The following is a 126166-nucleotide window of genomic DNA, read 5'->3' on the forward strand; positions in this document are numbered from 1 at the left end:
ATTTTTTTATTTTTATTATTTATTTTACATGATTTTAGTTATTTTTACACTTTTTTAAAAAAAAAAAAAACAAAAAAAAATGGTGTCACTTTTATTCCTATTAGGAAAGAATTTAAACATCCCTTGTAATAGAAAAAAGCATGACAGGACCACTTAAATATGAGATCTGGGGTCCAAAAGGCCTCAGATCTCATATTTACACTAAAATGCAATAAAAAAAAAAAAAATGTCATTTAAAAAAATGACATTGAAAAAAATGTGCCTTTAAGACGTATGGGCGGAAGTGACTTTTTGACGTCGCTTCCGCCCTGCAGTGTCATGGAGACGAGTGGGCGCCATCTTAGCCTCACTCGTCTCCAGGCACAGCAAGGAGACAGACGCAATCGCCTCTGCTGCTACCGATGGCTCCGGTAAGCGGTGGAGGGCACTCTCCCGCCACCGATAAAAGTGATCTCGTCGCAAATCCGCCGCAGAGACGACTTTTATCTGAAAGCCGACTGCCGCATGAAAACGGGGATACTGGGGTTATGGCAGCTAGCTGCTGCCATAACAACGATATCCGCCACCAAACTTTGGACGTACATTGGCGTGTGGCGGTCGGCAAGTGGTTAATACCATAAATATTAACGTTATTAGATTTATACTCCAGGAGTATATAATGAGTTTGGCAATTATAGAGAAATGCTTAAATAATGCATTACAATTTACCTAAACTCATTAGATTTTAGTGAACTAAAATGTACTGGAGATTTTAGTTAACTAAATTAAAATTGGAATTGATGATTTTCGTCATAATTTTCATCAATTGACTGTATTCTAATTTTATTTTCTTTTTGTTTTCGTCACTGAAACCTGCAGATGACGAAAACTTTGAAAATATTTTAGTTGACAAAATTAATGATCTCTCTGTGGGTGTGCAATTGGGCATTTACCTCAACCATAGAGTGCCATGGCTACCCTTGGGACTGTCTATTAATAACGATATATATACGAGGTGGTATCAAAAGGTTTTGAGACTAGTTTTGTAACACGCCAACACAGATGGCAGCACAAGGCTCCACGCCACAGTCACAGGGTGCACCAACCTTCATAAGTCAGTGTGCCAAAAGACTTTGCCCTGTGTACATCGGGAGCTGTGTAACTGGTGCTTTTCTAAAAATGTGTGTTTCTACTTGTGTTATTTCATCATGGACAGCAAGTTAGAACAAAGAGCAAATGTGAAACTGCATGAAACTGGGCAAATCTGCCACAGAGACACTTGGCATGATTCGGCAAGTTGACATACTTCCGGTTTATAAAAGGTATCCTTTTCTCTTTGTATTGCTTTCTTTGTGTGAAACCCCTGATGTTCCTGTCAGCCCCTCCTCTTTCTTAAAAACGGACCACACTAAGCAGGAGAAATCAGAAAGGTAGTTCTCTAGCTATGCTGGGAACTCAGCCTGCTGACTTGTCCTGACACCCATCCCTCCCTTCAAAGCCATTCACTGGGAAGCTCAGTGTGCTGTTGATTCTCCTCCCCCCAGCTTTTATGCAGCAGAGAACAGAGGGAATGTGGTCACAAAATGTATTTATAATGTTTGGGGTTTTTTTATATCTATGCACAAATGTTTTACCTTTCATTTCTATTTTAAACTAAACGGGTTGTTTTACAAGGTGATCGTTTACAATCACTTTAAATATCATGTTTGAAACTGTGCCGTATTGAACCTTGGATGTTGCCTGCACTTTGTCATGTTGCCAAAAGATTTTATCCAGTAATTGGTCATCTGTTTTCAAAATGCTTGTGGATTAAGGGTCTCATTGGTTTTAAAGCGGTAGTAAACCGCAGTTAAAGAAGAAAAAAATCCCCTGCAAGGCAATGTCATATTGTGCTAGTATGCGTTGCATACTAGCACATTATGAGAGACTTACTTTAAAACGAAGCCCTCCAGTGTCACGCTGTCACCGCTGAGGGGGCTTTCATCTTCACCCAGTCTTCCTTCCGGGTTCACGGCCTCCGGGATCATGAGTGACTGGGGGCGCGATGATGTTACTCCTGTGCATTTGTGTGCTGGAGCCACCGTTTATGGCACGGGCTCTGAAGGTCCAGCATGGTATGCCGGACCTTCAGAACACATGTGCCAGTGACATCACTGGCTGCATGCGATCTGAATATCTACTAAACAGCGCAAGTTTAGTTTAGATATTCACAGTACCTACAGGTAAGCCTTACCCTGTTTCCCCGAAAATAAGACCTAGCGTGATTGTCGGTGATGGCTGCAATATAAGCCCTACCCCCCAAATAATCCCTAGTTAAAGTCCTTGTAGGTCTTGTTTTCAGGGTAGGGCTTATTTTCGGGGAAAGAGGGTAGGGCTTATATTGCAGCCAACACCGACAATTACGCTAGGTCTTATTTTCGGGGAAACAGGGTATTACCCTTCTAATTATCCAGGACCTAACACAGGACAGCTTAGACCCTGGGCCAACCTATCAATCATCCACCTGTCCTTCATTCATCCTGTTTCATTCATAGAAGCGCTGGTAATAGCTTTCTAAAGAATTTCAACTGTAAGATTTTGAACACATTTTGTTTTGAGGGATATAGAATTTATTTAGCGGAGTTAAACTAAAAGTTCAATTGATCTTCAGAGTTTTAAAGCCAGCAAAGTACTAAGCACATATATAAAGCATATAAGTGTACTTTGTTAGTGTGCTAATTTTTAATTTTTTTCCAAACAGCTGGTCATATCATTGGTTTAGAAATCAGCCCATAAATTAAACTCACACTCATTGTATTTAAATTGATTCTTTATTTTCATCACCAAATGCTTAATTTATATATACAGTATATATATATATATATATAGTATAGTGTATTACTGTAGATGGTAAACATGAACAAATACTCAAATCAATGTGCGTGTGCTACAGAGTCTGAGCTGTGATAGTAATCTAGACAGATGGGAGTACAGACGAAAATAAACCATTACTTGTGGTTGAGATGAGCACTTACTGCGTATCTAGATTGACGTAAACCTGAAAAGTTCATAAAACATTTAAAACATAAAAAAGAGATGGTTTAAAATACACCTTTAATGTTGACTGGAGCAAATTAATGCAGAAATATTGGTGTACTAATATACACTTTAATAGTCTACTTTGTTTTTCAAATGGAATTGTGCATTTCAGGTGCATTTCAGGTTTAATGCTTTGCAAACACTTCCTGTTTTTGTGCTTGAGGTTGAGTCTAAATTTAAAGATGCTTGTAGTAAAGTGATCTGAAGCAAACCACAGTTTCCTGCTTTCATGCGAAGAAATGTGATGTTAAATATATGCATATACAAAAACAATTACAGATTTTATCAGGTTTTTATCTTGAAAGCCATTGGGAAATACCTTGGTCTTGCAACTTTAGGTGATCTAAAGTCCTCCCACACTCAGGTAGATCCTGCTAAGTGGCATCAAGCAACAAGATACAAGTTCTAATTTACAAACAATGTATGTAAACTCTGCTAAGCGAAAATAATGTGGAAAATAATAAATATATAAAAGCCATTTGGACATATTGGCACCCACATCAGTTGTGTGCTACATGGCTACACTAACAAAGTCCACCCTAAAATTCATGCTAGAATAGTTATAAAAAGGGTCTGTTATGGATTTTAAAGGGAACCCCATGCAAAAAAACAAGCAACAATAAACAAACAAACAAAAAAAGGTAATAGTGAGGGGTACCCATCTATCCAACCATTCAGTTCTGGTATAGATTTTGAGGGGGTACCCTACGCAAAAACAAAAAAGTGGCTTCCCCCAAAATTCATACCAAACCCTCTTCTGAATATAGCGTACCCCCCCTAAGGGCCGCAGATTAAATGGAATCCCCCAGCCTGCACAGCCAGGAACATCAAATTTTCACAGGCACTCCAAAGTCAGAGAACAGTACATGACTTTGTTTTTGTTATTTTTTGGGGGTAATAACTTGGATAGGGATGGGAGGTTATGGGATGCCCGTTGACTTCAACAACAAACTTCAGGGACAACTCTTGGTATATACAGTCTCTATATACAGCTCCACAGTCTTCCTCCAGCACTCACTTGGATCACTGTGAAGATCTGACAGGCTTTCTGTCAGATTTTTAGCGTTGGCCCATTACAGGCAGGAACCCAAGGCCCCTTGTGTGTGTAGCAAAAACAGCAGTGTCCAGCTTGTATCACTCCTGTGGCTACTGATCCCAGCATCACCTCTTCAGGCACTGCCAACCCACCTGGCTGCAGCTGCCCCTCTCACTAGCCCTCCAGGCTAACTTCTCCCCACAGTCCTCCACAGTCCTGACACTTACCAGCCCACCTGGTTGACTCTCAGGAGATCCCCCAGAAATGCTGACCTGTTCCTGCTGTCCTCTCTCCTTGCTCTTGTGCCTCCAGGAAGGGCTTCCTCCATGTGTTTTTTTTAGGATCCTTCCGGCACCCAACTCAAAGGCACCCCCCCGACTATGGGGCATCCTCAAGGGCCATCAACAGACTCCATCTCATCTTACGGGTGACCCCGCCCCCCTCTGATGCAATGCAGGATTCCTGTTGCATCGGTGGGCGGGGTCACCGTACACGTCACTGGGAAACCCCGGTATTTCCCCTTGTCGGAGGGGGACGGGGTCACGTGACAGGTGGCCCCGCCCTCAGCTACATAAGAGCTGCCACCGCGTCATTGGCTGGGTGCCTCCGGTGGAGGCAGGATCCTGTGCGTGTTCCTCGCTGGAGTCGCTGGAGATCATCCATCGCTGGAGATCGAGAATTGGATTACATCGCTGGAGTAGGAGCATGGATTTATTGGATTACATCGCTGGAATCTCTTTTTTATTTTTAATAAAGGACTTGTCCCAAGCCGGCTCCTGTGGTTTTTTTAACATTTTGACACTTTCTTTTTGTGAAATGGTAGGGGTACAATGCCCCTTACCAATTCACATAGGGGGGGGTGGGATCTGGGTGTCCCCTTTGTTAAAGGGGGCTTCCAGATTCCACTAAGCCCCCCGCCCGCAGACCCCCACAACCACCGGGCAAGGGTTGTGGGGATGAGGGGGATGATATCAACGGCTCAACTATAAACCCATCTCCCCACACCAAGGTCCTAGATGTAATCCTGGACTCTGAACTAACCTTTCGACCCCACATTCTATCACTGTCCAAAATTTGCTACCTCAATCTCCGCAACATCTCCAAGATATGCTTCTAATCCACTCCCTGGTCATCTCCCGCCTCGACTACTGCAACTCCCTCCTCATTGGCTTACCTTTAAATAGGCTATCCCCACTTCAGTCCATCATGAATGCTGCTGCCAGGCTCATCCACCTCACAAAGCGCTCAGCGTCTGCTATACCCCTCTGCCAATCCCTCCATTGGCTGCCACTCAGTCACCAAATTAAATTCAAGATACTAACTATAACTTACAAAGCCATCCACAACCTTTCCCCCAGCTACATCTCTAACCTAGTCTCAAAATACCAACCTAATCGCTCTCTTCGCTCCTCCCAAGACCTCCTGCTCTCAAACTCCCTTGTCACCTCATCCCATGCTCGCCTTCAGGACTTCTCCAGAGCCTTTCCCATCCTCTGGAATGCTGTACCCCAATCCGTCTGATTTTCTCCTACTTTATCCACTTTCAGATGATCCCTGAAAACTCATCTCTTCAAAGAAGCCTATCTGGCCCCCACCTAACAACTGTACATTTATCTTCTCAATCAGCACATCACCCACAGTTATTACTTCTTGTATCCCTTGACCTTCCCTCTTAGATTATAAGCTCTAAGGAGCAGGGCCCTCTAAATTCTACTGTATTAAAGTGTATTGTATTTGTACTGTCTACCCTCAAGTTGTAAAGCGCTACGTAAACTGTTGGCGCTATATAAATCCTGTATAATAATAATATAATAATGAGGTCCTTGTCCCCATCAACATGGGGACTTCCTCCCCATGTTGAGGGCATGTGGCCTGGTACGGTTCAGGAGGGGGGGAGGGCCGCTCTCTCGTCTCCCCTCTTTTCCTGCGGCCTGCCAGGTTGCGTGCTTGGATAAGGGTCTGGTGTGAATTTTTGGGGGGGCCCCATGTCATTTTTGTTTAAATTTTGGCGCAGAGTTCCCCTTAATATCCATACCAGACCTGAAGGGACTGATAATGGAATTTTGGGGGACCTCCAAGCATTTTTAAAAAAAATTTTCAGTGACTTTCAATGACTTTTATGTGTATTGTTGGGACCGACAATTCATTAGTAGCCGACACTAGAGCTAGCACTTTTAAATTACTTTTTTTTCCCATTAGAAATGTCATTTTGCTCTCGGACTGTTATAAACACAGGAAACATGTGCTACTTTACAGGCATACTATAGACACCCCCCCGGGTACGAAATTTAAAGGAATATTTCACTTTTATTGTTTCACTTTAAGCATTATTAAAATCACTGCTCCCGAAAAAACGTCCGTTTTTAAAACTTTTTTTTGCATTGATACATGGGGCAGGACCCAGGTCCCCAAACACTTTTTATGACAATAACTTGCATATTAACCTTTAAAATTAGCACTTTTGATTTTTCATGTTCGTGTCCTATAGACTTTAATGGTGTTCGCGTGTTTGAATGAATTTTTTGCCTGTTCGCATGTTCTGGGGGCGAACAGAACAGGGGGGTGTTCGGCCCATCCCTAGTACCCAATCATATTTTATCCTTATTTTATTTATCACAGTCAGATCAATGAAATATGCTTTATGTTAATATTGTTAGAGTTTCTGTTGTTAATATTTACTTTTGTAACTTAATTTTGTATAAAAACATTTAACACTGTCATTTCATGGGATAATTTACAAGGGCTTGTTTAAGGGTGCAATTAGGGGCGGGGCTGGGCAGGGTAGGGGTTGGGTGGGGCAACTGGTGACAAGTAACTCTTAAGGCCTGGCTAGTAACTCAGGACTTGAAATTTTGAGCCCTGGTGTATATGACTGGACAACTCAGTTGCATAGTAGTTATATAATGGTAAAAATACTCTCTGGCACATTTATAGATACTATAAGTACTACTCAGGCATTCCTGTAAATAGTGATTTTATATTACGACACAATGGGTATTAACCTCACTGTATTGAGAATAGGTGACTATTTCTGTATGTACGTATATAAAATTGTTGTATAGCATAAATCATTCAAAGTGATTGTGTTTTCACTCTGTATATACTTGAAGAGTAACTCTATTTTTGTTGGGGAAAAAACAGTCCCCTCTGGCTGATCAATGTATTTTCAAGGGATTTTAACAAACTTTATTGCAGATTCCTACCTATTTCTGCTATGAAGAAAAAACTGTTTGTTCCACTATGTTCTGTGAATACTGAATGGGAGTGACCGCCTCGTTATAATCAGCTGGTACACACTTTGTATTCTAATAGGAAAGGTTACAGAGTCTTTGTGGATTATCTTGCCAAAACTGACATTTTTATCGCAGAGGATACCTAAAATGTACTTGTATCTTAGTGAAGACTTCTGGGAAAATAGATGAGCCAATCACACAAGCAGGAAATTACATTTCTGGGGGTTCTCTGTACACCAACTGTGTATAGAATGCCTCCATTTTGCAATATTGTATTGAATGTTATAGAAAAAGAAAAATAAAAAGATAGAAAAAAATTGGCAGTGAACTGAAAAGGAAAGGTCATTTGTAAAAACATTACATTACAATATGACTTGTGCTGCAAATTTATAAGCTAGATTACTTCTTTTTAATTTGCTCTTTGTTTTCACAAAAGTGGAGTTGCCCTCTTTACAAGTCTCTTGGGCATAGTGACTTTGATTGTTGCATTTTTACTACAAATCTTTTCTGTTAAGGTGTTCAGACCAGGGCAGAAACTAGGGGGGCAGGGGGTGCCTGCCCCGGGTGACGCATCTTGGGGGGCGCCGCCAGGGGTTCTGCCCCCACCTGCACTGTGAACCGCTGCTCTCAGGGTGTCATTGCTGCCTGATCAAGTGTAATGCATAGGCAGGTCTCCCTCCTAGTCCTGCCCAGTGCCCAAACAGCCTATGACTTTTCTGCGTGAGGCATCCCAGAGAAGGGGAGGCTTCAAAGAAGGCACTGGACTGGACGGTGGGGTGCAGAGGAGGCCCTGGACTGGGGAGGGGTGCAGAGAAGGCCCTGGACTGGGGGGGTGCAGAGAAGGCCCTGGGCTGAGGGGGGGTGCAGAGGAGGCCCTGGACTGGGGGGGGGGGGTGCAGAGGAGGCCCTGGACTGAGGGGGTAGTTTTTCTTACTTTTTTCTTATTATTTCCTTGTTTTATGTTATGTTATTTTTTTTTGGTCATAAATCATGTGTGTAATTTCGATCAATTGCACTTTATCACATATGTGCATGTGTGTGCATCTTTAGGCACGCACATTCACATATGTACACACACATGTAGTATTCCCTTTATTATCAATAAGATTATTATTGTTGTTAGTCTCTTTTTGTGATTTTTTATTATTCATGAGTTCGATCGATTGATATATTCTGTGAAATGTGGAAAACAGTCAAATCTGTTGTTTTTTTCGTTCCAGGATCCTTTTTGCATAATAGATTTTGGACTTTTACTACAATGTGTCTCAGATCTAGTGATTAATTGATTCCAGACAGGCTGATTGATTATTTAATAGTGTGCAGATGTATTTGCTCTATATAAATTGTACCATGTATGTCATCATTTATAGGCACCATGTTTTGAAGAAGGGCGTGATCTGTATTAACTGTTATATTTTTGATGTTTTGATTACATTTTTCATTAAAACATTTTTGTGCAGCAATCCTTTTGTCGTTTCAATATTCAATATATATATATATACATATACACAGTGGGGACGGAAAGTATTCAAACCCCCTTAAATTTTTCACTCTTTGTTATATTGCAGCCATTTGCTAAAATCATTTAAGTTCATTTTTTTTCCTCATTAATGTACACACAGCACCCCACATTGACAGAAAAACACAGAATTGTTGACATTTTTGCAGATTTATTAAAGAAGAAAAACTGAAATATCACATGGTGCTAAGTATGCAGACCCTTTGCTGCGACACTCATATATTTAACTCAGGTGCTGTCCATTTCTTCTGACCATCCTTGAGATGGTTCTACACCTTCATTTGAGTCCAACTGTGTTTGATTATACTTATTGGACTTGATTAGGAAAGCCACACACCTGCCTATATAAGACCTTACGGCTCACAGTGCATGTCAGAGCAAATGAAAATCATGAGGTCAAAGGAACTGCCTAAAGAGCTTAGAGACAGAATTGTGCCAAGGCACAGATCTGGCCAAGGTTACAAAAAAATTTCTGCTGCACTTAAGGTTCCTAAGAGCACAGTGGCCTCCATAATCCTTAAACGGAAGACGTTTGGGATGACCAAAACCCTTCCTAGAGCTGGCCGTCCGGCCAAACCGAGCTATCTGGGGAGAAGAGCCTTGGAGAGAGAGGCAAAGAAGAACCCAAAGATCACTGTGGCTGAGCTCCAGAGATGCAGTCAGGAGATAGGAGAAGATTGTAGAAAGTCAACCATCACTGCAGCCCTCCACCAGTCGGGGCTTTATGGCAGAGTGGCCCGACGGAAGCCTCTCCTCAGTGCAAGACACATGAAAGCCCGTATGGAGTTTGCTAAAAAACACCTGAAAGACTCCAAGATGGTGAGAAATAAGATTCTCTGGTCTGATGAGACCAAGATAGAACTTTTTGGCCTTAATTCTAAGCGGTATGTGTGGATAAAACCAGGCACTGCTCATCACCTGTCCAATACAGTCCCAACAGTGAAGCATGGTGGTGGCAGCATCATGCTGTGGGGGTGTTTTTCAGCTGCAGGGACAGGACGACTGGTTGCAATCGAGGGAAAGATGAATGTGGCCAAGTACAGGGATATCCTGGATGAAAACTTTCTCCAGAGTGCTCAGGACCTCAGACTGGGCCAAAGGTTTACCTTCCAACAAGACAATGACCCTAAGCACACAGCTAAAATAAGGAAGGAGTGGCTTCACAGCAACTTCGTGACTGTTCTTGAATGGCCCAGCCAGAGCCCTGACTTAAACCCAATTGAGCATCTCTGGAGAGGCCTAAAAATGGCTGTCCACCAACGTTTACTATCCAACCTGACAAAACTTGAGAGGATCTGCAAGGAGGAATGGCAGAGGATCCCCAAATCCAGGTGTGAAAAACGTGTTACATCTTTCCCAAAAAGACTCATGGCTGTATTAGATCAAAAGGGTGCTTCTACTAAATACTGAGCAAAGGGTCTGAATACTTAGGACCATGTGATATTTCAGTTTTTTTCTTTTTTGATAAATCTGCAAAAATGTCAACAATTCTGTGTTTTTCTGTCAATATGGGGTGCTGTGTGTACATTAATGAGGGAAAAAAATGTACTTAAATTATTTTAGCAAATGGCTGCAATATAACAAAGAGTGAAAAATTTAAGGGGGTCTGAATACTTTCCTTCCCTACTGTGTATACATGTATATATATACCGTATATATAGTAAACACTTACAAAGGATAAACAGACAGACTCTATTTAGATTGAGATGTACCCTGTTTCCCCGAAAATAAGACCTAGCGTGATTGACGGTGATGGCTGCAATATAAGCCATACCTCCCAAATAATTCCTAGTTAAAGTCCTTGTAGGTCTTGTTTTCAGGGTAGGGCTTATTTTCGGGGAAAGAGAGTAGGGCTTATTTTGGGGGTAGGGCTTATATTGCAGCCAACACCGACAATTACGCTAGGCCTTATTTTCGGGGAAACAGGGTATAAGTGCAGGTCAAAAAAGGCAGGGGAATTACCATTTTGTATGTCAGACCACTCCCTCCTATACCCCAACACCACAGTTTCAATAACCATATGGATACTGTATTCAATTCAGCTTTAAACAATATGAACCTTTAAGTGATATAAAGTCTATTTTTTTCCCTCTTTAAAAATAACAAACATGTTATACTTACCTGCTCTGTGCAGTGGTTTTGCACAGAGCAGCCCAGATCCTCCTCTTCTCGGGTCCCTCTCAGATCTCATGGCCCCTCCCTCCTGTCGAGTGCCCCCATAGCAAGCAGTTTGCTATGGAGGCACCTTAGCAGAGTCACAGCTCCCTGTGTCCTTTCAGACACAGAGCCCCAATTCAGCTCCACCCCTCTCTCTCCTGATTGGCTAACTGACTTTGACAGCAGCGGTAGCCAATGGTGCCGCTGCTATATCTCAGCCAATCAGCAGGAAAGTCCTGGATGGCCGAGGCACTCGTGGACATCACTGGATTGAGATGGGACTCAGGTAAGTATTAGGGGGTGCTGGGGCGGCTGCTGCACACATAAGGTTTTTGTCTTAATGCGTAGAATGCATTCTGACTTTACAACGCCATTAAGTTTGTAAATTCGCTCTTTCAGTGATTAAGTTCTAAGTGTAAGCTATGGCGCCAGTGGCACTTATCCCTTGGGGGGGGGGGATATGTTGTAATCTCTCAAAATGTGTCTTCAGAATCAGATAAAGTAGGCTTACAGTGTCTGGGCAGTGGCTTCTCCAGCTTTCATATTTAGGGGGGCACATGGGGGGACAGGGACAAAAGTAGGGGGGCAACTATATAATGCAATTATATTTATATTTATATATATATTATTTATAGATATATATCCTGGGGCCCTTTACTATGATCCCACAACGGCCCTTTCACATGTACTGCAGTGAGCTCCCTTCCTACTATATTGGGCCCCCCCAGGGTGGCAGAAAACAAGAGATATATATCACCAGCATACCAAGAAAATATAAGGGTCCAAAACAGTGGGAGAACTATCAGGGTTGCAAAGTTTGTCTTGCCACCGGGCCCAGGACGGGAGAAATCAGTCCGTTTTTTCAGTAACTGAGAGTCCTGGTGGAATCCTTCCTGCAACTTGCTCTTCTCCCTGCCAATGGGGATTCAGGGGAAGGAGCAGATCAGGCGTCCGTGGTTGTGTGAGCACTCGCATTATGCAGTGTCAGTGAGCAGAGGGAGGGGGAGGAAACACCCGCAGGAGCTGACTGTTGACACTCTCCCTCTTAGACATTGCCTTTTTGTAAAAAAAAAAAAAATTTTTTAATTGGGGGGGCACATGGTGGGGTACAGCATAATGTTGGGGGGGGGTCAGGGCCCCCTCTACCCCCCCTAGTGATGCCATTGTGTCTGGGCAAGCAGGGTGACCACTGTGGCTGCTCAGTTGAAAGTAAGTGTAGCACAAAGTTCTTCAAAAAATTACTTCAGGGAAACAGCTACGATGTCTGCATGCAGTGTCCTTTGTTTTTTAAAGAAATTGGGCACCAGTCCTAAGGATCTTCTGTGATGAGAAGTGGTGTTAGTACTCCTCAGCAAGCCTCTGCAGAGGCTAGCTCAAGGGAGGGCGCTTGACCTAATGTCACGCTGCGCTGCAGCCTAGCAGGATGTAGCCGTCGCTGGACGACCAGAAGGAGCTGGCAGTGGATGCATCTCTCCTTGTAGCACAGGCTGTGACTTGGCCACAGCATGGTCTAACACTGAGCCACTTGCTTGCAGATCCAGGTTGGGGTCCCAAGAGAGAGATCATGGCCTACCCCAGCATTTTTATTACCACTCCCAGCATTCTCCTCTCCCACTTCAGCCTGATGGTACATGTAGTCCATTACAGTCTGACTTGAGTGCAAACTCTGGTTCTTTGGACTACAGGTCCCAAGATGGTTTGCTTCACTCCTTGATATTATTCACTCTGCTGGAAGGATGAGATGACATAGAGTCTAAGCTGAGCACTAGAGGAAGACCAGGGACACCTTTGGGTGCCCCAAACAGAGAAGTAATGCGGTGCGCACACCGAAGTGAAAAGCAGATGTGGCCAAATTGCTTTAAAGGTATTGGTGGGGGTGAGAAATTGAAGGACATGCTTAAATAAAACAAAAGCCTTCTTGTGCCAATAAAATATGCTTTGATTGCTGTGCCACAAGCTAGAGTCTCAGACATGTATAAACCTCAGCACACTCATTTTTTTAAAGTGCACCCAGCAGTGATCGTGATCACCGCAGGTAATTGCTGGCTGTGTGGACAACCATGAATATTTCAATTGAAGTGTATGGGCTGGGGGCCACATCTAGCCGCTTACACCTGTCAAAAACAGCAGCAAGAATCAGCAGATTCTTGCCGCTGTCATTCGCACAGTGGCAAATCGCCTGTGCAAATGTAGCCTAACTTGATTTTGTGCACACTGAAAATATCACAAATACCCCCCGTCCCCCCCAAATTCTCTCCCAGCAAATCATCTCCCCCATACCCCCCTCTTAGCACAAATACTCCCCCCCCATCACCCTCCTAGCACAATTTATTTCCCTCTAAACCCTCCCAATACCTTCACCCCCAGCACCCATCTGAGTTTTATACTTCGCAGGTCAGTCTGTCCTCCAGTACAATCCCCCTCCCCCCTGAATTTACAGACCTCAGATACAGTGTGACATGGAAGATTTCCTTCCTCCCAGGCTGCTCCTCATATGTGTCATGTGATACATCAGAGCCAAGGAGGAACCTAAGGGAAACTTTCCTAAGCTTTGAAGTATGTGACCGGCAGGTGGTGGAGAACAATGCAGAGAAACAAGGTGTCGGGAACCCAGGGCACCCCACGTGAGATACAGGGCACATGCCCTGGGTGCCTGGTGCTAGTGACATCCCTAATATGCACTTTGCGTAGCTAGAACATTGTTTGACCTTAACAACAGACATTTGTCTTTGGATGATCTGTATCACACACATAGAAAGAAAATTGTTTGTATTATTACAATAATATACAAAATGTATGGAATAAAAAACGTATAGGAATGAATAGTTGTGGCATCACATTCTATTAATGTTTTGACATGTTTTGCCTGTGATGAGCCCTGCTGCTTGTATCATTTGCATTATTTAAGTGTGCATACCTCTATTAATTCAACTTTTGCCCAATTTTGGGCAGGGAAGAGGGGAAGAGTTGAAACAACCTAGCCATACCTGTAAAGAAGACACTACACCAATGGTTGTCAGCTTATGAGCAAAAGGGGGCCTTAACTGCAGTCCCTGACATCACCATAGGGCCGCACATAATGTTCAATATATATTTGTACTCAAAAGTTTGCATACCCTGGCAGAAATCGTGAAATTTTGACATTGATATTGAAAATATGACTGATCAAAAAAAGTTTTTTCTTTAAAGCGGAGGTCTGCCCACCCCTGCAAAAATTAAAAGCCAGCAGCTACACATACTGCAGTTGCTGGCTTTTAATAATAGGACACTTACCCAGTCCAGCGATGTCGGCACCGCAGCTGATGTTTCCATCAGCTGTCGGGTGCTGCCGCCGCCATTGCCGGTAGGGGAACCCGGCAGTGATGGAATGCGGCTTCTCGCCGGGTCCCTACTGCGCATGTGCGAGACACTGCTGCGCTCTCCTACTGGCCCAGAGGCGGGGTAAGGAGGAGGGAGCCGAGCTGCTGACGTAATTTGGCATGGCCCGGCCTCCCGGAAGTGGGGACAAGATACCTGTCAAACACAGGTATCTGCTCCCCCTTCCCCCCGAAAGGTGCCAAATGTAACACTGGATGGGGGGAAAAGACAAATAAGCGGAAGTTCCACTTTTGGGTGGAACTCCGCTTTAAAGTAGAACTGTAGGCAAAACTTTTTTTTTTTTTTGGATAGAGCAAGGGATTGTTATAACCCCAGTCAGATTTTTTTTCCTGCCATCTGCCGTCTCATTGCGGAGAGTTACCTTCACTTCCTGTCCCATAGCCAGACAGGAAATGAGAGGAAATCCCTGCAAAAAAGGGAATTCCCTCAAGAAATTAGGCTGTCAGTACATCAGGATTGATTGATTTTCATGTATACTGTATATACAGTCGTATAGTTTGTGCACTCTATAACTTTCCTACAGACTAAATAATAAATACTGATTTGAGTTATTTTCACCAAAGAAATGTAGCAGAATACAATTTGGCCTAAATTTATCAAGAAAGATTATTTGTTTGCAAAATTTAGTAACAGAAATGAAGAAAAGCACGTTTAATTTCAGAATTTGTGGTATTTTTTGTTCATTTAGTAAAAAATAAAAAGCCCAGTAGTGATTAAATACCACCAAAAGAAAACTCTATTTGTGTGAAAAAAATGATAAAAATTTCATATGGGTGCAGTGTTGTATGACCGCGCAATTGTCATTTGAAGTGGGACAGTGCTGAAAGCTGAAAATTACCTGGGCAGGAAGGGGATAAACATGTCCTGTATTGTAGTGGTTAAATAAAAAAGTTTTGATTTCACTTACAATTACTTTTTTTCACTTCCTGGTTGAGTGAGGCACTGGTGGTGTAAGCAGGGTCTCACAGATGCATCCTTGGAAGGCTACATCACCTTTGCCCTTAAGATGATGTGCATTCATGTGTGTGAGTTCAAGGAAGTGTTATACTGCATTTGTACCATTTTGATCATCTATGCAAAAAGTAGATTAACATATGAAATACTCCTCATTATTAACAACCAAACCCACTTATGCAACCCTCTGGACCTCCAAGACTGTACATTTCTAGAGAATAATAATATTGCATAAACATAACAAGCTCACTTAGAGCAGGATAGCAAGATTTTGAGTCTCTCTTTCCTACTGTATAACAAGTTGGTTGGGTATGGGACGATCTAGTGTTTCCTATGCCTAAAATAAGAAACATTCAGCACTTCTCACACATTCTTGTTTCTTTACCCTCTAGCTAGAGGAGCTGAGGGAAAGAATACCATAACCACCTTTAGGCCTGTAGCCTGACTGAAGCCAGGTTCAGAATTCCCCACCAGAAGTAAAGGGAGATAGATCCATCTACCCTCAGTGAAAACGTCTACTGTGAAAAGATTTGGGAGAAAAATATAACTAAGGCATGCAAAGAATAAAAACCTTTAATTTTCTATTCTGGACAAAGCATGGGGCACAGGTGTTAAAAAAAATATACTATATTGTCAAAAGTACTAGGATGCCTGCCTTTACATGCACATGAACTTAAATGGCATTCCAGTCTTTGTCCATAGGGTTCAATATTGAGTTGGCCCACCCTTTGCAGCTATTACAGCTTCAACTCTTCTTGGAAGGCTGTCCACAAGGTTTAGGAGTGTGTCTATGGGAATGTTTGACCATTCTTCCAATAGCACATTTGTGAGGTCAGGCACTGATGTTGGATAAGGCGGCCTGGCTCGCAGTCTCCACTCTAATTCATCCCAAAGGTGTTCTTATCAGGTTGAGGTCAGGACTCTGTGCAGGCCAGTCAAGTTCCTCCACCCCAAACTTGCTAATCCATGTCTTTATGGACCTTGCTTTGTGCACTGGTCCAAATCATTTGGTGGAGGGGGGATTATGGTGTGAGGTTGTTTTTAATGGGTGGGGCTTGAACCCTTAGTTCCAGTGAAGGGAAATTTTAAGGCATCAGCATACCAAGACTTTTTGGACAATTTCATGCTCCAAAACTTTGTGGGAACAGTTTGGGGATGGCCCCTTCCTGTTCCAACATGACTGCAGACCAGTGTACAAAGCAAGGTCCATAAAAACATGAATGAGTGAGTTTGGGGTGGAGGAACTTGACTGGCCTGCATAGGGTCCTAACCTAAACCCGATAGAACACCTTTGGGATGAATTAGTGTGAAGACTGCGAGCCAGGCCTTCTTGTCCAACATCAGTGCCTGACCTCACAAATGCGCTTCTGGAAGGATTGTCAAACATTCCCATAGACACACTCCTAAACCTTGTGGACAGCCTTCCCAGAAGAGTTGAAACTGTTATAGCTGCAAAGGGTGGGCCAACTCAATATTGAACCCTATGGACAAAGACTGGAATGCCATTTAAGTTCATGTGCGTGTAAAGGCAGGCGTCCTAGTACTTTTGACAATATAGTGTATGTAGCGGTACCCCCCATGAGGGCTGCCAATAGACTCTGTACCCCACTGATTACCATGACTCTGCAAATCCTCCATTACTTCTGACACCCTGGGTTCAGTCATCTTACCAACTGTATTAATAAGGAGAGACTCACACAGCATCAATGAAACAGTTAAAGTTTGTTTACTGTATTAGTGGGAACACAGAAATAAATGTATCTCAATACTGTAAGATAATAAAAAGGCACACTTACAAATACTTTATCCATACTTATGAAAAAGGCAACGTAGTGATTTGAAGTTCCTTCAACTGAAAATGAACACAGATATTAACCCAATCACAGACACCTATGTGGACAGGTCAGCAGGAGAGTAGAGAGCTGGCACTGTATTTTCTGTGTCAGGCTCCCCCTTCTGTCTCCTCAACCCATAGGCCATTAAAACTTGCACAAAATAAAGAAACCAATATGCAGACTATTATAATCAAATTTGCTGGCTCCCTTTTAATTGAAGTCCGATGAAATTAAAGCAGATGAGGAAAAGGATAACAAAAGGTAAAATGGTATTCCTTGAAATCCAGGTGTCTTCAGCAAACCTTGTTGTATTGTAACTAAGGTAATCCTTGATAATAGGCTATAGCAATTTGGCAGAACTTTAAGGTATCCTTGTTGTATTGTAACTTCTTTTCATATGATCCTAATGGTGTTATCCAGCACAGCTACTGTACAAGAATCAATAAAGTTAACAAGGCATAGATGTCTGCTTTCAGTGTTCGTTATAGCATAAGAACTGACTTCCAGTGGAACTACAAGTACCACCAAGCTGAACTGTGTGAATGATGTCTGAAAACAGTGTCTTATAACAACAAGATGGGCTATGTCCGCTCACCACTCTGGAACTCAGATACAGCTGACAACAATGTAGGTGATGAAGACTCTATCAGGAACTCTCTGTATCCTGGCTCTGGGAAATGGCACCCGCCGCACCATGCTGTGGCCTACTTGGATCTGAAGCGCAGGTGTCTCTGGATGACCTGGAACACCCTCCCGACCATTGCAGGGAAGAAGCGATGCTGTCCACAGAAGTCCCTCTGGGTATAGCTTGACGGCTCCCTCCTGTGTAGGCCGCAAATCAACAGCAGCTCGCTGTCACACAGACCTCCTGCTGGCATCCCAAGAAAAAGATCTAGGCCGCACCAGCCCTTTTATATTCTTTCCCAGCAGTCTGTTCTGTCCACTCAGCATTCTGTTAATTGTAGTTCAGATCAGTCCGGCTGGCATTGAAACTTCAGCATTCTGAACTACACATCCCACGATGCTTTAACCTGAATTTTGTCACAAGAAAAGGAAATGACACATAGAGTCCAGCAAACACTAGAGGGAGCCAACCCCACATTAATAACACAGCAACAAAATGTCTCTGAATTGCAGGCATAAAAGCCAGCTCCTGTCTACATGTATGTGCTCAACTATTTTACTAGCTGATTGCAGTAGGGCAGGAACACACTTCATACCATAACCCGAAAAGAACAAAGTAGTAAAATATAGCCCAAAAAAAGGGCAATGGAGTGGTATTCTTATCACCTTGAAAGTATAAGTGAAAACAGATCAAAAACCCAATTACACTAGTTAGAGACAAGTGTGTAATATATATATATATATATATATATATATATATATATATATAGATAGATATAATATATTTCAACTTAAAAAATGTTAAAACGCAATTACCTCCCAAATAAGAAAATAAAGCAAGAAAAAAAAAATATGGTTAAACATGTACTTTTCCTAGGCAAAGGTCTCATAATTTTATCAACGTCAATATGACAAAACTGAACTTTATGGCCTTTTAAAGTCCTGTGTAAGCTATCACACAGATATTGTGGTCATGCTGGTCAGTCTAAGATGCTAATGTAAAATGCAACTTGCAGTTTTAAAATAGAAATGACTGTAAACACCAAAAGAAGACAGAACAGCAGTTAGAGTTTCCTGAACTGTAATACCTTAATGTATGTGTTCCTGGAATGAATTCGAGCGAAGACTGCGAGCCAGGCCTTCTCATCCAACATTGGTGCCTGACCTCACAAATGTGCTCCTGGAAGAATAGTCAAACATTCCCATAGACACACTCCTTAACCCTGTGGACAGCCTTCCCAGAAGAGTTGAAGCTGTTATAGATGTAAAGGGTGGGCCAACTCAATATTGAACCCTATGGACAAAGACTGGAATGCCATTTAAGTTCATGTGCGTGTAAAGGCAAGCATCCTAGTACTTTTGAAAATATAGTGTATGTAGTGATACCCCCCATGAGGGCTGCTAATAGACTCTGTACCCCACTGATTACCTTGACTCTGCAAATCCTCCATTACTTCTGACACCCTGGGCTCAGTCATCTTACCAACTGTATTAATAAGAAGAGACTCACACAGCATCAATGAAACAGTTCATGCTGTTTACTTATTAGTGGGAACACAGAAATAAGTATATCGCAATACTGTAAGATAATAAAAAGGCACACTTACAAATACTTTATCTATCTACTTAGATCTGAAGCACAGGTGTCTCTGGATGACCTGGAACACCCTCCTGTCCGCTGCAAGGAAGAAGCGATGCTGTCCACAGAACTCCCTCTGGGTATAGCTGAACGGCTCCTTGCTGTGTAGGCTGCAAATCGACAGCAGCTCACTGTCACACAGACCTCCTGCTGGCAGAGTCAAACGGCATCCCAAGAGAAAGATCTAGGCCGCGCCAGCCCTTTTATATCCTTTCCCAGCAGTCTGTTCTGTCCACTCAGCATTCTGTTTAGTTTTTTTATTATTTTTTTCCATTGGTGACATTTATGCATATATACACTTAGCAAATCACATTTGCATTAATACCAATGTGACACTCTATTAATTTCCATTTATTTATGCATCTGGATGCACGTAGTACATGCACTTTTTGGGTAAAACTTTGGTTTTTTAATTTAGGACAACACAATTATTCATATTTTCTCTATCATTCACATGACCTTTTAGGTTAGGTGTATACAACTATTTTCACTACTTTTGTCCTTTTCAGTAGATATTGGGCACACATTCTAGGTTGCTGGTTAATGTACACATAGAGTTAGCCCCCAGTACACCTTCAACACAGCCCCTCGTTCATTTCTATGTATAGGTAAGTGCCATACACCCCCAATTTTAGTTTATTTCTTATTGTCTGGAGCTCTTCTCAGGGGAGCCCTAGTAGGGGAGGCAGCTACCTAATTCCTACCACTTTATAGTCTATATTTGTTATCCTAATTCCTTATTTGTCCTAAGCGCGGCTACCTTCTTTATATTTTACATATATATATATATATATATATATATATATATATATATATATATATACAGTATCTCACAAAAGTGAGTACACCCCTCCCATTTTTGTAAATATTTTATTATATCTTTTCATGTGACAGCACTGAAGAAATGTCACTTTTCTAAAATGTAAAGTAGTGAGTGTACAGATTGTATAACAGTGTAAATTTTCTGTCCCCTCAAAATAACTCAACACATAGCCATTAATGTCAAAACCGCTGGCAACAAAAGTGAGTACACCCCTAAGTGAAGATGTCCAAATTGGACCCAAAGTGTCAATATTTTGTGTGGCCACCATTATTTTCCAGCACTGCCTTAACCCTCTTGGGCATGGAGTTCACCAGAGCTTCACAGGTTGCCACTGGAGTCCTCTTCCACTCCTCCATGAAGACATCACGGAGCTGGTGGATGTTAGAGACCTTGCGACTGATGCTCAACAGGGTTTAGGTCTGGAGACATGCTTGGCCAGTCCATCACCTTTACCCTCAGCTTTTTTAGCAAGGCAGTGGTCATCTTGGAGGTGTGTTTGGGGTCGTTATCATGTTGGAATACTGCCCTGTGACCCAGTTTCCGAAGGGAGGGGATCATGCTCTGTTTCAGTATGTCACAGTACATGTTGGCATTCATGTTTTCCTCAATGAACTGTAGCTTCCCAGTGCTGGCAGCACTCATGCAGCCCCAGACTATGACACTCCCACTACCATGCTTGACTGTAGGCAAGGCAAACTTGCCTTTGTACTCCTCACCTAGTTGCCGCCACACACGCTTGACAGCATCTGAACCAAATAAAGTTATCTTGGTCTCATCAGACCACAGGACATGGTGCCTATAATCCATGTCCTTAGTCTGCTTGTCTTCAGCTAACTGTTTGCACCATCTTTAGAAGAGGCTTCCTTTTGGGATGACAGCCATGCAGACCAATTTTATGCAGTGTGCGGCGTATGGTCTGAGCACTGACAGGCTGACCCCCCCACCCCTTCAACCTCTGCAGCAATGCTGGCAGCACTCATACATCTATTTCCCAAAAGCAACCTCTGGATATGACACTGAGCACGTGCACTCAACCTCTTTGGTCGACCACGGCGAGGCCTGTTCTGAGTGGAACCTGTCCCGTTAAACTGTTATATGGTCTTGGCCACCGCGCTGCAGCTCAGTTCCAGTGTCTTAGCGATCTTCTTATAGCCTAGGCCATCTTTATGTAGAGCAACAATTCTTTTTTTCAGATCCTAAGAGAGTTCTTTGCCATGAGGTGCCATGTTGAACTTCCAGTGACCAGTATGAGAGAGTGAGAGCGATAAAACCAAATTTAACACACCTGCTCCCCATTCACATCTGAGATCTTGTAACACTAACGAGTCAAGTGACACCGGGGAGAGAAAATGGCCAATTTGGACATTTTCAATTAGGGGTGTACTCACTTTTGTTGCCAGCAGTTTAGACATTAATGGCTGTATGTTGAGTTATTTTGAGGGGACAGCAAATTTACACTGTTATACAAGCTGTACACTCACTACTTTACATTGTAGCAAAGTGTCATAAAATATTTACAAAAATGCGAGGGGTGTACTCACTTTTGTGAAATACTGTGTGTGTGTATATATAAATATATATATATATATATATATATATATATATAATATATATATATATATATATATATATTCTGTATATTTCGACATTTCAACTTAAAAATTTTTAAAACCCAATAGACTTCCAAATAAGGAAACAAAGCAAGAAAAAAAAAATGGTTGAACATGTACTTTTCCTAGGCAAAGGTCTCGTAATTTTATCAACGTCAATATGACAAAACTGTGAACTTTATGGTCTTCTTTCAAAGTCCTGTGTAAGTTATCACACAGATATTGTGGTCATGCTGGTCAGTCTAAGATGCTAATGTAAAATGCAACTTGCAGTTTTAAAATAGAAATGACTGTAAACAACAAAAGAAGACAGAACAGCAGTTAGAGTTTCCTGCACTGTAACACCCTAATGTATGTGTTCCTGCCTACCTAACAAGAGTGACCCTCTCACAGTCTACAGCACATGAAATTGAATCTTTGGTCTGCTTATTGGGTTTTATAAGGGGAAAAGCCCATGCACATGCACTTCACACCTGCTGTCTGCATAAGGTGGGAAGGTTGATTTGTAAATGACAGTATCCTGAGAAAGATGGAGAGACGCATGTGACAAAAAAAAAGTCCCAGATACTGGAACTGCAGGTCACTCACCATATGCAAGAATATACCTCCAGCAGAGTAGCCTGATCTGCTTAGAACTCTAAAGCTGGCCATACATGGATCGTAATTTGCCTGGTTCAGCTGGGACGGCAGAAGATTGATCCATGTCTGGGCACTGTGGGTGTACAAAAGTCGATCTACCGATCGACTTTTGTACAATCGTCCTGTTGGATTTTCCCCACTTGATTAGCATTGCAGGCTATAGCGGGGAAGATCCAATCAGTGCATTCAGCTGATGCAGTTCGACACTGCAGCTGTATAAACACAGCCTCAGGTCCTAATTTGACAGCTGTGGGTGAGCAGCCCTGAATGCACACTGCTTGTTTGGGGGCATACACCTGCACCCATGTACCTGTCAAATTACAAACTGTAGCTGTGTTCGCACAGCTGCTGTATCTCCATATCATAACATAGGCTGCTTGCACACTGCTCCAGGCGGCTCCAGCCACAAAAACAAACCACTGATTTACACTGTACAAACCACAGTGCCCCTGTTGCCCCTCTGGCTCTGTATTCCATTCCTTGACACAAAGTTTGGATTTCTTCTCATTTCAGCTCTGAGTCCACTCTTCCTTAGGAGTCTCAAAGGCATAGGGTCTTTTTGATAGAACATCAGCACTGGTCACAAGCCTGCTGCTGGTGACCTGCTACTTGTTGCCAGGCCCATCTCTGATCTTTGGTCTGCTGCCAAGCCTGCCTTTGATGACTTGCTGTCTGTTACTCAGCTGGACTATGCAGATTCCTGGACTTCTGCCCAGCTGGACTCTGTTGACCGGGTTAAGCTCCTGCCTGCTGATGTGTCTGAGGCTTCTAAATTTCCATTGTCATGTGGCTTGAATGGGTTGTATGTTTGGTTTAAGATCCCTACTGTTGCCTGTCCTGAGTTCTTTCTGCTGCCAGTTGATCCTGTTGTGCCAAGGCCGGGAGGTCCAGATACCCACTTTGAACATGAGAGCTGCATCTGCTATTACAGCCCCAGCAGTAGTGGTCTTCTGAGGAAGGGCAGAGTTCCAACTGAATCTTGTCCTGGCCCAGGTGTTATCTCTGAGTGGCAGGTAAACCGGAGTAGTCTCTAGTAACCGAGATTGGGGAAGGTCCAGTTGTGATGGGACACCCTGTCGTCAGGGTACCTGTATGGACCAAGGACTCCGGTGTGAATCCTTTAGGGTGCCTTCAGAATCCCAGCATTGGGATGTACTGTATGCTGTATTACAGAATTATTAGCTCCAACTTTTGCGCCTCTTCAGGGATCTGACCAGCAGGGAGCCCAGACAGTTTTCAGACCCCGGCGGTGGCATACCTAGTCATTTTCTGGACCCCAGTGGTGGGGTACGGTGGAATGTCTGGAGGCTGCTCCTTAAGGCAGGGGAACAGTCAGGACCTGGTTTGTCTGCTGGTGGCAATATGCTTCCCGGGGCGGAAAGTTGCAGTTCTAGTGTCCACCAGCGGGTGTCTCCTAGCAGTCAGCAGGTTCCAGCAATCAGCTCCACCTGGTCTCAGCTGATAGGAGGATATTTCATGCTTCTCCCACTAGTACATGTTTTGGCTCCTCCTGCCTTGAACCCGGTTTGCCCTGTTGCTGCCAGACTTTGTTGCCATTCAATCTTGCCCTGCACTCAGTACCCTGCTGGCTTGTTCCCTGCTGTTACTTTCCCAAGTCTTGTTTCCCCCTTCCCATCTGCTCCCTGCTCCTCCAGTTTTCCCCTGCCTTGTGTGTATCTCATTTGTACATATAATGTATATAGATTTTGTTAGGTTGCTGGCTATGCATTTTGTCATTTAGTTTTGATTCGATTGCATACTCATGTGAATTGCTTGCTTGTGTGTGATCTGTCTTTTGTTTCACTGTAAATAAATCTTACTTTAAAGACGTATACATACTGTATGGTCTGGTCCCGGTTTCTTGGTGTAGCTACATACAATATATTACCAAAGGTATTGTGACACCTGTCTTTACATGCACATAACAGAGGACAGAATTAAAATTAGACTTGGGAAACTTAACATTAATAAATCACCGGGACCAGATGGCTTGCACCCGAGGGTACTTAGGGAACCCAGTCAAGTAATTGCCAGACCATTGTTCCTAATTTTTACTGACAGTCTACTGACTGAAATGATACCAGCTGATTGGAGAAAAGCCAATGTAGCACTAATATTTAAAAAAGGGCCCAAAATACATCCCTGGGAATTACAGACCAGTTAGCCTAACATCAATAGTATGTAAACTCTTGGAGGGGATGATAAGGGACTATATACTAGATTTTAGTAATGAGAACGGCATCATTAGCAGTAATCAACATGGATTCATGAGGAATCATTCTTGCCAAACCAATCTATTAACCTTCTATGAGAAGGTGAGTTGCCATCTAGATAAAGGAAGGCCCATAGACGTGGTGTATCTGGATTTTGCAAAAGCATTTGACACAGTTCCCCATAAAAGTTTACTGTACAAAATAAGGTCCGTTGGCATGGACCATAGGGTGAGTACATTGACTGAAAACTGGCTACAAGGGCGAGTTCAAAGGGTGGTGATAAATGGGGAGTACTGGGAATGGTCAGGGGTGAGTAGTGGGGTGCCCCAGGGTTCTGTGCTGGGACCAATCCTGTTTAATTTGTTCATAAACGACCTGGAGGATGGGGTAAACAGTTCAATCTCTGTATTTTCGGACGATACTAGGCTAAGCAGGGCAATAACTTCTACACAAGATGTGGAAACCTTCCAAAAAGATCTGAACAAATTCATGGGGTGGGGAACTACATGGCAAATGAGGTTCAATGTAGAAAAATGTAAAATAATGCATTTGGGTGGCAAAAATATGAATGCAATCTATACACTGGGGGGAGAACCTCTGAGAGAAACTAGGATGGAAAAAGACCTGGGGGTTCTAGTAGATGATAGGCTCAGCAATGGCATGCACTCTGGTCTGACCGCACCTGACCGCTGTCCAGTTCTGGGCACCAGTCCTCAGGAAGGATGTACTGGAAATGGAGTGAGTACAAAGAAGGGCAACAAAGCTAATAAAGGGTCTGGAGGATATTAGTTATGAGGAAAGGTTGTGAGCACTGAACTTATTCTCTCTGGAGAAGAGACGCATGAAAGGGGATATGATTTCAATATACAAATACTATACTGGTGACCCCACAATAGGGATAAAACTTTTTTGCGGAAGGGAGTTTAACAAGACTCGTGGCCACTTATTAAAATTAGAAGAAAAGAGGTTTAACCTTAAACTACGTAGAGGGTTCTTTACTGTAAGAACGGCAAGGATGTGGAATTCCCTTCCACAGGCGGTGGTCTCAACAGGGAGCATTGTTAGTTTCAAGGAACTATTAGATAAGCACCTGAACGACCGCAACATACAGGGATATACAATGTAATACTGACATAATCACACACATAGGCTGGACTTGATGGACTTGTGTCTTTTTTCAACCTCACCTACTATGTAATTATGTAACTATGTATATATGTAATATGAACTTTAATGGCATCCCAGTCTTAGTCTGTAGGGTCCAATATTGAGTTGGCCCACCCTTTGCAGCTATAACAGCTTCAACTCTTCTGGGAAGGCTGTCCACAAGGTTTAGCAGTGTGTCTATGTGAATGTTTGACCATTCTTACAGAAGTGCATTTGTGAGGTCAGGCACTAATGCGGACGAGAAGACCTGGCTCGCAGTCTGCGCTCTAATTCATCCCAATGGTATTCTAAGGGGTTGAAGTCAGGACTCTGAGCAGGCCAGTCAAGTTCCTCCACACCAAACTTGCTCAGTCATGTCTTTATGGACCTTGTTTGTGCACTGGTGCACAGTCATGTTGGAACAAGAAGGGGCCATCTTCCGTTTCCAACATGACTGCGTACCTGTGCACAAAGCAAGGTCCACAAATATATGGATGAGTGAGTTAGGGGTGGAGGAACTTGACTGGCCTGCACAGAGTCCTGACCTCAACCCGATAGAAAACCTTTAGGAGAAATTAGAGCAGAGACTGCGAGCCAGGCCTTCTCTCCAACATCAGTGCCTGACCTCACAAATGCGCTTCTGGAAGAATGGTCAAACATTCCCATAGACACCTCCTAAACCTTGTGGACAGCCTTCCCAGAAGATTTGAAGCTGTTATAGCTGTAAAGGGTGGGCCAACTCAATATTGAACCCTACGGACTAAAACTGGGATGACAGTAAAGTTCATGAGGGTGTAAAGGCAGGCGTCACAATACTTTTGGTAATATAGTGTATATCTGGTCATCCAGCTACTGACTCCTGACATACCCAGTCCCACCCAGACTCAAAGAACCCCACCGGGCAGGTAAAAGCATTTTTTCCCTATCGTCAGGGTACATGGGGATCTGACGCTATCAGGTGCAACACGCTAAACCATTTGGCCTTCTATAGACATTGAAGACCGTCTTCTATTCAAGGAGTGGTGTATTGGTCTGGGATGATTCTTTTGTTGATGGTGCGATAGTCAATACACATTCTCAGTGATATGTTTTTCTTCCTCATCACCACAATAGGAGAGGCATAGGGACCTCCCACCCTCCCGCTATGCTCCGATGCCCTCCGCTGCTTACCGGAGCCATCGGTAGCAGCGGAGGTGATTGGATCCTTTTCCTGGCTTGGTATGGAGACGAGTGAGGGGAAGATGGCCCCCACCCATCTCCATATCATTGCAGGGCGGAAGCAACGTCAAAACGTCACTTCCGCCCATAGCTCTTAAAGGGCCATTTTTTTTTTTTAATTGCATTTTAGTGTAAATATGAGATCTGAGGTCTTTTTGACACCAGATCTCATATTTAAGAGGCTCTGTCATGCTTTTTTTCTATTACAAGGGATATTTACATTTCTTGTAATAGGAATAAAAGTGACACTTTTTTTTTTTTTTTAACCACTTGCCGACCGGGCCATAGCCGAAAGACGGCTACAGCGCGGTCGGCTAGTTCTGGGTGGACGTCCATGGACGTCCTCCCAGAATACTGCTCTCGCGCGCCCCCTGGGGCGCGCACCCGAGAACTTCCGTGACCGCCGGGTCCAGAGGACCCGGCGCATCACGGATCACGGTAAACGGCCGCTGATCGCGGCCGTCTACCATGTGATCCCTCCGTCAAATGACGGAGGGATCACATGTCAACAGACTGGCGTCATGTCATGACGCCGGTTCCTCCCTCCCCTCTCTGTACCGATCGGTACAGTGTGAGGGGAGAGGGGGAGGGATCGGATGGCAGCACCGCTGTGGGCTGCATGTGTAGTGCCCACAGCGGTGCTCAGTGACAATTGTAGTCACATCCATCCATCCCTCCATGCTCAGCCATCCCTGCATAATACCCTGCAATACTCTGCATAATACCTTGCAATACTTTGCATAATACCCTGCAATACTCTGCATAATACCCTGCAATACTCTGCATAATACCTTGCAATACTCTGCATAATACCCCGCAATACTCTGCATAATACCCCGCAATACTCTGCATAATACCCTGCAATACTCTGCATAATACCCCGCAATACTCTGCATAATACCCCGCAATACTCTGCATAATACCCTGCAATACTCTGCATAATACCCCGCAATACTCTGCATAATACCCTGCAATACTCTGCATAATACCCTGCAATACTCTGCATAATACCCCGCAATACTCTGCATAATACCCCGCAATACTCTGCATAATACCCTGCAATACTCTGCATAATACCCCGCAATACTCTGCATAATACCCGGCACTACTCTGCAATATACCCGACAATACTCTGCAATATACCCGGCACTACTCTGCAATATACCCGGCACTACTCTGCAATATACCCAGCAATATACCCTGCAATATACCCTGCACTACTCTGCAATATACACAGCAATACTCTGTAATATACCCGGCACTACTCTGCAATATACCCCGCAATACTCTGCAATATACCCTGCAATATACCCTGCACTACTCCGCAATACTCTGCAATATACCCGGCACTACTCTGCAATATACCCCGCAATACTCTGCAATATACCCTGCACTACTCCGCAATACTCTGCAATATACCCAGCAATACTCTGCAATATACCCCGCAATACTCTGCAATATACCCAGCAATATACCCTGCAATATACCCTGCACTACTCCGCAATACTCTGCAATACCCCGCAATACTCCGCAATTTTTAACCAGTTCCTGCCCACAGTCATATGACGTCCTTGACTTTGAGCGGGGATATCTGAATGATGCCTGCAGCTACAGACATCATTCAGATATCAGCTTTTTTAGCCGGCGATTTCCTACACCATAAGAATGATCATAGCGGCTGTTCCACTGCTTGATCGTTCTTATGGGAGGCGAGAGGGGACGCCTCCCCTTCCCGCCACCCTCCGGTGCTTCTACCGACTCAACGCTACGATCGAAGCCAAGATTGTTTTTTTTTTTTTTAATTTCAGGCACAGCCTAGAGGTGAGATGTGAGGTCTTATTGACCCCATATCTCACTGTAAAGAGGACCTGTCGTGCCATATTCCTATTACATGGGATGTTTACATTCCTTGTAATAGAAATAAAAGTGATCAAAAATTTTTTTGGGGGGGAAAAAGTGTCAAACTAAAATAAATAAAGTAAAATAAACAATAAAAAAAAAAAAAAAAATTTTTTTAAAGCGCCCATGTCTGTGTGCTCGCATGCAGAAGCGAACACATACGTAAGTCCCGCCCACATATGAAAACGGTGTTCAAAGCACACATGTGAGGTATCACTGCGAACGTTGGAGCGAGAGCAATAATTTTGGCCCTAGACCTCCTCTGTAACTCAAAACATGTAACCAGTAAAAAATGTTAAAGCGACACCTATGGAGACTTTTAAGTAGTGACGTTTGGCACCATTCCACGAGAGTGTGCAATTTTGAAGGGTGACATGTTAGGTATCTATTTACTCGGCGTAACTTCATCTTTCACATTATGCAAAAACATTGGGCTAACTTTACTGTTTTTTTTTTTTTTAAAGCACAAAACTGTTTTTTTTCCCAAAAAAACGCGTTCTAAAAATTGCTGCGCAAATACCGTGCGAGATAAAAAGTTGCAACAACCATTGTATTCTCTAGGGTCTTTGCTTAAAAATATATATATATATAATGTTTTGGGGTTCTATGTAATTTTCTAGCAAATAAATTATTATTTTTACATGTAGGAGAGAAATATAAGAATTGGCCTGGGTGCTCCAGAACGCCTGGAGGTGCTCCCTGCATGTTGGGCCTCTGTATGTGGCCACGCTGTGTAAAAGTCTCACACATGTGGTATCGCCGTACTCGGGAGTAATAGCAGAATGTGTTTTGGGGTGTAATTTGTGGTATGCATATGCGGTGTGTGAGAAATAACCTTCTAATATGACAATTTTGTGAAAAAAAAAAAAAAAGAAAAAAAAAATCTTGATTTTGCAAAGAATTGTGGGAAAAGATGACAATTTCAAAAAAACTCATCATGCATCTTTCTAAATACCTTGGAATGTCTTCTTTCCAAGTAGGGGTCATTTGGGAGGTATTTGTACATTTCTGGCATGTTAGGGTCTCAAGAAATAGGCCGTCAGTACTTCAGGTGTGATAAATTTTCAGATATTGGCACCATAGCTTTTGGACTCTCTAACATTCACAAAGACCAAATAATATACACCAAGTTGTACTTATTTTTACCAAAGATATGTAGCAGTATAAATTTTGGCCAAAATTTACGAAGAAAAATTACTAATTTGCTAAATTTTATAACAGAAACAAAGAAAAATTAATTTTTTTACCAAATTTTCAGTCTTTTTTCTTTTATAGCGCAACAAATAAAAAACCCAATGGTGATTAAATACCACCAAAAGAAGGCTCTATTTGTGTGAAAAAAAGGACAAAAATTTCATATGGGTAAAGTGTTGTATGACTGAGTAATTGTCATTCAAAGTGTGAGAGCACCGAAAGCTGAAAATTGGTCTGGTTAGGAAGGGGGTTTAAGTGCCCAGTGGTCAAGTGGTTAAAGAACAGTTTAAAAATAAAAAATAAAGAAGTAAAATAAAAAATAAAAAAACACACATGTGAGGTATCGCCGCGATCGGTAGAGTGAGAGCAATAATTCTAGCTCTAGACCTCCTCTGTAACTCAAAACATGCAACCTGTAGAATTTTTTAAACAACACCTATGGAGGTTTTTAAGGGTAAAAGTTTGTCGCCATTCCACAAGCGGGCGCAATTTTGAAGCGTGACATGTTGGGTATCAATTTAACGGCGTACCATTATCTTTCACAATATAAAAAAAATTGGCCTAACTTTACTGTTTTCTTATTTTATAATTGAAAAAAGTGTATTTTTCCCCAAAAAGAGTGCACTTGTAAGACCGTTGCGCAAATACGGTGTGACAGAAAGTATTGCAACGACCACCATTTTATTCTCTAGGGTGTTAGAAAAAAATTATATAATGTTTGGGGGTTCTAAGTAATTTTCTAGCAAAAAAACCTGTTTTTAACTTGTAAACAACAAATCTCAGAAAGAGGCTTGGTCCTTAAGTGGTTAAGTGGTTAAACTTCCTTCATTTACACACCGTAGTTCATCCCTTTTGATTTAAGAAGGAAAGGTTACAATGTTTATAGTTATCTACTAGCACTGACAAGTTGTGAAAAACTTGGCAGATTGCCCGTTATTTTTCTTTTGACAGCTGAGTGAGCAGAGAACTCTCTAGACTTGTTACATGAATGAATCGGGAAACTCTGCATAGAGATCGTGAGGGGGTTGAATCGAGATCATGATTTTTTAACGATTAACCATGCAGCTCTAGTCTGCACTGATAGAGGGGGGGGATTTCCTGAGGGGGTCTGCACTGATGCAGGGGGGATTATCCTAGGGAGGGTCTGCACTGATGAAATGGGGGATTGCCCTGAGGGAGGGTCTGCACTGATGGAGGGGGGATTATCCTGAGAGAGGCTCTGCACTGATGGAGGGGGGTTATCCTAGGGAGGGTCTGCACTGATGAAAGGGGGGGTTGTCCTGAGGGAGGGTCTGCTCTGATGGAGGGGGGCTGTCCTGAGGGGAGGTCTGCACTGATAGAGGAGGGTATCCTGAGGGGGGGACATCTGGTACTGATGGAGGGGGGTCTGCACTGATGGAGTGGGGTGGTTTATTCTGAGGGGGGTCTGTACTGATGAAGGAGGGGGGGGTGGTTTATCCTGAGGTGTTCTGTACTGATGGAGGAGGGGGGTGGTTTATCCTGAGGAGGGGCCTGTACTGATGGAGGGGGGTGATTTGTATTGATAGTAGGGGGTCTATACTGGGGGGGGGTCTGTACTGAGGGGGTCTCTGCTGAGGGGCGACTATAGTTAGTGGGGGAGTGACACAATATTTTACCACACCGGATGACACCAACCCTAGTGACGCCACTGGTCCTCCCCTCCCTCCTCCTGCACCTCTCCTTGTGTGTGGGACACACAGCGGGTATCTCCCGCTGTATCACAGAGATTGGGTCTGAAAAGCCCAGGGGGCCACTGTAACAAAGTCCTGCCTCCTAGACCTGCTCTTTTGATAGACGGAACACTGATACAATGCCAGGAAATTTAATCAGTGTGACGTGTATCACAGAAGCCGGGACTTTGTTACAGCGGCCGCCCGAGCGGGCAATTCAAATCCAAGCTCCATGACACAGCGGGAGATAGTGATCCAGGAACTGGTATGCTGCATTTGGTGGACACTACACTGATGAGGCTGCATTTGGTTGGCACTGCACTGATGAGGCTGCATTTGGTGGGCACTGCACTGGTAGGATGCATTGGGTGGGCACTACACTGATGAGGCTGCATGTGGTTGGCATTGCACTGATGAGGCTGCATTTGGTGGGCACTGCACTGATGAGGCTGCATTTGGTGGACACTGCACCGATGAGGCTTTATTTGGTGGGTACTGCACTGATGAGGCTTCATTTGCTGGGCACTGCACTGATTAAGCTGCATTTGGTGGGCACTGCACTGATAATGTTGCATTTGATGGACACTGCACTGATGAGGCTGCATTTGATGGGCACTGCACTGATGAGGCTGTATTTGGTGGGCACTGCACTCATAAGGTTGCATTTGGTGGGCACTGCATTTATGAGGCTGCATTTGGTGTACACTGCACTGATGAGGCTGCATTTGGTGGGCACTGCACTGATAAGGTTGCATTTAGTGGGAACTGCACAAATGAAGCTGCATTTGGTGGGCACTGCACTGGTAGGTTGCATTTCGTGGGCACTGCACTGATGAGGCTGCATTTGGTGGGTGTTCTGTCCACCAGATGTTTTATACTGGTTATTTGTACCTGTGCTGTTAAATTTACATGTAAAGTGTGTAATTTACTTAAGACAATCATATGTGGTGTGCAGGCTCCATCTAGCGTTCCTTTTTGGTATTGCTGCAGTTCTGTTTATTTATTTGTTTATTTGTATGTGTAACTAAGGAAGTTGTCAGCAAGCAGGGAATTCTGGGTAGAATCTTAGCAGGAAGTGAACCAGTCACCATTCTGTGAGAAGACATTCAGGAAACAACACATGTATTTCTCTATCTATCGCCATCACCCTTTAGAGAACTTAAAAAGTAAGTTTTTATTATCTCATCTTGTACTGTATATCGTTGTTTATGCAATGTATGCTGTATTGTATGCAATATTATACTTATTGAGGTCTATTTCTGTTATTTTGTAGTTTCACCTGGCTTGTTCTAATTAAACTGAGATCAAAGAAATATGGTATCTACAGTTATTGGAATAAGAAGGTTTAGCTATCTGCTCCTTGAGACAGAACAGTGAAATTTTTAAGCTGACCTCTGAAGGAAGATAAGCTGACTTCGGAAGTCTGTACAGCCCGGGGCTACGCAGTATCCATACAGTCAGAAGCCTTAAAGAAACAGGCCTGCGGCAGGCGAAGCAAGCAGCCACGCTACACAGAGACGTGCTCTGTCAAGCAGCATCGACACTAGAACAGTCTTTATACAGCAAGACAGCTTCTTCCCCGCAGCCATATCTAACAGTGGGACATCTTCTTACAAAACACATTCACGAGCAAGCTCATCTAAGTCACCTGTCGCAAATGCAGCAGCTATCGCCCGTTCAAAAGCCGAAGCATCAAAAGCCAGGACCGCATTCGCAGACCAAGAGTTGCAGATGAAAAAAGAAAAAGCCCGCCTTGATGCAGAAGAGGTGAGACAGGAACAAGAGAGAGAGAAGGAAAGAGTACGCTTGGAACAAGAGAGAGAGCAAGAAAAACTACACATGGAACAAAAGAGAGAGAAGGAAAGAATACGCCTTAAGGAAGAGCTAGCCCAGCAGGAAGCATCGCTGAAATTGCAGCAAGCTATCTTAGAAGCTAACATGGAGAAGCTGGCAGTAGAAAGAGATGCTGCCGCCGCCATTGCAGAAGCAGAAGCTTTAGAAGCAGCCGTCTACGATGAGCCAAGAGTAGGCAGCAGCATACCGGGTCTAGAAGAGGACCAACAAGATTCTTCGCAACGCACGTCAGATTATGTCTACCAGCACTGTGACCCAAGCAGCATCCCACAACAGGAGATTAAACATGATGTCAGTGAGTCACATCAAATAAAGCAGCAACAAGATGACCTGGGACCCCAGCCCTACAAGCAAGAAAAATCTGACAGAGTTCCAGATTTTCCAGTCCCAACCAAACCTTCTACTCCACAAGGTACCCAGCCTTCATACAAGCATCAAACACCAGTCTTCACTCCAAAGGTGTATGCATCGAGCCGGTTACGAACTGCCAACCTTATGTAAGTTTGAACCCAGCACGCCTAAAGAAGAGACTTTTACCAGGTATGCCTTTACACCGCACCACAATACACTAGCAGCCTACCCCAATGCCAATCAGGCTACTGTAGACTTTGCCAAGTTCCTGGCCAAAAGAGAGTTAGTTACCCAAGGACTTGTCAAATTTAGTGATCGCCCTCAACACTACAGGGCGTGGCGATCCGCTTTACAGAGTGTCATTTAACCCCCCTGGCGGTATTCCCGAGTCTGGCTCGGGGTGGATTTTACATACCAAAAGCGGTATCCCCGAGCCAGACTCGGGCTTGCATCGCAGGATCCAGGAAGAGATTACTTACCTTGTCCCCTGGTTCCTGCGATGTCTCCCCGCTGTGATCAGCGAGCCGCTGTGTCTCGCTCGATTCACAGTGCCGAGCTCCGTTCCCTGCGAGCGTTGCGACGCACGGGGACGGAGTTCGGCGGTAAATTCAAAAGTGAAACACATAGTATAGATACAGCATACTGTAATCTTACAGATTACAGTACTGTATCAAATAACTACACATCCCCTTTGTCCCTAGTGGTCTGCCCAGTGTCCTGCATGCAGTTTTATATATATAAAACTGTTCTTTCTGCCAGGAAACTGGAGATTGTCCATAGCAACCAAAACTGTCTCTTTACATCAAAAGTGGTTTTAGACCAGCTAGAAAAAAGCGATAATAAATTATAATCACTTGCAGAATTGAGCGATAGTGATTTGTGGGGAGATCCGTCATCAAACACTAAAAGTAATAAAAGCTAAAATTCTGCAACTGTGCAAATTTCAGTGTTTTTGATTTGATTACATTATTATATAATTTTTATTATTATTATATTATTATGTGTTTTAATTATTTATAGTTATTTATTATATTATAATTTTTTATTTCGTTTTTCAAACTTTATCATACCCGGGATGTCTACTAGACTCTTGTTTCGACAGATTTAAGTGAACTATTCCTAAGAATTACAGGCCTACAATATGAAACGCCATATTTCTGTGCAAAATAATTGTACCTCTTTCAGCACCTAAAATCTGAAATAATCATACCGCCAGGGAGGTTAAGGTCTAGATCTATCCTGCAGGGAACAGATAGAACTCCTCGTAAAGTGGCTTGGCAATGATTCTGCTGAACATGCCAAAAGAATCAGAGACATTAATATAAACCACCCTGAGATAGGCCTTACAAACATCTGGAACAGACTGGATAGATGTTATGGCTCACCAGAGGCTATAGAGAGTACACTGTTTAAGGATAGAAGGCTTACCAAAAATACCTAGCAGAGGTTACCAAAGACTCAGAGAATTCAGTGACCTGTGTATGGAGTTACAAGTGGCTAAAGCAGAAGGGGACTTACCTGGCCTTTCGTATCTTGACTCTGCTAGAGGTATTAATTCCTTAGCACAAAAACTTCCTTATGAGTTACACTAAAGATGGATTACTCATGGCTGTAACTACAAACCAAAACACAATGTGCCTTTTCCACCCTTTAGTGAGTTTGTGGACTTTGTAGACAGACAAGCAGGAATGAAAGATGACCCCAGCTTCATTTTTCCAGTGTCTTATACCACTTCTTCTGGCCCTAAACAACTCAGAGCTCTAGTAGCAGTACACAAAACTAACATTTCTTCCCACAGATTTGCAGAGTCTCAGCCAGAGGATCAAGACAGCGACCCTGCTAAGTTCTGCCCTCTACATAAGATGTCACATCCTCTTCTGGAATGCAGAGCCTTCAGGACAAAGACCATCAAGGATTGTAAAGCTTTCCTCAAAGAGAACAACATCTGTTACAAGTGCTGCTCTTTGTCCACACATTTCGCCAAGGACTGTAAGGTCAGTGTCAAATATACAGAATGTGACAGCACAGAGCACAACACAGCTCTACACCCAAGGCCCACTCCAAGAACTTTCTCACCTGTTCATAGGGACAAGGAGCAAGGCGGGGAGACCAAAGACTCTAGCACAGACACCATAGCAATCACTTCACAGTGTGCTGAAGTCTGCAAAGGAAGTACAGGTGGCAGATCCTGCTCTAAAATCTGTCTTGTGAAAGTTTATCCAAAAGGACGCAGAGACAAAGCAATCAAGCTCTACATTGTAAAAAACAGCAAGAAGCGCCAATCTAAGTGCAGTATCATAAAACTTTAATGAGATTTTATAAACAGACAACAGCCAAATGGCTACTCACAAAGATGAAATAGGTTAAGGCAAGGACAAGTGATGGGTCCAGGGATGTCCTCCTCAGATGTGGGCAAAGTGCATGGTGCAGGTTCTGTTGTGATGTACAAATGGTCCACGGGGTCACCGCTGGGCGCTGGGCTGCAAACCGATGGAGGTGTCTGCAAAGACAGCCAGCATCTAGGCGGACATGGAGAGCCAGAGCCGTCGCAGTAGACAGGAACCGGAAGACGAGCGTGGAACGCAAAGCACTGATCCAGGAACCAACAAAGCGGAAGTGACGTATGGACGTGTCGGATGACGCATTTCAATGCTTCCGCATTTTCTTCAGATCCGATAGGCTAATACAACAGGTGTCCTTTTATGGGAGCTATGGAATCAGTTACTAGGCAACAGCTAAAAACAAAACACGATATACTGAATGCAATAAAAATGAGATGAAGAAATTGAGTTCAAAACACCAGAAAAATGTGAAAGTGGAATATGAAAAGGTAGAAAGAAAAGAGAAGAAAAAGAAGAAGAAAAGCGGAAAAGGATGAATAAATGAAATAAGGGAAAATCGAAGATAAAAATCATGAATGATAAAAATAATGAATGATAGAAATAAAAAATAAAAGTGACCCCGTGGACCATTTGTACATCACAACGTGGACAGCGCTTCCATGAGAACCTGCACCATGCACTTTGCCCACATCTGAGGAGGACGTCCCTGGACCCATCACTTGTCCTTGCCTTAACCTATTTCATCTTTGTGAGTAGCCATTTGGCTGTTGTCCGTTTATAAAATCTCATTAAAGTTTTATGATACTGCACTTAGATTGGCGCTTCTTGCTGTTTTTTACATTGTTTTTTCAGAGTTGCCTGCTTCCACTCTCAAGTGAGCTGCCGCTGGTGCTTAGTATCAGATCCTCAATTTCAGTGACTATATATATATATATATATATATATATATATATATATATATATATATATATATATTTATATATATATATTTTTATTGACTATCACACCCTGGATGTTTCCATATTTACTCTGGACTCTTTATATGCATGTTTATTACTTCATTCTAGCTTGTTTGTATGTTCTTGCGCCATTTATCCTTTTGTATAATCAAGCTCTACATTATCTTGGATGATCAGAGTAATAAGTCACTAGCTAGATCTATGTTTTTTGACATTCTAAACCTTAAAGGCCCCAGCAGTCCTTACTCCCTTAAGACTTGTGCAGGTACAGTGGAAACGGCGGGGAGAAGAGCTGATGGCCTACAAATTGAATCTATGGATGGTAAGACATGCCTACCCTTACCGACCATAATAGAGTGCAACCAGATGCCAGACAACAGATCAGAGATTCCCACACCAGACGCAGAAGTTCACCAGACTCACTTGAATCACATAGCACATCTCATACCAGAACTAGATGATCAGGCTCAGATAATCTTACTCCTAGGAAGGGATATCTTGCAAGTCTACAAAGTAAGAAAACTGATCAACGGTCCTAGAAATGCCCTATATGCTCAAAAACTGGATCTCGGGTGGGTCATTATAGGTGATGTTTGCCTGGGAGGTGCACACAAACCTGCATCTGTTAATAACCTGCTCACTAGTACCCTCGAGAATGGTCGTCCTACTCTTTTCCAACCCTGTCAGAATCACGTCATCATAAAGGAGCTACCACACAACAACCCTGTACCTCTTCCCTTCCTAAGTTCCCTCTGTGACAGCAATACCTATGACAACAACCAAAGCGACTTAGGAAGCAAGGTGTTCCGGAGAACAAAGGAAGATAACCAGGTAGCAATGTCCATTGAGGATAGGCTCTTCCTAGAAGTTATGGAATGGAGTATAGAGAAAGACGGAACTAATAGCTGGGTTGCACCTCTTCCCTTTAGACCACAAAGACAACGTTTGCCTAACAACAGAGAACTAGCATATAAACGTCTCACTTCCCTAAGACACAATCTTCAAAGGAAACCAGGGATGAAAGAACATTTATTTTCCTTCATGGAGAAAATATTCCAGAATGGTCATGCTGAGATAGCCCCAAACCTCAAAGACTCAGAGGAATGCTGGTACTTACCTATATTTGGGGTCTATCACCCTAAGAAGCCAGTGCAGATTATAGTGGTGTTCTATTCCAGCGCCAAACATGAGGGTGTCTCTCTAAATGATGTCCTCCTCTCTGGCCCTGATCTTAACAACAGACTATTAGGAGTACTTCTTCGCTTTCGCAGAGATTCAGTCGCATTCATGGCAGACATACAGCAAATGTTCTATTGCTTTCTTGTTAAAGAAGAACACCAAAACTTTCTGAGACTTCTCTGGTTCAGGGACAACAACCCCTCTGGAGACATCACAGAATACCGCATGAGGGTGCACATATTTGGCAACAGTCCTTCCCCTGCAGTTGCTATATATGGCCTCAGACACTCTGCTAGAGTGGGAGAGTCAGAGTATGGGTCAGATGTCAGACAGTTTGTGGACAAGGATTTCTATGTAGACGATTGCTTGAAATCACTACTCACAAATGAAGCTGCAATCAGTCTCCTCAAAAGAACTCATGCAATGCTTGCTTGTTCCAACTTAAGACTCCATAAGATTGCTTCCAACAGTAGAGAAGTTTTAGAAGCCTTTCCTGTCCAAGATCATTCTAACGAGTCAAAGGACTTAGATCTAGGCACAGACTCACTTCCCATGCAACGCAGCCTTGGTTTGCTTTGGGACTTAAGATCTGACACGTTTACTTTCCAAGTAAACACAGAAGAAAAACCTTTTACCCGTAGAGGTGTCCTGTCTACCATAAACAGCCTGTATGATCCCTTAGGCTTTGCAGCACCTGTCACCATCCATGGTAAAGCACTACTGAGAGACTTAACCTGTGAGTCGCTAGATTGGGACCACCCTCTCCCCACCGACAAGAAGAACCTATGGCTAGAGTGGAAGGACTCACTAACAGCTCTATCCAACCTTAAAATTCCACGACCATATGCTCCTCTGTCATCTGCTGACGTTCAGATGCAAAGACTTTGTGTGTTTTCAGATGCTTCTGTTAAACAATTGCTGCTGTAGCTTACCTGAAAACCATAGACACTAAAGGACAATGCTACATAGTGTTTGTAATGGGGAAAGCAAAACTTGCACCACTTCCCGAACACACCATACCCAGGCTGGAACTTTGTGTTGCAGTATTAGCCACAGAACTAGCTGAACTCATTGCAATCAGAGGCCCAGTGAAACTCATTCGCTCTGACAGAGGGTCTAACTTTGTAGGAGCAGTAAAAGAACTTAAAATTCCTTCTAATTTGGACATTCTCAGAGTAAAAAGATACTTGAGTGAACAAGACTGCACGTGGATCTTCAACCCACCTCACTCTTCTCACATGGGAGAGGATGATAGGCATAGCCCGCAGAATTCTTGATTCTATCTTCCTGCAAGGCTTATTAACGAATGTTTAGTGAAATTTATGGCAGAGGTTACAGCTATCATTAACGCCAGACCTTTGACATCCATTTCAAATGACTCTAAAGATCTAGTAGTCCTCACACCTGCCATGTTACTCTCACAAAAGACTAGTCTTGTCGGTGCTCCAGCTGGAGAGTTTTGTGAGAAGGACCTTTACAAACATCAATGGAGACAAGTACAAACCCTTGCCAATACCTTCTGGAACGGGTGGAGGGAACAATATATATCCACTCTACAGGTAAGGAGAAAGTGGCACACTGAAAAGCCCAATCTTAAACCTGGTGATGTGCTCATGAAAGATTGCCAGGCACTAAGGAATATGTGGCCTTTAGGTTTGATCACCAAAGTACTGGCAAGCAAGGATAATCATGTCCATAAGGTCGAGGTCAAGATCTTTCAACAGAATGAGGTTAAAGTATTCTTGAGACCAGTGACTGAACTTATTCTGTTGCTTTCTATGGAGGACTCTGTTAGTGACATCACTTGATGTCAGGCGGGGAGTGTTCTGTCCACCAGATGTTTTATACTGGTTATTTGTACCTGTGCTGTTAAATTTACATGTAAAGTGTGTAATTTACTTAAGACAATCATATGTGGTATGCAGGCTCCATCTAGCGTTCCTTTTTGGTATTGCAGCAGTTCTGTTTAATTGTTTGTTTATTTGTATGTGTAACTAAGGAAGTTGTCAGCAAGCAGGGAATTCTGGGTAGAATCTTAGCAGGAAGTGAACCAGTCACCATTCTGTGAGAAGACATTCAGGAAACAACACATGTATTTCTCTATCGCCATCACCCCTTAGAGAACTTAAAAAGTAAGTTTTTATGATCTCATCTTGTATTGTATATCGTTGTTTATGCAATGTATGCTGTATTGTATGCAATATTATACTTATTGAGGTCTATTTCTGTTATTTTGTAGTTTCACCTGGCTTGTTCTAATAAAACTGAGATCAAAGAAATATGGTATCTACAGTTATTTGGATAAGCAGGTTTAGCTATCTGCTCCTTGAGACAGAACAGTGGGCACTGCACTGGTAGGCTTCATGTGCGTGCATGTGTCTACCTGTGTTTTAATTTTGGATTATGTGTCTGCAAGTGTGTTAAATTGGAACTCTATGTGTGTTTGTGTGTCTGCCAGTGTGTTAATTTAGGATTATATGTGTGTCTGCAAGTGTGCTAATTTGGGATTTTGTGTGTGTGTGTGTGTGTGTGTGTATGCTTCCAAGTGTGTTAATTTTGGATCTTGTGTGTGTGTGTGTGTGTGTCTACCAGTGTGTTAATTTGAGGTTATGTGTGTCTGCCAGTGTGTTAATTTGGCAATGTGTGTGTCTGCCAGTCTGTTACTTTGGGATTTTGTGGGTATTTGTGTGTCTGCAAGTGTGTTAGTTTGGGATTGTGTGGCTGTCAATGTGTTAATTTGGGATTGTATGTGTGGGTGTCATTGTTTGGGATTATATGTGTTTATCTATCAGTATTAGGGATGAGCCGAACACCCCCCTGTTCGGTTCGCACCAGAACATGCGAACAGGAAAAAAGTTTGTTCAAACACGCGAACACCGTTAAAGTCTATGGGACACGAACATGAATAATCAAAAGTGCTAACTTTAAAGGCTTATATGCAAGTTATTGTCATAAAAAGTGTTTGGGGACCTGGGTCCTGCCCCAGGGGACATGGATCAATGCAAAAAAAAGTTTTAAAAACGGCCGTTTTTTCAGGAGCAGTGATTTTAATAATGCTTAAAGTCAAACAATAAAAGTGTAATATCCCTTTAAATTTCGTAGCTGGGGGGTGTCTATAGTATGCCTGTAAAGGGGCGCATGTTTCCTGTGTTTAGAACAGTCTGACAGCAAAATGACATTTCGAAGGAAAAAAGCCATTTAAAACTACTTGCGGCTATTGCATTGCCGGTCCGACAATACACATAGAAGTTCATTGATAAAAACGGCATGGGAATTCCCCACAGGGGAACCCCGAACCAAAATGTAAAAAAAAAATGACATGGGGGTCTCCCTAAATTCCACACCAGGCCCTTCAGGTCTGGTATGGATATTAAGGGGAACCCCGGCCAAAATTTAAAAAAAAATGACGTGGGGGTCCCCCTAAATTCCATACCAGACCCTTCAGGTCTGGTACGGATTTTAAGGGGAACCCCGCGCCAAAAAAAAAAACGGCGTGGGGTCCCCCCAAAAATCCATACCAGACCCTTATCCAAGCACGCAACCTGGCAGGCTGCAGGAAAAGAGGGGGGGACGAGAGAGCGCCCCCCCTCCTGAATCGTACCAGGCCACATGCCCTCAACATTGGGAGGGTGCTTTGGGGTAGCCCCCCAAAACACCTTGTCCCCATGTTGATGAGGACAAGGGCCTCATCCCCACAACCCTGGCCGGTGGTTGTGGGGGTCTGCGGGCTGGGGGCTTATCGGAATCTGGAAGCCCCCTTTAACAAGGGGACCCCCAGATCCCGACCCCCCCAAAAGTACCCCTACCATTTCACTAAAAAACTGTCAAAAATGTTAAAAATGACAAGAGACAGTTTTTGACAATTCCTTTATTTAAATGCTTCTTCTTTCTTCTATCCTCCTTCATCTTCTTCTTCTGGTTCTTCCTCCGGCGTTCTTGTCCAGCATCTCCTCCGCGGCGTCTTCTATCTTCTCCTTGGCTGCTCTGCACCCATGGCATGGGGGGAGGCTCCGCTCTTCTCTTCATCTTCTTCTCTTCTTCATCTTCTTCTTCATCTTCTTCTTTTCTTCTCTTCTTTTCTTCTTCATTTTCTTCTCTGGGCCGCACCGCATCCATGCTGGCATGGAGGGAGGCTCCCGCTGTGTGACGGCGTCTCCTCGTCTGATGGTTTTAAATAACGGGGGCGGGGCCACCCGGTGACCCCGCCCCCATCTGACGTACGGTGACTCAACGGACTTCCCTGTGACGTCACGGGGAATGCCACAGGGAAGTCCCGTCATGTCCCGTGCGTCAGAGGGGGGCGGGGTCACCGGGTGGCCCCGCCCCCGTTATTTAAGAACCGTCAGACAAGGAGACGCCGTCACACAGTGGGAGCCTCCCTCCATGCCAGCATGGATGCGGAGCGGCCCAGAGAAGAAAATGAAGAAGAGAAGAAAAGAAGAAGATGAAGAAGAAGATGGAGAAGTAGATGAAGAGAAGAGCGGGAGCCTCCCCCCATGCCATGGGAGCGGAGCGGCCCGAGGAGAAGAAGATAGAAGACGCCGTGGAGGAGATGCTGGACGAGAACGCCGGAGGAAGAACCAGAAGAGCCAGAAGAACCAGAAAAAGAAGAAGAAGATGAAGGAAGATAGAAGAAAGAAGAAGCATTTAAATAAAGGAATTGTCAAAAACTGTGTCTTGTCATTTTTAACATTTTTGACAGTTTTTTAGTGAAATCGTAGGGGTACTTTTGTACCCCCTTACCATTTCACACAGGGGGGGGCCGGGATCTGGGGGTCCCCTTGTTAAAGGGGGCTTCCAGATTCCGATAAGCCCCCCGCCCGCAGACCCCCACAATAACCAGCCAGGGTTGTGGGGATGAGGCCCTTGTCCTCATCAACATGGGGACAAGGTGTTTTGGGGGGCTACCCCAAAGCACCCTCCCAATGTTGAGGGCATGTGGCCTGGTACAGTTCAGGAGGGGGGGCGCTCTCTCGTCCCCCCCTCTTTTCCTGCGGCCTGCCAGGTTGCGTGCTTGGATAAGGGTCTGGTATGGATTTTTGGGGGGACCCCACGCCGGTTTTTTTTTTTGGCGCGGGGTTTCCCTTAAAATCCATACCAGACCTGAAGGGTCTGGTATGAAATTTAGGGGGACCCCCACGTAATTTTTAAAAAAAATTTTGGCAGGGGTTCCCCTTAATATCCATACCAGACCTGAAGGGCCTGGTATGGAATTTAGGGAGACCCCCACGTCATTTTTTTTTTATAAAATTTTGGTTTGGGGTTCCCCTGTGGGGAATTCCCATGCCGTTTTTATCAATGAACTTCTATGTGTATTGTCGGACCGGCAATGCAATAGTTGCGAGTAGTTTTAAATGGCTTTTTTCCTTCGAAATGTCATTTTGCTGTCAGACTGTTCTAAACACGGGAAACATGCGCCCCTTTACAGGCATACTATAGACACCCCCCAGCTATGAGATTTAAAGGGATATTACACTTTTATTGTGTGACTTTAAGCATTATTAAAATCACTGCTCCTGAAAAAACGGCCGTTTTTAAAACTTTTTTTTGCATTGATCCATGTCCCCTGGGGCAGGACCCAGGTCCCCAAACACTTTTTATGACAATAACTTGCATATAAGCCTTTAAAATTAGCACTTTTGATTTCTCCCATAGACTTTTAAAGGGTGTTCCGTGGCATTCTAATTTGCCGCGAACACCCCAAATTGTTCGCTGTTCGGCGAACTTGCGAACAGCCAATGTTCGAGTCAAACATAAGTTCGACTCGAACTCGAAGCTCATCCCTAATCAGTATATATATGTGTGTGTGCGTGTTTATCTGTCATTGCAGCATGCACACTTACAATGATATTGCACATGAACAAAACAATCACAAACACACACAGAAATCATTACAATCACATGCTGACATTATATACACACAGAAACCGTGACACCCAAACAATAGAAATTACTTTCTCGAGACAGGGACTTAGGAAATTCTTTTAGAGCTGCAGGGGTACTTCACTGTAAAATGTTGAGAAACACTTTTATAGTGTACACCGACAAGAACTTTTCCATGGGTTCTCCAGATTACTTCAGCTGGCTGCAAGACCTTTCCGTTTTGTCAAACTTCCAAAGCTTTCTTATTCCTTCAGCTGGGGAATTCTGCTCTTGAACTGAATGCTGGTACACTGACAACAGCATGGGATGTACATTTTCAGGGATGGTATCACTCTCTAAAACATGGGGAGTAACAGTTGGACCAAGTCAGTGTTTGTCCACACTATCCTGAAACTCCGATAAGCCCCTGGATACACGATGACCAATGTGTCAGAAGGCTCTCGCTGTGCTATCATTGGGGGACCAAATTCAAGTTTGACTGTAAGGTACCCATCATAGGGGAGCTTCTTAGTCCCTCTAGATCTTCTAACTTCCTTAGGGGTAGGTGGTTCAGGTGTTTGTCATAGAAGTCACAGGAGATTACGGTCACTTGAACCCCAGAGTTCAGAAGAGCTTTGGTGTATACACTTTCCATCTGAACAGGCACAATAGGAGAAATGCCCACCAGCTAGTCAGTGGACTTGCTTGGAGGAGTTGGGTTGACTTGTTCCACTGATTGAGTTCAAGCCCCTCTTTTGTTTTGATGGCTGTTCTTTTGCCATCTGGGCCAATGGTTTTGTTTTTGGTCTGCATTGATCTCCCATTATCTGAGGCCTGAATCTGAAGGTAATTTGGGCAAACTAATGAAGGCTTTAGAAGAGACCTGCCACAAAGGTTTGGGCCACACACACCCTTTGTTTTGAATCTAAGAACTGGAGAAGACTCACTCAATTGGACTCCTCCACCAGGGCCCTGTGAAGTTTTACACCAGCTTGCAATTTTCTCTTTGTAACCTTGGTGGGCTGGGACAATCATGGTGGTAGTGACTAATGCCCCCATACTTATAGCAGACCAATGATCTGGATGTTTTTTCAATTGTAGCATTCTGTGATCTCTGAGTAGGTAGGAGCATTCTCCCCTAAAGGTGTAACAATCCTGGCAGACAGCACAGTCATTAATTCCATCATCTGTGTCTTTTTAAAGCGGCTATTCTGGACTTGATCTCCACTGTCCCCACAGTTCCCATCTCCACAACAGATGCATTGGGCCTTACACAGAACCTCTTCTTCTCGAATAGTTTTAATCAATTTGGAGTGGGTTAACATCTCATTCTGGCCCCTGGTTCCAAGTTTCAACATTATGGGATCTAATGGAAGTGCCCTTTTAAGAGTCTGCTTCAACAAAGCCTTACTTGTGTTGCCTGGCTCCATGCCACCTTTCAGATTGATATGGTATAGAACAGTGATGGCGAACCTTTTTGAGCCCGAGTGCCCAAACAGCGACACAAAACCAACTTATTTTTTTCAAAGTGCCAACACAGAATTAAACCTACCAGCAGCTCCGTACAGAGGATGGGACTGATCATCCCTCTGAATGAGCCCTAAGGGACCAAAAACGTACGATTCTGCCCAGAGATTTTTTTTTTGTTTTTTTTTTTAAAGGAATGCGTTACACTCAGAATGCAGGGATCAGGAGTGTGTTCCGCTCAAGATGGAGGGTTCAGGAGTGTGCGTTCCGCTCAGAATGCAGGGTTCAGGAGTGCGTTCCGCTCAGAATGCAGGGTTCAGGAATGCGTGACGCTCAGAATGCAGGGATCAGGAGTGCGTTCCGCTAAGAATGCAGGGTTCAGGATGCGTTATGCTCAGAATGCAGGGATCAGGAGTCCGTTACACACAGAATGCAGGGATCAGGAGTGTGTTATGCACAGAATGCAGGGATCAGGAGTGTGTGACGCTCAGAATGCAGGGATGCATTTGCTGAGCACTGGTAAGGATGCATTTGCTGGGCATTGGGTATACCCAGGCATACATTCCATTGTTATATGGTTACTGCACGATTGTTTGGGTATGTGGATGCATAATGGCGCCTAGATGTTTTTGTTTTAGACAACGTTGTCTTTTTAGATGGTTGTAGGCGGAGGAGCATCTTTTTGCATTTGACCTGTTTTAATTAATACATTTTTGTCATTAATTTTCGATTATTTTTGTTTTCTATTTTTTTGATTGCTATATCCCTGTGGCTCTATTTTGTGGCATCTTAACTGTTCCTTCTCCCTGGCACAGTCCTTCTCCCTTGTATGCAGCTTTTTGGACACTGAGCTCCACTTCCTTTGGATAGTGAGTGGATGAGCTCTCAGTAATATATGTATTCCACAGTGTGGTTCCCAGTTTTCTATTTTTTTGTCCATATAAACATCTCACCTGTCTCCAGTGTTTCCTGATCTGGCAGCTCATTCCGCACATCACCCCTGATCGATCCCAGCCACGTGGGAGCCCTGTTCTCTCAGGCACGCCCACCCCAGACATGTCACCGCTGGCCCCAGAGATTTGTGGGAGATGTAGTTTGATGGGGAGTGCAGTGTGGACGAGACAGATTCTATGATTGGATTTGCATGTGCATGCACGTCACCCCTGGCCGCTTCTTCTTTGTCATGCCCACTTGGACACATCACCGCTAGCCTAGAGACCTGTGGGAGATGTAGTTCACGGTGCTGTGTGGGCAATTTCAGTGTTTAAGTGTGTGCTTTTCTCCATTTTTCCTGGCGTGCCCACAGAGAGGGCTCGGCATGCCGGCAGTGGCACGCATGCCACGGGTTCGCCATCGCTGGTATAGAATCTCGTCCAGCCGCATAATATAGGCGGACAACGCCTCTTCCTCATTTTGATAGGTGTGTGAGAACATGTAAACCAATTTGGACCAGTCTTAAACTCTCCCGTAAATCTCTTGCAAGGCTTCTAGACATTCAGTAGCCATGCAGCCTGGCTTGTCTTTTTTTAAGTTCTAAACAACATCATAAACACTTAAACAGGAGTTCTTAGACTCTCAATCAACCACTTGCTTACTGGGCACTTATACCCCCTTCCCGCCCAGGCCAATTTTCAGCTCTCACACTTTGAATGACAATTGCTGGGTCATGCAACACTGTACCCATCATTTTTTTCCATAAAAATAGAGCTTTCTTTTGGTAGTATTTAATCACCACTGGGTTATTTTTTTCTAAACAAACAAAAAAGACCAAACATTTTGAACAAAAAGAAAAAGTTTTTCATATTTTGTTATAACATTTTGCAAGCAGGTGATTTTTTTCCTTCACTGATGTACGCTGATGAAGCTTCACTGCTGGGCACTGATAGCCTGCACTGATGGCCACTGAGGATGCTGCTTTAATAGGTGGCACTAATGGGCTCACTGGTGGGCACTGATCAGGAGGCACGGATGAGGCTGGCCTGATGGGTGGCACTGATGGGCACTGATAGGCAGCACAAAGAGCTGGCACTGATAGGTGGCACTGATGGGCACTATTAGGCGGCACTGATGGGCACTGATAGGCACTGGTAGGCGGCACTGATAGGCAGCACTGATGATGAGGCACTGATTGGCAGCACTGATAGGTGGCCCTGGTGGGCACTGATAGATGGCACTTGTGTGCACTGATGTGTGGCACTGGTGGGCACTGATAGATGGCACTGATTAGCAGCACATGCGGGTGCTAGGGGGAACAATGTCCCTCTAATCTCTCTAACAGAAGCCGTGAAGAAAAAAAAAATGATAACCGCCATCTGTTTATTTCTGTGGTCAGCTGTCATTGGCTGACAGTTGATCACTTGGTAGAGGGCAAGAACGTCCATGTATGCCCTCTCGGTAATTTAAGCCTGCGCTGTAGCCATATTTCGGCCATAGCGCGGGTGGCAAGTGGTTAACCTCTACCTCTTGACTGTGTCAGCAACTTCCTACTCTTCCACAGCCTGGACCACTTGATCTATCCAGGTCCAAAAATCTTATTTGCCTGATATCACTGGGACTTTTGCAGAATAAAACCTCAGCTTGTAATACCCATAATTGTTGGATGCTGCTGAATTATGAACTAGGGTTTCTACTAGCCTTCCCATATTGCTAAATAATGAAGCAATGGGGAACCCTAAGGATGGGGTGGGAGCAGTAGCCGGTACTCCTGAATCTGACGCTATTGAACTTTCTGAGTGTCTGTTCGGAATGCTTGACTATGCAAGCTAAACTCCAAGATCCCTAGGTAGCTATCCCTTTGAAAGCCAGTTGGGATTTCTTTCCTCCATTCCAATAAAGCATAAGTGCAAGAGGCTGCCTGGTTAACTTTTGTGTTCACTACAAATGCTTTCCAGTCAGGTACCAATGTGAATACCATTCACTGCATCTGTTTGTCTCTCCAGGTGACACCAGTGAGGCCCATAACTACACAGAGCCGAAATCTGCCATTCTTCTCTTCACACCACTCAGCAGCAGTGACAGGTGGATTGGCTGGCGGAGGCACACATCACTCGTTTTCTTAGTCCCAAATTCAAATCCTCGAATAAGCCCCCACTTGTAGCGCCAGCCCCAGAGGAGCCACTGAATTGTTTTGTGATTTCTCAGCACACCTGAAGATGACACACCTCGTACACCCAGCACTTACCGACACACCTTGAGGTATTTCAAAGAATTTAATACGCCAAGCATAGCCTAAAAAAATAGAGGGTTAACAAGTGTACTTATATAAACAATCAAAAAGACAATTATGTTACTTTGAGAGATATGGTTAAACACCTGCAGTATTCTGACTAATACCACCCTATAAAGATAGTCCTGACTTACCATAACAGTACCTATTTTCTATTATTCACACTGGAGCCCTTAAAGAAAACACAATAGTTCCCAGCAGACAACAGATTACCTTGTGCAGTGTCAATCTCTTACCAGACCCAGGGTGCTAACTTTTGGGTCTCCGGACACGTGCTTTAATTCAGTTCAAGTTTCTCAGACAGAGATAGAAGTTGCTGTGGTTTCTCTTTTTCAATCCTGCTGAGACAGTCTCTTCTTTCCTTTCTTACAAGCGGTTGGGGTGCGCTCTCGTACAGTCAGATCACAGCACACATTCAAATCATACCTCACACCCCAGGGAGAAAGTTCCTGGTCTCTGAGGCAAGATCCTGCACAATGAGAGTCTTCTCTGAGGTCTCTCCTGATTGTGGACAGCTATGGCAGAGTTCTGTTCAGCCAGAAGCCCAGTCTCTTTCTCTTACCCCCTGCTAGCTTCCCCTGTACATAACATTAGTAAGAGCTCATTTGAAATATGCAGTTAAGTTTTTGTCACCAGTTAACAAAAAGCTTATTGAGAAAATATTGGGATAAAGGCAACCAAACTGGTAAGAAGCATGGAGGAAAGATTAGTGAAACTAAATGTATTCTCTCTTGAGAAGAGGAGATAAGGGGGGGGGATAATTAACATGTATAAATACATATAGTGAACTTGGTGTTGAGTTATTCACTTTATGGACATCACAGAGGACAAGGGGGCACTCTTTATGTCTGGAGGAGAAAAGATTTAATCTCCAAATACAGAAAGGCTTCTTCACAGTAGGAGCTCTGAACATGTGAAATAGGCTCCCTCAAGAGCTAGTTCTTTCCAGCTCAGTAGATTGCTTTAGATAAGACCTATATTCTTTCCTAAATGTACATAATATAACCGAATACTAACATTTATAGGTAAAGTTGATCCAGGGAATATCCAATTGCCTTTTGGGGGATCAGGAAGGTTCTTTTCCCCTGCTGGAGCAAATTTGGTCATGCTGTGCTGGGTTTTTTTTTTTTGCCTTCCTCTGGATTACCTGCGGGTATGGGATTGTGTATATAGGATTGTAATTTGTTTTCCTTTTATTGGTTTAACTAGATGGACTTGTGTTTTTTTTCAGCCAGACTAACTAGATAGATGTAACTATGTAGCTTCAAGACTGTCCTCTTCTTTCCTTCCAGCAGCTTGCAGACACACACTTCTCCTTGATTTGTTGCATCAATCCAGACCCAGCCAAAATGGCTGCCCCCTGTACTCTAGACACTCCATAAATGAGCATTGCAATGTGGTCTCCTTAAATATGGCTGCCGCACTTCTGCATTAATGAATAATAAGTTTAACCTTGTCCATACTGCAGAAGACAGCAAAGGTAGAAGTTCTGCAGCATGTATCAGCTACATTCCAAGTTACACTTCCAATAACTAAACTATATTTTATGATGCTTGTTTATATTTAATTCAAAATTTGTTATTGGCTGTCTTCAGCCTAACTTCATTTCTGGATTGCTTATACAATTAGTCTACTTTGATTAGCATAAATTAACATGTATGTAAGGGAAAAACCTTTTTTTTGTCTTGGATAAATTGGGAAAGGGTTAAACTCTGTTTTTATTGGGGTTTGGATTCACTCCTCTATTTATACTGTTGACTGTTGTTATTGAGATAGAATGTACAGTATCTCACCAAAGTGAGTACACCCCTCACGCTTTTGTAAATATTTTATTATATCTCTTCATTCGACAGCACTGAAGAAATTACACTTTGCTACAATGTAAAGTAGTGAATGCACGGCTTGTATAAAAGTGTAAATTTACTGTCACCTCAAAATAACTAAACACACAGCCATTAATGTCTAAACCTCTGGCAACAAAAGTGAGTACATCCCTAAGTGAAAATGTCCAAATTTGGCCCAATTAGCCATTTTTCCTCCCCGGTGTCATGTGACTCGTTAGTGTTACAGGGTCTCAAGTGTGAATGGGGAGCAGGTGTGTTAAATTTGGTGTTATCAGTCTCACTCTCTCATACTGGTCACTGGAAGTTCAACATGGCACCTCATGGCAAAGAACTCTCTGAGGATCTGAAAAAAAGAATTGTTGCTCTACATAAAGAAGAAAAATTGCCAAGACCCTAAAACTGAGCTGCAGCATGGTGGCCAAGACCATACAGCGGTTCCACTCCACACCAGGACAGGTTTCACTCAGAACAGGCCTCGCTATGGTCGACCAAAGAAGTTGAGTGCACATGCTCAGCGTCATATCCAGAGGTTGTCTTTGGGAAATAGACATATGAGTGCTGCCAGCACTGCTGCAGAGGTTGAAGGGGTGGGGGGTCAGCCTGTCAGTGCTCAGACCATACGCCGCACACTGCATCAAACTGGTCTGCATGGCTGTCATCCCAGAAGGAAGCCTCTTCTAAAGATGATGCACAAAAAAGCCTGCAAACAGTTTGCTGAAGACAAGCAGACTAAGGACATGGATTACTAGAACCATATCCTGTGGTCTGATGAGACCAAGATAAACTTATTTGGTTCAGATGGTGTCAAGCGGGTGTGGCGGCAACCAGGTGAGGAGTACAAAGACAAGTGTGTCTTGCCTTCAGTCAAGCATGGTAGTGGGAGTGTCATGGTCTGGGGCTGCATGAATGCTGCCGGTGTTCTGCCGAATAAGTTCTGCTCGGCGGATAAGTTCCTCACTCTACTGCGCATGCGCAGTACGATCCGGCGGAAATACCCGAAGCAGAACAGCTGAAAATCAGCTGTACACGGCGCCTGTAAGAGGGCCCCTCGCGGGCTCGCTTCGCTCGCCACGCTTCGGGCACGGCCTCGCTGCGCTCGGCTCTTTTAGATTCCCCCTCTAGGTCCACTTGGATGGTGGGGAAGGAATCTGGACCCAGAGCGCAGGCGCCGTGTACAGCTGATTGAAGCGTTTGAGCTTCGGCTATCTCCGGCGGCTGACAGTAGTTGGTACTGCGCAGGCGCTGCGCCTGCGCAGTACAGAGGAGGAACTTATCCGCCAAGGGAACATTCTCGGCAAGACACCGGCACTGGGGAACTACAGTTCATTGAGGGAACCATGAATGCCAACATGTACTGTGACATACTGAAGCAGAGCATGATCCCCTCCCTTCGGAGACTGGCCCGCATGGCAGTATTCCAACATGATAACGACCTCAAACACACCTCCAAGACCATTACTGTCTTGCTAAAGAAGCTGAGGGTAAAGGTGATGGACTGGCTAAGCATGTCTCCAGACCTAAACTCTATTGAGCATCTGTTGGGCATCCTCAAACAGAAGGTGGAGAATTGCAAGGTCTCTAACATCCACCAGCTCAGTGATGTCGTCATGGAGGAGTGGAAGAGGACTCCAATGGCAACCTGTGAAGCTCTGGTGAACTCCATGCACGAGAGGGTTAAGGCAGTGCTGGAAAATAATGGTGGCCACACAAAATATTGACACTTTGGGCCCAATTAGGACATTTTCACTTAGGGGTGTACTCACTTTTGTTGCCAGCGGTTTAGACATTAATGGCTGTGTGTTGAGTTATTTTGAGGGGACAGCAAATTTACACTGTTATACAAGCTGTACAATCATTACTTTACATTGTAGCAAAGTGTCATTTCTTCAGTGTTGTCACATGAAAATATATAATAAAATATTTACAAAAATGGGAGGGGTGTACTCACTTTTGTGAGATACTGTATATTGAAATCCTAAGTGGGAATTTTAGAAGTTTCATCAGAGCAATCAGTGTGGGGAAATCCTAATCAGTACAAATGTTCTGGTGACAACTGTCCAAGATGAGAATTGCCCTCTCTTGGGAAAAGTTCCTCTTAGTCCCTGTTGTGTGGGAAGCTAATGGTGTGCAGTGAAATTATAGTAAGCCATATGGTTGTTACTCTGCAAAAATAACACTTTAGGTGTGGCTTGACCTATTTTCTTCATTGATAGAATCCGCTGATACTGCTGAACAAAGCAAATCATTTGCAGAGACAAAAATCTACATAAAAGGGTTTAGTTGCTAACTTTGGTCTCCTTACTTCCTGTATGATAATTCTGCATCAAAACTGGAATGCACCAAATAATCATGCACACAGCCCATCTTTGAACAAAGCAAAACACCATACTGTAAATGAATGCCTTCTTACCAACTTCACAACTATAAAAATGGCAGGTAAGCAATGAATGTGTATATCCTACACATTTCATACAGATGCTATAGCGTGATCTTATTTTATAGCTAATCATATTTTCTCCTACAGCTACATTGCAGCAGTAGTTTTTTTTTCATTTGTTTTCATTTATGCCAAATTGGTGCACAATTGATTAAATAACATTTCATGTCAATATAGTTATAAATTTGGTATGTAATATACTATGGATAGTAAAGGGCGAATTTATAAAGCATCAAATGTGACACCAACCAAACATTTGCAGGTGGGTAATTATTCCCTGTAATCTAAAATACATGCACCATTTAGATTCAAGTACAGTAAATATTTGCACATGTCACATTCACTATTTTATAGACATTCCCCTAATTATCTTATTCTACTGAAGAACGGAATTGTTTTATTTCTAACTTGCCAATGACTCTTTCTTTTTGTACTTAAAGTCAACTATACATAAACTATGTATGTGTTTTGCAAAAACATTTTTTGCATTTCATTTATTTATTCCCATACATAAAATATATTGCCTACTTTTTATTTTCAGAATTAAAATAGCGGAGTTTTGTTGTGGTATAGAAAAGTTCCTAGAGTTATTATTTGTGTGTCATGTTAATTGTAGTCTATCTTATTGATTTATTTTAGGCAGCACAGATCTGTTCTAAAAATACTCTATTTAAATTTCAGTTTTCCGCTACAGAGGTCAAAAAGGAAGTTTTGGTAACTCACGCCGACCATGTATCTAACCATCTCAACAACTTATAAATTAGCACATATTGATAGTTACAGTAGTTTCAAGAATAAAGCTACAACAAAAACAATTAAAACATTCTCCGTGTATTTTATAGCCTACAGCTGATCAGAGGTCATAAAGTTAGGAACTATTACATGCCTATATAAAACACACCTGGACAGCTTTGTTTCTCACTTTGATTTATTGGATCTCTTTACCAGAGTTCTTGATAGAGCCTCTACCTGTTCCTCGTATATTGATTGTACAATTTCAAGTATGCACGGGTCCTATCATTGACCCTTCTGTGCACAATTCTGTTTGGAGTGGAAATGTAACTTTCCTTGCTGACACATGTAACGTTGTTTATTATCTGACAAACGGCTCTGTTTAATGTGCTCTATGTCAGTAAAGACCTTTGTAAAGTATATTTCTAGTACTTTTTAAACCTTTGTAGGTAGTACACTTTTGTTAACTAAACTTGTAGCTTGTAGTTTCTCGTAACTTGTAGTTTCTAAAATGTGTCAGGCGTTGTATTTGTTGACCTACAAATCTGGCGGTGTTATACAATTTGTAACGACCGACATTCAGCAGTTTCTTCTTTTCTGAATCTAGTTCATCTAGATCAGTTGTTTACAAAGACACAGAATCCAAGAATTTGGCAGCATGCATTTATTCTGGAAATCAATGTTCTTTTGGAAATTAATGTAAAGTTGTTACATCAATGATCCATGTTAAACAAAGGTTAATTGCTACACCTCACAGGTGGACCTTTGGGTCTGTTATTTTCCCTTAGACCACAAAATTATGTTTGTTTCATAGACCTTTTCATACAAATGGCAGCAGGTTAGTTGTGACTCATTGCTTGATCAAGAAAATATTTACAAGACTGGCTAAAACTTAAACTTTTTAAAAAGTGTCCCTTTGTAGGTTCTTTCATGTTACTAAGTTATGCAGCGTACACACGGTCGGACTTTTCGACCAGACTGGTCCGACGGACCGAGTCCGGTGGACAATCCGATCATGTGTAAGCTTCATCGGACCTTCAGCAGGCTTTTCCAGTCGAAAATCTGACGACTTTAGATTTGGAACTTGCTTTAAATTTTTACGTCGTAACTCCGCCGGACCCAGAAATCCGCTCGTCTGTATGCTAGTCCGACGGACAAAAACCAACGTCAGAGCAGCTATTGGCTACTGGCTATCAACTTCCTTATTTTAGTCCGTGTATGTCATCACGTACGAATCCGTCGGACTTTGGTGTGATCATGTGTAGGCAAGTCCGTTCGTTAAAAAGTCCGTCGGAAGTCCGTCAAAAGTCCATTGAAAGTCCATCGGAAAGTCCGTCGGACCAGTCCGGTTGAAAAGTCCGCCCGTGTGTACGCGGCTTTAGTTAATTTTAAGGGATGTGGGTATATGGAAAGAACCTGCACTCTGGAATCCATCCAAATTCTTTATTCGATATGGATGTACTAAAGGTTGTGCATTTTTGCACCACAGCATAAAAAGATTCAGCAGTGGCTTGTTTGAGGCACACAGTCTTCTTATCTCCCAGGGATACACACTGCTGATTGGTATAGGTTTCCAGATGTACCACTTTGAGGCTAGCAATAGCAGATATACCGTACATTCACTGTAGAGATAAGAACATGCAAATAGAACATTCAACATCCAGGTGTTTTGACTGCAAATTAAAATTATTTGGTGTGTATTGGACCTGCACCCTGGCTGGTGATCAGTATGTATATAGTACATTACCCCCCCCTCCCCCTTGAAAAAGATCAATCTTTAACAAACAAAATGCTTCAACAATCAGTAGATCAATGATTCCATAAAGCATCATGTTTTTCTCCAAAATTTCTGTAAAACTGACAGATATTTTAACAAAAGTAACTAGCTTTTCACTGTCAAATATTTGGTAATATGGCAGCATTAACTACTCAAACTGATTTCTGCTGTGTTTCAGCCCGCGCTGTGACACCGTGGCCTTAACTTACATACTGTAAAGCGCTGCGAAAACTGTTGGCACTATATAAATCTTGATAAACACACTGAATAAATTCTGTGCCTAAACAGTGCTTGCTAATTTGAATGCAATCCTATATATACCGTGATAATTTAATAAACCATGTATTGTTGAAAAGTGTCAATTTGTGAAATTAAATAAATCAATGTGATATATGTAATGCTGTGACTAATAAATAATACAACAAGAAGTGTTCTAGTCCATGTATCAAAACAAACTCTGTGTAGAGATATTGTAACCAACACTGATGGGATCTAGTATGATAAGGTAACAATGAAAAACAATGTAGGATGGGGGTTGGTTGATCAAGCTGTCTTTTTGTTCACATGTAGACGATTCCAACAGGTGTAACAGGAGTCCTGACCACACACACCCTTACTATTCACACATTTTTTTATGCATGACTTCCAAAAAAGACAAAAAATTACCAAAAAATTAGGATCTGGGTCCCTACTCACCAGATCCTATTGACCCTCTTTACCCTACGACAGGAGGAGTCACTGGGCTTGTATGGTCACAGTGACCAACTGCAGATCTTCAGCCAGGATATCTCATCCTTCTTGCATATCAGATGGTTCAGGTATGGGCTTCCACGAACACTCGTCCTCCTTCCTGCATAGCAGGGAACCAAGCTAGATCTGGCTCGTGGGTTCACCGTGACTGGATGCTGATTTTCCTCCAGAAAACCACGTTGATTTTGCCCTACCAAATTGTAATGCCACAAGCAATGTCTCACATATGACACAATGAACCATGGAAAAAGGGAAAAAACTTCTCATAGCGTAAAATTGCTTTATTTAAAAACTGACATCAATAAACAGCTTTTGATGACGTCATACTAATGACAAAATACGTCAAGCCTAGATGCAGGGTGCAAGTCAGCTGAACCAGGAGGATTGTTTGCTGGTTCCAAAGCCCTTTGTATTTTTTTTATATTGCATTGAAAACTTTCTGCAACTGTCTTGCAGCCATTTGGCTAATGCAAAACAATTTTTATTGATGTCAGTTTTTAAATAAAGCAATTTTATGCTGTGAGGAGTTTTTTCCCGTTTGCTGTGCAGGAAGGAGGAGTGTTGCTGGAAGCCCATACCTGAACCATCTGGTGTGCAGAAAGGACAAGATATCCTGGCTGAAGATCTGCAGTTGGTCACAGTGACCATACAAGCCCAGTTTGACTCCTCCTGTCGTAGGGTAGAGATGGTCAATAGGATCTGGTGAGTAGGGACCCATATCCCAATTTTTTTGCCTGTCGTTTTTGGAAGTCATGCACAAAAAAAAATGTGTGAATAGTAAGGGTGTGTGTGGTCAAGACTCCTGTTACACCTGTTGGAGTCGTCTACACGGGAACAAAGACAGCTAGATCAACCAACCCCCATCCTACATTATAGGATTTCATTGTTCCCTTATCATACTAGATCCCATCAGTGTTGGTTACAATATCTCTACACAGAGTTTGTTTTAATACATGGACTAGAACACTTCTTGTTGTATTATTTATTAGTCACAGCATTACATATATAACATTGATTTATTTAATTTCACAAATTGACACTTCAACAATATATGGTTTATTAAATTATCACGGTTTATATAGGATTGCATTAAAAATAGCAAGAGCTGTTTAGGCACAGAATTCATTTAGTGTGTTTATCAAGCATTACTTTTTTAGTTATAACAGCAGCTGCCTTAGTATACAATATATAATCACATAGGTGTGGCGCAGAGGTATATGCTCAACAGCATATATATTTAACACTATATGAATTTTATATAATAATAATGCCAGCTTTGCTTTTTATGGCTTTCTACAAGTACACAGTGTGCTTAGTAGACTTTACGTAACTACTGCATCTTCATAATCATCGAGGCAAAATAAAAATGTAAACTATTTGGTACTTCTAAATTAGGATTATTTCTGATTGGTGTTAAAGTTTACTGTGAAAGATGGACTGGGTATGCATGTCTTGGGTGTAATAGGAAGCTCTGGCCATTGGCCATTATAGTGCGGTGCCACACTTATTAGTGCTTGTTACTAATGTTACAGACATCTAAACACTTAACAATGTTAACCACTTGCCGCAAAAGCACATATGTGTACGTGATTGACTTCAAGTGGTTATACCAGGGTTATGGCTGCAGCGGTATATTGTTTTTTAGAGCCGGAGATGCTCTACAAATTAGAAGCAATCCTAGTGGTTAATTAGCCACTGAATTACTTTTACAGGCAGCGTAAGGTGGTCTCTTCCCCTCCTGCCACCCTCCGTTGGCTCTCTTGGCTCTCCAGCACCAGCGGGAGCCCGGCATCCGATCCGGCGGTAGAGGTGTTTGGAGACCGGATCCAATCACCTCTATGGTTTCTCTTTTTTTTAGTCTTCCATTTTTTTTTTTTTTTCTGGAAAGCATGAGATCAATGTTTTTTTTTATTTTTTTTTATCTCATGCTTTCAAAAGTAGAGGAGAAATTTGGGGTCTTATAGATCCCAGATGTCTTCATAAAGAGGACCTGTCATGTTGTATTTTTATCACAATGAATGTTTACATTTCTTGTTATAGGAATAAAAGTAATAAAAAAATAATGGGACAATGAAAAATAAAAAAAATTTTTAAAAAAGTAAAATGTTTTAAAGTTCCCCCACCCTCTTGTTTTCGCATGCCAAATGCATAAGTAGGTCGTGCACGCAGATGTAAACTGTGTATGTACCACACATGTGAGGTACCATCACAAGCATTATAGTGAGAGCAATAATTCTAGTACTAGACCTCCTTTGTAACTCTAAACTGGTAACCTGTAAACATTTTTAAAGCGTCGCCTATGGAGATTTTTAAGTATCGCAGTTTGTCGCCATTCCATGAGCATGTGCAATTTTAAAGCAAGACATGTTAGGTATCTATTTACTCAGCGTAACACCATCTTTTATATTTTATCAGAAAATTAGGTTATATATTTTTTTTTCATCAAACATCATTAAATTGTATTTTTCCAAAAAATTTGCATTTGAAAAAACCCCTGGGGTGGCCACCTCATACCTTTAAACCAAACACATATTAATTACACAGGTTCTGAGGCTAATTTAATGCAGTAAAGGCTCTAAGTGAGTTTAATTGCCACCTTAACCACTTCAGCTATGGAAGGGTTTTTACCCCCTTACCAGGCCATTTTTTGCGATACGGCACTGCGTCGCTTTAACTGACAATTGCGCGGTCGTGCAACGCTGTACCCAAACAAAATTTATGATATCCAACAAAAACATTTAAAAAATCGAATTTCTTCCTCAGTTTAGGTCAATATGTATTCTGCTACAAATTTTTGGTAAAACAAATCACAATAAGCGTATATTGATTGGTTTGCACAAAAGTTATACCGTCTACAAAATATGGGATATATTTATGGCAATTTTATTTATTTATTTATTTTTTAAATTGTGAAGGCGGTGATCAGCGATTTTTAGCGGGACTGCGACATTGCGGTGGACAACTAGCTGACACTTTTGATACTGTTTTGGGAACCAGTGACATTATTATAGTGATCAGTGCTAAAAATATGCATTGACACTGTATACATGACACTGGCAGGGAAAGGGTTAACATTAGGGGCAATCAAAGGGTTAACTGTGTTCCCTCAGTGTGTTTCTAACTGTGTGGGGGGATGGACTCACTGCATGGACACTCTGATCCGTGTTCCTGATTCCTGATTAGCAGGAACTCTAGATCAAAGTGTCCATGCCTGACAGCATGGCGGTCTGATTGGCTCCCCCTGTGTCCAATCAGCACGCGATTGTGGCTCCGGCGGCACGTGTGCCCCCAGTGGCAATTAGCAAAATCACGTACAAGTATGTGATTTTGCGTAATAGAGCCGCCTTGCCACAGTATATGTACTGCAGGCAGTTGGGAAGTGGTTAATCAGCTACAGAGCCTATGTAATTAATTTGATTTCGGTTTTAAAGGGATCAATTGCAACCCTAATACCATGTGATATATAAAATTGCAACGACCACCATTTTATTCTCTAGGGCCTCTGCAAAAAAAAATGTATTGTTTGGGGGTTCTAAGTAACTTTCTAGCAAAAAAATACAGATTTTTACATGTAAACAAAAAGTGTCTGAATAGGCCTGGTCTTCAAGTGGTTAATTGATATACAAAGGAATGAGATCATGACCAGGCTAGCCAAACCCGTGACTTGTCAGTCAATGGAACAGCTGCTCCAACCCTCAAACATGACAAAGTCCACTCCTGGGGGGGGTCCTCAGCGTTAGGTGTCCCATGCACAAGCCAGTTGATCTGTGGAAGCAGGAACTCTACCCTCCAGTGCCTGCTGAAGCAAGATAGATGTTGCCTTTTTTTAAAGAATTGGCAATGTCTATCCTTGTGGATTTTCCATGCCGTCCTGGTAAAAAATGTAGAGATGCACTGGCTGGCTATATACAGTATATATATATATATATATATATATATATACTGTATTTTTACTGTATATTGCGACAAACAACATCTTTGTGAGGTAATCCTTTTAGATCTCAGGGAACCCCCCAATAAATAATTAGTAGATCGACAGCTCATGGTACATTGGTATAAACATTACACAAGACATAAAAATAAATACAAAAATAAAATTGTGGCCACTTGTTTGACACCCAGGGGTATTCAATATGACAAAACTATTTGCTGTTGGAGGTCAGTAGCTCCCTTAAATGGGTTGTCAGTGAAACGATTGGTCATTGGCTCCTGCTGCTGTCAATCAAAGTCAGTTAGCCAATCAGGAGAGAGAGGGGGCAGGTCAAACTGCAGTTCCATGTCTGAATGGACACACAGAGCTGCAGCTCAGCTTGGGTGCCCCCATAGCAAGCTGCTTGCTGTGGGGGCACTCAACAGGAGGGAGGGGCCAGGAGCACAGGAGAGGAAACCAAGAAGTGGAGGATGCAGGCTGCTCTGTGCAAATCCACTGCACAGAGTAGGTAAGTATAACATGTTTGTTATTTTTATAGAAAAAAACCCAAGACTTTACAATCACTTTTATGCTGGTACAGGAAACAATTAGTGTTGAATCAAATATTTAATCTACATATTAATTTTATAAACCATTTCAATTGAATAGTCAAATATGTGTATGGCTAGCATTAGGCTTGCATTCTCAGCACTGCCAAATGGAGTGCAGAAACATGCAGAGTATTGCATCTCAGTCACTTAACATGCTGTATTTCCTACCTTTATACTATTAACTGGCCAGAAAAGTGGCAAAATATTTATTTGAAATATACAGTACACCCCTCACATTTCTGTAAATATTTTATTATATCTTTTCATGTGACAACACTGAAGAAATGACACGTTGCTACAATGTAAAGTAGTGAGTGTACAGCTTGTATAACAGTGTAAATTTGCTGTCCCCTCAAAATAACTCAACACACAGCCGCTAATGTCTAAACCGCTGGCAACAAAAGTGAGTACACCCCTAAGTGAAAATGTCCAAATTAGGCTCAATTAGCCCTTTTCCTTCCCTGGTGTTATGTGACTCATTAGTGTTACAAGGTCTCAGGTGTGAACGGGGAGCAGGTGTGTTAAATTTGGTGTTATCGCTCTCACTCTCTCATACTGGTCACTGGAAGTTTAACATGGCACCTCATGGCAAAGAACTCTCTGAGGATCTGAAAAAAAGAACTGTTGCTCTACATAAAGATGGCCTAGGCTATAAGAAGATTGCCAAGACCCTGAAACTGAGCTGCAGCAAGGTGGCCAAGACCATACAGCGGTTTAACAAGTCAGGTTCCATGGAGAACAGGCCTCACTATGGTCGACCAAAGAAGTTGAGTGCACGTGCTCAGAGTCATATCCAGAAGTTGTCTTTGGGAAATAGACGTATGAGTGCTGCCAACATTGTTGCAGAGGTTGAGGGTCTAAGGGGTCAGCCTTTCAGTGCCTAGACCATAAGCCGCACACTGCATCAAATTGTTCTGCATGGATGTCGTCCCAGAAGGAAGCCTCTTCCAAAGATGATGCACAAGAAAGCCCTCAAACAGTTTGCTGAAGACAAGCAGACTAAGAACATGGATTACTGGAACCATGTCCTGTAGTCTGATGAGACCAAGATAAACTTATTTGGTCCAGATGGTGTCAAGCGTGTGTAGCGGCAACAAGTGTGTCTTGCCTATAGTCAAGCATGGTGGTGGGAGTGCCATGGTCTGGGGCTGCATGAGTGCTGCCAGCACTGGGGAGCTACAGTTCATTGAGGGAACCATGAATGCCAACATGTACTGTAACGTACTGAAGCAGAGCATGATCCCCTCTCTTCGGAGACTGAACCGCAGGGCAGTATTCCAACATGATACCGACCCTAAACACACCTCCAAGACGACCACTGCCTTGCTAAAGAAGCTGAGGGTGAAGGTGATGGACTGGCCAAGCATGTCTCCAGACTGGGGGCATCCTCAAATGGAAGGTGGAGAAGCACAAAGTCTCTAACATCCACCAGCTCTGTGATGTCATCATGGAGGAGTGGAAGAGGACTCCAGTGGCAACCTGTGAAGCTCTGGTGAACTCCAAGCCCAAGAGGGTTAAGGCAGTGCTGGAAAGTAATGGTGGCCACACAAAATATTGACATTTTTGTCCCAACTTGGACATTTTCACTTAGGGGTGTACTCACTTTTGTTGCCAGCGGTTTAGACATTAATAGCTGTGTGTTGAGTTATTTTGAGGGGACAGCAAATTTACACTGTTATACAAGCTGTACACTCACTACTTTACATTGTAGTAAAGTGTCATTTCTTCAGTGTTGTCACATGAAAAGTTATAAAAATATTTACAAAAATGTGAGGGGTGAACTCACTTTTGTGAGATACTGTATATATATACATATATATTTTTTTAAATACGTCATCCAAAGTTATATTGGTAAATGTGAAACTGAATTAACAATCAAATTCACATCTGAGCAAATTAATATAATTTGTAATGGAACATTTGCTTTGACTTTTGACTACTATGCAAAATAATATCCAAATGGCATTAAATGACCTAACTTTGTGCGTTACATTTTCAGTTCTTTCAAAATGTTGCTGGAGACATTGCCATATTTATTACCCTATTATTTACTCTTTCTAGAATAAAATAAACTTCTATATTAGCATATTAAGGCTAATACTAATATTACTTTAAAAATGCACTGCTGAATCCTAATTCAGAATTGATTAATTTTAGAGTAAATCCTAACCCAAGCTCTAAAAGCTTTAGCATGTTATTGTAATTTCAAAAGCCTATTTTTAAATCTGAAGCTTTCATTAATGGAGATCAATAGCTACAGCATACACTATTATGTATAACAATATTTTTTCTTACATTTAATATAAACTTACTTAAAAGTTCTCCTTTCGTGTTGTGAGTGCTGCCTGTTTGCTGAACATGTCTTCCAATGACTTCCAGGATTCCCTGCATGCTTTGCACTTTCTTTGCGCATTCATTTTGTTTACTTTTGACCTCTAAGTACTAAATAACCAATAATATCTTGCTGCCTGCAAGCAGTGATTCCTGTACTGCCTCCTGAATTTTCTCCTCTTTGCACCTCTGTAGATCAGAGGCAGTGAATTCAGTGAGTTCAGTGGTACAGCAGTGCATTTCCAAAGGGCATATTAAATATGTGTCTCAGAATTCAAGGAAGCTCCTCAAATGTTCTCCTCAAAAAGTATATTTGCAAACATAAAGATCATTCAGATTGTTAGCAGTAGGCTAGAAATAATTAAAATATAATGTGAAAATTAATATATTATTTTACATTTTTACTATAGATACACTTTAAAATAAGTGGAAAAACAGTGTAGCGCTATAAACCGTCATAAGAGCATCATGTTACACAGTGCATTAAAAATTATATAAACATAAAATATTAGTATATAAAGAAAGTGTAAAGTCCAGTGGCTGTAGCCAGTGATATGTAGAGTTACCAATGTAGTGAGTTCATAAAGGCAAATAGCCCACAAATAAGGAGGACTTTGGATCCACTCTTAGAAAAAAACACTTTTGGTAGTGAGATGAAATAAGACTGGCCGATGTAACACCAGAGATAGTCTATCCTCCACCCGGAGAATATAGATGAATACTCTTACTGGACAGGGTGCACTCACATGCCAGCGGCAGTGGGTCAAGTGAGCTTATGGCGACCAAGGCCTGGAACTCCAATGCTGTGCTCTGGAACTCCCACGGGACAGGATGGAACTGGAACCCGGTTGCGGAACGATACAGATGTAGGTAGTAGATGTAAAAGTACTCTCACCGAACCATCAATGGTGTCTGTTTAACCCCCCAGGCACTATGGCATCTTCCATTAACGTATTCCGTAGTCTAATCTTGCAAGATTCAGACAAACTACCAAATAAAAGAATTCACACTAATTCGGCCATTACAGCTGGATTAAAACTATTATGTGAATGAAAAAATCTGATCATCCGCCCCACTGATAAAGGCGGGGGGATTGTCGTATTGGACAAAGATGAATATATTAGGGAGATGAATAAGATACTTGATGACCATATGACATATGGCCTTATTTCTAAGGATCCAACTTTAGGTTTCAAAAAAGCCCTGGTAGAACTTGTCAATGAAGGCTCATCATTGGGCATTCTGGATAAAAAAGAAAAATAATTTTTAGAACCCCTAGCTCCACGCATCCCAGTAATGTATTACCTCCCAAAGGTACATAAAAACCCAGTCAATCCCCCTGGATGCCCCATAGTCAGCGGGATTGACTTGGTCACATCCAGAATAGGACGGTATATAGATTTTCACCTTCACCCATTGGTCAGACTGGTTCCTTCCTATCTCAAGGACACTCAAGACACTATTAGACTTTAAACAGTGGAATATCAGGAAGGTATGATACTGGCAACAGCCGATGTTGCCGCCCTCTATACCTGCATCCCCCATGATTGGGGTTTTGCAGCAGTTGAACACTATCTATCCAAGAACTCAACTCTTCCCATAATTCAACAGAATTTCATTATGGAACTGCTGAAGTTTGCAACCCAACATAACTATTTTTGGTTTAAAGATCAATTCTACTTACAAAAAAGGGGTGTGGCTATGGGGGCCAAGTTTGCACCCAGCCTGGCAAACTTGTTCATGGCCCAGTTGGAGGAGGATGTCGTCTATGCCCTCAAGAGACCAGAGTTGGTTCTGTGGGCCAGATATATACATGACCTCTACCTCTGGAAGGGAGATATGGAATCTCTGGATGCCTTTATGATTACTCTCAATGATAACAGCAGGGACATCACTTTGAGTTATGAGGCCAGTCTTACCACCATACATTTTCTAGTCTTGGAAGTTTCGGCAATAAACCATCGTTTGGAATTAAAAAATTATTTCAAATCTACAGACCGGAATGGTTACATTCCAGTCGACAGTTGCCACCACAGTCAATGGTTAACATTGGTTCCACACAGCCAATTCCTACGACTGCGGTGCAACTGTACCAACCGATTTCCGACACCAATCTCAGATCCTGAAAGAGAGCTTTATAGAGAAGGGATATGGATCTGTGGATCTAGACGCAGACATTAATAGAGCTTCCATTGTTGATAGGAATACTTTATTACTAGATCACCCCAATCCCATCCAAGAAAATAAACTTAAATGGTCTTTTTTTACTTCTTTTTCCATACAGCATAAGCAAATCAAAAAGATCTTCAACAAACACTGGAAGATCCTTTAGAGTGATAGGTTTTTGGGCCCAGTTATCCCTGAACGTGCAGGCGTCATATACAGAGGTGCCCAATCTATACAGGGAGAGATTGCACCCAATGTCATTTACCCGCCCCAAACTTTTTCCTTTTTTCAACAATATAAGGGATATTACCCCTGTTGCAAATGCAATGTTTGCCTCCACAACATTTGTGGGAGACGCAAAACAGATACTTTTCAATCCACTACTACTCAAAGCAGTTACAATATGAAACATTTTACTACTTGTGCTACCAGATTTATAGTTTATTTACTCACTTGTCCTTGTAAAAAACAATATGTGGGACGTACCATCAGAACCTTCCCAGTGAGGGTCAATGAACATTTGGACAGCATCAAGAAGGGTCGTATTAATCACTATCTCAAACATCATAATAAAGATCCTACTGGCACTCAATTCCAAATCATAGATAAATTTGTTCCACATTGGAGGGGAGATTCCTGCCTACGCAGGGTATCTCGCCTTGAAACTTACTGGATACATGAACTCAAGTCTTACTCACCTTTTGACATGAACGTTGACTGGGACATAAATTGTTTCATTAACCAGGCTTGATCTATATGTCTTTTGTATCTCAATTAATTATATTACTTCTGCACATTAATTGAACTTTTAAAGTTATCTTTTTAGTTTACACATGTAGTTTTATATGTGTGTTCATTTTGATTATTTTATATTTAATTATGTCCATGGACAACTCTTGTATAGGTGGTGTCCTTTATCATGGCTTTGTAATTCAATTCATTTTTGTCACATTCTTTTTTATACATGTCTAGCGGTTTAGATTCCTTTTTAGTGTCACCAATATAATTTTTTCCATTTGCAGTCATATCAGCCCATTATCCAAAGCGAGGCTTTATTGTCCCATTTTGGAAGTCCGGAGCACATATGACCTGGTGACGTAATGATGTCATAGTTCTATGACAGCAATGAGGCTCATGTGCTCCATGGTGAGTCACATGACTGACGGTCTTTCGAAGGCTTGGAGCGCGTCTCCCTGGAAGACGTGGTGTCGTCATCACGTTCAGATTAAGACGTGATGACGGTGGTATGTCCTGATCATGAATATGGCTTAGACGCCTCACACAGGGTCATATGATTGGTCCGTCAGCTTTCAGAGCAAGGCGTGCAACTTACGTCGGCGGCCAAGCTTCCGGTTCTGGTGCCGTGAGCGGAGCCACGCCCTTTTCTTCTAATCATCTGACCATTTAGGTATTTTATAAATATGGGCAATGTGGGAGAGCTGCGTAATGCCCCAGTTGAAGTTCATTGGGACAAAACGTGTCAGGATCACATTTTACAGCTCCCCACATTGCTTTTATTTTTTGATCACATTTTTTGTACACATCTGTGACTTGATGTATGTACTTTTTAATAATAAATCCGCTTTTTTGACCTGCACCATATGGAGCCCTTTTGTTTTTCACTATCCCCATACTGGTTCGGGTGAGAGTACTTTTACATCTACTACCTATCTGGATCGTTCCGCAACCGGGTTCCAATTCCATCCTGTCCCATGGGAGTTCCAGAACACAGCATTGGAGTTCCAAGCCTTGGCCGCCATAAGCTCGATTGACCCACTGCCGCTGGCATGTGAGTCCACCCTGTCCGGTAAGAGTATTCATCTATATTCCCGGGTGGAGGATACACTATCTCTGGTGTTACATCGGCCAGTCTTACTTCATCTCACTACCAAAAGTGTTTTTTTTCTAAGAGTGGATCCAAAGTTCTCCTTATTTGTGGGCTAATTTACCTTTATGAACTCACTACATTGGTGACTCTACATATCACTGGCTACAGCCACTGGACTTTACACTTTCTTTATATACTAATATTTTATGTTTATGTAGTTTTTAATACACTGTATAACATGATGCTCTTATGACGGTTTATAGCGCTACACTGTGTTTCCACATATTTCTTTGACTTTGTTTTGGTGTTAGCAGCTTTTCACATGATTGGTTAGCGCAGTAATTTTACAAACCTTTTCACACTTTAAAATAATACTTGGTGACCTTGTCATTAAGGTTTTTTTTCATATATTTCCCCTGTCTTCCGACTGTGCTCCTGTGTGGTCACCCAGTCACATGCTCTCCCAATGGAGTCTAGAAATGACCGTTTCCACACACATAATGTAGGGATTGTTCGCATTCATGGGAAATCACATGCAAAATCTGTCAGGCTGGCTGTACCCAAGTTGATTGATCAACTTTGTATATTCAACCTGCCCATACATGATTCTAATTCCGTCTATGGCCAGCCTTAGAAAAGCTTGCAGCCATTACTGAAGTACATGTAGGCAGGAAATGGGAAGTATTTTAATTTTAAAAAATGTCAATTGTTTGTGATATACGGTGCTTTCGCAGATGAAGAGGTTAATAGGTAATAGGTGAATAGGAAGTTCACGTTGCAATGGAGTATTCATATTGCAAGTGAATTTTCCCTTAACTTAGGTAATGTAGTAAAAATTGGCTTTCCAAAGAATACCGAATCACATGCAAAGAGAACAAAAACAAAAACATTTTTAGTTTTTTTTTGCTTGCACATGACTAAATGATGGAATTTAGCAGAGTTTCACCTAATTTCTGGAGGAAGGACAGTCAAAGAATGTTACCAAAAATGATTTTATTTCAAACAAGCAAACATTTCCAAAATTTTAAACTAATGTACACTTTGCAAAAGAATAATCTTTGTTAAAAGAATAATCTCTATTCTCTACCCCATCGTGGCACTATTAAAAAATAAATAAAAAGGTGATGTAAAAATATTTATTGTTTACATGTTTTAACCACTTAAGGACCGCCCCATGCAGATATACTGCGGCAGGGCTGCCCTCCTGCGTGAAATCACGTACCTGTACCTGATTTTGTGCACACTGTCTGGGGCGTGCACGTGCGCCACTGGTGCCCCACTCCCACTGTGATTGGACAATCACAATGGCAATCAGCAGTGCCAATCCGTAGATCCGGCAGATGCAATGTCCAACAGGACCCATTAATCTTTGACAGGAGAGGCAGAACAGTTAGAAAGCACTCCCTAGGAGCACATTTAACCTTTTGATCGCCCCTGATGTTAACCCCTTCCCTGCCAGTGTCATAAGTACAGTGAGAGTGCATTATTTTTAGCACTGATCACTGTATTAGTGTCACTGGTCCACAAAAAGTATCACCTAGTGTCCGCCGCGATGTCGCAGTCCCGCTAAAAATTGCTGATCGCCGCCATTACTAGTAAATATTAAAAAAATTCCATAAATCTACCCAATAGTTTGTAGACACTAAAACTCAAAATCAATATAAACTTTTTATGATTTTTACCAAAAATATGTAGCAGAATACATATTGGCCTAAACTGATGAATAAATTCGATTTTTTAAAATATTTATTATTATTGGGTATGTTTTATAGCAGAAAGTAAAAATATTGTTTTTTTTTTAAATAGTTTTTTTGATTATAGTACAAAAACTAAAAACTGCAGAGGTGATCAAATAACACCAAAAGAAAGCTCTATTTGTGGGAAAAAAGGACATACATTTTATTTAGGTAAATCGTTGCATGACCGTGCAATTGTCAGTTAAAGTAGCGCAGTGCCGTATCATAAAAAATGGCCTGGTCATGAAGGGGGGGTAAACCTTCCGGGACTTAAGTGGTTAATGAACGTGAGGTTATCACCCTGAATAACCTATATACCATGTCCTCTGCTCCACATCGGTCAATCAGAAAGCTAGACACAACATGCACTAGGGAAGTCCACCCCCCTACAGCAGCATATTACATTGTAAGGCCTCATTCACACTTGTGCGTTTTATGTGCATTTTAGGTGCAGTGTGCTAAAAAAAAGTCTGGCATGTTGAATCTTTGATGCGCTTTCAACAAAATACAGTTCAATGGTAATGTGCCTAAAGCACATGTAAAATGCTGCTAAAACTTACTGCCCCAAAAAAGATACCGCAGAGATGTGAACTGGCCCTAGAGGGAGAGCCCACTTTCATCCCTATGTAAGTGTATGCTATGGGGTAATGAAAGCTTTAATGGGATACAATGTAAATTGTATAGAAATCATAACATAATTAAAATGTAGGGTGGAAGGTTAGAGGTTCATTCATTTATAGTTATACTGATGAGGGGGACCATTTATCTACAATAATATACGATAATTTACACAATAGACCATAATGTATGATGTATACACTATAATATACAGAGGTCAGATTAATGTGTAAAAATGGTCAGAATGCTATGATATTTTGTAGACAGCTACCAACAGTCTTACGTTCAGTCAAAGACTTACTTTAATTTTTACTGAATTATAACCTTAAGGTACTCACAAAAGCACTAGCCAATAGAATTATGAACGTATTGCCGTTCCTTGTTAATATAGATCAGACCGGGTTTATGCCTGTCAAATCCAAAGACATTAACATTAGGCGTGTCTTTACACATCTTTAGATCCCACCAGATGAAACCGCCTCTCGAGTCTTGGTAGCCCTCGACATCAAGAAGGCTTTCAACACACCGTTAGATGGCCATATATGATGTAAGTTTTAGAATGCTTTGACTTCGGTCCGATATTTCGGAAATGGATTGGTTTACTTTATAGGGTCCCAATGGCGTATATTAAATTGAATGGCAAACTCTCGCCCCCCTTTCCAATTAGGAGAGGGACGAAGCAGGGGTGCCCTCTCTCCCCTGCGCTGTTTGACCTGGTGGTGGTCAAGAGGGGTGTCTGGGATTGTTTTTCAATTGTCGAAAAACTAGCATTATATGCTCATGACTTGATCCTCCTTTTGTGGGACCCTGGTCCCTCGCTCTCTGTGGCACTTCGACTTCTGGACCATTTTGTGGCTCTGTCTGGCCTTAAGACCAATTGGAGCACATCCCTCATGCTACCCCATAGATCCAGGGGCAAAAAAGCTAATTGACCCTACTTCACCTTTGCAATGGGCGCACACCATCAGATCAGTTAGCCAGGGTGTGCCCCAATGGCTCTGTTTTGTATCTATAACTCATAAAATTTTTCAATAAAAATAATTAAAAAAAAAAAAGACTTACTTTGATTATTTTTTTTTCTTTGCAATAAAGAGTTTTAAATGCATTGCCATGGTCATTTTAATGTTTGGTTTGATGCTTGGAAATAAAGCCACATTGGCTGGTAAAATCCATAGACAACAAGTTGTGAGGTGTACATAGTCAAGTGATCACAGTTCCTAGAAGAAAAATAATGGAGCTGTCTTTTGTTTTATGTGAGGAAGGATGATAAATTCCTATAAAGGAATGCTGCTTTTAGGTACAGGACTTTGTGTTGTTCCTGCATTTGCATTAACAGCTAATGTATCTTTAATTCCATTTTTTATATTTATTTTCTAAACAAGAAAAAGTCTGTGTTTTGCTTTGTGATTGATGAGCAATAAAGTGGACTTTAAAGTGTTACTAAACCCACAGCAGTATATTCAGTCTATATATGCAGTAAAGCATGCTTGATATACTCACTGTGGAAGCTAAGGGGTTAATTTTGCGCATTGTGTAAAAAGGCTGTTTGATCCTGTCTTCTCTGATCCTCCCCTTCTTTTACTGTCCCAAATCTATCTGCTGATAGAACAGAGCCTTAGAAGGCACTCTGCACATGCACAGTTTGGTGTGTATTGCTAGAGAGGTTTTTTTTTGGGGGGGGGGCATGTAATCAGCACAGGGCCAATCAGCACTGTCCAGACAGAGGGTCAGGGGTCATGCAACCTCATAGGGCAGTCCGAGGAGAATGAAAACTCCTCCTACAAACTTTAACCACTGCTCAGCCAGAAAGTGATAAAAGTCACAAGACTGCTATATGCTACTGATGAGAAAAGGTATTTAGCAGTTTATATTTCCTGAAATAATTGCATTTTCATGTTCTGTGTACTGTGGGAGTACAGATGCAGGGTCCTGGGTTCAGTAACACTTTACGTTTGTAGCGCCCCCCCTGGGTCTACTGGGAGCAAAGGGGTACCTCCAGATACAGAGAGCGAGCTTACATTCACCCCAGGGCTGAGTCCATGGCTATAATAGGAAGTTTGAACAGAAAATAGGCGCCAGTCACTTTAGGTATTTTTCAATGCTTTAATTAGAACTTGAGAAAGGTTGTAGGAAAGTGGTTGAGGGGAGGTTTCAGATACACTTTTTAGCAAATCACTTACAGACTCCTTAAATCCAGAGGACAAAACAGCTTTCTCTTTAGAAGATCTTGAATACCTGGATAAGTCTCTCTCACAGACTTAGCAGCCAGGAGCACTCTTGGATAAGTCCCTCTCACAGACTTAGCAGCCAGGAGCATGTTACCTTGATTAGATTGTAGAACAGCTTGACAGTACCAGAACCTTTACGCTGACCCGTACTGTAAGGGTAATTAGATATAGGTGCGTCCTCCAAACGAGTTACCAGGCCCTTCTGAGAGACCAGCCTTCATCCTGGCTCTCTTCAGCAAGGGTCCTCCCCTGGATCTCCTCAGCTTGGCTTGGCTTCTTCCACTTAGGCAAGACAGCCTGGATAGGCTTCTGGGCCTACTGCAGAAGATGCAGCAATACAGCCTCAGGCCAGAAGGGCCCTGAGGTAAGAACTGACTAGAGCACATGGCATCTGTACAATAAATACCCCTTCCCAGAATGCACAGCGGCCAGGAACCTTCTACTGGGCTGTTTCCGGAAAAAGAATATTCATTACAGCTCAACCTAGTTGTAATTCTCACACTGTCCTAAGGTACCAGTGACACCTACTGGCAACAGTGGGAAATGCACAACCCCGTCACGTTTAGAACGGAACCAAATACACCATGTACAATCAATCTGAGCTGTTTACAGCTCAGCCGAAAACTACATTTACACTATAGCCCCAATTTTTAGAAACAGGGGGCTACACCTTTATAAACTGTTTGCTTATAACTATTGCTGATGAGTGCTTCACTTCTGATCCTGAAAGTGTGTAGTTGGGAAGAGTTCATTCTTTAAAGGGGCGGAGCCTGCCACGCACGCTGGAGCCAGTATTAGCAGTGCTTCTCATTGTTTCTATGCACTCTATTGAATACTTTGTGAGTAGTTTTTAAAGCTTTACATTCAATAAACATTAGTGGTACTGCACCATTGAAGGCTTTGTATATATTTTTCTTTCTGGGCTTTAATTGCAGAGTGAGAGAGGGAGATTTAAAGCACAGTCTTCATTGGAGGTGCCACACGGTTCCCCAGAACTGATAATCTACCACCTATGGTCCATGCAGATTTATGCTCAGACAGACCTCCTTTAATTTAGGGCCTTTCACTTTGCACAACAGTGACTTGACTTCTTTTTTCCTGCTGCTTTCTTTCAGACGATTGTTTCAAATATCTGGTACCACTGGTGGTTATATCTTTGGCTTTCATTTTTCTGCTGACCATTAACATTGTGCACTATGCCAAGAAGCATAGAAAAGGTAAGTGGGTTTATGACACAGAGTTTACCTATTAATCTTAAAAACCCAGACAAAGGGTTGTGCTATAGTCTCGACCAATAGCTGCAATAATTGCCTAAAGAGTCAAAACCTAACCCTTATATAACATTGAGGTTGGGTTCACACCATTGCGAATTGGATGCAGAAGCCATTCAGCACAAGACCTGGAAGCTAGTGGATGTGACTGGCCTATCAGTGTCTACAACAGTGATTCCCGGCTCTTAGAGGGATTCCACAAGTGTGGTATATGCATTGTTTCCTTGGTCCTAGCTGGACCAATGTACCTTTGTAAAAATATCATACCTGGTATTTGGTTTTGCAGTGAAGTGTTACTATTGTTGACAGGTTTTCCATGTAGACATTAGGTGTAGGCAATGGTGTGGAACATTATCCATATAGGCATGGACTGCCATTTTGGGTAGGACTTACATACGATATTGAAAATTGCAGGTACAAAACCAAGGGCATGGTGGGAGACTCAGAGCAAGTATGACCCAGTGGCAACCACGAAGTTGCCACTGAGCTTGGCTGGAAGTTTTCAAATGTTCTGTCTAAATTATATATAGAATTCTTGATCAATCCAGTCAGAGTTGTTTTGCTGGCTATGTTACCCTCGCCCCATATATTTGGATGAAAAGACTTCCGTTGCCTGCTGGTCCCCTGAAAATGTATTTTCATTGGCCAGGCCACGTCAAGTGTTTGCAGTCTTTTTTTCTATAGCAGGTTGACTGAGAGAGACAACCAAAGTACAGTATATCTAAACTCATTCTCTTTTTTGTTTTGGATAAGTAGGCAAGAATTAGAACCCTTGACAGGTTCTTATTGCTTTCTCTGTAAATGCTAAAGAGATTCACCCTCTCTAATTATCCTGGTGACCATTATATGTGGAAACGTAAGTGATGGGAAAATCCCAAATTTTGAGTTGCCACTAGAACAGCAATAGAGAAGAAATCTTCCAAGGTGAACACATGAATGGCTTCAGATATACCTTAAAGTGGACCTTCAGACATTTTTTCAACTTTCCATATTTTAAATCTCCTGCCCTTGTTGTTTGAACTTTGGATAGTAAAACATTTTTTTTTTCTGCCAGTAAATACCTTATACAGTCCACTTCCTGTTACTTGTCTGGTCATTAGCCTAGGCTTATGACATCATGCACAGCTCTCTCTTTAACTCCTGTGAGAGTTTGCCAGGAAGGGAGGGGGAGTCATAAGAGGACCAATGAGAGCTGCAGGGCTGCAGAGCTGGAGGTGTGCCTTTGTGTGTCTGTATATATCCAGGAAGTGAACAGGCAACAGCGTCAGCTGCCCACAGTTAAAATAGCTGCAGCCAGACTTAGTGGAGGGAGATTTCTGCAGCATATTTGGCAAGTACAGAATCACACTATATATATAAAATAATATGCAAAGTAGTTGGAGGGAAGCTTCAGAATGGCAAAGATGTCTTTATTACAAATTATGTGAGCAGACTGTAGTTCCTCTTTAATCATTTGAGCCATATTGGAATGCGACATAATTTGTGCAACGTGTTTATGCAAAATAGTTCTGGTATACTTTAAAGCGGAGTCCCCCCCCCTCCAAAAATGAAAAGTCAGCTGGTACACATACTGTAGCGGCTGACTCTTCATTTTTAGGACACCTACCTGTCCTGGAATCCAGAGATGTTGGCACCACAGCCGATGTTTCCATTGGCTGCCGGATGCTGCTGCCGCCATTGACGTAAGGGAACCCGGCAGTGAAGCCTTGCGGCTTCACAGCCGGGTCCCTACTGCACATAAGTGAAGTGCGCTGCGCTCTCTTACTGGCCTTGCAGCAGGGGAAGGAGGAGGAGGGGGGCTGAACTTCTGACAAACCTTGGCGGCGAGGTCTGACAGAAGTGGGGTCAGGGTACCTGTCTAAACAGGTACCTACTCCCCCCCCCCCCCGAAAAGTGGCAAATGTGGCATCGGGGGGGGGGGATCAGATAAGCAGAAGTTCCACTTTTGGGTGGAACTCCGCTTTAATGCATAAGCTTTTTTTTTTTTTTTTTTTTTTTTTTTTTAATTAAAATGCAATTGAAACAGAACTTTGCAAGAAAAATAATTTATTAAAACTCATTTGGTACAAATATGCCTTGCATATAGTAAGTTCTTTATAATAGTTATGCAAGGATTTCCTAAATATAGTCACAGTTTTATTTGCCCTAAAAGGCTTTAAACAGGAGATTCAGGGATAGGCTGGAAGGGGTTGTAAAGTCAGAAGGTTTTTTGTCTTAATGCATTCTATGCATTAAGGTAAAAAGCCTTCTGTGTGCAGCAGCCTCCCTCAGCCACCCCAATACTTACATGAGCCCCATCTCTAGCCAGCGATGTCCAAGAGTCCCTCAGCTGTCCAGGACTCTCCCTGCTGATTGGCTGAGACACAGCAGCAGCGCCATTGGCTCTCGCTGCTGTCAATCAAAGTCAGTTAGCAAATCAGGAGAGAGAGGGGCAGGGCCAAATGGCAGCTCCATGTATGAATGGACACATGGAGCTGCAGCTCGGCTGCCCCATAGCAAGATGTTTGCTGTTTGGGGCACTCGACAGGACGTAGGGGCCAGGAGCAGTGAAGAGGGAACAGAATAGAGGAAGATCTGGGCTGCTCTGTGCAAAACCACTGCACAGGGCAGGTAAGTATAACATGTTTGTGATTTAAAAAAATAAATAAAATAAACAAGACTTTACAATCACTTTAATTAGAGGGAGGCTGAAATCAGACTTGTACTGTTTAAGGTGTTGAGTGTAGCCTCCCTGACGGTATTCCCGAGTGTGGCTCGGGGTTAAATTTCAGCACCATTAGCGGTAACCCCGAGCCACACTTGGGATTACATCTCAGGATCCTGGTGCGGTGTACTTACCTTGTTCCCAGGATCCTGCGATGTCCCCCCGTGCTGTCTGCGGGCTTGTCCTCTGCCCGAAGCCTCTCTGTGCCAGGCTCCGTTTACCTGCGAGTGTTGCGACGCACGGGCGTGGAGCCTGGCGGCAAATTCAGAAAAATGTCAAAATCATAACACATACAGTACTGTAATCTTACAGATTACAGTACTGTATGAAATCATTTCACTTCCCTTTTGTCCCCAGTGGTTTGTCCAATGCCCTGCATGCAGTTTTATGTGATATATACTGTTCTTTCTGCCTGGAAACTGGAGATTGTCCATAGCAACCAAAAAGTGTCCCTTTATGTCAAAAGTGGCTTTAGACCAGCTAGAAAACAGCGATAGTAAATTAGAACACTTGCAGAATTGAGCGATAGTGAATTGTGGGGAAATTTATTTTATTATTATTATATTATTATTTTTTTAAATTATTTATATTTATTTATTATATTATAAATTATGATTTTGTGCTTCAAACTTCATCATACCCGGGATATCTACTAGACTCTTGGTGGACAGATATAAGTGTGTTATTGCTAAGAATTACAGACCTACAATATTAAACGCCAAATTTCTATGCAAAATAATTGTACCGCTTTGAGACGCAAAAATCTGAAATAATCATACCGCCAGGGAGGTTAAAGTAGTTCTAAAGGTAGAAGGTTTTTTACCCTAATGCATTCACTGCATTAAGGTAAAAAGCCTTCTGTGTGCAGCCAACCCCCCCCCCTTACACTTACCTGAGCCTAATCTCGATCCAGTTGTCAGATGCTTATCCCCTTCCCGCTGAGCGTACGCAGATGTGCATACACGGCTTTCGGGGGTTATACTGGGATGATGCCCGCAGTTGCAGGCATCATCCCAGTACTGTTTTTTAGAGCCGGCGATCGGCTTTCCAGGTATAACAACCGATGCGGCTAAAAGTCGCTCGGCTGTTATACCGGAGGAGCGGGAGGGGACGTTACCCCCTCCCGCCGCCTCCCATCGCTCTTACCGGGCCTCCTGATCCACCGGGAGGCCTGATCACCAATCCACTACCTCCGGCGGCTAGTGACAGTCTGGAATGAAGCCGTAAGTGGCTTTGCTCCAGCCTCCTAATAGTAAACACGGAAGCGACGTCATGACGTCACTTCCCGTTTACTCGGCTGCCAATGGCGCCGGTTTAAAAAAAATATACAGTATTCAGAATTGCTGAAAATGGCGATCTGAATACTTTGAAGTGCAGAGGAGGGATCGGGGGTCTTTTAGATCCCCGATCCCTCCATAAAGAGTACCTGTCACCACCTATTACTGTCATAAGGAATGTTTACATTCCTTGTGACAGCAATGAAACTAATCAAAATCTTTTTTTTTTTTTTTAAACACAATTTATAAATATAAAATTAAATAAAATAAATAAGAAAAATTTTTTTTTAAAGCGCCCCGTCCCCGCGAGCTCGTGCAGCAAAGAAAAAGCATATGGAAGTCGCGCCCGAATATGTAAACGGTGTTCAAATCACACATGTGAGGTATCGCCGTGATCGTCAGAGCGAGAGTAATAATTCTAGCACTAGACCTCTTCTGTAACGCTAACCTGGTAACCGTAAAAAAAAGCGTCGCCTATAAAGATTTTTAGGTACCGTAGTTTGTCGCCATTCCACGAGTGCGTGCAATTATAAAGTGTGACATGTTTAGTATCTATTTACTCAGCGTAACATCATCTTTTACATTATACAAAAATTGGGCTAACACAATATTTTTTACTTTTTACTATAATAAACATCCTATATTTAAAAGAAATAAAAAACAAAAAAGAAAGAAAAGAGAAAAAAGTCCTCAGTTTAGGCCAATATGTATTCTTCTACATATTTTGGGTAAAAAAAAAAAAAAAAATCGCAATAAGCATATATTGATTGATTTGCGCAAAAGTTATAGCGCCTACAAAATAGGGGATAGATTTATGACATTTTAATTATTTTTTTTTTATAGTAATTGCAGCGATTTTTATCATGACTGTGACATTGCGGCGAACATATCGGACACTTTTGACACTATTTTAGCACCATTGACATTTATACAGCGATTAGTGCTATAAATATGCACTGATTACTACAGAAATGTCACTGGCAGGGAAGGAGTTAACCCTAGGGTGCGATCAAGGGGTTAAATGTGTTACCTAGGGAGTGATTTTAATTGTGGGGGGAGGGGACTGACTTGGGGAGGAGACCGATCGGTGTTCCTATATGCTAGGAACACACGATCTGTCTCCTCTCCCCTGACAGGACGTGGATCTGTGTGTTTAAACACACAGATCCACGTTCCTGCTCTGTAAGGAGCAATCATGAGTGCCCGGCGGACATTGCGGCCATTGGGCACGCGCATCGGCTCCTCGGTGAAGTGGCTGGTGTGGGTGCGGCCCCTATACCGCCGGGAAGCCGAGAATGTCATATGACGTCCTCCCAGGATGGGAGATCCCACCTGCGGACGTCATATGACACTGGGCAGGTAGGGAAGCCATTAAACAGCCTTTTTTTTCTTTCCTTCCTTCAGCCTACTAATTAAGGGGAGTGGTTAATTGGTCATAGGTGCTTGAGGCCTATATAAATTTCTGTAGAGCACATCTGAATCTGCCAGACTTGCTGGTTGGAAGCTGAACCGTGGGAACCTTGAGTGGAGAGTGTAAGCAAGTTTTGCTTTTGCCTGCTGCTGATTGCTGTGTTGCATTTTTAGTTTATTTTTTTTTTGGGGGGTTTCCTTGCAGCTTTTTTAACACCCTCTCTGTCACTTTTTAAACAGCCTCTTGTTTTTTCTTTCCTTCCTTCAGCCTACTAATTAGGGGAGGTGTAAATTGGTCACAGGTGCTTGAGGCCTATATAACTTTCTGTAGAGCACATCTGAATCTGCCAGACTTGCTGGTTAGAAGCTGAACCGTGTGAACCTTGAGTGGAGAGTGTGAACAAGTTTTGCTTTTGACTGCTGGTGATTGCTGTGTTGAATTTTTAGTTTTTTTTTTGGGGGGGGGGGGGGTTTCCTTGCAGTTTTTTTAACACCCTCTCTGTCACTTTTTAAACAGCCTAAATGCACGTGGTCTGCGAGCGCACGTGGTCTGCAAGCGCACGTGGTCTGCGAGTGCACATAGGCTGCGAGTGCACGTGGTCTGCGAGTACACATGGGCTGCGTGTGCGCATTGTCTGCGAGTGCATGTTGGCTGCGAGTGCACGTGGCCTGTGGGTCCACATGGGCTGCGAATGTACGTAGGCTGTGAGTGCACGTGGGTCTGCGAGTAGGGATGGGTGAACGGTTCGGCTCAAGCATAGGCGAGAGGCAGACGTTCCCTTGGCACTGTAAGGGGGCCAGCAACAAATGTGTCCACAGGCAAAGGTGGATGTGGAACACTTCCAGCCTAAACCACTAGAGATTGCAGAAAGATTTTGGTTCTATCAGCGGCAGCAGCAGCCAGGTGAAGAAATTAAAGCTTATGTGCTAGCCCTTTGCAGATTAGCCTCTACCTGTTCTTTTGGGGAGTACTTACCTACTGCACTGAGAGATAAGTTTGTCATGGGACTGAACAGTGAGTCTAGCCAAAAGAGACTGTTAACAGAGAAAGACCTTACCCTTACAAAGGCAATTGAGATAGCTTCAGTGATGGAGATGGCTGTGAAAGATGCAGAGGAATTTAACCCACAGGGCAGAAGGGAAGAGGTGAAACAGGAAGTTTTCAGAACAGCAGTCAAGCTGTCAAGGAAAATCTAAGCTTCTCCCTATAAGCATACAATTTCGCTGCGCTTAAAAGCACAAAAAGCTCTCTTATATAATGCTGGGAAAGCGCGCTCATTTATCTCTCCAAGTAACACAGACGCTGGTGTCACCTCAAGCTCAGTGCAAATCCTGAGCAAAATAGCCAAGTGGCTTTTATTTATACTAAACACATGGGTAACAAAAGAGGCTACTGACTTCAGAATCAGCCAATCAGACATTTGTATTCATTCAAAAGAACCAATGACACACATGCATATAATCAAATAGAAATGCAGTAGTGACGTGTGCAGATGGTGGTGTGCAAAACCATGCGGCAAGCACATGGTTTTGAACACAACCGTGTGCACACTCCCACTGCTACCAGTGCTTTGAACCGTACCATACCATGGCCCAGTGGGCCATAATATTGTATGGTTATGCTATGGTTCCCATGTACGCAGACTTGCTTACTTAGGAGTTGAAATGCGGTCGCCATGGAGTGGCCAGGTCCTTGGAGAGGCATAAACAGACATCCTTAAAAGAGCAAAAAGATCAGCCGTGTCCACAGGAAGGTTTCCGCATCCAATGGTCTTCCACCAGCGTCTGTACTGTATGTGCGAATACCCTCACATGAGAGTATTGCAGCAAAACTGACACTGGGGGGCATCTGACAACATACATTAATACAATTTTCCACAACAGCTCCTCCTCTTTGTCATATCCTCCCATGTGTCCCTTGATTAATCTTGATCTTCTTCTTACACCTGGAAATGTATCAGTCCTTACAGTTCATATGAGTCCATAAAAAAAAGGAAAACACGGTTTGTCTTGTAGACTCTGTTCTTCAGGAGGAATGACTTATAAGGAGGACACGACATGGTGAGCTGTAGTAATCGCTGGCCAGTCTGGGATCCTCTGTGTCTTGTACGTGGGCTGGGCTTCGGGGCGTCTCATCTCGGTGAGGAAGATGTGGTCATCTGCTCGGGCTCTGGCCACGCGTCCAATCAGGTAACAGGAGCACCTCATCACGACATATACAGGAATAGAAATAAAAACAACATGAGTATATATACCCCTACTTCCTTCAACCATGATCCGATGGAAAATAAAATATCCCCCACGTTTCCCAAACCCTTTAAAGGATTCCAACCTTCACTAGCTATAGCTCTGGCTTTGCCTAACCTTATCCATATGGGCCTGAACTTTGTCACTGGTATCCTCAATCCAGGTATAACAATCTTTAGTTATGAATTCCCCAAAAAAACCCTTGGACTGTGGGAACTTCCTTGTAGCTTCAACAGTTACATAAAACATCCCATCCTCAATGGATGAGAAATTGTTCAATCATTTCATAAGCTCAAGCCCGCTCCGTGTACAAGCAATTCCCTTCTAGCTATCCCTGCCATTCTTACCTTCTCTCTCACCATCAGATCCTCACGATCGGCCGTGACATAAGATGCTGGGACAAGTTTCACCAGCACACATGAACCTCTTGCCTTAGGGAAATTACCTTATAAGCTGTAGATCCGCATTAATACCAAACTAAAGTTGAACTCACTTGTGGGCTACCTAGTTGTCCCGATACCAAAGCTGGCAAGAACCAGAGCTATTGTTAAAATTATAATTAATTTTATCCTCTAGAAATGTATCGTTAAGTTCTATTGACCAGTGTCTGATTGGATTTTACTAGTTTGTCAAAACTCCTCACACCAATATGAACGTCACATATAGCATGTACCGCCGTCATCGCTGGGGCACTAGAGCTCGGTGGAGATTCAGAGTAGACCTCACCATGTGTCTTGTTCGCTTAATTAGCTAGTTGGAAAATACACTTTAAAAATATAAATAAACAAAGATACTCCTCATCCTTTGGTGTAGTTGAGCAGCTTCTTGCAGTGGCTGGCCTGGTCTCATCCCTCAAGCTTCTTTACAATGACCCAGTCACCTGGTTAGAAAGAATGTAAACTGGTTATTGTGTCAGGGTCCAGGAGGGACTCGTGAACCCTGTAGTGGACCTTTTGAAGTTCATGTTACAGTGATTGCACCCACCCCATCAGCTGAGAATGTAGGTGACAGCTAATGAGGAAAGTACAACTCTGATTTTGGTTGACCTCCAAACAAACCTCATATGACAATAACCCAGACATCGGGGCTGTGGTCACTGCATAACCTGTGTGTGGCTTACCATCTGGGGTGTAATACCTGGAACCATTGACAAAAAGGTTCTTAGCATCTGGGATGGGAGCCTACTTCACCAGACTGCTGCTTGCTGATTCAAATTCCATCAAAGAAAGACAGTCATGGCACAAACTTGACTAGAATTAGAGTGGTTAGTATTATTGGTTTGAAAATTTGTCATTCTCACCACTCTCACCCCCACTTTTCTTCCTCCTCATTACAAACTGGAGGAAGACATGCAGGGTTTAGAAGGGTGCAGAAAAAAAATTGTGAAACAGCCTATGACACTTTTACCTTCTTATACACCTGCTTTCTATGTACATAAACTTCTTGGACCTGAAAATATACTTATAAACAAAGGTTATTACTCTATTCTTCAAAGAATGGTAAACAATACAACATTTGTGTACATTGGTAAATTGTCACTGACATTCCACAAAACCGATAATAACTAAACCGTCTGTAAATCTTACTTTCACGTTTTCACTAAAATACAACAGCCGCGACACGTAAGAGGGCTGTCGCGATAGGTTCAAACATGTTACTACAAACAAACAATGAAAACATGAGACAAACATTTAGATACAAACGTGGGGGAGATATTTCATAGTTCCCAAAAACAAAAATGAAAAAAATTAAAAAACAACCAGATGAAATGCTGCCTTCACTCTTTTAGCGATAGAAAAAGAATACAATTTGAAAAGCACGAGAGCATCTCGAAATCTTTGCATGGACCAGCCACACAAAGTTCAAAAACAGGCCTGTGTATTTTTAATCACACAAACGTGTACTACGCATCCATCAACTCATTTAACATTACAGATTTCTGAAGCTGCAGTTGAACTACTTCCAAGGTATTTTCATTCTGGGGTCTCGTACCTCCAGACATCAAAAGTACCTTCCAAAGTAATGCACCTTACTGTACCCTCCGACCATATCTGCCAATCTTTAAGGGGTCTCATGTCCGGAGCCCCAAACCCAGATCTCATGTGAAGTGCAGCTGTCTGACTGGTGTGGAGCCTCATTTTTTTTCCTTCAACGCATGGACGGCACTTTACCCATGACGATTTAAATCGCTTTTTTTGGCAAACTCTGCGCCCAGAGAACCCTGCGCTTTACTTTCGGAGCGGTTATGGTTTGCGCCTTCATCACCATAATCGACCCCCGCATTCCGACTATCATACAAGGCCTGAGTGGGGCTGTTAGCGTACTACTCCTCATGTTTATGCTAATACAATCGCGCACTGGAATTCCGACTATTATACACGGCCCGACCGGTATCACGATATACAGCCTTCGAAACGTGTTCATGTTCAACTACAAAAAAACATGAAATCCTCCGCTATTCAAAACAAAAACAATCTTATGGCTTCTCTCTGTACCTAGATATTACAACAATAACTTGGATGCCTCCTGTTTACTCTCTACCCAAAATTGTATTACAGTATAAACCTTAATTTAATTTAAAAATCAAAATGATTTTGTCCTTCCAAACACAAGTCAAAAGACCCCAAGCCCCTCCCACCAACTTCCTGTTGCACACCTGAGTAGGAAGAGGGAGGGGGAGGGGAAGGCTTGAATAGCTTCATATTTTGTCTATCAAGACATTAGAAAAATCTATGGCTAACATCAAATAAAAATTTTTGTCCAGGAGTGGGTGGAATAAACCCCCATATTGCAAATGGGAGGGAATCCCCCTTGACTCACATATCCCCTGGGAAGTCAAACCACAAGTTTTGAGACAGAAATACCACACAACAGTGTAACAAAAGCCAAAAACTGAAACTCCTGCAAAAAGACGGCTGAAGGAGGTCAACCAAAGTCTTTCCCTTCCACTGCAGGCCACAAACAATCAAAAACAAAAACAACACACACCGTTTTAAAAGTACAAAAAACTGAAAAGATTGAATTCACTTAAAAGGAAACGGTGTCTCTATTAACCAAAATAGCAATTCCACCCAAACACAGCGGACACAAAATGAAAGCCGGGACAAACGAAAATCAAGACATGGCCACATGGTGACTACAAGAATGGAAAATGGCAGATGAAAGCCAGGCCACAACAAAATGGCTCCATTAACACATGAAATTTAGTTGTTGATCCCGCCAAAATCGAGATTTCTTCACTAGAAACATAAACTTCTTTAAAACAACTGGAATAAAAACCTAAATGATTCTACTGGAAATGGAATTCAGTACAAAAGATATTTCGCTGGAGACTAAAATCAGCAGAAACAAAAAGGCAGTTGCAGAAATCGAAAATCGGTCCACGGCAAAATGGTGAATGAATCCCGGACTACAGAAAAATGTCCGACATTAACAAATGACAAGACAAACCAGGATTTCTCCCTACAAAAACTGACTATACAGTTGAGACACCAATATTAACACTTATCCCTAGACAAACACTTTAGGCTATGTCAATTAGGGCCTATACTAAAATATAGGCATATTTAACTAAATAATATTGGGTGGCACAGTGGTGTAGTGGTTAGCACCCCCGCCCAGCAGCAAAAAGGGCCGCTGGTTTGAATCCCAACCACAACACCACCCGCCCAGTCTCTGCATGCTCTCCCTGCGCCTGCATGGGTCTCCACCGGGCACTCCGGTTTCCTCCCACACTCCAAAGACATGCTGGCAAGCCAATTGGCCTCCGTCCAAAATTGGCCCTAGTACATGAATGCAAGCTGGGGACCCCGGACTGTGGGCTCCCCGAGGGCAGGGACGGACATGAGCATGCGATGCACATGTGGAGCCCTGGGCAAACCGATGGGGCTATATGGGTATCTTTAAACAAATATGAGCATCTCATTGAGACACAATGCACAGGGACAGGGACAACCGCAGACACACACCCACACTCACTCAGGCTGAACTGGATCAACTGGTGTCTCCACCCAACCCCACCAACCATGCAATTATGTAATATATCCAAAAACGCCAAAGTTACATAAAATTACATAAAATGTGAAATAAAATGTCTTAAACAATACACTCTTGTCCCAAATACAACACAATATTTGACTCTGAGAGTTAGAAAGTCAACAGAACTCCCCCCATGCTATTACCTAGAAACCTAAGACCCCCACAGGGTGTAAACAGCTCCTATTGTGATGTCCCAACAATACATGGGCACTTAGAAATGCAAAACCAAACCCTTTAAAAATATTTTTACAATTATGGGGACATGTGTCTTGGTCCCATACAAAGGTAAAAATCACAATTCATCCATTTCTATTTCTCATATACATCACAAACTTATCACACAGCATACAATTGCACAGCCTTCTTAGTCATACACAACATTCACATTAGGTTTGTATTAAATGGGGCCCATAGAGGATTTAAATATAGGTGCTTCCACAATTAATAGACCTACTTACAATGACAAAAGTATAACCTACAATAAAAGACCCGTCATTATACAGAGAGCGACAAAAAAAACATAAGGTTCTTTGCCTGGTAGATCTTACCTCATACAGCGGACAGAGAATCAAGATCCCGAACACAGAACAGCAAAAATGTTTAAAAAACTTGAAGTATGGTTGTCTTACCATAGGCCGGCCTTTGCTGGTCTGGTTCTGGAGGTCTCTTCCCCCTCGAGGTCCGCTGAATTAAGAAGATCTGTTGGCTTCCTTTCTGGCCCGCCATTAATGTCAAGGAAAATCTAAGCTTCTCCCTATAAGCATACAATTTCTCTGCGCTTAAAAGCACAAAAAGCTCTCTTATATAATGCTGGGAATGCGCGCTCATTTATCTTTCCAAGTAACACAAACAGACGCTGGTGTCACCTCAAGCTCAGTGTAAATCCTGAGCAAAATAGCCAAGTGGCTTTTATTTATACTAAACACATGGATAACAAAAGAGGCTGCTGACTTCAGAATCAGCCAATCAGACATTTGTATTCATTCAAAAGAACCAATGACACACATGCATATAATCAAATAGAAATGCAGTAGTGACGTGTGCAGACAGTTGTGTGCAAAACCATGCAGCAAGCACATAGTTTTGAACACAACCGTGTGCACACTCCCACTGCTACCAGTGATGCGAACCGTACCATACCATGGCCCAGTGGGCCATAATATTGTATGGTTATGCTATGGTTCCCATGTACGCAGACTTGCTTACTTAGGAGTTGAAATGCAGTCGCCATGGAGTGGCCAGGTCCTTGGAGAGGCATAAACAGACATCCTTAAAAGAGCAAACAGATCCGCCGTGTCCACGGGAAGGTTTCCGCAACCAATGGTCTTCCACCAGCGTCTGTATGTGTGAATACCCTCACATGAGAGTATTGCAGCGAAACTGACACTGGGGGGCATCTGACAACATACATAACATTTTCCACAACAAAGCCAACTACCGCAAACTGGAAATACAGACCCCCACCAAGCCGGCTATGTTTTGACTACGTTTGTTCTATTTACTTTTATTATTAAACAAGTGTGATTTAACTGTACTACTGTCTCGGTCTGATTCATGGTTTCTGACAGTAGGTGAAGGCCATGAATTCAGAAGATGCAGTCAATCCACTTGTTGGAAATATTTTTCCAGATTGGATGAACAGGATCACCGCACAGATCCATTTGCCATTGCGTTACAAACGCTCCTGAGTCGCATGGCTCACCTGGAATCTCCCACTGTGGCTGCTCCGGTACAACCTGTGTTGCAGACCGTCCCTGCTGCTGCTCCAGTCTCTGTGCAGGCACCCGCCTCGAGGTAAGAGGTATGTCTGGTTCCACTCAGCTTCCCCAGCGATTTGGGGGTGATGCAGTCCAATGCAGAGGGTTTCTCAACCAGGTAGAGATTTACTTTGAGTTGCTGCCCCAGGCGTTTCCCACGGACAGAAGCAAAGTAGGCTTCGTGATATCTTTGCTTTCTGAGAGAGCTTTGGCCTGGGCAAACCCTCTATGGGAGACACATTGTCCTGAGTTACCAAGACTTTGTGGCTTCCTTTAAAGGGGTATTTGACATTCCCGCACGCTCCGCTTCTGCTGCCAAGTGCCTCATGTCCATCAAACAGAGTACGAGAACTGTTGCCGATTACGCCATTGAATTCCGTACTCTGGCAGCAGAGGTTGCTTGGAACAATGGGGCCATCGTGGCTGCTTTTTCTCATGGTCTCTCGGATACCATCAAGCATGAGATAGCAGCCCGAGATATACCCACTGAGCTGGAGAAGTTGATCAAGTTTGCCATCCTCATTGACTCCAGACTCAGACTCTTTCTTAAGGAGCGCTTGTGGAAGCCTCCTGTACATTTGTCTCCAAGCTTTGCAGTCCCACCCTTGCCTTCCTCACCTCTCATGCCTCCTGGTAACGAGTCGGTCAGTGAAGGTGAACCCATATACTTGGGCTTCACGCGTCTCTCTGCAGATGAGAGGGCCCTTAGGAGGAGGGAGAGATTGTGCCTTTATTGTGGCCAGGCAGGTCACTTTTTAAAGTCTTGTCCTACCTGTCCAGGGAATGCCCGAACATTGAGGTCCTGTCACAGACAGATCTTAGGTGGCATTGTTTCGTTCCCAGTTATCCAGAAGGATAAGCCCCTGGTTCCGGTTACGCTTTCTTGGGCTGAGTCGTCCATCAAAATACAGGCTCTAATGGACTCTGCGGCTGCAGGCCTGTTCATTGATGCTGCCTTTATATCGAAGCACTTGATTCCGCTGCAGCTGCGTGCCACACCACTTGCTATTGAGACCTCTACAGCCTGCCCATGTATGACAATTCCTTTATTGTAAAATAGCTCTGAGTGGTCTTCTCCCTCGAGCCATGTCTCCTGCCGTCATCTTCTCCTGGTGCTGTCTCTCTTGCCGCCGTCTCTCCCGCCACCGCCTACTTCTGCCGTTGCTGTGTTCTCTTCCTCACTGCCGTCTTCCTCCGTTGTGTTGTCCCCAGCTGTCTAGCGTCTCTTACACAGCCATGGGGCATGGCCATCCGTTGATGTCACACGCAGAGCCCATCCCCTTTATTTTCTGACAAAAGGGGCGGGCTTTCCATGTGACGTCAACAGATGGTCACGCCCCATGGCTGTGTAAGAGACGTAAGACAGCGGCGGGACAACACAATGGAGGAAGACGGTGGCAAGGAAGAACACAGCAGCATGAGAAGTAGGTGGTGGCGACAGAAGACGCCAACAGAACACGGCGGCAAGAGACACAGCACCAGGAGAAGATGATGGCGGAAGACATGGCTCGGGGGAGAAGACCACTCAGAGCTATTTTACAATAAAGGAATTGTCAAAAACTGGCTATTGTTTTTTTGTCACATTTCACTGCTTTTTTTGGTGAATAGGTAGGGGTACAATGTACCCAATACCCATTCACATGGGGGGGCCGGGATCTGGGGGCCCCCTTGTTAAAGGGGGCTTCCAGATTCCGGTAAGCCCCCCCGCCCGCAGACTCCCACAACCACCGGGCAAGGGTTGTGGGGATGAGGCCCTTGTCCCCATCAACATGGGGACAAGGTGTTTTGGGGGGAACTCCATGTTGAGGGCATGTGGCATGGTACGGTTCAGGGGGCGCTCTCTTGTCCCCCCTCTTTTCCTCCAGCCTGCCAGGTTGCACGCTCGTATAAGGGTCTGGTATGGATTTTGGGGGGACCCCCACGCCATTTTTTTTTCAAATTTATCGCAGGGTTCCCCTTAATATCCATATCAGACCTGAAGGGCCTGGTATGGATTTTGGGGGGACCCCACACAATTCTTTTTTATTTTGATGCAGGGTTCCCCTTAATATTCATACTAGACCCAAAGGGCCTGGTAATGGACTGGGGGGGAACTCACGCCATTTTTTTTCAATGATTTTTATCTATATTGCTAGGATCCGACAATACATTACAGCCGCAAGCAGTTTTAAAAGATATTTTTTTCCTTTAGAAATGTCATTTTGCTGCGGTACTGTTCTAAACATGGGAAAGATGCGCTATTTTACAGGCATACTAAGGACATTCCCCAGGCCAGATATTTAAAGGAATATTTCATTTTTATTCTTAAAATCACTTCTCCTAAAAAAGTCTGTTTTTGAAACTTTTTTTTGCATTGATACATGTCCCCATGGGGCAGGACCCGGGTCCCCATACACTTTTTATGGCAATAACTTGCATATAAGCCTTTAAAATTAGCACTTTTGATTTTTCATGTACTTGTCCCCTAGACTTTAACAGTGTTCCCACAAATTTTTGGCCTGTTCGCAAGTTCTGGTGTAAACCATCATCGGCTCATCCCTACCCAATAGCCAATGGCACATGAGAATGGTTGGTACCATAATATTATTGCCTCAAATGCAAAACATTATTGTATAGAATGAAAAGAATCAAACATTAGCAATAGTATTTTCTGTTTGATTGTGCTCAGCTCCATAGCGTAGTGGTATGACCTGCTACCTTCAAAGGTTCAAGCCATGGGTTTTAATCCCACCAATGGTATCACCTCCTGAAACCGTACTTTGCACTCAGCAGCATAATTAGTGAATGCACATCAGTTTGGTTTATTCCATCATTTTAACTCTTCAAATGCATGCAATGGTATGTAATTATTCAATAATATTATGGTGTGGAATTCCAAAAATCCAGCTATTCAAAAATCAATGAAAAAAACTGCGTAGGACCCCCCCCCCCCCCAGTGCATACCAGGCCCTTCGGATCTAGTATGGACTTTAAGGGGAACCCCACACAAAAATTAAAAATTAAAAATTGACATGGGGTCCCCCCAAAATCCATACCAGGCCCTTATCCGAGCACACAACCTGGCAGATCAGGAAAGGGGGGGTGAGCCAGCACCCCCACTCCTGAACCATACCAGGCCACATGCCCTCAACATGGGGAGGGTGCTTTGGGGTCCCGGGGTTGAATGTCGGGGTCCCGGGGGTTGAATGTTCAGTGGGAGCGGCAACGGGAGCAGCGGAGGAGAAAGGAGAATGGACCGGGGGAAGAAGAAGCCGGAGGAAAATGGAGAAGAGGAAGAAGCGGAGAAAGATGAAGGAAGAAGCAGGGGAAGAAGAAGCTGGAGGAAGAAGGAGAAAACCAAAGGAAGACCGGAGGAAGATGGAGGAAGAAGCGGGGGAAAGAAGAAGACATTTTTAATAAAGGAATTATCAAAAACCGGCTATTGTCTTTTGTCACATTTCACTGCTTTTTTTGGTGAATGTGTAGGGGTACAATGTACCAGATATCCATTCACATGGGGGGGGGCAGGATCTGGGGGCCCCTTTGTTAAAGGAGGGGTTCCAGATTCCGATAAGCCCCCTGCCCGTAGACCCCCACAACCACCAGGCAAGGATTGTGGGGATGAGGCCCTTGTCCCCATCAACATGGGATCAAGGTGCTGTGGGGGGGACCCCAAAGCACCCTCCCCATGTTGAGGGCATGTGGCCTGGTATGGTTCAGGAGGGGGGCGCTCGCTCATTCCCTCCCTTTCCTGACCTGCCAGGCTGCTTGCTCAGATAAGGGTCTGGTGTGGTTTTTTTGGGGGGCCCCTACGCCATTTTTTTGAAAAAAATTGGCGTGGATTTCCCCTTAATATCCATACCAGACTCGAAGGACCTGGCATGGACTGGTGGGGGGAACCTACGCCGTTTTTTTCTTTGATTTTTAACTCCATATTGTCGGGAACTGGCAATTCATTACAGCCGCAAGCAATTTTTGATGAAAATCTTTCTTTTAGAAATGCCATTTTGCTGCGGTACAGGCATACTATAGACACCCCCCACGATATTTAAAGGAATTTTTAATTTGTATTGTTTCACTTTAAGCATTATTAAAATCACTGCTCCTGAAAAAATGGCAGTTTTAAAAACATTTTTTCTAATTAATACATGTCCCCCGGGGCAGTACCCAGGTCCCCATACACTTTTTATGGCAAAGAACTTGCATATAAGCCTTCAGTGAAAACTTCCCGCATATGTGATCTGACAGGCATGTTTGCCCAGTTTCTGAGAGTTGAAGTCTTAATTGGCCTTAATTGGACGTTATTTTCTGGGACTGCAGGATCATTTTTGGGCGCTATAGTTTTATGTCTTAGTAAACTTAGACTCAGTAACACTTAGTAAGTAGCTTTCTGTGGCTCTACAGACTTGTGGAAACAAACTAGGTGTTGAATTTAACACATTTGATTTCTTCTTAAAACAAAGAACTTCAAGCTTAAACCTCTTTTACAGTATATGGACAATTTTGTTAACCATATAAACTTGGTAATTTAACCAAGACTTATTTTAACTGGTTCAATACAGGGCATTTTCACCCCCTTCCTTCCCAGGCCAATTTTTAGTTTTCAGCGCTGTCGCACTTTAAACGACAAGTGCGCGGTCGTGCGACGTTGTACCCAAAAAAAAATTGACGTCCTTTTTTCCCCACAAATAGAGCTTTCTTTTGGTGGTATTTGATCACCTTTGCGGTTTTTATTTTTTGCGCTATAAACAAAAGAAGAGCGACAATTTTGAAAAAAACACAATATTTTTTACTTTTTGCTATAATAAATATCCCAATTTAAAAAAAAAAAAAACTCATTTTTTCCTCAGTTTCGGCCGATACGTATTCTACATATTTTTGGTAAAAAAAATCGCAATACGCGTATATTGATTGGTTTGCGCAAAAGTTATAGCGTCTACAAAATACGGGATAGATTTATGGCATTTAAAAAAAAAAAAAAAAAAAAATTATTTATTTTTTTTACTAGTAATAGCGGCGATTGCGATTTTTTTTCGTGACTGCGACATTATGGCGGACACATCTGACACTTTTGACACATTTTTGGGACCATTCACATTTATACAGCGATCGATGCTATAAAATTGCATTGATTACTGTGTAAATGTGACAGGCAGTGAAGGGGTTAACCACTAGGGGGCGGGGAGGGGTTAATTATGTTACCTAGGGAATGATTCTAACTGTAGGGGGCGGGGACGTACAAGGGGAGGAGACCGATCAGTGTTTCGCTGTTCTGGGAACACAGATCGGTCTCCTCTCACCTGACAGGCTGTGGATCTGTGTGTTTACACACACAGATCCACGGTCCGGCCCGGTTAACGGGCAATCGCGGGTGCCCGGCGGACATCGCGGCCGCCGGGCACACGCACCGGGTCCCGAGCAACGCGGCGGGCGCGTGCGCGCACCCCCTAGGTGGCCGGGAACCCGAGGCCGTCATATGACGTCCACCCAGGATGGGAGATCCCATCTGTGGACGTCATATTACAATAGCCGGGTATTGAAGTGGTTAAATAAGGATAAATTTAGAATGAATTTATTTTTAAACACATATCATGACAAAACCATTGTACAGACTTTGGTATAAGCTTTTGGAAAGACATACAAAAATTTGTATTTCTCTTAAAATTTGGAATATAATTAATTATATCATGCTGCAGGTAGAAAAAACACAATTCCAAATTGCTATGCAATATATTTAAATGGTTTCGTTTTGTATAGGTTAAAACTATTCAATTACCAAAAGGTAAAAATAAAAGATGAATACTTTACCAGAGATTAAGATTCTTTTGTTTTGAGAAATATCGGCTGGGTGTCCCAGAGGATATCTTTTACCCTCATTCAAACATCTTTCCACTCTGTTTTTCTCCTATTGTATCTCCGTCTCAAGATTCCCCTCGGCTATGTGTCTCCAATTTAAATCCCCCCCCCCCCAAATGGGTGTGGAAATGCCTTTCACGTCGTAAGTGACGCCAAACTCATGTCATTTCCTGCCCAAAGATCTATAGGGGCAATATCGAACCTTTATTCACAGTGGCCAATAGGTGGCGATGTTGTATAGAAAATTTACTTTATTTAATTCCTGAATAACCTTTTAACTTAAGCTTAACAGAAAACTATAAACTACCAGGAACTATCAAACATATGTCAAATCTGGTAGACTTGGCGTCTAAAACAAGGATCTATGGTTATGAGACAATTTGGATAAGGTCATTAACTTAACTTCTCACATACCTTGAAAGTTAAGTCATGGTATAAGAAACATCCTGGTTATTCAAAATACGATTATTACACAAGTATAGTTTCTATACCTTAAAACTTTTCATAGCCTTTCAAATATACTATATCCATTTTAATAAAGATACTACTATATCCATGATAAATATTAAATGAATATTATATATAAAAAGATATATATTGCACAAACCAAAATATGTGACATTGTTCAATTAAATTATGCATATAATTATTATAATATAATGTAATAATATATTTTGAATTATTGCTAAAATAATTGCTTATGCAGTGAAAATTGCAATACATTTTAGGTACAGCTTGTTTTGTAAAATAATTTTTGAATGAGCCCCATTCCCTTCTCTCATTTAAGAAAAAAAAAAAACTGTCAGCTCATTTGAAATATGAGTCTCTAGTCTAAACACTGGCCATAGGCCTTCTTCTTATCTCTTCTGGCTGACAGAAATAGAATTTACGATCTGAGAGAACTTAAAATAAGACACTTAAAATCTTCTTGTGAGAATTTCTTAGTTTTAAAGACAATGAACTTAACCTCTGAAAAAAATTTTTTTGAACAAGATGGCTTCTGAGTTGTTTATAAAATATATATGAAAAATATATGATATGCATAGTGTTAACCCCTTCCCTACCAGTAACATTTACACAGTAATCAGTGCATTTTTATAGCACTGATCGCTGTATAAATGTCAATGGTCCCAAAAATGTGTCAAGAGTGTCCAATCTGTCACAATTTATTATAGCAAAAAGTAAAAAATATTGTGTTTTTTTTCAAAAATAAAAACCACAGAGATGATCAAATTACACTAAAAGAAAGCGCTATTTGTGGGAAAAAAGGACGCAAATTTAGTTTGGGTACAGCATTGCATGGCCGCGCAATTGCCAGTTAAAGCGATGCAGTGCCAAATTGTAAAAAGTGCTCTGGTCAGGAGGGGGGTAAAATCTTCCTAGGGTGAAGTGGTTAAACAAACTTTGTTTGCTTATACTTACAATTACTGTTATTCCACTTTCTGGTTTCTTTAACCACTTTAAGACCGGGCCTCTTTTTTAAATGTGGTGTTTACAAGTTAAAAACTGTTTTTTTTTTGCTAGAAAATGACTTAGAACCCCCAAACATTATACATTTTTTTTTTGTAACACCCTAGAGAATAAAATAGCGATCATTGCAATACTTTCTGTCACACCGTATTTGCGCAGCGGTCTTACGAGTGCACTTTTTTTGGAAAAAATACACTTTTTTGAATTAAAAAAAAAAGACAACAGTAAAGTTAGCCCAATTTTTTTTTATATTGTGAAAGATAATGTTATGCCAAGTGAAATGATACCCAACATGTCACGCTTCCAAATTGCGCCCGCTCGTGGAATGGCGACAAACTTTTACCCTTAAAAATCTCCATAGGCGACATTTAAAAAAGTCTACAGGTTGCATGTTTTAAGTTACAGAGGAGGTCTAGGGCTAGAATTATTGCTCTTGCTCTACCGATCGCGGCAATACCTCACATGTGTGGTTTGAACACTGTTTTCATATGCGGGTGCTACTCACGTATGTGTTCGCTTCTGCACGTGAGCTCGTCGGGACGGGGCACGTTTAAAAAAAAAAAATTTTATTTTATTTATTTTACCTTTTATTTTTTATTTTTACACTGTTTTTTTTTTTTTTTTAAATTGTCACTTTTATTCCTATTATAAGGAATGTAAACATCCCTTGAAATAGAAAAAAGCATGACAGGACCTCTTAAATATGAGATCTGGGGTCAAAAAGACCTCAGATCTCATATTTGGACTTAAATGCAATAACAAAGAAAAATAATTTTGTCATTTTGAAAAAATGACAACAAAAAAATGTGCTTTTAAGACGTATGGGCGGAAGTGACGTTTTGACGTTTCCGCCCAGCAATTGTATGGAGACGGGTCGGGGCCATCTTACCCTCACTCGTCTCCATGCACAGCAATTGGAAGGACGCGATTGCCTCCGCCGTTGCCGACGGCTCCGGTAAGCGGCGGAGGGCACCGGATCGCAGCGGGAGGGGGCCCCTCTCCCGCCACCGATAAAAGTGATCTTGTGGCGAATCTGCTGCAGAGACCACTTTTATCTTGTAGCGGACCGCCCACTGAAAACTAGGATACTGGGGTTATGGCAGCTAGAAGCTGCTATAACAATGATATCCTCTGCTGTATAACTACGGTGGGCGGTCCGTAAGTGGTTAAGGCAGTGGTGATGCAACCCTGGCCTTACAGCTGCATCCTGGGAACTTCCTGTCACGGACAGATCCAGTGTTCTAGGTCAGTACCAGGAATTAAAGGGAGATTAATTAATCTGCCCTTAGTTAAAATGGTCATAGTGAGAAGAATGCCTGCAAGTATTTATAAGTATCTGTTTCTAGATTGTCATTATTGAATGTCTTTAAAGGTACCTTTGTTGTAATTGTTATGATAAGGGGGAAGTTCCTCTTTAATGGGGAGTTTTCTGGCTAGAAAGCTGTAATAATTCCATGAGCATGATTCTGGGTTGCCAAGCTATTATTGATACAATCACCTGAAAAATCTGTCTGATGTTTAAAACCACTTTGAGAAAACTGGAAATAAAATTGAGCATAAGAAGTTAACATTTTTATCACAGGTTCACAGCATTGATGTAATCTTGTCAGTCCTCTTTGCTATATGAATAATACCATATCTCCCAACTTTCCAAGATGGGAATGAGGGACACTCAAAGTATGTAGGCATAGGACACACACCTTTACAGGGGAATTGTACAAAAACAATGATTGGTTAAACCTGCAAGTGCTTTTTTACCACTACTATTACTTTGTACCGGCTTTTGGAATTTAGAAATGCAGCAATTTTCTAATTGGATGAAAGGTTTAGCACTATAAAATACTTTTTGATAGATAAGTAGTGCATTTTGTATACAAATATATAGATTAGACCAAAATAAGGGACATATCAGGAGGAAAGAGGGACAGAGGGACTTTGTTCCAAATCAGGGACAGTCCTTTAAAATCAGGGACAGTTGAGAGCTATGAAATATCTAGAATATTTATGCTTTTTTTGGGTAATCATTAGATGCATAAGTGAAAAACCCTATTCATGATGATCCAAGATTTTCTCATTAGCCTCCCATAAATTATACATCACCTTACTAGTTTTAGAATGCTACAGTAAAATCACTGTCTATTTGTATGATTTGTGTGCTAAGGAACACAGAAAGCTAAGCTTTATGCTGGCTTTATCTGATGTCTATCTATTTGAAAGGTCTCTCTTCTGGATATCACCACCGTTCGAAATCAAGGAACCCCATACAGCCTGTCTGACAAGTTCCCCCACCCAGTATCTCCCCACATGCTTTAACCATCCCATATGTCTCTCTATAAACATTAAGCCCCCTTCTTATCTGGTATCTCCCCATACACTGCAGAGAACTGCTGTATATCCAGAGGATGGGAGCTACCAGCTGCCTCTATGCACACAGCCCAGTGGTCCTTGCCCCGGGCCTACACCCAGACCTTGGACTCTTCCACCCTGAGAAGAAAGGTAAAAAAAAAAAAGTCCTTGCCCAGGGCCTGCACCCAGATCCTGGACCCTTTCACCCCTGAGAAGAGTTAAAAAAACACCTGGAGTCACAGTAAAAATATGACACATATTCTAACCTGTACCCACTTTTTCCAAAACTATAACAAAAATATTTTGGTGGGACTTTAAGTAAGTTTCATTTTATTTGTTTTGTTTTTTTCCAATACATTTTTATTGGTGCGTGCTTCCATTTTATCTGCAGATGCTGCAATGTTCTTACTTCTGAATCACATGTCTAATTTGTATTTATACAGAGAAAGAAGTGAGATATTACAGCCAGTGTACCCTAAGGTATGTACACCTATTTTCATTTTTAAAATGTCTCAGTAAATGTACTAAACCTTACAACTTTTATAATCTAACATATTAAATACAGCGATCAGTGTGTTAGTAGAAGATAACTTCACTTAAAATACACATCACTTAAATGGCTTTATGAGAGAAAATGTAAATAGCAATACTTACTACTTACTACAGTACTTTGACACACTGTAGTCTGAAGCCTCTTGGGATCTGCTTCTATCTTCTGCACATCTCATCTCCCAAGGGTGTACTTTAGTGGTGGACAGGCATAGCTTCCCCTATGCAGCCAAAGAGGATTACATAGGCCCCTGGAGGCTGTGAGCTATGGTGTACTATACACATCAGTCCAGGCACAAATCAGCCTTTAGTTGCAAGTGGTTTACCAGCATGCCTGTTCGACAGAAAATGGTCATTGGATTTACACAGCAAATTCCCGCTTTCATTTTAGGAGCTCGGAATTGCTGGCAAGTGGGAGGAGAGGTCACAGCAGTGGGCCAGAAGGACTGGGTGTGCTAAGTATACCCAAAAAAATATTCACAGGAGTTCAAAGAGCATACATAACAAGCCCTGTCCCTCCCCCCCGCTACTGCTCCCCACCAACGCTTTTACCAGCATTTCCTTGCTAAATGTAAATATAGCTCTAGCCACTGCTGTCAAAAACAGGTCTTTTGATTAGTGTTTATAAACACTGTTCAGACTTAGCCTCGGTTCACACCAGAGGCGGCACGACTTGCAGGTCGCCTCACCGAGCACACGACTGCCCGGACGACTTGCAAAACGACTTCTGTATAGAAGTCTATGCAAGTCGCCCCCAAAGTCGTACAGGAACCTTTTTCTAAGTCGGAGCGACTTGCGTCGCTTCCCTTAGAACGGTTCCATAGCACAGAACGGGAGGCGACTTGTCAGGCGACTAGGTCGCCTGACAAGTCGTCCCTGTGTGAACCGAGCCTTAAGATTTAAAAATGCAAAGTGGCACTGTTACCTTGTATTTATTTTGTTTAATTTATGTGCAGATCAAATAGATGATGTTCAATCTGCATATGATGTCAGTTGAGACTCCATTCACATTAGCGAGTCTCCAAATTCACACGATTTCCAGACTTTACATTCTCTAGACCAAAGTTGCATCAAAAGTTGTACTAAAGTAGTGCAGGCACCTTTTCAAAATCGCTGCGACTTTAAGTTGCACCGATCTGAACGAATGCCATTGCAAACAATGGGCTGTAACTTGTCATGCAACTTGTCATTTCCAAACTTGCACAACAAGTGTGAATGGGCCCTAAAACATCCTTACAAGTAAAAAAAAGTGTTTTCTTTAACCCCTTGTTAACACTTGAACTGAAACTTTTTTTTTTGAGTTTTGGATAGAGTGGAGAGGGAATAAACAAGTCTATAGCAAAAATGTGAAAATTGCTCTGGACCATAGAGGGTGTACAGATGTGAGATCTGAAGTAGTTAAAGCCCACCGAGCTCCACCCAGCTCCACTTGTTCGCACCCTTCCCCCCTACACTGCCACATTTGGCATTTTTTGGGGGGGGGGGGTGGGTATCTAGTTTTACCACTTCTGGGTAAGATCGCCTCAGCGATCTCCAAGTATGTCCAGCCCCTTCTCCTTCCCCCCACTGCCTTCTGGCACACACACAGGTCTCAGAAGAAAGCGGAAACCATTCAGAAAGCACAGCGCAACTCGGGCTGAGTTTTGACAGGTATCCGCTCCCACTTCCGGGTAAGTTTGATTGACTTTAATTTAGTTGCCCAGACTGGAGCTCCTTTTTAAAGAATGCTCAGCACAGGTTCAGTTATACTTAAGATGGCTCCAAACAGCACAACTTGTAAACAAATGAACTATGCAGGTAGTTACTTCCCATCATATTCCGCTGATTGTGAAAATTTGGTAGAATAAATTATGCTCCACACCATCAATTGATATACAATATTTCCAAACAGGATGGCAGCCTTGCGCCCTGGTCTATGTCTTGGGGGGCTCACTGCCATGTGCTGTCAGAGAGAACAAGTGATTAGACTACAAAATCTGTCCTGATCACTACTGTCCTTCCCCTTCTTACAACAAGCCAGTGCTGGTAGCATCTTCCTACCCACTCCTTCTCACCTACTAATGTTTATACTTTTTTAATCAGAAGGGATGGCCACACACGTTTATGATTCACTCTGTGGCACTTTAAAGCTTTAAATAGATTGGGCATTGTCGCCTGTGCCTGTACATTTCCAGCTGCCATCTTTACTGTGATAAATGCATTTTATTGCATTATTGACCAGCTGGTGCAGATTCTGTAACCTAATCTAAAAATGAACATTCCCAGATGTTGCTCTTAGGGAGCGGTCGTATGCCTCAATGTTCCAGTACAAAATACTGTTTCCTTGTATCTTTAGTATACAGCAATTTGTGATTTTTTCCCTGACTGATGTGTTCATTTGAACGCTTTGTGTCGCTAGCTACTTGTTTCCAATTCAAAGTCTGCATTCCTATCAAGATTTTTTTAAATCATAATCACAACAGAAACTACCCAAATGACCCTGATCAAAAGTTTACATACCCAATTTCTTAATACCGTGTATTGCCCTCTTTAACATCAATGACAGCTTGAAGTCTTTTGTGGTATTTGTGAATGAGGCTCTTTATCCTCCCAGAGAGTAAAGCTGCCCATTCCTCTTGGCAAAAAGCCTCCAGTTCCTGTAAATTCTTGGGCTGTCTTGCATGAGCTGCATGTTTGAGATCTCCCCAGAGTGGCTCAATGATATTGAGGTCAGGAGACTGAGATGGCCAGTCCAGAACCTTCACTTTATTCTGCTGTAGCCATGACAGGTTGACTTGGCCTTGTGTTTTGGATCATTGTCATTGTCATGTTAGAATGTCCAAGTACGTCCCATGCTTCCTGGCTGATGAATGCAAATGTTCCTCCAGTATTTTTTGATAGCATAATGCATTCGTCTTGGCATCGATTTTGACCAAATTTCCTGTGCCATTGTAGCTCACACATCCCCAAAACATCAGCGATCCACCTCCTTGTTTCACAGTAGGAATGGTGTACCTTTCATCATAGGCCTTGTTGACTCCTCTCCAAATGTAGCCTTTATAGTTGTGGCCAGAGAGCTCAATTATGGTCTCATTACTGCAAATGTCTTTGTGCCAGAAGGTTTGAGGCATATCTCTGTGCTGTTTGGCGTATTGTAAGCAGGATACTTTGTGGCATTTGCGTAGTAATGGCTTTCTTCTGGCGACTCAACCATGCAGCCCATCTTTCTTCAAGTGCCTCCTTATCTTGAAACAGCCACGACATCATGTTTTCAGAGAGTCCTGTATTTCACCTGAAGTTATTTGTGAGTTTATCTTTGCATCCCGAACAATTTTACTGGCAGTTGTGGCTGAAATTTTAGTTGGTCTACCTGACCGTGGTTTGGTTTCAACAGAACCCCTCATTTTCTACATCTTCATTAGAGTTTGAACACTGCTGATTGGAATTCTCCTTGGATATCTTTTTATATCCTTTTCCTGTTTTATACAGGTCAACTACCTTTTCCTGCAGATTTGACAATTTTTTAGCTTTCCCCATGACTCAGAATCAAGAAACGTCAGTGCAGCACTGGATGAAAGATGCAAGGGTCTGTCAGGAGTCCAGAAACTTATTGACCTTTTATACACACACACACACACACACACACACACACACACACACACACACACACACATTACAAGCAAACAGATCACAAGTGAGGTCAGCCATTCAAACTCCTTTGTGTCACCTTGTGTGCATGTTATCAGGCCAAAATCACCAGGGTATGTAAACTTTTGATCAGGGTAAAAGTTTCTGTTGTCATTATGATTTAAAAAGAGTAAACTGGGGATGAGCCGAACACCCTCTGGTTGGGTTCGCAGTAGAACATACGAACAGGCAAAAAATTTGTTCGAACATGCGAACACTGTTAAAGTCTATGGGACATGAATGTGAAAAATCAAAAGTGCTAATGTTAAAGGCTTATATGCAAGTGATTGCCAAAAAAGTGTTTGTGGGTCCCGGGTCCTGCCCCAGGGAACATGTATCAATGCAAAAAATAGTTTTAAAAACAGCCGTTTTTTTCGGAGTAGTAATTTTAATAATACTTAAAGTGAAACAATAAAAATGAAATATTCCTTTAAATATCATGCCTGGGGGGTGTCCTTAGTATGCCTGTAAAGTAGCACATCTTTCCCATGTTTATAACAGTGCCACAGCAAAATGACATTTATAAAGGAAAAAATGTCATTTAAAATTGATCACGGCTGTAATGTATTGTCGGATCCCGGCAATATAGATAAAACTACCAAACATACCAAAAAAAATGGCGTGGATGTCCTCCATAAAATCCATACCAGGCCCTTCAGGTCTAGTATGGATATTAAGAGGAACCCCACACCCAAAATTTTTTTAAAAAATGGAGTGGGGTCCCCCAGGCCCCATACAGTCAGGTCCATAAATATTGGGACATCTACACAATTCTAATCTTTTTGGCTCTATACACCACCACAATGGATTTGAAATGAAACGAACAAGATGTGCTTTAACTACAGACTTTCAGCTTTAATTTGAGGGTATTTACATCCAAATTAGGTGAACGGTGTAGGAATTACAACAGTTTGTATATGTGCCTCCCACTTTTTAAGGGACCAAAAGTAATGGGACAATTGGCTGCTCAGCTGTTCCATGGCCAGGTGTGTATTATTCCCTCATTATCCCATTTACAAGGAGCAGATAAAAGGTCCACAGTTCATTTCAAGTGTGCTATTTGCATTTGGAATCTGTTGCTGTCAACTCTCAATATGAGATCCAAAGAGCTGTCACTATCAGTGAAACAAGCCATCATTAGGCTGAAAAAACAAAACAAACCCATCAGAGAGATAGCAAAAACATTAGGTGTGACCAAATCAACTGCTTGGAACATCCTTAAAAAGAAAGAATGCACCGGTGAGCTCAGCAATACCAAAAGACCCGGAAGACCATGGAAAACAACTGTGGTGGATAACCAAAGAATTCTTTCCCTGGTGAAGAAAACACCCTTCACAACAGTTGGCCAGATCAAGAACACTCTCCAGGAGGTAGGTGTATGTGTGTCAAAGTCAACAATGAAGAGAAGACTTCACCAGAGTGAATACAGAGGGTTCACCACAAGATGTAAACCATTGGTGAGCCTCAAATACAGGAAGGCCAGATTAGAGTTTGCCAAACAACATCTAAAAAAGCCTTCACAGTTCTAGAAACAACATCCTATGGACAGATGAGACCAAGATCAACTTGTACCAGAGTGATGGTAAGAGAAGGGTATGGAGAAGGAAAGGAACTGCTCATGATCCAAAGCATACCACCTCATCAGTGAAGCAAGGTGGTGGTAGTGTCATGGCGTGGGCATGTATGGCTGCCAATGGAACTGGCTCTCTTGTATTTATTGATGATGTGACTGCTGACAAAAGCAGCCAGGTGAATTCTGAAGTGTTTTGGGCAATATTATCTGCTCATATTCAGCAAAATGCTTCAGAACTCATTGGACAGCGCTTCACAGTGCAGATGGACAATGACCCGAAGCATACTGTGAAAGCAACCAAAGAGTTTTTTAAGGGAAAGAAGTGGAATGTTATGCAAAGTCAGTCACCTGACCTGAATCTGATTGAGCATGCATTTCACTTGCTGTAGACAAAACTGAAGGCAAAATGCCCCAAGAACAAGCAGGAACCGAAGACAGTTGCAGTAGAGGCCTGGCAGAGCATCACCAGGGATGAAACCCAGCGTCTGGTGATGTCTATGCGTTCCAGACTTCAGGCTGTAATTGACTGCAAAGGATTTGCAACCAAGTATTAAAAAGTGAAAGTTTGATGGATGATTGTTAATCTGTCCCATTACTTTTGGTCCCTTAAAAAGTGGGAGGCACATATACAAACTATTGTAATTCCTACACCGTTCACCTGATTTGGATGTAAATACCCTCAAATTAAAGCTGAAAGTCTGCAGTTAAAGTACATCTTGTTCGTTTCATTTCAAATCCATTGTGGTGGTGTATAGAGCCAAAAAGATTAGAATTGTGTCGCTGTCCCAATATTTATGGACCTGACTGTATATACTCTGAACAGCAGTATATATACTATACGGCCTGCCCTATATACTCTGCAGAAAATTGGACCTTAGGTGTTGGTGGTACCAGAACACTGTAAGCTCCCACAGGTCATAGTGTCAAATGAGTGACCCCCCTATGATCAATGTGCTGAGGGGAAGGCATGGAACTCAAAAGGTTGCGGCTATCACTGTAGTAATATTAAAAGTGAATTCATACAAAACATAAATTGCTATGCAGCACTGTGCAAATAAAGTTAATGTGCAATGCATGCAAAAACAATAATTCTATCTATAAAAAAAAAAAAAAAATTCACCCAGTGTCCAATGTGCATATGTCTTCATTCACTATCCACAGCAAGTGACGCTTTGAAAAGAAATAGTCCATGAAGTCCTTAAAGCCAATTCTCAATGGTTCTTTATGTGAAAAAAGTCTGTGATGACGAAACGGGTTGGAGTGTGGCTTAGCAGTTACCGGAAGTGGGCTGCCAATTTGTGCTGTCTGGGTGAGACACTGACTGGCCAGCTGTTATGCTCTGCGCACAGGTTATTTGAGTTATCCCAGCGGCATTACTTGAATGCAGTGAGCTTTGTGTTAACTTTTGGTAAATCTTGTGAGTAATTTCCTATTTAATAAAATCACTTATTTTTATGGTATCACACTATTAGGTCTATTTTTTTCTTGGTTACATTTGGGGAGTTAGTAGGGAGGAGGAAAGAGGGAAAAAACACTTTGCCATGGAGAGGAAAACTGCAGGACAAAGCCACTATTATTGAAAGCACTGTAAGCTTTTATTGAGCTTTACTTTTGATCTTGATATAAAAGGTTCTTGTTTAACCACTTCAGCCCCGGAAGAATTGGCTGCTCAATGAATGACCAGGCCATTTTTTGCGATTCGGTACTGCGTTGCTTTAACTGACAATTGCGCGGTCGTGCGACGCTGTACCCAAACAAAATTGACGCCTTTTTTTCCCACAAATAGAGCTTTCTTTTGGTGGTATTTGATCATCTCTGCGGTTTTTATTTTTTGCGCTATAAACAAAAAAATAGCGACAATTTTTTAAAAAAAAACAAAATATTTTGTACTTTTTGCTGTAATAAATAGCCCCAATTTTTTTTTAAAAAAGGCTAATTTTTTTCCTCAGTTTAGGCCGATATGTATTCTTCTACATATTTTTGGTAATGAAAATCGCAAAAGTCGTATATTGATTGGTTTGCGCAAAACTTATAGCGTCTACAAAATAGGGGATTTATGGCATTTATATTATTATTATTTTTTTTACTAGTAACGGCGGCGATCTGCGATTTTTATTAAGACTGTGACATTATGGCAGACACATCGGACACTTTTGACACATTTTTTGAGTCGATTGACAATTATGCAGCGATCAGTGCTATAAAAATGCACTGATTACTGTATAAATGTCACGGGCAGGGAAGGGGTTAACAGGGGGCGATCAAGGGGTTAACTGTGTTCTCCAAGGTGTGTGTTCTAACTGTAGGGGATGGGACTGAATATAGGAGATGACAGATCGTGGTTCCAAGCTCGTAGGAACTCACAATCTCTCTCTCCTCTCCTCACAGAAGATTACACACACACACATCCCTGTTCTGCCTCCTGTGTCTGCGATCGCTCGTGGCCGGCGGTCATCGCGACCGCCGGTCATGAGCATCGGCACCCCCGCTGTGCAGCGGCGTGCGCGCCTGCTATCCTGCTTAAAGGGACCGACGTATAGCTACAACGGTTAGCGGGATCGTGCCGACCTGCCACAGTATAATGCCAGCGGCTGGTCAGAAAGCAGTTAAACCGTGTATGGGCAGTTTAAATGTACCAAGTTGATCGATCAACTAGCATACAACCAGCCTGCTCGATTTACTTGTGATTAGCGCTAGCGGCTGCTATAGACTCTAGCAATAATCACTGACTTCTCCCAGTGGGGAACAGCTTCCCCCACTCCGCTTTGAGAATGACAATGTTTGGGCAGGAGGGGTTGCCCTGTCAGCACTGTATTGATGGGGGAGTCGTGTTGAAAATGTAAATGGGTGTTTAAACACATTACACAGGTGTGGGCCACAGCTGTCACCACAAGGAAACCCACACGGAAATGTCATGCAGCCATTGCTTGAGTGTAGACAGAAAAGGGGTTGCAAAGAAGTTGCTGGAGATCAGCAGCACTGAAATGAAACAAAGGATAAAAAAGATGAACAATGAATACTGATTAAAAAAAATGCAAATGCTTATGATGATAAACACAGCTTAGAAAACAAAATGCTATTTTAGTTAGAATTTACAGGCATTAGACAATCATAAACCCATATGTATTTTTCTCATATTTTCTGTAATGTTTACTTTTTTCTTCAATTAAAGCTTTTTAATATATTCAGATTGCTGTCTTATAAACTCTCTGTAACATCCACTCAAGATACGTCTTTTAGACCTTTTTTTACTTAAAATCCTTTATCGCGTTGCGATTTCTTCATATTCAGTGCTACCAGTGTGTAATATTGATGCTAAGTGAAGGATATAGCATATTTGACATGCTTATGACAGTGCTTTTGAAGCATATTTATAATAGCTAGCACACAGAAATACACTATATTGCCAAATGTATTGGGACGCTTGCCTTTACAGGTCCATGAACTTTAATTGCACCCCAGTCTTATGCCCCATACACACGATCGGACTTTGTTCGGACATTCCGACAACAAAATCCTAGGATTTTTTCTGACGGATGTTGGCTCAAACTTGTCTTGCATACACACGGTCACACAAAGTTGTCGGAAAATCCGGTCGTTCTAAACGCGGTGACGTAAAACACGTACGTCGGGACTATAAACGGGGCAGTGGCCAATAGCTTTCATCTCTTTATTTATTCTGAGCATGCGTGGCACTTTGTCCGTCGGATTTGTGTACACACGATCAGAATTTCCGACAACGGATTTTGTTGTCGGAAAATTTTATAGCCTGCTCTCAAACTTTGTGTGTCGGAAAATCCGATGGAAAATGTGTGATGGAGCCCACACACGGTCGGAATTTCCGACAACAAGGTCCTATCACACATTTTCCATCGGAAAATCCGACCGTGTGTACGGGGCATTAGTCTGTAGGGTTTAATATTGAGTTGGCCCACCCTTTGCAGCTATAACAGCTTCAACTATTCTGGGAAGGATGTCCACAAGGTTTAGGAGTGTGTCTATGGGAATGTTTGACCATTCTTCCAGAAGTGCATGTGTGAGGTCACCAGAAGAGTTGAAGCTATTATAGCTGCAACATTCATGTAAAGCCAGGCGTCCCAATACTTTTGACAATATGGTGTATATTGAAAGCAGTGGATTTTTCTTTTTTTTAAATTGCAATGGAAAGCTTGATTTCTTTTCCCCCACTATCCACAAAACACCCAGATGGTTAAAATACAAGCAATTTGTTACATTAATTACATTAATCTGTAATGATACAAATACTTTAAAGTGGAACTTAAAGTGTTACTAAACACACAACAGTAAAATCAGGCAGGAGAGCATGCTTGTTATATTCACTGTAAAACCTAAAGGGTTAATCCTCTGCATTGTGTAAAAAAGGCTGTTTGATCCTGTATGCATAGATCCTCCTCTCCTTTCACTGACTCCAGAACATGTCCAGATAAGACAGAGTTACTGAAGTCAGGCTGCACATGCTCAGTTTGGTGTGTATTGCTAGAGGGTTTTTTTTTTATCTTGGGAGAGTGCATGCGATCGGCACAGGGCCAATCAGCACTTTCCAGACAAAGGGTCAGGGGTCCTGCATCCTGATAGGAGAGCCAGTGCAGTATGAAAACTCCTCCTACAAGCTTTAACCAGGCGCTGATAGAAGTCGCAAGACTGTTATATACTGATGAGAAAAGGTTTTTTAGCAGTTTATATTTACTAGAATTATTGCATTTCCATGTTCTGTGTACTGTGGGAGACCAGATATAGTGAATGCAGGGTCCTGGGTTTAGTAACACTTTAACTCTCCTCATGTTTTTTCCCATCCCTTACATGTATTGCCAGGTTATCTTCCAAAACACATGCTCACCTCACAGAGAATCCAGCGTTGTTCCACTGTAGTCTACTTTTTGGGTGACATAGCCCAGGTCCTGTGCTGCCAGCCTCAGCTAGCTGTCTCTCCTGGGTACAGACAGCCTGGTCTTGATGATGCATTGGGTCTGCCCTCTTGTCACTCTCTGTGCCTGGTCCTGCAGCCTCCTGGAAAACGTGAGGTGAGTAACCCAGGAGGCTGCAGGACCAGGGATATGTCATCTTGGCCTAGGCCAGAATGGTAGCAGAGGACAGGGCTGAGGTAAAAAACAAAATAAACACACAGAAAAAAAGGCATTTGTGATTGTGGGTGGAAGGTTAAACGGAACAAACTTCCTTTTTTGGGAGTAAAAGTAGAACTAATGCCAGATCTAAAAATCTTATGAGCAGGCTGGGTATTTATAGCAGAGGAGACAGGCAATGGAGTTGATTTACTAAAGGAAAATATACTGTGCACTGCAAGTGCGCTTGCTCCAGAGCTTAGTAGATGCGGTAAAGCTTCACTTTGCAAAGAATACTTATTTATATGCAAGGAAAATTTAAAAAAAACAGCGTTTTTGCTTTGATTGGATGATAGAAACCAAGAGAGCTTCCCCTCATTTCAGAGCTTCCCCTCAGATCTAGAGCAAATGCACTAAAAATGCACTAAAATGCACCCTCCCTCCTAGATTGTAAGCTCTAACGAGCAGGGCCCTCTGATTCCTCCTGTATTGACTTGTATTGTACTTGTATTGTCTGCCCTAATGTTGTAAAGCGCTGCGTAAACTATCGGCGCTATATAAATCCTGTATAATAATAATAATAATAAAAATGCACTAAAAGTGCACTCGCAGTACACAGTATATTTGCCTTTAATAAATCAACCTCATTAACGTCTCTTCTGCAATAACATAAAACTACCTTACTGCTTGCATTTCTCTACAATCCACACTAAGCTGGAGTTATGTCACCCTGCGCCAGCAAATCAGGGTGGCCAAAGACCAGCATACAGAGGAAACCAGGGAAGAAGATGCTGGCACTGACGAGGAACCTTGCAGATAGCAGACCGTTGGAGAAGTGGTATGTATCTGCAGCTTTAGCTCTACTTTAAAAATGATTTGTATTCAGAATGGTCTATTCTTATATAATATGTAAACATATGTTAAAGAGTTATATGCCGGAATGCAGAAAAAAAAAACAACTATATAAGATTTATGTCTGGATACAAATTATTGTTCATAAATACGTTGTATATCACTACTTCAGCTTTAGTAAAATTAATATTACTTATTTGAATCTGCAGTTTTGATCAGCAGTGCAATGAAACTAACCCTATTTATGGCAACCTGAATCAGCCAGTTCTTGGTAAGTAAATATGACTTTGATTCATTTCATACAAGTGACTACAAATATGATAGACAAATGACAGGCTTTATGAAAAGTGCAGGGACTAATCAGACCTGATATATTCTAGATCTAGATATATTTTTCTAGATTCACAGTGATAGCTAAATTCCTGCATCTTAAAGAAGAAATATCAAGGCAGAATCTACTGCATCTCCATCCAGACGTCTACTGTGGCTAATAATCTGTCCGTATAAAGATTTCTCTCCTTTTGAGACAGACACAAATTGACAGATCTTTTAGGATTGAAGCTCAAAAAAACGTTCTGCTCCCTGTACACCCATAAAGCCCTATAAAATAACATGGTGTAGAGTGCAGTATTCCAGAACATTTTGATTGGTTGCTTTAAGTCAATGCAGTTTGCTATGTTATACTATGGTGTTTGTGAGTTCTTCTAAACTTAGAAAGCCATACTCTGTTCAAATCTCGGACAGTTCTGCAGGAACTGGCCAACATTTGAAACCTGTATGGGCAGGTTAAATGTACCAAGTTGATTGATCGATCAGCTTGTGTACATCCAACATGCCGGGTTTTATCTGCGATTATTGCTAGGGGCTACTATAGCCCCTAGCAATAATCACTGTCTTGTCCCAGCGGGGACAGCTTCCCCCGCCAGGAGAGGACAATGACCCAGCAGGAGGGATTCCCTCATCAGCATTGTCTGTGTTGATGGGGGAATCAAGCTAATTGGTTGCAGGAAAGAAATTTGGTCCGTGTATGGGCGGCCTTAACCACTTAAGGACCAGGCCTATTTTTGACATGTGGTATTTACGAGTTAAAATCATTTTTTTTTGCTAGAAAATAACTTAGAACCCCCAAACATTTTTTTTTCAGACACCCTAGAGAATAAAATGGCGGTCATTGCAATACTTTATGTCACACCGTATTTGCGCAGCTGTCTAACAAACGCAAATTTATTGGCAAATAACACAATTTTTTTAATTAAAAAATAAGAACGGTAAAGTTAGCCAATTTTTTTCTATATTGTGAAAGATGATGTTACGCCAAGTAAATTGATACCCAACATGTCACGCTTCAAAATTGCACCCGCTCGTAGACTGGCGACAAACGTTGTCACTTAAAAATCTCCATAGGCGACTTTTAAAAATTTCTACCGGTTACCAGTTTTGAGTTTCAGAGGAGGTCTTTTGCTAGAATGATTGCTCTCGCTCTAATGATAGTGGTGATGCCTCACATGTGTGCTTTGAGCACCGTTTTCATATATGGGCGTGACTCAAGAATGCGTTCGCTTCTACGCGCAAGCACGGAGGGACGGGCGCTTTAAACATATTTATTTATTTTTTCCTTTAATTTACTTTTTGTTTTGTTTTTTACATTGTTCTTTTAAAAAATATTTTTGGATCACTTTTATTCCTATTACAAGGAATGTAAACATCCCTTGTATTAGAAAAAAAGCATGACAGGACCTCTTTAATGTGATGTCTGGGATCAAAAAGACCTCAGATCTCATATTTACACTTCAAAGCAATAAAAAAATAAAATAAAAAAAGTCTTTTAAAAAAGAATTAAAAAAAAAATTGTCTCTTTAAGACTGGTGGGCGGAAGTGACGTTTGACGTCACTCCCGTCATCTGATGGTATGCAGTCGAGTGGGGGCATCATTCCCTCACTCAACTTCCTGCCTATCAGGGGATAGGATCGGATCATCTCCGCCGCTACCAATGGATCCGGTAAGCGACGGAGACAACCCGGACGTGGCTGGAGGGGGTGGGCACTTCTCCTGCCACCAATAAAAGTGATTTCACAGTGAATCCGCCATGAAGACCACTTTTATCTTAAAGCGCGCCCTCCGTTGAAAAAAATACTGGGGTTATGGCAGCTATCTGCTCCTATAACAACAGTATTTAACATCAAAGGACCAACGTATATCGACGGCGGGCCGTTATTGTTATGAACAGACTTTAGGACCAAATTATGCATTTTTTTCTTTTTTATAGTGCCAATTTTGGTTGCTTGAGATTTTAAAGGGTCAAATAATTAAACTTAATACCTTTTCCATTGCCCACGTCTCCAATGATGATGCAGGGAAATTGTTGCCTGAACTCTTTTCAGAAACTGACACTTTTGGGAGTAAGCAGTGAAAACACAGCAGCGCTATCTGAGTGTAGGAGTTGTACCCGTATGGTCAACCGTGCTGGCTGTCTCCCGAGATCTGCCTGTGGGACTTCTGTGAAAGGCTGCATCCAATAAGTGTGTAGCCCCTAGTGCCTGTGAGACAGTTTCACATTGAGCCAATATTGACGCTTGCCAGAGTCACTCAGAGTGTGACACTGTCATGTAATGTAACTGAATGCAGAGAGAGACCAGCTGTCAAAATTGAGCGTTGATGTCGGGGGTGGGGAGGACCCAGCAGCTATCAAACACCAGCCGATGGGATGGGGTCTGAGAGGGTCGCTACGTGTATGTGGCCCCGCCCCCTTTCTTAAGCTGCCTAATCATTGACTGGTGTTTGATAGCTGCTGAGTCCTGCCCACCCCGGGCCCCCCCACCCCCGACATCACCGCTGAATTTTGACAGCTGATTTCTTCCTGCATGCAGTTACATTACATGTCTGTGTCACACACAATTTCATTAAGCGTCAATATCGGCTCAGTATGAAACTCCCTCTCCTCTGTCAGTGCCAATCACTGCCACCTGTCAGTTCCAATCAGTGGCACCTGCCAGTGCTAATAAGTGCCACCTGTCAGCACCAATCAGTGTTTCCAGTCAATGATGAACTCAGCAGCCAGGCACACTGTCCATGGGGGCCGGCCTGGTGGGGCACAACTGAAATCTGTTGATGTTTATTAATTCCACATGCCGATCTTTAGTATAATAGGTAATCATCACACTACTATTTACAATAAACTACTGGAGGTAAAATAAAAAAGTGTTAGTAAAAGGCCTGCCCACATCAAAAAAAGAAAAAGTGCAGCGTTAACTTACTGATCAATAACTTAAGAATAATGGTGGAATCCTCTAATGTATGGAAATCTCAATAGAATTCAATATTACGACAATACCGGTCTCTGATACGCAACTTCACATATAATACACATTAAACTGAAAATAGGACACACTGTATAAAATGAAACTTAGCAGGGATGGTGGAAACCCCTCCTATAGCTATTGGATATAAAAAATTGTCTTCATCAGTTTAGGCCAATATGTATTCTGCTACATATTTTTGGTTAAAAAAATCGCAATAAGCGTATTTTGATTGGTTTGCATAAAAGTTATACCTTCTACAAAATAGGGAATAGATTTATGGCATTTTTAATCTAATTTTATGATAAATAAAATTTTAGTTATCATGATATAAAATAATGAATGTGGGGGCCTTTTGGTGGGTGTGATTTTTTTTTTTGAGGGGGGGGGGGGCAGCATTTCATTCTTGGGCCCAGGCAGTAAAAATGTCTTGGCCTGGCCCTGGTAGTAGACTAGTAGTAAAATATTATTTATTAAAAGACAAATTAGCAACTCACAAAAGTGGAGTAAAAGTAGGCATATCACATATAGGGTCTCTCTGTGCTATCCCGATTGCTGTCAGGTGCGTATGCCCTGGGCCATTCGGCCGCTCTGGTGTGTCCCAGGGCTCAGACGTGGGGAAGGGAGGCCAACAGACGCATGTTCAGTCCATGTGTGCTCCTTCCTCAGGCTTGTGATCACTTTTGGCAGTGTAAATCTCCTGTTCTCCCACTGAGCTCAGTGGTTCTTCCCTGCTAAATCAGCACAGAACACACTAAGGGACTTTTCATATATGTATATGTATATATATATATATATATGTGTATATGTATATATATATATATATATATATATATATATATATATATATATATATATATATATATATATATATATATGCATTGTGCTAAAAGGCGTGTTTTGCCTTGCTTCTTCAACACGCATTATTGCACTGGTATACATTACGAGTGTTGCACTGCTGTACCATTCAGAAGGGAAAGCAACCCAATGTACACCTATGAATACAGCTAAATACACATAAAGCTACCAATCATCTTAATTTGCCTAATATGTTTATTCCTACAATTATCAACTCCATATAATGGTCATTATGGTGTATTTTTTTGATTCAGATATTTTAGGAAAATACCGCATTATGATTGCTAGATGGAGCTGACGATCTTAGGAAATAATATCATTATACAAAATACAGGTAAAGTTTGTGACAGCTGGCCAAATGGTTGTGATATTCATCCAGCAAAGTTTCCATAAAAAGTCCCCATAGTAATGTCTGATGCTCAGTTTCTCTTTGAACTATTGCTATATAAGCTATTTTGTGTTCACCAGAAAACTGAAATGATTGCCTGAAACATAATGACAATTAAAATATGCGTTGTTTTTTAATCTTAGATACTACAGATGAATGTTGCTATGAACCAATGGCAATTGCTCATACAAGAAACAGGGAGGAAGAACGGGTACAGTTTATATAACCTTCTTGATATTTTTTTTGCCACGCATATGAAAATGGTCAGGCAAGAAAGATAAAGAATTCCATGTTTTTAAAGTGCAGTTTGAAAATTACATAATACCCAATTAATTATTGCTGCTTCTTTGTGTACTGATTAGAGATGAGCCGAACGTACTTGGGTTTGGTGAACTTTACTAAAAATGACTAAAGTGCCAGGCAAGTAGTTGTCAAATGGCATAGGGGGCTGGGCACTGACCTAGGGAACATGTACCGAAGTGAAAAAAAAATGATATTTGGCTGGGAGCTGTGATTTTAATTTTTCATTTTATATTACAATTATAGAAATAATAAAAATGGCAAAATTCCTTTAAATAACATGCTTGGGGAATGCCCTTAACTTACCTGTAAAGTGGAGCATCTTTATGCTGTGTAAAATGCAGTTTAAATTGCAAGCAAAGAACACCTCCCAGACTATTACTTTAGTTTGTTAACAAAGTGGCCCGCACTTTCCTTCATCTATACCAGACCCTTGTCCCAGAGGAGGGTGTAGTATAGATGTTAATAGGGACCACACACAAACAAAAAAAAGTATGTGGTTTCCCCCTTGATGAGGGTCTGGTATGGCTGTCAAGGGGGACACAAAAAAAACAAAAAAGGCATGTGGTCCCCCCCTAAATTCCATATTAAACCTTACCAGAGCATAGAGCCTGGTTGGCCAAGAAAAGGGTGGAAACTAGCATGCACCCTCTTCCTCCTGAACCATACCAGGCCACATTCCCATGACACAGGGGGATATCCCTGCCAAAGCACCTTGTCCCTATGTTGATGAGGACAAGGAACTCTTTCCCCACAAACCTAGCTGAGTGGTCGTGGGGATCTGCGGGCAGCGGGCTTATTGGAATCTAAATGATGGGGCCTCTAGATACTGCCCCCCCATGTGAACGAGCAAGGTATGCATTATATCCCTACTCATTCACAAAATGTAAAAAAAAAATGCCCCAAGATGTAAATCCATTGTTAATCAAACTGATGAGCGATGTCTGCCGAAAGAAAAAAGCTCGATCCGATCCACTCCTGATGCTTACTTGTGAGGAATGACATATTCCAGGGTCCTGTCGCTAAAATTAAACCTCAGTCTCCCAAGTGACATCATGACCATATTTGCTTAGTGATAGCATGGGGATCTCGTTTGCTCCCCTGTGATCAGTTAAATATACCAATAAAAACAGTGGTGGCTGGTGCTCACTATATTGGGGGGCGATACAACCAACACTCCCCCCCCACGAGAGATGGATGGCGGGTCATCCACCACCCCCGCGGGAGACACAGACAGCGGCGATCACCCCCCCCCCCACCAGAGATGGGCGGCGGCAGAAATCACCCCCACCCCCTGAGAGGCTGCCTTACCTTATAGAGGCATGGAGGCATGGAGTCAGGAAGAAGGAAGAGCAGGGGGTGCTCCGGCGAGCACACAGGAGATATTCTCCTTCCGGCAAAATAGAAACCGGAAGTGTGTCCTGAGACTCAATTGGCCAGGGAGTCCTAAGACTCTCTGGCCAATAGGGGCTTCCTGATTGACCTGGAGGAGAATGAGGAAGAATAGCGAATATTCATTCGCTAGTGTCACACAACTGGGTGGGATCAGGGTGCAGTGCTCAGTGTTGCAATTATATCTGCAACAAAAACAAACAAAAAACTGCTCCTTGTGATCTGTTAAATATACCAAAAAAAGCATTAAATTATATCTGTTTGGTAACTGCAACAAACAAAAACTGCCTATTAACCATACTAGAAATCCAGTGAGCTCCTAACTTTCTTTATTAAAGTAGTTGTAAAGGCACAAGGTTTTTTACCTTCAGGCATCTTATGCCTGAAGGTAAAAAACCTTCTGTGTGCAGCAGGCCCCCCAGCCCTCCTAATACCTGAGCTCCCTCTCAGTCCAGCGATGTCCACAAAAGCCTTGTCTCTCTGGGACCCGCACTCCTGATTGGCTTTTGGCAGCCTTTGACTCCCACTGCTGTCAATCACAGCCAGTGAGCCAATCAGGAGACAGGGGGCGGGGGCGAGTCGCAGCTCCGTGTGTGAATGGACACAAAGAGCCCCGGGTTTGGGACCATGCCTAGATGGGTGCCCCCACAGCAAGCAGCTTGGCACTCGGTAGGAGGGAGAGGCCAGGTGTGCCGGCATGGAAACCCTAAAAGAGGAGGATCAGGGCTGATCTGTGCAAAACCATTGCATAGAGCAGATGATAGAGTTGCCACCTTATCCCTTTAACCGCTTCAGCCCCGGAAGATTTTACTCCCTTCCTGACCAGAGCGTTTTTTGCGATTCGGCACTGCTTCGCTTTAACTGACAATTGCGCGGTCGTGCGACGTGGCTCCCAAACAAAATTGACGTCCTTTTTTTCCCGCAAATAGAGCTTTCTTTTGGTGGTATTTGATCGCCTCTGCGATTTTAATTTTTTGCGCTATAAACAAAATAAGAGCGTCAATTTTGAAAAAAACGCATTATTTTTTACATTTTGCTATAATAAATATCCCCCAAAAATATATAAAAAAATATTTTTTTTCCTCAGTTTAGGCCGATCGTATTCTTCTACATATTTTTGGTAAAAAAAAAATTGCAATAAGCGTTTATTGATTGGTTTGCGCAAAAGTTATAGCGTTTACTAAATAGGGGATATTTTTATTAATAATTTTTTTTTTTACTAGTAATGGCGGCGATCAGTGATTTTTATTGTGACTGCGACGTTATGGCGGACATGTCGGACATTTTTGACACATTTTTGGGACCATTGTCATTTATACAGCGATCAGTGCGATTAAAAATGCACTGATTACTGTGTAAATGACACTGGCAGTGAAGGGGTTAACCACTAGGGGGCGGGGAGGGGTTAAGTGTGTCCTAGGGAGTGATTACTAACTGTAGGGGGATGGGCTAGCAGTGTCATTACACTGATCACAGCTCCCGATGACAGGGAGCTGTGATCAGTGACACTTGTCACTAGGCAGAACAGGGAGATGCTGTTTACATCAGCATCTCCCTGTTCTTCCTCTCCATGAGGCGATCACGGGTATCCCCGCGGCGATCGAGTCCGCGGGACCCGCGACCCGACTCACGGAGCTACCGGCTGGCACACGCAATGGCACGGCGGGGAATTCAAATGGACGTACAGGTACGCCCATTTGCCCAGCCGTGCCACTCTGCCGACGTACATCGGCGTGCGCCGGTCGGGAACCGGTTAAACCTGAACACATATTAATTACACAGGTTCTGTGGCTAATTGAATCCAGGTAAGGCACTAAGTGAGTTTAATTACCACCTTAATCAGCCACAGAACCTGTGTAATTAATATGTGTTCGGGTTTAAAGGGATGAGGTGGCAACCCTAGCAGATAAGTATAACATGTTTATTATTATTAAAAAAAACAAGACTTTAACATCCCTTTAAGCTGATCCAAAATCTAAAACATTTTTAATGTAACCCTTGTTACCTCTGCAAACTATATAACACCCCCTTGTTATATAAATAAGAAGAGATTTTCTGTAGTCGTCTTGTCCTGGACTGACAACGCCTAGTAAAAGGAGGAGTTAGTAAAAACAATACCATATTGTGAAGTCCAAACATTAGTATAAAATGAGTTACTCTAAACAAATGAAGCAAGAAAGGTAATTGTTTTTTTCCTTTTTTACTAGCTGGAAGCTGAGGAACAGACATGCTATGCTTCACTAGATCTTAGCCCCAAAAGGCCAAGGAAAAAGCGAAGAAAGAAACCAAAACAAATTAGCCATCAGACTGTGGAAGACAAGCCAGTCAGTAGAAATGGACAACTATTGTCTAGATCCAGCATATACCTGAACAGTGAACAGCTTACGGCGGAATGCCAAGCTGAAGAGGATTTGATCCATGATGACCCTGTCAGAATTTACCACTTATTACGAAAGACGAGAGACAATGTGGCTATAGAAGATGAGAATCAAGGTGACTGGCCAGAGAAAGAGATACTCTAATTTGTTACTTACTGAGTGGAACTCTGTATTATAAACAGGTTAATCACAGGAGTTTGAAGCATATACTACTATATTCAAACCAAACTATACAGTGTGAACTTAAAGTGGATGTAAACCCGAATTTTTTTTTTTATTTTTATTTTTTATATCATACTGTAGAGTATAGGATTTCCTATCATTTGAGCCCAGTCTTGCCACACAGAGTTAATCCATCTCTGAGAAATCCTCTTTTATTGTTCAGTGAGATAAATCTTGACAAACTGAGAAAAACTTTGTCAAATCCTCCCCCTTGCTGTGAGTGACAGGTGATTTACATCTCGTGCACTAGCCTAAGACATGCATTATTTTTTAATTCCCTCCCCCACTCCTTTCTTCAGCAGCTCTGCCAGGATTGGCTGTTCCACACCTCACCATGATTTGGCATGCTGAAGTCATGTGGTTACTTTCCTGTCTTTTCACTGGATGTTAGAGATCATAGCAGAAGTTCAGCAGAGGTTCAGTGTTAGAAATACACAGGAGAAAATGCATATTGACAAGGAGTGTAGAGGTGGGCGGGGAGTCTACTGACATCACGACTCCACCCACCGAGCTCCAGACAACAGACCCACCCACAGAATCTGCAGTTTTTCGGGTCTAATAACAGACAGAGGGGAGACATTTGACAGGTAAAGATACATGCAGGAGGCATGTATATCCTTACAGATAACCCCTATGGCAGTAGTTTAGAAGGGATGACATTGGGTTTACATCCACTTTAAGCTATGTCACATAAAAGGGTGTTGCCTTCATTAAGGGTCCATGTACACTTGGAGCAGAAAAAAAAGGCCAGCACCCCTGGCCAGAAAAGTGGCATAAAAAATGCTTATAGTAGCTTGTATTGCACAAGAGTTTAAGATAGTTTATGGGTGTTTGCTATTATAAACGTTTTTTCCAAAACATTCCCCTCTGCTCATTTTTCATTATAATCAATGTACACTTGAAAACACTGAACATTGCTAAATGCCACGTTTAGGCGCGTTTAGCATTTTTTCTGCCTGAAAACTACTCTCAAAACCGCACTTGTGATGTTTTTTTTTTCCTGCCTCTAAACTCTTCTCTTGAAATATGCCTTTAAACATCCTAATGTGTATGGACACATGGGTTTCCATTGAGTTGCTTCTACAGGCAGGAGAAAAAAAAAAAAAACTCCTGTAGAAGCAGCGATTTTTAAAGTCCATTGTGCATGGACCCCAACAGTGCAAACAGCAGTGAGTGCAGTCTCCAAGTGGCAATCAATCGTATTTCATTGTTTATTGAAAGCTATATTAAAGACTGACAATGTGTACTGGGTTTCACAGCCTGAACCACCTCAAGACAATGGAAGGAAATTTCCTTTTGGAAAACTGAAGCAGGTTAGAGGGATGGAAAAACAATGTCCTGGCTGAAGTGAAAGACAGAAACCACCTAAGGCATAAATGAAGTTCTGGATCTCAGAAACACCCTGTCCCTATGCAAAACTATAGGGTATTCCCTGTAGGATAAGTATGCATTTCAGACACTTGCTGGCTACTGGATATATGACCTTGTGGGTGAGAGTAGAGAAATGTATCTAATGGGTTCAAATGGAGGTTTATGATGAGACCATCCGGTCTAGTTTGCAGTTTAACCTGGGGGCCTGGAATTCCACATCAGATGTTCCCTACCTGTGACACAGTTCTGAACACCTCCTGATGTAGGAGCCACTCCCATAGGTCCAGGTGCTGCCAGCTGAGAAAATCTGCTTGCCAATTGTCCATGCCTGGAATGTACATGTCAGAACATGTCTACCAAGGATAGGATGTGATCTACCTCTTTCCATACAATATTACAAACTCTGGTATAAAGGTGAAGAGAAAAGCCACCTGCACTGTAGCCTGATACCAAGTACTACATGCCATATAACTTAAAGTATAACTAAAGGCAAAACTTTTTTTTTTTTGGTTTTGGATAGAGAGGAGAGGGATTACAACACCTGTCATTGTCTACTGCTGTCTGTGCCCCCATTAAGGAGATTCATCCTATTTGTCCTGTTTACCAGTATTATTGAAAGTGAAAGTAAAGAAAAATCCCAAATTTTGGGTTGTCCCCAGAAAAGTAATAGAAGGTAAATCTTCCAATGAGGACACTAGTTCTCGTGCTCTGAGGGTCCCCAATGAAATCCCTTAATTTGTAGGGGTTTCCTCTAGACATGTGCATTCGTTTTCGTCCGAATGCATTTTCGTCCGAATTTTAGGTATTTTCGTTATCGTTTTAACAAACGATAACGAAAGTGCAGAATCCGAAAAACGAAAGATCCGACATAAACAAATGCTTTATTTTCGTTTTCGTTGCTACAACAGTTCGATATAGATAGGAGATTCGACATGATGATAACAATAACAATCTGTGTCCATTAAACCTGTGGTCGGATGTGCCTAACCTTAGCTTTATTATTTCAAGATTATTCTACATAGAGAGAAAAGATTCGACGTAGCGGAGAAAAGATTCAACGTAGGGGAGAAAAGATAAATAAAAATAATGATGATGATGAATGTTATTGGCTGATTGTAACCAAAGAGGAAGAGCAGTAAAAATAGCTAGAACTAAGTACACACGTACTTTGGCTTATGGTGTCTGTTGAAAGTTCTAAGAAGATTTGACGGAGTAGGTAAACTATACAGCGTCGTACAGTTTAGCTGCTCCATCGAATCTTCTTTGAACATTCGACAGACACCATAAGCCTTCAATGACAGATTCGACCTTGGATTTTCGGACGAATGCAATTTTTAACGAAAAACGAAATATATAAAAACACATTTCGGGAGTAACTAAATAAATTTATTTTTTGCACGAAAACGAAATTCCGAAACGAAATATTTCAGTGTGCACATGTCTAGTTTCCTCTCACTTCCTGTTTGGCTATGGAACAGGAAGTGAAGGGAAATCTCTGAAATGGGACACAGATGGTGAAAAAAATCTGACAGGGGTTATAACCCTGCCCTACTCTATCCAAAATGAGAAAAAAAGTTTTGCATATAGCTCTACTTTCAGAAATGCTATGCTAACCTCTTAATAAAATGTCAAACAGATAATTGTAAACTATGTGAGTGTAACCAAGTATCATACATATTAAATCTAGAAAAAAAGGGGTGGGGCAAGTGGGATTTTCCCAGTACCGTCATATGACATTACAAATGTGTAATTAAAATCCATAAAGTTTTATGTTTACATAAATTAAACATACATTTTAAAAACTTTAAATGTTGCATAGTAAATTCCTTCATTCATTCCATGCCACCTAAATTGGGGTTCCACTGAGGATACCAGATATCTCCAGTTATCATATGACAAAAAGAGGTCAAACTCTCAACATGTTTTGATGATTCCCCGCTTCTTCAGGAGCGAAAATAGGAAAACAGGAGGACTATACACTGGAAATAATAAAATATAATTATGACACATATAGAAAACAATGGTAAATTACCCATATGTTCTATATGGTTTGAGGGGGGGTTGGAGTAAATAGGAGGGATGCAGGTGTGAGGGATACCCCAGTTGAAGGTGGTCTTCTAGTGCTCCCCTGCCAACATAACACATCTGCTTTCCCCTTTAATCGTGGTTCTAGTGCACCAGCACACACCCCCTCATATTACCCATGCAAGTTCCTTTACAGCTTATACCCTTTTAACTTCTCCTTAGACTGACCACTTCCTGTTTTGTTCTCCCACTTCCTGCCTCCCTCCAACCCAACCACCTCCTCTGCTGCACCCATGAGACAGCTTTCCCTTCTATTTTGCACCCCCAATCTTAACCCCCCCCCCTTCCAGAACCCAACATGCCTAGCTCACTCTTGCTGCAGCCTCCAGGCCAATCACACCTTTGACAGACACCCAACTTTCAGCTCCCTTAAAGCCCCTGCATTGTTCTCCCACTTACAGCTGGTTGAGACGTGGGTTCTGTATCTAATATGGCCCTCCTTTTTGGCAGGACTCACAAGCAGATCTGGCTATGGCTGAGTAGGTAAATCCATCGTTTGAGTAATGAGGAACAGACTGGAGGAGGAACTCCTCCTCCAGTCTGTCCCATCCCCCCACAGTTAGAAACACACATGAGGGAACACATTTAAACCCTTGATCACCCCCTAGTGTTAACCCCTTCCCTGACAGTAATCAGTGCATTTTTATAGCACTGATCGCTGTATAAATGTTACTGGTCCCAAAAAAGTGTAAAAAGTGTCTGATCTATCCGCCGCCATGTTGCAGTCCTGCTAAAAATCAATGATCGCCGCCATTACTAGGAAAAAAAAGATAATAATAAAAATGGCATAAATCTTTCCCCTATTTTGTAGATGTTATAACTTTTGCACAAAACAATCAATATGCGCTTATTTTTTTTACCAAAAATATGTAGAAGAATATATAATGGGCTAAACTGATGAAGAAATTTGTTTTTTTACATTTTTTTTGGATACTTTTAGCAAAAAGTAAAAAATATTGTGTTTTTTTTTCAAAATTGTCGCTCTTTTTTTGTTTTTAGTGCAAAAAATAAAAACCGCAGAGGTGATCAAATACCACCAAAAGAAAGTTCTATTTGTGGGAAAAAAAAGACGTCAATTTTGTTTGGGTACAACATAGCACGACCACGCAATTGTCAGTTAAAGCAAAGCAGTGCCGTATCGCAAAAAATGGCCTTAAGGGGGCAAATCTTCCGGTCTGTGGTTAAAAAAAAAATCAAGAAACAAACAAGACATCAACCAAAAGACATCTCTATCAAACAGTCTAATATAAACAGATGCAGATAAGCATCTATATCAAAGTCAAAAATCCACATACCTGTAAGGCCGCGTACACACGAGTGGACTTTTCGACAACAAAAGTCCGACGGCCATTCCGGCAGACTTTCGTCAGACTTTTGACGGACTTCTGACAGACTTTTGAATGAACGGACTTGCCTACACACGATCACACCAAAGTCCGATGATGATGTACGACTGGACTAAAATGAGGAAGTTGATAGCCAGTAGGCAATAGCTGCCCTAGCATGTGTTTTCGTCCGTCGGACTAGCATACAGACGAGCGGATTTCTCGAGCGGACTCGAGTCCGTCGGAAAGATTTGAAGCATGTTTCAAATCTAAAGTCCGTCAGATTTTAGACTGGAAAAGTCAGCTGAAGGTCCGATGAAGCCCACACACGATCGGATTGTCCGCTGGACTCGGACAAAAAGTCTGCTCGTGTGTACGCTGCATAAGCCTTATAGGTCCCGATATAATTGCAATAATTGCGTATAAAAATTATTATAGAGACAGAGCCACCAGGAGTTCTAATATTGCAAAGCAGTAGCTTGAATACCATCTAAAGACATAAAGAGTGAATTAATCAATCTATGCGTACTGCGTAATAAAAAATTGCATTCATCTCAGTATGTACAGCAGCACAAAAAGCGCAACATACCTATGTATCAATTGCCAGTATTTCCAAGGGGGGTGTGTACAGTGGCCCCAGTAGCCATAAGAAGGAGAGCTTCTCTCTCCTATATTTATATGGCCACTAATAGATACAATCCTCCCCAACAGGGGTGGAGACAATGTGGAGGTGACCACTTCCTGTGTGCGTCAACAGGAAAGGTTCCCCAGGTGTACGGCGCACAGCATCAGCCCTGCCCATTTCTAATGGCAATTGATACACAGGTATCTGTGCTGCTGTAGCTGGGAGGAGGCAGTTCCAGATACTGTAATCCTCAGTGACCCCGAGGAGTCTGCTTCTGATGCCTCCGCAAATTTGTGGTGCATGGGCTCCCTTATGTTTCAAAGCCTGCAAAAGGACCCAAGAATACGTGGCGTAAAGGAAAAGAATCGCTATTGGTTGGCAACCCTCCTTGATCACCGTTATAAGGGGAAAGTCTTAGAACTCATCCCGCCCCCACAGAGAGTGCAGAAGATGAAATCTCTTGAGGACACCTTTAAGAGGAGTTTATAGAATGCTTTTCCTGATTATGTTAGGTTACAGTGTCATGGAAAACATAGTTTTGAGGCCTCTGTTGGTCAAGAGAGGAGTAGTGGAGAAGGCGGCCGCCTAAGTGATGCCTTTCTCAATTTTTTTAGTACTCGCCGCCCAGGGCTCTCAGCTTCCTCATCCCAATGGAAGCGTGTGCATCACATGGTGGACGATTATCTAGGGGTGAAAACAGAGAGGGAGAGCTTTCCAGTCGACGATCCACTAGCTTACTAGTTCATCAGAATAGACCACTGGCCAGGACTTGCCCAGTATGCTATTGAGCTGCCGGGCTGCCCTGCATCCTGCGTGTTTTCTGAACGGGCATTCAGTGCTTCTGGAGGTTTTGTTACTGATCATAGAACATGTCTGTCCACAGACTCCGTGGACCGTCTGACTTTTACCAAAATTAATCAGTCCTGGATTACCAGCAGCTATGAAGCCCCTGATGCTGATGTCGCCGATTAAGTGTTTTTGGGATGTGCAATCTCTGCAGGACTTCTAGGCTGCCTAGTGTTGTGGGTGTTGATTTCACCTGGAAGAATGTTTTTGGTGTAGGTTTCATGGGCACAATTAACACCCAAAGACCAATTTTTCCACACCTCTTTGACAGGTGCATATCATTGCAATTTTTGACAGCAAGGCCAATTCTTGCTTTCATCAAGAGTACTTCTATAGGGTTACGGTATGACAGCGTCACCGACACCCAAAAACCAATTTTCCCCCACCCGTTACTTCTATCCAAAGTCTGTTGTAGAGGCACCAGAATTTATCAAAAAAAATCTCCAATCTTGTTCCCAGTGCACTACATTGTGGCCTCATCATACAGACTGGCTCCCCAAGAGCTCAGCGAAGCTGGCCCCTCCACAATCAGCACAAATAAAAACTCAAGTGTGTTTCCTTTGTGCTACGTTTGTGCTGTTTTGTGCCGTAAAAATTTACATTTGTGCTGCTTTTATTTTTAAGATATTAGCAATGGCCTTTTCTTTGGGAGGTCCTTAGAAGGATGGGGTTCCCCCTGATCTTTATTAAATGGATACAGATAATTTATCAAAACCCCACCTCAGCTATCAAGTTGGGAGGTAGCTTATCACAGTCCTTTTCTCTGTCAAGGGGTACTCGACAGGGCTGCCCCCTCTCTCCAGCCCTGTTCGCCATAGCGATGGAACTGCTGGCGGAGGCTCTCCGTACTTCCATTCATGTTAAGGAATTGCGTGTTGGCTGGCTGGAGGAAAGGGTGGCCCTGTATGGGGACGAGCTACTCCTCTTTCTTAATGACGCAGGACCATCACTTAAGGGGGCCCTACAGGTCCTCATTTCTTTCTCCGCAGTCACAGGCCTTAAAGTAAACTGGGAAAAGTCACTTCTATTTCCTATAGACTCTGCGGCTCGTGCCACTGCCGATATGGATACCCCCGTAAGATGGATGGAGCATTTTAAATATCTAGGGGTGGTGGTTTCCAGACAGGTTTCATACTACATATACCTAAATTTAACACCTGTGATCCAGGAGACTCAACAACGGCTGAAGGCATGGGAGTCATTACCCCTTTCATTGTTAGGATGCATAAATCTAATAAAAATGAATGTATTACCTAAATTCACATATTTATTTCGACACTCTCCCCAGTGGATCCCTAAATCTTTCTTTGCATGGCTACATCGTATTCTCTCAGCATTCATATGGAGATCAAAGCCCCCTAGGTATAGCTGGGCAACATTGGTACGCCCAACCTCCCAAGGTGGCCTGGCATGTCCAGATTTCCATAAATATTACTTGGCTTCTCAGCTAGTAACTACGGCCTGGTGGCTTAACACAGATACCTCAAATTCCGCTACTCAGGTAGAAGCAGCAGTACTGGGATCCCTAGAGGCGCTGCGTGCTCCATATTCATTGACACCATCTATGCTTACCATGCTACATGTATGGGGAGAGGGCCTCAAAATTGAACGATATCCCCTACAGGCAATATCACCTAGTGCTCCCCTCTGGTTAAATCCCACTCTGGAGCATTTCTATTCACTACCCGACCCCTATGCTTGGACTAATTTTAAGATAAAAACAGTGACTCAGATCGTTTTGGATAAATCTTTGATTTCTTTTTCCCAACTAATCTCCGACTTCAATATTCCTCAGTCCTATTCTTTTCATTTCCTTCAACTCTCCCATGCCTTCAGCTGTCAATTTTCTGGCTCTCCTCTACAACTAGTTCAATCTGCCTTAGAGAAGCTTCTTAGGTTGGATTGTACAAAGAATGCCGCATCTAAATTGTATTTTCACTTAACAACTGCCTCTCTCCCTGATTTAGAGAAATTAAGATCAAAATGGTCCAAGGATATCCCTGAACTTAATGAGGATGATTGGGATAATATATGGGACTCTCCCTTCAACTCTCTCGTCTCCTTGAGAGACCGACTTATTCAGTTTAAGATAGTCTACAGGGCATATTACACCCCCCATATATTAAATAAAATTAATTCAGACTCTGCTCCTGGTTGTTGGCGATGTGGTGCGACTCCTGGAGACTTTAGCCATATATTCTGGACTTGTCCAGCTATTGTAAGGTATTGGGAAGAAATACTAGCTTTTATATTCGAAATAACATATATCCCACTGCAACGATTAATGCCAATATGTATTCTAGGTCTGATAGAGCAATTTATTCCTACGACAGAAGGGCGTACTTTGGTGGGACTGCTTTTGTTCTATGCTCGTAAAGCTATAGCTCTCAGCTGGAAGAATACCAGCCCCCCCATCGCTGACTTTGTGGAAACAACTCATTAATAATAGCTTACCATTATACAAAGAAACATCTATAAATAGGGGTTGTCTCCTCAAATATGAAAAGGTTTGGTCCAAATGGCTCACGGACCCCTCTACAGCCTCAATAGCCTCCTAGAGGAATATGACTCTTGGCTATTTCTCCATTAGTTATTGGGCAAGGACTCATGATTATGTGAAAACTCTAGGTGGACATATGTAACATGGGATAACACCTTTCTTTAAAATTAAAGTGGCACAGAAACCAGGTATGACCAATGTATGTATGTATGCAGGGTTTTTTTTTTGTGTGTGTTTTGTTTTCTATGTATATAATTTCTTTAATTGCTGAAAGTATTCATTTTTGTCTGTTTTTTGAAAATCAATAAAAACGTATATTTAAAAAAAAGATATTAGCAATTGTTTTTTCCAGACTATGACATCACCTAGCCCCCCTACAACAGCCAAATGACATGAAACCGGCTGTTTGGATAGTGTTGCATTTGTGCTG

General features: G+C 42.3%; 1 protein-coding gene across 2 annotated transcripts; it reads left to right on the top strand.

Annotated features, from left to right (window-relative positions):
* Positions 1–53214: 53214 nt before the first annotated feature.
* TRAT1 (T cell receptor associated transmembrane adaptor 1) lies at positions 53215–120037 on the top strand. Of its 2 annotated transcripts, XM_073614981.1 has the most exons (6): positions 53217–53385; positions 73189–73290; positions 96872–96908; positions 108359–108420; positions 112836–112903; positions 116592–120034. In XM_073614981.1, the coding sequence occupies exons 1-6, from the start codon at positions 53259–53261 to the stop codon at positions 116904–116906; spliced, it is 711 nt and encodes a 236-aa protein (XP_073471082.1). In that variant the 5' UTR covers positions 53217–53258; the 3' UTR covers positions 116907–120034. The 2 variants fall into 2 exon arrangements, with proteins under 2 accessions (XP_073471083.1, XP_073471082.1); XM_073614982.1 differs by lacking the exon at positions 73189–73290 and having other exon boundaries at positions 53215–53385; positions 116592–120037.
* Positions 120038–126166: the final 6129 nt, after the last annotated feature.

The sequence above is a fragment of the Aquarana catesbeiana genome, linkage group LG02, assembly GCF_042186555.1.
Source record: "Aquarana catesbeiana isolate 2022-GZ linkage group LG02, ASM4218655v1, whole genome shotgun sequence".
In the NCBI taxonomy this organism is placed as follows: domain Eukaryota; kingdom Metazoa; phylum Chordata; class Amphibia; order Anura; family Ranidae; genus Aquarana; species Aquarana catesbeiana.

Coding starts and splice junctions, on each gene's coding strand:
- TRAT1 (XM_073614981.1), top strand. CDS start 53,259: ATGATAATTCTGCATCAAAACTGGAATGCACCAAATAATCATGCACAC. Junction 53,386..73,188: donor CACAACTATAAAAATGGCAG/GTAAGCAATGAA, acceptor GCTTTCTTTCAG/ACGATTGTTTCAAATATCTG. Junction 112,904..116,591: donor GAAACAGGGAGGAAGAACGG/GTACAGTTTATA, acceptor CTTTTTTACTAG/CTGGAAGCTGAGGAACAGAC.